General features: G+C 39.9%; 1 protein-coding gene across 3 annotated transcripts; it reads right to left on the reverse strand.

Moving 5' to 3' along the window:
- Positions 1-40,413: 40,413 nt before the first annotated feature.
- LOC128019406 (keratin-associated protein 5-4) lies at positions 40,414-118,565 on the reverse strand. 3 transcript variants are annotated; one of them, XM_052605368.1, is made up of 7 exons: positions 118,221-118,562; positions 114,166-114,526; positions 80,834-80,891; positions 80,660-80,732; positions 80,377-80,445; positions 43,376-43,837; positions 40,414-43,321 (listed from the first exon to the last, which is right to left on the reverse strand). In XM_052605368.1, exons 2-7 carry the CDS (start codon positions 114,337-114,339, stop codon positions 43,150-43,152), a joined length of 1,008 nt encoding a protein of 335 aa, XP_052461328.1. In that variant the 5' UTR covers positions 114,340-114,526; positions 118,221-118,562; the 3' UTR covers positions 40,414-43,149. The 3 variants fall into 3 exon arrangements, with proteins under 3 accessions (XP_052461328.1, XP_052461327.1, XP_052461329.1); XM_052605367.1 differs by having other exon boundaries at positions 40,414-43,837; positions 118,221-118,565; XM_052605369.1 differs by lacking the exon at positions 80,377-80,445 and having other exon boundaries at positions 40,414-43,837; positions 118,221-118,564.
- Between the last annotated feature and the right edge of the window lie 3,331 nt (positions 118,566-121,896).

A 121,896-nucleotide genomic window follows, 5' to 3' on the forward strand; every position in this document is an offset into this window, starting at 1 on the left:
ATTGCAATTGGCAGAAAACTGAAAGGTCCTCTTGAGTGTCTTGTCCACAAGTCTCCAGACCCTAACCAAGCCACTTAAAACACCACTGAGAGACAGAAGGCCTTATTGGATTGTGTCAAAGAAAATGTGAGTAGAGCCCAGAAGAGACAGGCCAAGTATTATGATCTCAGAAGGAGACTAGTCCAATATGAAGAAGGAGACTTAGTATGGGTACAAACCCACCCATTGTCTCGAGCAAGTGATGCTTATATGGCAAAGCTGGCTCCCAAGTGGCAAGGACCTGGTAAAGTTATGTCAAAACTTAATAAAGTCAATTATCGAGTAAGAATGGTCCAGAAGCCAAATAATGTTGAGATCTATCACGTAGAGAAGTTAAAACCCTTTTTTGGGGATGTCTAGCCTTTTTTAGAAGGGAGGGGTATGTTACAGTTCCAGAGTGTGTTCACTATTACTGGCTGTCTATAGCTGTTTTGGAATTATCTTCCTGGTCACCAGGGGGCAACGCCCTCAGGTAAGGGGTTGAGGATACCCATATAAAGAAGAATGAGTGATCTAGCTTAAAAAAGGCCACGTGGGGCTTGAATTTAGAGAGGGCTCACTCTTTTTTACTTAAGAGGGGTTTTGAGTTGAGGCTCAATGTTTATGCCTCTTTTGGCTATTATTTGAGGAACAGGGTGTTTGCAATACTCAATGTAGGCCATATTTCCTCAGTTGTGTTGTTTGGTGTTAGCCGGAATCCTGGTGTTCAATATGGACTTAACCCCAGCATCAAATCTTCTTCGATTGGATTTTTTTTTTTTGGTGGATTATATATACTTTTTTCCAACCTGGCCCAGAAGACTACAAGTTTTGGCTGAGTGAGTTTTTCCGGTGATGAGACTGTGGTCACAACTGATCTAATTTTGAACTGAACTTTTGTGCACTAACAAAGTGGATTGATCATCGCTGGATTGCAGGTTCATTATTTCCATAACACACATGTTATGTGTTTACCTTGTATGGATTGAACTAATGTTGAAGGTCTCATTGGACCAGGTTTTGGGTGATTGTAAGCTATTATTGCTGTTTGGTGTTGTGATATATTATTTTGCCTAAGAACAATAACCCCTCTTGTCTGAATGAATATTGTCCGGTTGCCCTCACCTCAATAGTCATGAAGGTCTTTGAGAAACTTTGAGAAAACAACATCTGCTCCTCCATCCCTGATACTCTGGACCTTCTATTGCCCCAACAGATCCACTGATGATGCCATCTCTCACATCCTGCACTCTTCCCTCAAGCACACTGACACCAATAACAGGAACAATGTAAGGTTGCTATTCATTGACTACAGCTCAGCTTTCAATACTATAGTCCCCATCAAGCTGGCTTCTAAACTCATGGACCTCGGCCTGAATTTTTCACTCTGGTGGAAATGTGAAAAAAAAAAAAAAACTGGGTGCACACATGCCACCTCACTGCCTACACTGGGGAAAGAAGACCAAAAGCTTATTCTGCTTCAACCTCACTACAAACCAAGAATACACCCCAACTCGTTTACACCTCATGAGACGACAACAATCACCCCCTTCTTCTCTTTCTCTCTCTCTCTCTCTCTCTCTTTCTCCCCAGGTATGAACTTCAGCATGGAAGAGATTGTCCCCATACCCATGATCATGGCAGGTCAGTTGTGTGGAGAGCTGAGCAGGCTTCAATACAGCCAAGCAATTGGGATCCCCCATGACTGCCAAAGGTCTACCCACTGGAGCTGGGCGAACCCCTACAGTACATCGTCAACATCAGGGGGTACCTTGGATGTGGAAAACCTCCTCCATCATCCCAGTTCTGGAAAAACCACACCCTGGAGAGCTGAACAATTCCAGGCCAGTCACCGTGCAATTACACACAGGTGCTGCTTTACAACATGAAGCCCCAGGTCTGCCATGCCCTTGACCCTCTGCAGTTTGCATACCGGTAGAATGTGGGAGTAGAGAACACCATTATATACATGTTACATCAATCTCTCTCTCACCTGGACAGAGGCAGTGGGGCTGTGAGAATTATATTCTTGGACTTCTGCAGTGCCTTCAATACAATTCAGTCTCTGCTACTCAGAGAGAAACTGATGAAGATGGGAGTAGGCTCACACCTGGTGGTGTGGATAACAGACTATCTGACAGCCAGACCTCTGTACGTGCAACTGGGGGACTGCAGGTCTGACACTGTGGTCTGCAGTATGGGAGTGCCACAGGGAACTGAGCTTTCAATCTGGTTCTTTTCAGGAGGAGTACAGGAAATTGATCTGGGACCTGCACCTCAACATCATCAAGACCAAGGAGATGGTGGTGGACTTCAGGAGGCCCAGGCCTCAACCAGAGTCTGTAACTATCAGCAGTGAAAGAGAGGAGTTTGTAAAGAGTTATAAATACCTGGGAGTGCAGCTGGATGAAAAACTGGACTGTTAACCACTTATGGATGATTTGTGACCACATACCTACACATGCAATAAGTGCAGGAAATTTAGAAAACCCACTGAAGAGCAATGGATGGCAGATCTCCCGCAAGAACATATGGGGACAAGTTCTCCTTTCACATACTGTGGAATAGACTACATCGTGTAGGGAGGAAAAGGAGCTAAAGTGTTGTTGGATTTTATTTACTTGTATGTGTTTAAGAGCTGTGCATATAGAAATGTTGAACAATTTATCCACTAGCGCCTTAATTATTAGTTATTAACAATTAGTTACATGCTTTAATTGCATACGTGGACCTATGTGTCAACTTAGATCTGACCAGGGCACTAATTTTGTTGGTGCAAGATGAGAATTTGTTGAAGCACTAAAGGAAATGAATCCAGAATGCCTAATAGTGTTTGGTTGTGAGTTCATCATGAACACCCCAAGAGCCAATCACATGGGTGGCATTTGGGAGAGGCAAATTCAAACAGTAATTATCTCGATATCCATCTGGATCAGTCAGTTCAAAGACTTGATAGTGTCTCTAAGAGCATCTCTCTATGAAGCCATGACTTTTATAAATAGTAGTAGAAATCAGTTTATATTGTTTGCTTATTTCATTATTTTTAAATATTTTGTTAAAGACCTTTAATTTGAAACTTGGTAAAGAGCTGTTTTTAAGTAGAGACTTTTATTATATAAACAGTAACTTAGGAAAACAGATGTCTGCAAAGCATGGCAAGTTAAAGAGTGTTTGAATGTTTATATTCTACTCAATCGGACTTAAAAAAGGACATCAGAAGAAAGATTACGTTGTCCTTTTGGTAACAAGCAGCCAATGAAGTAAGTTTTTTTAATTTATATTATATAAGATTGCTTTGGATTGTGTTGCTGTGGGATGAAAACAATATCTGTACAAAGACTATATTTAAGCTGTTAAAGTGAACTTAACTCTGTTTTAAAGGTTTACTGTAATATTTTGTAAGCTAGCAGAATATGGAGGCAGATGGATGCAACTTGTGTCTCTTTATTTTACAGATGCCAAACAAGAGCTAGATCATGCCAGGAGAAGAACGCTTTGCTGAACTCTGAGTCGTAAGCAATTATATTAGATCGCCCTCTAGTGGTCACACTCCCAATTGACATGATACTTAATGCTTCTCTTCATCCCATTCACCCTGTTAACACAAGTCCCTTAACAACTATTTCTGGTAACCCATGGTGACTGAAACTCTCTCAGGCAGTGGATGGTAACAGCAGATGTAACATTATTCAAAGGATACTACTCTATCTATTTAGAGTAGGGCTGCACGATTATACAAATGCGATTGTATTCCCATCTCGGCAGCAAAGCCAGTTCTGTGATCAGCTGTAAATCTCCATCACATGCATTTAGATGGAGCAGAATTTATGACACAGAGCCGTATTTCACTGACAAGATAACTAAAATTGCACGAATATGAAATCGAAAAAAAATCATGTTGTGGTTATGAAAGCTGTAGCTTGTCAGTGAACTACAGCTCTGTTTAGTAAATGCTGCTTCATCGGAAAGCATGTGAAAATACCACATTTAATAATGTTTTTACTCCAAACTCACTTCAGGATATCAGTGGAGTGTTTGAAAAACCTCCTTCTTTGAGACAATGTGGCATCTTCCCTTGAGGACCATTCCCAGACAGCTTAACCTTAGTCGAGGTGTTAAGTCAGACCAAATAAAAGGTGCAATGATTAGATTCAACTTTTTTGTCATTGCACATGTAAGGTACAGGGCAACTGTCCTTGCAACTGGATGAAAAACTCCAAGAAGTCAAAGGCAGCTCTCCGTGTAATCCATAAATTAGGAGAGATTTAAATCCTAGTGTGGTCCTTGAGGGGTCGATATCCATGGCGGGAAGTAGAAAAGAAAAGGAAAACATGCCACCAAAACTTATCTTTTGAGAAGGTTATTCTGTAACGGAGCTGTTGATGACACAAGCACATGATGACGGGGTAATCCAAAATAGTCTTTTAATAAACTTCATAGAGAATCAATGGGTTGCACAACACAAATCAAAACAACAATAAACGTAAAAGTCCATAACCATAAAACTAATCCTAGTTATTCAGATAAAACAAAAAACAATTAAATAATTAGACAAAGCAAAAAGCCATTGTTTATTACATTTTCTGTCAATTTCAAAACTTACGATCACTCAGTCTCTGATGAAAAGTTGTACAACAGAAAGTGCCCATTCAAAAATATATTATCAGGAGCTGCTTAACAAATAATTAATTTGAAAAAAGACTATAACCTTCAATGAAGTATGGAATATTTGTGGATTAAATAGAACAATTTTAATATATATTCATGTTTATTCATTAATAATTTCTAAAGATTTATATGGGAAAAGCACTAAAATGTGTTATGGAATACAAAAATAATTAATGTATTTTTTCTTACAATGATAATGTAGCACTTCCATATTAACTAATAGGTTGTAATGTAAGTTTATGTACAGATACCTCTTTATTATGTTCTGTTAGTTTTTATTTTAAGCCTTCTATTAAAGGAACCACACACACACACACACACACACACACACACACACACATATATATATATATATATATATATATATATATATATACCCTATGTAGTTAAAATTTAGATATTTGCAAACATGTTTAAAATATTTACAGTATCTGCCAAATTTATACATGAATGCATTATTTTAACAATCAGCAACAGTTGATCTAGTGAATCAAATCCAATTAAATGCACATTATTCTTTGAATCATTTACACACTTCAAAATATGTGCTTAAAAAAAGTGATTTGCATGTGATAAATGTTAGAAGATGACCCTCCTTCACTGTTAAATGAAATGAAATGTTTAAATGTTTATTTCAATAAAACACTTGACATTCTATAATATAACGCTATAATTATTTCTGTGGTTTAAATCAGCTTTTCTTCATTTGAGCTGAATCATGTACAACATCAATGTGACGTGTGGAGAGATGAATACAGCCACTGAATACAGACTTCCTGCTGATTTACTGAGCTACACCACTAATCCTGACTGTGATCAGAGCTGGTATTCACCGGTCAGTGTGTTTCTGTCCTCAAACTGCAGGATTATTCACTAAGGATTAGAAATGGCTTCATCCTGTTTTCTTTAATTTGTTCAGGGCAAGCGTCTGTTAGCAGATCCATCAGATGCTCAAACACTCTTTGATCCTGTTATTTCTGTCTCGTCTGACCGTATATTCACTTCTCACTGTGTGGATAAAATTCATCATGAGATCATCTGTCATTCTGCTGAAGTAAATCAACTCAATATCTGTCAACATTTATCTGTTTTCATGTTTAAACACAGAAATGATGATCATGTTCTTTTGTTATGACAATGAATCATTAGAGACAAACACAAATTCATACATCAATTGTAACTATACATGCTGCTCTAATTCTTCTTTCTTTAATTTCAGATCAGATATGACACTATATTCAGAGGTGAGAGAAACATCAACTCTCAACTTCAGTGTTTTTGTTCCTTGTAATTAAAGTCATAGAGGTTTGGAGGGACATGAAGGAGAGTAAATGAGTTTCATTAGATCATCTACATCAAAAACATTAATTCCTATCAGAATCTATGTTGTCCTTATTGTACATTTATCATAATGAAAAGAAACACACACATCTGTCCTGATTAATCAGAATTTGTTTTGATTGAATCTTGTGTAGTTGATTATGATTGTGTTTTTCAGTCTTTAATGGCACAGACTCCAACAGCGGTCCGACACAAACTCCAGGATCTCGTGAGTTCAGATGATGACTGATAGCATGATATATAGTTCATTATTTCAGGCGATCAGATGATTTCATCGTGTTGTTGTTTGTATAGATCAGTTGTGGTGGATTTCTGCCCTGATCTTCATTGTTCTTCTGGTTTTGATCTGTTTCTTTTTGCATAAAAGGATCTTGAGGTGAGGCAGAAGTCTTCAAATTTTGTCAGAGAGAGACAAAAATAGACATGGAAACTAAATGATGAGACTGACCATATAATTTAGGATTTGACTCCTACATGTCAGATATCTCATAGTTTGTTTAGAAATGACCACACACACACACACACACACACACACACACACACACACACACACACACACTACCCTAGGGTTAGGAGTCAAACTCTCTAACCACTAGGCCACGACTTCCCTTTAATGATGAAATCAGTGGCCTAAATTTAAAAAAAAACTCTCTGAATAAATAGAAAATACTGTGATGAATATAATAGCATCTAATAATCTGTTTTCAGTTGTATTTCGAGAACAGTTACAAGCATATTTCAGCACAATGTTTCAGAAAACAGGTGAGTGAAGCAAGAGGAAGACTTAAACCGAGTTTGACTGAATCACATCCACACTGAAGTTTCATTTGAGACTTGATGAATCTTCATCTACTGAATCTGAGTCTGTTTCTCACAGGGATCCCTAGTCTGGTGTCCAAATCAGATCAGCTTAATCTGAATCACTGAATCAGTCTGAATCTGAGCAGATCCATGGCTCCATATCCAGAGGATGATCAGAAACATGCAATGATTTGAACTCTGATCACTTTGGATGAATGATTGTTTTAATGATGAACTTGAAATGTTTCCTTTGAAAATAAAAAAGAATGAATTGTCTGGCCAGTCATTTTTTGTTGATTTGATTTATTAGTTGATTGTCTCTGTACAGACAGATGGTGATTGAATGTGTTTTCAGCAGGAGTGTAAGTGGATCAGAAACTGTTTTTACACTACAGACTAAGTTATGATTATCAGATTTCTATTAGCTTTCATGAGATAACCAGTGGAATGTCACCACAGAGGACTTCTGAAACGCATCTCTCTCTCTCTCTCTCTTCATATATATATATACATAGAAAGTGAATCACGTGGAGCGATTAAGAGCATTGTGTTGGGACACATCAGTCATTTGTGTTGCATTAGCTGAAAACAGTGGATCTGTAGTTCCTACAATCTCCAGCCGCTTCAAACTCTGAGAGGAGACAGAGACTTTCAGAAATCACAGTGAGAAACGGTCAAGAGATGTCAGTGATCAACACTCCTGGAGCTTATGATATTATAGCTGTTATGATGGAAATAGTGAAATACATACAATATTTATACAAATACAAAAACTGGCCACACACTTGAACATTCTGAGCCCCATTTTGAGCCCAATTTGCACCCCCAATTAAGCAGGCGCATGGCCTGATTCGAGGCAAATAACTTTTTGTCCAAAAAAAACCTGCTGTCATTAAGTTTATTTCACTGCTCCCGATCAAGAAGGAGTGTTCCTGAACTCAAATTGTAAACATGAACATGCCACGAATGTTGAGTATAGCGAAAGAAGAGCATCCAAATTATTATTTGTTCATAGGATTATAATGTTAAACATCAGTTGAAACTGTCCTTAAGACTGTATTGTGATTGTATTGTTAAAGAGACAATGTGATGATTGATCTCTTTTCACTTGAAGAGAGATTTACTGTATACACTGCTTTGATCTGGTGACATGAGAATTAAAATGACAAATCAAGTTGAACGCTCTGGATTTCTCAGAGAATTACACAAGCCTAAGCAGGAAGGACTTATGCTCACTTCCTGAGGACAGGGACGTGTTGCAGTGTGTGTGTAAAACTTCTAAGTTGGTCAAGTTGGCATGAGCAAGTGAGGTTTACATTTACACAATTATACATACAATTGTAGAAGGATTTAAAGACTCTGTTAAAAGAAATCTTAACTGTGAAGTGTTTTTTTTTTTACACTAGAGAGAGAGAGATCATCAAGTGGGGGTGACAAGAAATGGGTGAAAGAGCTGGAGCAGACAAAAGATCCAGAAACCATCATCTCTCCTCCCATGGTGGCCCACAATCCACAGCGACACCAGGAGGTTCATTGAGGACTGCAAGTCATGTGGGGTGGAGACCAGGAAGTGTACCGTCATCGTATGTTACATTCATAGACAGTAAAAGAAATGGACACAGCAACCCCATTGGATTCAATGGAGACAAGTGAAGTCAATTAGAAGCACACACTTCCTGGGGGTCGAGCGTACTGCGCAGATTCAAACTGAGCTTGATGACGTAGATGTCACGTGAGCAACCTGTAAGTCTTCTAATCGCTGTGCCAAGAGAAATCTGAATCTCCCACCGAATCTTGCAGACGTTGTTGAACAATTTCGTCCCGTGTCTTTTATGGACTCTCTATGGGCTTCTCCCTTGACTTTATGCGTCCACGTTCCCCGATAGCCTCATAGACAGTAAAAGATTGCCTGCGAGCTTCTCCTCCTGTCCATACGGTAATTTATATCAACTGTGCAACAGAGAGTCGCAGGTTATGACGCAATCATTAGCCTATTTTTACAAAAACTGCTTCTACGGGACCATCACCTAAGATTCAAGGTAATGGAGCCTTTTGTACATTTTTGTGTTTCTTTAGAAATAATGAATGGACAAATTGAATCTTTAAACACCTCAGATGTAAAGTTATTCGCTGTCAAAGTGACGCCAAAATGAATGGGAGTCAAAGGGATGCTAACAGCAGGTGAGGGTCTGCTAGCCAATGGCGGCACCCAGGGGTGCTTCAATAAAATATGAAACCCTGCCCCCCTGGTTACATAAGGTGCGTTCGACTTCATGAAGCACTGCGCAAACCGATCGCTGTCTGACTTAAAGCAGTGCATGCCGGTTAGACATTTTGATGACTGTCACGTGTGTAATCAAAGCCGTGAGAGTGTTTTGAGAGTGTTTCAGTTTCTCCAGAGCGGCTGCAGGAGCACTGATGACGACACTGCTGCTTCACGACTGGCCAGATTCACCACAGGACAACGATCATGTGTGTTTCGCGTTAGACGAATCTTTCCAGTTCCAGTAATGGCCACAAATATGTGTTTTTAGAACAATAAAAGCATTTTTTTTTTATGTAGTCGCACTGTTGTATTGAGTAAGGTTTATGATACAACACTGATAAAAGCGTATATACCCCACTGTATATATCCCACTGTATATACCCCACTGTATGATTATAGCGCTGTATAAAGCAGTATGTAAAAACTGTTTCTGTTGCTCATGAAAACATTTCTAAAACATCTGTGTATTTTAAAATACTGCATTTAATTCTTAATAACTTCATCTTTGATAAAGTATGCAAACACCACGTGAGTGTCACTAACGGAAGCAGAAAGTGTCTGGCTGGCATGTCTGTTGTCCTCTCCGCCCTCGACTGCAAGCGGCTGCTCTCGCTGATCGCCGTCTGTAGCCGAGCTTCAAGTCGAACCACCCACTGTCACACATGCCTGTCTCTCATGCCTGTCTCTCATCTCCATATAAAGGAGGCAGCATGTCAAACAAGCAAGGTTGTTTCTCACATTACGACCAAGTGGTGATCTCCTGCAAACTGGATTAGTGGAGTTACCTTTCCAGCACTTTGGATTATCACTACTGTGGACCTTTGTATATACACCAGTAGACACCAGTGGTGGGCAGATCGAGGCTTCGTGAAGCAATGAAACAGTTGAAGCAAATGTGCCATATTGTGTTGAGGCTTCGAATCGATCTGACGGTGACACCTAGTGATCACTTGCAGGTGTTGATCTGAAGCAACCGTGACAACGAGCCATTAAAAATGTGTTGTTTTTATTATGATTGTATTTTTATAATATGTGAAGCTTGTAATCTGTAGTCTTCTAACTGTGCATAATGCTATTTTGATAATGAAAAATGAATATTAAAAGAAATCAAACCACAATGTCTTACTTTTTTTGAGATTTTTATTAAAAAATATTAATTTCTCTGCTGTGGAAGGACTTAGCTTGCTTCTTTTTTTACAGATAATTTCATCAACCTTTGAAAAAATCCTCTCACAAGGGAAACTTGTTGCTGGCATCCAAAGATATATTTTAGCAAGGACATACACATGAGGAAAGACTACTGCTCTCTCTTTCCAGTAAATTAGGGATCATGAGTTCTGGGTAAAAACGCATCATGGAGGTATTTTCCCACTTCCACCGTGACGTCAGCTGTAGCATTGTGTATCATCTGGGTTTCATGGATACGATTCCCATAAACTGTCCTGTGTTTCTACTGGTGCGGATGGTGATGATGATGATGGGCCCGATGATGAAAACAGCAATTAGTAACAAATCCTACATTGATGGCATATCTGAAGTATATATTATATGAATCAGATTACATAACATAACATAGACTGAAACTGTAGCCTACTGGTTCATTATTTGGAAACCTTCACAAAGTTATGTTATGAACATTTATGTTCAGTGTGCAGAGAAAAAATCAAATGGGATGTAGAACCACAACAATTAGGAAACCCAAAAATGATTTCTTCACTGGCTGTAGACTGGGTACTCATATTTATACCTATAAAATGTATATTCACACAATAGTATATAATATTGACAACATATTATATTATAATTACATTGAAGTTACTGTTTTTAACATGATTGGCAGTTGTGATCGGGGAAGTCGTGGCCTAATGGTTAGAGTGTTGGACTCCCAATCGAAGGGTTGTGGGTTCTAGTCTCTGGCCGGACGGAATTGTGGGTGGGGGGGAGTGCATGTACAGTTCTCTCTCCACCTTCAATACCACGACTTAGGTGCCCTTGAGCAAGGCATCGAACCCCCAACTGCTCCCCGGGCGCCGCAGCATAAATGGCTGCCCACTGCTCCGGGTGTGTGCTCCGGGTGTGTGCTCCGGGTGTGTGCTCCGGGTGTGTGCTCACAGTGTGTGTGTGTGTGTGTGTGTGTGTGTGCTCACAGTGTGTGTGTGTGTGTGTGTGTGTGTGTGTGTGTGTGTGTGTGTTCACTGCTCTGTGTGTGTGCATTTCGGATGGGTTAAATGCAGAGCACAAATTCTAAGTATGGGTCACCATACTTGGCTGAATGTCACTTCACTTTCATTAGGCTGTAGGGCTTAGTTTGGCTATAGACTTCTAAACAGTGTCCCAACAGTCTGTTATTATATTTCAATTATAATTATATTTCAAACAATGCATACCAGTGCATACCTGAGATGGCCCAGTAGTGTCAGTATCAGGCCTAGCTACAGGGGGAATGTATGTATATTCTGTCTGACTCTAGCCTATCAGTCAGTGTGTAAATTGAAATGTAAGCCTAAATATAACTTAACAAATCGCACTATAAATTTCACTGTATCACCAAATATCTGCTATCTCTAAATCAAACTCCTCTCACAAAAACCCATGAGGTCAAGATGCGTTGACTTCCCGACCGTGTCAGTCAAACGCTGATTCAGGGGACCATGCCATCTGTCGAAACACTTGTGAAACACTTTGAGGCTTCATTAGCCGTAGTCACGTGACATGGGTGTTTTAAATCACGCCTCGGATCAATAGCTGTGTTTACATGGACCAGTCGTAATAGGACTAGAAGTACAATCAGAATAAAAAAGTCACATGTAAACACGTCAATCAGATTGAATTGGCTTGATCCGACATAAATTTCAATCAGATTATAAGGGGTGGTTTATTCCTTTTGTAATCCGAGTGAGAGGACATGTAAACACTTGATTGGATAGAAAACCATAACTGGAAAGTACTGCCCAGTGACATAGACATAGTGTAATGATGGACGTGGATGGAACAAGGTGTTATTCTTGTCCAATAAAGTGTCATAAATAAGTGTCCTGTCATTATAAATCTCCCCTTTCACTCACACGACCACGTCCCACCAGTCCTCGTTAAGACTCTCTTTAACAGACGACTGGTTTTGGGTGCGGGAAGGGGCACTTCTACACCCTTTTTTTTTCTAAAGTAACGTTAAGCAGCACAACAGTTCATGTGCTGGTCATCGCCTAATTAGGACCCGAAGTAGATAAATATAACGTTTGCTTTTTAAAACAGCATGCTGCAGCAACAGGAAACTGTATTTTTTTTATTGTGTTGTTTTAAGTTCCATGTGGCAATTGTAATACAGTTTATTTATTTATTTTATAACTGTTGTATATCTCCTCTTTTTAAACCTCTTCAACTCTGCAGACCCGGTACCGGGTCCAAAAATAGCATGCAAAATGTTCGTGTTTCATTTGCAAAGCCTTCCTTATATGGTATCAGCCCATATATGGGTTCATTTGAAAGCTTAGAGTGTTTTCTTTACAAAGAATACCATTAATTGGGGTTTTATGATACATAAAGTAGTCAAATTAAGCTAAGAAATATATCCCCCCCCCATAAATTTCCGTCTAACGATTGCGAATAATTTTTCATAAGAATGTGTATTTAAAATATTTTTCACAAAACAGTCAAGTCATATATCACAAGAAAGCTCTCATTCTCAGGAATCTGATGATGTAGATCATTTCATTGTGTGATAATCACAGATCGAATGATCTTCAACAGAATCGCGATGTAACATTTCTTACCTCATTGCAAATTATTATTTACTCATCTTAGCACCGCTAAACAGCCACACATACCTATATACTCGATATAATCTTTTAGATTAGAATCTCTTCTTTCAAACAATTGTTCTTTCAAAAAACCATTTTTACATTTCTGCGTGCTTCCATTGCTGAGATATAAAGCGTTTTGTACAATGCGAAAAAGAGGACCAAAGCGCTGCGAGCGCTGACCAGATCTCTAACTCATATTGATGTGCCTAAAAGCCTTTCTTCTGCTATAGACATCTGATCTCTTTTGTGAAGCGCTATTAGTCCTAATAGCTGTCACTCAGAAGCCGTGTCCTCCAGTCACAGGTGTGAAAATCAGCACGTAGACGCAAAAGCGGGGGCAGGGAGTGGACACTGACTGCCCAGTCCTATTTCCGCCGCTGTGACACCAGCGAAGCGCTGGCCGATGGGAAATTGTGTTTTTGGCTGCTTCTAAACAAAGAGCACGTGAGGGAATACTACTAGCGGACGAATCTCTGGATTAACAATGCATAATATTCATAATACAAGTTATGGATGACCACCGTCGCCGTGGAGAGGTCAGGACGCGCATCTGGTAAGCGTATACGCGTGCTACTTGCTTTTATACATTTGATTCTTTATTTTGAAGCGTAGAAGCTCCGCTAGCAATAAGCTAATCTGTTTAACTTCATTATTGTACAGTATTTGACCGCATCTCAGTGAAGGTACAGTAAACAGTACAGTATTGGGTGGATGAACATAAATTTGTTTGTTGACGCTCCAAAGTTCGCGTACAAGCTTCGGGGAGGGGATTTAGCGCTGATTTTGAATCGAAAACAAACAGACACGCTGATAAAATATTAATTATTATAAAAGATTGAGACAGGCGAGATCTCCCAATCTTTATACCATACAGAATAGACATAAATTAAATGATATGAAGCTGGAGATTGTGGATTCTATTTTAGATTGTGATAGACCAGATATTTTTTTACAATTTTATGCATGTTGCTATTGTGCAATTTTACTTATTCTCTTTCAAAGACTGTTCAGAAAACACACACACAAAAAAGCACATTGTATTGAGATGGTTCATCATATGTGAAACAACATAAATAATACTATTTGTCACAAACAGCAGCTTTTTATGTAACTTCTGAGTGTTTTCTGTAAAATAATATACAGATATCACATTATTCCATACTGCAAGTGTGCAAAAGATGACTTCATACTTATTTAGACTAAAATTTTATACAAAAATGGTATTATTCCTTCCTTCAGTTGGAATAGAATAACTTTTGCATAGATTAGGATAGAAAGAAATTTCTATACGCTATACCATTTCAAACTTCAGTTTACACAAATAAAATAAAAAAGCACCTTGTTTTTTTCCCCTATTTATTATAACACAGACAGCATATATTGTCATTTTTATCAATTTCAACAGTGTTTTATATAATTTCAAAGGGTTTCCTTTAAAATGATACCAAACTTCAGGCTTTACACCTTTGCAGGAAAGAATGGGAAGCTTTACAAATTAGGAAAGAAAATGGAAAAACGGAAATCCCAAAAATAGCATTTGTGCTTAAGAGGTACACTCCAAGCTCTCACACAATATAATCTGACCCCATTTTAAAACGTGACATCTTCCAATAAGCCCAGTCATTACAATACATCTGATCAATGCGTTGTAACTTAAAAATGCTTTACACGCACCACACATCTAACCACTGTTTTGGACTAAGATCCATTCAGGTTATGAAATTACCAGCCTGTGATGATTCGCTTGCATTTCTCAACTGTAAGTCAATTTGGATAAGAGTGTGTGCTATATGAATAAATGTGAAAGAAACCTGTTGGTCATAACAAGAGCAATGTGTATGCATGCATTACTTTAACTGCAAGACATGTAAAGACCGAGGTGCGTGAGAGTTTGTGCTCTGTTTCTTCAAGATTTCACACACAAAACCACAATGATGGAAATGCAAAACAGCAGACTCACATGAGTCATAGTACATGTAATGTAGTCAGTTCAGTAGCCTGGTGTTATTCAATACAATTCACTGTGTATGCATGTATTTATACATGTATGGATTTAGCTGATATTTTTTTTTATCAAAAGTGACTTGCAGTTTGTAAAGTTAAAAAAAAAAAACATTACCTCTATGGAGAGTCCCTGTAAACCACATATATACTTTTAGGTGTGTGTATGTGTCCTGGTATTCCCCAGAGGCGTGACTGGCCACAGATATATAAAACATGTATCATCTCTCTGCTCTCATCACCTGTTTTCACCAAGAGTCCGTTTAAGGTATAAAAAAATACAGTTTGTCTGTGAAACTTAGAGACTTGTAGACTAGTGTCATTTACAGACAGTGTGTCATAGTGCAAAACTGTCATTTAGCATTATTGACACACTGTTTTCCTAATGAATGTTGTTCAGTTGCTTTGACACAATGTATTTTGTTTAAAGCGCTATATAAATAAAGGTGACTTGACTTGACTTGACTTGACTAGTGTCCTCCTCAGCATTAAATGCTGTCTAGTAAGTGCAAATGTCTACATCATGCGTTCCTGCTCCAAGGTCACGGAATGAAAATTACATGTATTAAAAGTAATATTTCTTGGCTTTTAATGCAATACAGTGAATGACAACCATCAGCTGTTTCCCTGTGGCTTACATTATTGGCAGTTAAGTGCAATATCGTTTTCCATCCGTTCTTGCGTGCTTCTCATGCAGAAAGCTGCATAACACAGCTGTGACGTCATCAAATGCTGCTGAAGGCCATCTCAATCTGAGGAATCCTTGGAAGGCAGACTTCGTTTTGTGCCCTTCATTTAGCCTGTTTTGAAGGATGGACCTACCCACAATCCTCTGCACGCTTTTCAGAAAACATGGCAATAAGTGAGTCAGCATCGAGCACGTCCAAGTTTTTTATTGAATGTAAGACAAAAAATGTTTTCAGAGATGAAAGCATTGATGTTTTCTTATGTTTGAGTTGTAAATTATTCAATTACTGGTAAACCACACATGCTATAAAGCACTGGGAGAACACAGATAGTTGCCACAGAACATATTATAGTGTAGCAATTATCATAACATAAATACTATTTTTGTCTAATTATAATGAAATGTTGTAGGCCTAAGCATTGTCTAATGGTTCTGAGATAACTTGAACTAACTAGGAACAGTTGTATTTTTATTAACCAATGTTAAAGATAGGATTCAACAAGCTGGATCCTATATATGATTTGGAACGTATTGTATGGGCCCAAAGCAGGACCAAGCTTAGCTGTGCTGGAAGAGGAAGGAACAGAGACAAGACAGGACCGAGAATAGAGGCATGAAAAGAGGGAGGTGCAGGAGGTTAAAGAGAGGTATAGCTTACCAAAGAGAAGCAAAGGAGAGATTGGAGAGGAAGGCCAGGGAGAGAAATGGAAGATTTTCTCTTCTTGAAAAAGTAAAGTTATAGTTCAACCAAAAATGAAAATATGGATATTTGTCTTACAAAAACACATCGATTCACCACAGGAGGCCTTTATTCACCCCCCAGAGCCATGTGAGGCACTTTTTTTTCAAAGACTACAGAATACCTAAGCCTCGTTTAGTTTTGAATGGGGGACAAATGCAAAGCTTAAACGGTTAGTTCACCCGAGAAGGAAAATTGGTCCATCTTCTACTCACCCTCGATCATCCTAGGTGTATGTGACTTTCTTCTTTCAGAATAATTCAATCAAAGTTATATTAAAAATTGTCCTTGATATTCCAAGCCTTTCAATGGGGTTAAGTGGGTGTTTGCCGTTAAACAATCAGAAGACGTGAAATGAAGAGCACGCATCTGTAATAAAACGTCCCTCACACGGCTCTGGGGGGTGAATAAAGGCCCTCAGTAGCGAATCCATGTGTTTTTGTAAGATAAATATCCAGATTTCAAATGTAATAAACACTTTTTTTCTCACTTCTGCTGACTGTGGGGGACTGGAAGACATGCAGAGGATGTAGTAGTTCATCAGCGCTGTGTGGTTCGCGACGAGCGCGGAGAGAGAACTAAACAAAATGCTGGTTATGAATTAGAAGCACAAAACAAGCCAAGAGGAGACTGGTTTTCCTTTGCTAAAGTAAGGAAGCTCTGTTTCCTTTGCTCCTACATTTCCCAGAGGTGTGTACATGACGCATACATCTTTCATCTTCCGCCTGCACATGTTCTGTAAAAATTAAGTTAATAATGTCCTTAGTTTTGCCATCAGTTGCAGTTTGTGTTTGCAGTTTACAAGCCACGGACGGTTAAGACAGCTGACAGCTGGCTCTTGAATGTATCTACTTTCCGAAGGCCAAATAAAGGGCTTTTGCTATCTCCTACATACACACAGCATCTCACAGACGTGACTGCTTCAACACCAACTGTGTTACTGAAACCACGCATTCTTTCTTTGCGTGAACTTTTGGGCCGGGCGTTAAGCAAATTTTCCCACATAGTGACGTAGAGATGTGTCGCATGTCTCAATAAGCGGTTTTAGGGGGGCGTGGCAGAGTATGAATTTTTATAAAGAATATCTCTTTGGATTTGATACTTTAGTCTTAGCAACTTTACATATCTTCTTTATGCACCAAGAGCTTGTAACAAAAAAATTGAAATCGCATCATATGTCTTCCTCTCTATTTAAGGAAGCCCCGCCTTTTGAGTAAGAGCCAATCGCTTATCAGTAAAGTCATCTCGTAACTGCAGCTGCCATTAGAAGTCCCGGTTTCTGTAGAAACAGTTAGTGCCCTGAGATGTGCACTTTAAAATATGCTTTTTTGATAGTATCTGAGCAAAAAAAAAAAAAAAAAAAAAAAAAACATTTATGAGAGAGTTGCTGTCAGATTTCATTAGTGATTTCAAATATAAAATTGAATCCTTAATTTGGCAAAAGAGTTTTGTAGAATTTGATATAACATTCAAAGAGATAGGAGCTGCACTTGCATGCCGAGAGGTATTTCAAAGATGGCTGCCGAGTAACATGACTTGACTTGGAAGCAATCAAAATCAACAAGAGAGCAATGATGTACTAGTGCTATAACAAGTCTCAGTTAGCTGTGGTCCAAAAGATGTTCCTTTCTCCAATCTGAGGTCTTAAAGCTATTAATGATCAACTAAGGACCAACAATGCCAAAATTGTCTAGACCCGTTTCCTGTCAAGGAAAACAGTTGCTAAAAACCTAACTATGTCACCCAACTAAGTTATAACGTGACACAACAACAGAGAATGTCTGTTCTGAAATTCTCCAACTCTTCAGGAAAAACTAATCATAAAGTAATCATGTGATGTCGATATCCTGAGTTGGTCTCCTGTCAGCTGTGTTGTTATCCACTCAAAAGAGTTGATGAAATTAACTTGATCACAATATACTGTACAAGGACCCTGTGTTTCAAGAAGCATTTCATGATCAAACCAATGTATGGAACCCCCTGCGCAACCCCTCAGGAATCAATAATAATTAATGGACCTCAACACAAAGAAACGCTGGTAGTGTTCTTGTCATCCAGAACTAAAAAACACTTGAAAGTTGAAACTTTGTGACTGCCGGGAATCTTCAAATTCTTACAAACAACAAAACTCTCAGAGGAACTTCCAAAGCTCCTACGCAACCAACCAATCACCAGGAGGGTTTAACAAAAGGCTTCATTCAAACAAAAGATCTGCAACCAATCAAAGGCACTAGGATTCCCTGAGAAGAGACAACTGTCACGGTTGGTAAACCTCGGTCACCTCGATTTTTAGTGCCACTATATATTGGCTTGTCTCACGTCTTGTGTTTGTGAGATCGTTGTTACATGTTTGATGTGGTTTCCCTGTTCGTCTGGCTTTAGTGTTGTATGCGTTGGATGTCTGTGTTTTCCCCAGAACCTCATCCACTCTCCGCACGTTCACTCAGCCACGGACACTTACCTTCGGCTATATTCCCCGCAGTTCCTGTGCCATCCTCTCCTGCTGCCTCACGCCGTCAACATCCGGATTCCTCACTGTGGCGAGTGGGGCGGGGCCGAGAGGCGTGGGAACGAGGAGTGAGGCCAGGTGTAGTGATTGAAGATGAGCTGCACCTGCGCCCCACCGCCAGTATCGAGTCCCACGTAGGAGATGGAAGGATATAAAACTGGAGCGACGACCATGAAGGACGAGAGAGGACCAGGCCTGGGATATTATTTTATGTTTGCTTTTTATTTGTGCGCGTCAGTCGCCGTGAGGGGCCAGCCCATTAAAACTGTTAACTCGCATCTGCTTCCAGACTTTTCTTAATCCATCGTCACAACAACAAGCAAAGCTCCCAACTACTTTCACCTCGATTTTTAGTGCAAACGCAAGTAAAACAAACTTCATTTGTTGCTGAAATGGTGCAAATTAATCTTAAGCATTATAAAGATAAAAAAAAATCTCTGCTTTTGTGATTTTCTTTTCTTTTGTGTGCAATCTAAGAATGAATAGCTACTCTTAGTTACTAGACTCATTCAAAATGTATTCAACTTCTGTTCTGCGCATGCGCACGCAGCGACTGGCAGTGAATGAGTGTTTGGCGTCCTCGTGTATGTTTGATGACGTTTCTTTTGTTTTAGTGTCTAAATGTTTTATCCATTTTTATGTTTCTACTGAAGGAGTGCTTTTAAAGTTTTTATATTTAGTCGAAATGGATGTTTTCTATCTTTTTGCGTTATGGCTTGTGATGTACTGGATGGCCGCCGGTAAAACTTGCGGGGCTTTATGCCAAGGGAGGATAACATATACGAGAGAGACATTGTTGCAGCTCAAGAACAGTAACCCAGCTAAGGAAAATCTAATGTTGAATGTACCAAATTGATTCGAAGGGATTACCAGGAAGCAAGGGATACGGTAAAGAAAAGGAAAAGGGGCAAACGAGGCGGCGTAAAAACTCGCCTAAAGAAACAGCGTTTCAACCGGGCTCCATTGCCTTCGATGATTATGGGAAATGTACAATCACTGAGGAACAAAGTGGATGAGCTTCAAGGAGATGTTCGCTACCAAAAGAATTTTATGAACTGTTGTATTATGGCATTTACTGAAGCATGGCTCACAGGTTGTGACCGGGACGTTGATTTGTGTATGGATGGATTCAGAGCCCCTTTTCGTTTGGATCGACTATCAAAGGTGACGGGGAAAACCCAAGGAGGAAGGGTATGTTTGTATGTCAACAAGCGATATTGCTCATGTGTTACTGTCAGAGAGCGTATTTGTACACCTGATGTAGAACTTTTATCGTTGTCCTTGAGACCGTTTTATCTACCTCGAGAGTTCCCTCAGATTTTTATTACAACAGTTTACATTCACCCGAAGGTGAACTCCGCGTCGGCTACTAGTACAGTATTTGATGTTGTACAGAGGTTACAGGCAATCTCAACGGAGGCGCCACATTTCATCCTTGGTGACTTTAATCATGTCTCCCTAAAACAGACTCTTAAAACTTTCCATCAGTATGTCTCCTGTCCGACCAGACAGGGAAAGACTTTAGATCTGTGTTATAGATCGGTGAGAGGTGCATACAAATCTATTCCTCTGGCCCCCTTGGGCTCGTCAGATCACAATTGTGTCCATTTGTTGCCTATATATAAGACTGTTTTAAAAAGGGAGAAAACAATGACTAAGGACATCAGAGTGTGGTCAGAAGATGATGTGTCCTGTCTACAAGACTGTTACAGCTGTACAGATTGGGACATTTTTAAATAGGCCTGTGGTGACGATTTGGACTCAATGGTGGATGTCACATGCTCATATATGGCTTTTTGCAGGGACATGATAATCCCATGTAAAAAGGTCAAAATCTATTCCAACAATAAGCCCTGGGTTACTAAATCAGTAAAGTCCTGTTTACAAAGGAAAAAAAATTGCATTTAAACACGGAACAACTTTGGACTTACATGTGGCTACTAAGGATTTGAAGACTGAAATCGTTAAAGCTAAAAAAAGCTATAAGGAAAAATTAGAAAATAAGATGGCATCCAAAAATCCTGGCTCAGCATGGCCAAATATGAAAACCATAGTAGGCTTTAAGAACTCAAACTGCAGCAATCAGGTTACTTTAAATGGTTTTAATTCTGATTTTGAACTGGCAAATGCACAACTACTTTTACTGTCGTTTTGACAATTTAGACTTCAGTAAAGAAATCCAGGAGTTGAATTTTAAATGAATGGATGATCAGCATTTTAACATTGACCTTCAGGAGGTTGAAAAAGCTTTTAGACTTGTTAAGGCAAACAAAAGCCCAGGTCCTGATAGCATCTGTGGCAGACTATTAAAGTCATGTGCAAAAGAACTAAGCCCTGTATTTCATGAGATTTATAATAAGTCTCTGAAGACACAACATGTACGCTCCTCTGGAAGGATGCGGTGGTCATCCCTGTCCCTAAATGCAGTGGTCCTAAGATGATTAATGATTTCAGGCCGGTTGCTTTGACTTCCGTTTTAATGAAAATCTTTGGGAAATTAGTGCGGTCTGAGATCCTAAGGGTGACCGAACATAAATTGGATCCTATGCAGTTTGCATATAGACCTCACAGAGGAGTACATGACGCTACAGTCACAATGCTAAATTTCCTATTAAGACATTTGGATGGCCAGAGGACACATGCTAGACTTTTATTTGTTGATTTTTCTTTAGCTTTTAATACAATTCAACCACACATTTTAATCAAGAGGCTCTTAGATCAGTTTGCGTTAAGCAATGATTTGATGGGTTGGATTTTGGATTTTTTAACTAACAGAACACAGAGAGTCAGAGTAAATGGTGTTTTATCTGAACAGAGGAGTTCCTCTACAGGGTCTCCTCAAGGATGTGTGCTGTCTCCACTTTTATTTATCTTATATACAAATATGTGTCAAAGCATGAATGATAACAGAATTATTATAAAGTATGCGGATGACTCAGTTATTTTGAGTTTACTTAAGGAGAATGAGACCTCACATGGCCCAATTATTGAGGACTTTGTCAATTGGTGTGAGGAATCTTACTTACAGCTTAATATATCAAAGACCAAGGATATGATCATTGATTTTAGGAAAAGTACTCATCCAAGTGAACCTACCTCAATTAAAGGCCAAACAATAGAGTATGTACAATCATACAAATACCTTGGGACTATTACTGATGAGAAACTGAATTTTGAAAAGAATTGTGAGGCTCTACGCAAAAAGGGGCACCAGCGTTTGTAAAATTGTCTGTGTTTAATCTTGTCCGAACAATAATGAAAATGTTTTATCATGCTTTTATTGAATCTGTGTTGTCCTTCTCCACTGTAGTTTGGTATGGTCATATATCTTTAAAGGCAAACAATCAGTTGGACCAGATAGTAAAATGGTCTGGCCGTTTGATAGATGAGTCTAAACCAGGAGTGGCATCCCTGTATACCAAACAGTTATAAAGGATGGCCTTCTCAATCTTAGATAATGACTCTCACCCCCTGCACAGTGAGTTTCAGCTATTGCTGTCTGCGAGGAGGTATACAGTTCCAAGGTGTAGAACGAAAAGATATAAGAGCAGCTTCGTACCAAATGCGATTAATATGATCAACAAAGTGTAGAGGTGGTTCTTAGAAATGTTGTACTAGGGTTTTATTAATTTGATCTGTTTTTTTTTTTTTTTTTTTTTTTGAGAGCACTTTACTCAGTATGAGTATTTACTTATTTGTCCCTATGTGTTGTGGAGTGTTCTGTGTTGTGTGTTTTTGTATTGGATGCCACAGTTATTGCACTGTAAAACAAATTTACCTACGGGTACAATAAAAGTAACCTAACCTTAATCCTCCTCTTCAGTAACTGTGTGTGTTCATTAGCGTAGTTCCATGTAGCGTAGTTCCAGCGAGTGGTGAGAACAGCAGAGCTCCTCATTGGACATAAACTCCCAGCCTTACAGGACATCTATCAGACTCGCTGCTTGAGAAAGGCTTCATGTTACTCTGTGACACTCTACAATGACTTTTGGACATTGTTTTACTCAGGAATACATCTGAATGTGTGCTGCTCTTAAGTTTATTTATTGCATCTGCACTGCCACTTTAATTTTCCTCCATAGCTCTATGTCACTCTACAAATACATTTTAGACACCGCTCTACCCCAGTAATCATAATATTACCTCAGGACTTCTTATGTACACTATAACTCTAAACACTGATTACCTTTATTGTACCTGTACTTCCACTTATTTTTATATACTGCTCTGTCCATGTAGTCACTCAAGAACTTCAGTGCTCTCCATGTACGTCTATGTCTTATGTCTTGTTATTGTCACCGTGTCTGAGCTTCATCACAAGCATTTCAATGACCAGTTTCCCCAGTGTTAACTATGCAAATGACAAATAAATGCCTCTTGACTCTTGACTCTTAAAGCTGCGGTAGGGAACTTTTGATGCTCTAGCGGTTAATAAACAGAACTGCTTGCGTCTTGCGGAAGAACATCGTAGCCGGAACTACTTCTCTCTGTTTATGTCTATGAAGAATCACAAAGGTACTGGGTTACTCCGCCGCGGTACCCCCGAAGCAATCTAAAATAGTCCGAATATAAACACTTTTTATAGGTGCACCCTAGTGATTCAGGACAAGCCAAAAACACGGTTTGGAAAATGGATTCATGGTGTACTCGCTTATTATATACATTTTTCTACATTTTGAACACAACCAAAGTTACGGACCGCAGCTCTGATTGGTTGTTTTTTACCGGGAGCGATGGAGTTTCTGCAAATGGCAATAGGACACTGGGAGGAGCCAGAGGAGCTTGATTTATTCACAGATTATCTGTCTCATATTCTACTGTCAGGACATGATGACAGGTTTAATAAATATGTAGAATTTTTTTTTTTTTTTTTTTTTTTACAAAAGTTCCCTACAGCACCTTTAATGTAATAGCAGTTACTAAATAAACTTTTATTTAATTTATAAAGAAGTATTGTCTTGTGTGGTGTATTTTAAAGTTAAACTTTGCCCAGATCCTGTGCTACCTAGCTCGTAGCTTATAAATTTTCATTTTATTTGTATTATCATTGATCACGAGGTAGCATAAACAGAATTGTGAAGATATACTGATTTTTATGTTTGCTGGAAGAACCGTTGATGAAGTATAGAATCAGTTCATTTAAAACAATCTGAATCTGAAACAATCTGTGCTTTTTTAAAGAATAGAATTAGAATAGTGAGTGTTAAAGTTAGTGGGTCAAATAAAGATGGAAGAGATGTGTTTTAAGCCGATTCTTGAAGATGGCTAAGGACTCAGCTGCTCGGATTGAGTTGGGGAGGAGGGAACATTTAATTTAAAAGTCCGTAAAAGTGACTTTGTGCTTCTTTGGGATGGCACAATCAAGCGACGTTCACTTGCAGAACGCAAGCTTCTAGAGGCACATAAGTCTGAAGTAATGAATTTAGGTAAATGGGTGCAGAGCCAGTGGTGGTTTTGTAGGCAAACATCAATGCCTTGAATTTTATGCGAGTGACGTGTATTCTTTTCGGCTCATTAAAAATTAATATTTCTGCCTCGTTCTGAATTAATTGTAAAGGTTTGATAGAATTGGCTGGAAGACCTGCCAAGAGGGCATTGCAATAGTCCAGCCTGGACAGAACAAGAGCTTGAACAAGGAGTTGTGCAGCATGTTCCCAAAGAATACGGCAAATACGGCTACTGAGTGAACTGACTATCCTTGAAAGGGACTTTGTTTGAGCCTATATATAGTATATCTAAAATACTTAAGTTCTTATAAAATAATATACTTTTAGACTTTTACTCAAGTTATTTTGGAATTATTTTATTTATTATTTTATTTTGGAGTAATCCAGTTTGAGAACCATTCCAAGTTCTGAAACTAGGGGTAATTAAAAATTCTGAGTTTTGGCATTCATTTAATTTTACCCCAACTTAAAATAACATTAAAACCTGACTGACAAGCAAAATGCCACTTTTAATGTAAGAAAAGTGAAATGGGAGTGCTGCAAAAGGACAAATACATGATATCTAATCAGGTTACCTCATCTTTTGCAGTCAAAACAGACTGCATCCACACAATTGTGAAGCATGTGACAGGAAGGCCTCTGAATGTGCTGCTATAGCAAATCATGTTGCTGTTTAATGTATCTTTAAAGTAGATATTCACTTAATAGCATGAAGAGCAAATATTGACACAGACTGTACATTGAGATGAATTTAAAGATGAATTTTAGTGCTTTTTTGAAGCTTTGATTGTGTTTACAATGTGCAATATAACATGTATTCATGTTTCGCGTGTAAAAAAACAGTATTTTTCACACAATTCACCTATCTGTATACCGCTGTTTTCACTGTCACAGAAACGGGCTGATGACTTCCTTGTTCTATAAAGTCCCTCCTTCAGAAAATACGTAACAAGTTCTGATTGGGCCAGCGGTTCCTGTGTTGTGATTCGACAGCAGCTGAGCTCACGCTGTCCTCCTGGAAACACGATTGGACTAGTTTTGAGAAGCAAGTGTGCAGGAGCATGTGCTGGAGATTTTGATGAAAATCGCATTAGATTTTTTGCACAGCCCTAACATCTAGTAAACAAAGTTAAACAGCATTGCCTATGTGTAATAAGTTACAGAAACTGTTTTTTACCTGTGGATTATAATTTTGGGTAACCGAGTTAAACATAAATTGTAACCATTAATCTCCAAGTACAGCGTCCTTTGGAAGCCCAAACAAAGATGATTGGACTCCGAGATGAAAATAACAGCATTTCAACGACATGGCGACAAACACACCTCATTAACAGAACGCAGCTCTTCCTCCTTCTCCGTCGGAGCGCAACAAGGCCACGCCCCCTGTTTGTGAATTCATGTGGGCGGAGGTTAGTAAAAAACTGTTTTAGTGACGTCATTACTGCAGGAACTAGAGGGCTGTAGTCCAAACGGGTCGTTTTTTTGTAGGCGAATTCTATTAAATAAAATCTCGCTTGGCATTGAACTTTGAGCTTTAGAATTTTACAGATATTATATATACTCTAAAAAGACCACTACACAGTAACTAAAGTTTAAAACATGGTATCACAAAGAACGGGACCTTTAAACTCTCTTTGATACATTACATTTACATTACATTTATTCATTTTGCTGATGCTTTTATCCAAAGTGACTTACAATTGCTATATATGTCAGAGGTCGCACACCTCTGGAGCAACTAGGGGTTAAGTGTCTTGCTCAGGGACACATTGGTGTCTCATAGTGGATTCGAACCCGGGTCTCTCACACCAAAGGCATGTGTCTTATCCACTGCAACAACACTGTGTGAGTTATTGTTTTCATGTTTAAAATGCAAGCAAGAATGCAAATTTCCCTGAATATCCAAATTATATTATTAAATGAATGAATGAGTGAATGAATGAGTGACGTGACACCTGGCTCATTAATATAGTGACTTGCTGCCCCCTATTGGTGGTTTTATTTTTTTAAACTATTAGTATCACTTCGATTTGCCATCATTTATTGCTTGCTTTATTCTATTAATAAAAAACTTTATGAATGTTATGAATAAAACATAAAATAACATGACAAAATGTATAATTAATAAGGATAGAAAATCTTTGATTCTATAAAGGTAAAAAATTAATAAAATAAGAAATAAAGCTGCACATATAAATCAATTTAGGGGGCAAATATTGTCCTCTAATAGAAGAGGTGTAACTGCGGTCTAAGTAGAAGAGGTTGATGCACAGAAGAATGTTAAATGCCCCAGGGGGTATGTCATACTTTCTCTCAAGTATGGTTTTCAGGCACTCTCATTACTGACTGGAAGAGACTGACTCATTACTCTTTTCCTGTCAAACTGACTCTCAGTATCTCGACAACTGATCTCTGTGATTCTCGTAGTTATTCACTTCTGAAGCATCGTTGTGAAAGTAAAAGTAAAGTTCAGATTGCCGGAGCTCAAACTGTGAAACTGGCTTCAATAAATGCATCTGTAGAAAGGCTTTTTGTCCTGTTTGCTGTGAAATATTCAAGGCTCCTGTTCCCCTGTTCTTCTGTCATGTAGTCACCGTGTCTGTAAAGAGTGTCTTCAACAGTTCTGGAGAACCGAGCAAACTCAACAGACTGAAACACAATAAAGAAACGAAAGGAGAGTTTGAGAAAACAGTTGAACACATCAAGGCAAGGAAACAGATCCAGAGTCATTGTCATTACAGCTGTAGATCACTAGATATATTTAAAATATTTGTGCAAATGATGATCATCAATCTGCTTCTGGATCTGTTATATGTCTGTCTCTGATTTTTTCTCAGATCTGATTGTGTTGATGCAGACGATTGAAGTGAATGTGATTTCATTTCATCCTGAAGCTGAGCACACAGTGCATCAGATTACATTTACATTTATTCATTTAGCTGACCCTTTTATCCAAAGTGACTTACAATTGCTATATATGTCAGAGGTCGCACACCTCTGGAGCAACTAGGGGTTAAGTGCCTTGCTCAGGGACACATTGGTGTCTCATAGTGGATTCGAACCCGGGTCTCTCACACCAAAGGCATGTGTCTTATCCAATGCGCCATCAACTCCCTCATTACCCAGATTAAACAGCAGATGAAGAAGAAGCTAGAATCACTATACTGAGAGAGGAAGAGGAGCAGAAGAAGCAGATGATGAAGGAGAAGCTGGAGGAGATGAACAGACACATCTCAGCTCACACACAATCAAAGACATGGAGGAGATGATGAGAGCCAGTGACGTCTGCTTTCTGAAGGTCTGATTTCAGATCATCCATTGATTGATTGATTGATTGTGTTGTTGATGATCAATGTTGTGTTTGTTCTGCAGGAGTTTCCAGTCTCGATGGAAAGGTGAGTGATCTTCTCTCTCTCTGCTTCTGATCCAGAGACACTTCAGTTTCCAGAGTCCAGATCTCATCACAGCCGGATCCACAGACGCCCTTCTGGAGCTTTGATTCATGTGCCGCGTTATTTGGGGAACCTGTGCTTCAGAGTCTGGAAGAAGATGCAGGACATTGTCCAAAACAGTGAGTCTGACTGCAGAAGATCTGAGCTTCATACACACACACTGGAAATGATGCAATATTGACAGATTTCAGCATTACGAGTCAATAACCAGATCATCTACTTTACAGTGTCATGAAAGACACAGAAGTGATTTCAGCAGTCTTTATTTCCCAGATGTTGACTGCTGTTATATATATATATATATATATATATATATATATATATATATATATATATATATATATATATATATATATATATTAGTTAGATTTGTTGTGGGCTAATGGTAAGCGAGTTGGACTTGTAACTTAGGTACAGCAGGGTTTGTAGGTGAAGGGGAAGAATATCGAAGAATATCTTTCAGTCTTGATAAATCACACACAGAGAGACTGACAGAGATGAGAGGAAATATCTGATATTTTTGATTTCCTGGGTGTTCCCTAGTGAGCTCACTTCCCCTTAGGCACTTCACCATAGGCACTTTAATTCCGCTAGTCTGGTTGTGTCTTCACAGTAATTGCACTCCAATTAGAATCGCACAGGTGTTGACAATACTCTGTCATTAGTTTCCCTATATAGAGCTGTCTTTCTCTGTTGTCATCATGGAGTCCTTACCCTATGTGTCTCATGCTCTCGTTTCCCCAGACTTCCTCTACCTTCTCGTTCTTCCGAGTTCCCCGTTTCATCCGGTTCCCTTTTTGTTTGGTTTGTCTCTCAAGACAGTTTTATTTTGTATTTAACCTGTTTGTGCAATAAACCTTACCTGCTATTGGATCTTACCCTTTCCTTGTGTTTTTCCCTTAACCCAACCGTGACAGAAGGACTCCATCATGCCTAGATCCAGCGGTGTGAGATTTCAAATCTGTTCCCCAGCCACCATGGAGGAACGGAGGAGGAGATTCCGGAACTTAACCACCCTTCATCAAAAGGGAAGCGAGGTGGGTGGCCTGGCGCAATTGTTTTGGACTTTGGCAGTCGGGTTAGGTTACAATGATGCAGCACTTAAAGATTTGTTTAATAATTGCCTGGATGATCCTTTACCTCAATGGGAGATGAAGGGGTTAGAGATCCTGGACTTTTGGGGGTTTACCAAATACCTGCACCATCGTGCTCAGTGGGATGCAACAACCACACCAGAAGTTCCAGACATGACTGCCACCTGCCCAGCGCCACCGCACAAGATGGCCGCCAGCCCAGCGCCACAGCACAAGATGGCCGCCAGCCCAGCGCCACAGCACAAGATGGCCGCCAGCCCAGCGCCACAGCACAAGATGGCCGCCAGCCTAGCACCACAGCACAGGATTGTCGCCAGCCCAGAGCCACAACTTAAGATGGACGACTCAACGCCTGAGTCTCCAGACAAGGTGCCGCCGACTCGCCATCGTGGAGGACGGAGGAGGAGGAGACAGGCGTCGACCGTCCCTCAAGGCCTGGAGAAAGTCCCAGAGGCCGAGGCTGTTCCCGAGGCGGAGCCCGATGCAGTTCCCGAGGCGGAGCCCGATGCAGTTCCCGAGGCGGAGCCCGATGCAGTTCCCGAGGCGGAGCCCGATGCAGTTCCCGAGGCGGAGCCCGAGGCGGTGCCCAATGCCGAGGTGGTGCCCAATGCCGAGGCGGTGCCCGATGCTGTTCCAGAGGCCGATACCGATGCTGTTCCCGAGGCGGTGCCCGAGGTGGTGCCCGATGCTGTTCCAGAGGCCGAGGCGGTGCCCGATGCCGAGGCGGAGCCCGATGCTGTGCCCGAGGCCGATGCTGTGCCCGAGGCTGTTCCCGATGCCGATGCAGTTCCCGAGGCGGTGCCCGATGCCGAGGCGGTGCCCGATGCCGAGGCGGTGCCCGATGCCGAGGCGGAGCCCGATGCTGTTCCCGATGCCGATGCAGTTCCCGAGGCGGTGCCCGATGCCGAGGCGGTGCCCGATGCCGAGGCGGTGCCCGATGCCGAGGCGGAGCCCGATGCTGTTCCCGAGGCCGATGCTGTTCCTGATGCAGTTCCCGAGGCGGTGCCCGATGCCGAGGCGGTGCCCGATGCCGAGGCGGTGCCCGATGCCGAGGCGGTGCCCGATGCCGAGGCGGAGCCCGATGCTGTTCCCGATGCCGATGCAGTTCCCGAGGCGGTGCCCGATGCCGAGGCGGTGCCCGATGCCGATGCGGTGCCCGATGCCGAGGCGGTGCCCGAGGCCGAGGCGGTGCCCGATGCCGAGGCGGAGCCCGATGCTGTTCCCGATGCCGATGCAGTTCCCGAGGCGGTGCCCGATGCCGAGGCGGTGCCCGATGCCGAGGCGGTGCCCGATGCCGAGGCCGATGCTGTTCCCGAGGCCGATGCTGTTCCCGAGGCCGATGCTGTTCCCGAGGCGGTGCCCGATGCTGTTCCCGATGCAGTTCCCGAGGCGGTTCCCGATGCCGTTGCAGTTCCCGAGGCGGTGCCCGATGCCGAGGCGGAGCCCGATGCTGTTCCCGATGCCGATGCAGTTCCCGAGGCGGTGCCCGATGCCGAGGCGGTGCCCGATGCCGATGCGGTGCCCGATGCCGAGGCGGAGCCCGATGCTGTTCCAGAGGCCGATGCCGATGCTGTTCCCGATGCAGTTCCCGAGGCGGTGCCCGAGGCAGTTCCCGATGCCGATGCAGTTCCCGAGGCGGTGCCCGATGCCGAGGCGGTGCCCGATGCCGAGGCGGTGCCCGATGCTGTTCCAGAGGCCGATGCGGTGCCCGATGCCGAGGCGGTGCCCGATGCTGTTCCAGAGGCCGATGCGGTGCCCGATGCCGAGGCGGAGCCCGATGCTGTTCCAGAGGCCGATGCTGTTCCCGAGGCCGATGCTGTTCCCGAGGCCGATGCTGTTCCCGAGGCGGTGCCCGAGGCTGTTCCAGAGGCCGATGCCGAGGCGGTGCCCGATGCCGAGGCGGTGCCCGATGCCGAGGCGGTGCCCGATGCCGAGGCGGTGCCCGATGCTGTTCCAGAGGCCGACGCGGTGCCCGATGCTGTTCCAGAGGCCGATGCGGTGCCCGATGCCGAGGCGGAGCCCGATGCTGTTCCCGAGGCCGATGCTGTTGCCGAGGCGGTGCCCGATGCTGATGCGGTGCCCGATGCCGAGGCGGAGCCCGATGCTGTTCCAGAGGCCGATGCCGATGCTGTTCCCGATGCAGTTCCCGAGGCGGTGCCCGAGGCTGTTCCCGATGCCGATGCAGTTCCCGAGGCGGTGCCCGATGCCGAGGCGGTGCCCGATGCTGTTCCAGAGGCCGATGCGGTGCCCGATGCCGAGGCGGTGCCCGATGCTGTTCCAGAGGCCGATGCGGTGCCCGATGCCGAGGCGGAGCCCGATGCTGTTCCAGAGGCCGATGCTGTTCCCGAGGCGGTGCCCGAGGCAGTGCCCGAGGCTGTTCCAGAGGCCGATGCCGAGGCGGTGCCCGATGCCGAGGCGGTGCCCGATGCCGTTCCAGAGGCCGACGCGGTGCCCTATGCTGTTCCAGAGGCCGATGCGGTGCCCGATGCGGAGGCCGATGCTGTTCCCGAGGCCGAGGCGGTGCCCGAGGCCGAGGCGGTGCCCGAGGCCGAGGCGGTGCCCGATGCCGAGGCGGTGCCCGATGCCGAGGCGGTGCCCGATGCCGAGGCGGTGCCCGATGCCGTTCCAGAGGCCGACGCGGTGCCCTATGCTGTTCCAGAGGCCGATGCGGTGCCCGATGCGGAGGCCGATGCGGTGCCCGATGCGGAGGCCGATGCTGTTCCCGAGGCCGATGCTGTTCCCGATGCCGAGGCGGTGCCCGATGCCGTTCCAGAGGCCGACGCGGTGCCCTATGCTGTTCCAGAGGCCGATGCGGTGCCCGATGCGGAGGCCGATGCTGTTCCCGAGGCCGATGCTGTTCCCGAGGCCGAGGCGGTGCCCGAGGCCGTTCTAGAGGCCGATGCCGAGGCGGTGCCCGAGGCGGTGCCCGATGCTGTTCCGGAGGCCGAGGCGGGGCCCGAAGCCGAGGCGGTGTCCGTTGCGGTTCCGGAGACCGAGGCGGGGCCCGAAACCTTTCCCGATGCGGTGCTGGAGGCCGTTCCCGATGCAGTGCCCGAGACCACTTCGCCCTGGGGGACTCTGGCGGTGACCACGAGGACATGGTGGTCGTCCGCTCCACCCTGGGGGACTCGGGCGGTGACCACGAGGACGTGGTGGTCGTCCGCTCCGCCCTGGGGGACTCTGGCTGTGACCACGAGGACGTGGTGGTCGTCTGCTCCGCCCTGGTGGACTCCGGCCTCGACCACAAAGACGTGGTGGTCTTCCGCTCCGCCCTGGAGGGCTTTGACTTTGACCACAAGGCCGTGGTGGTCTTCCGCTCCGCCCTGGAGGGCTCTGGCCTTGACCACACGGCTGTGGTGGTCATCTGCTCCGTCCTGGTGGACGCCTCAACATGTCCTTCATGGACTTATGTTTTGTGTTTTTTGAGTTCTGTTTCTGTCTGTTCCTTTTTAGTTTAGTCTGGCCCTCCTTCCCTCCCCCTGAGCCTCCACCTGTCCGCCTCCCTCCTGGACTCCTTGTTTTGTGTTGCACCTTTCCATTTCTCCTGGTTGCTCCTGTCCCTGTTTTCTGTCCCTCCGTCCCTCCCCCTGGTCCGCCGCCGTTCCACCTCCCTCCTGCCTCTTTTTCTGTTGGGGTTTTCCTGGGTTTAGGTGGAGCATCTGGTAGCTGCTCCGTAGGGGAGGGGGTAATGTCACGCTGCCAGTCTTTGTTTTCCTGGGTGTTCCCTAGTGAGCTCACTTCCCCTTAGGCACTTCACCATAGGCACTTTAATTCCGCTAGTCTGGTTGTGTCTTCACAGTAATTGCACTCCAATTAGAATCGCACAGGTGTTGACAATACTCTGTCATTAGTTTCCCTATATAGAGCTGTCTTTCTCTGTTGTCATCATGGAGTCCTTACCCTATGTGTCTCATGCTCTCGTTTCCCCAGACTTCCTCTACCTTCTCGTTCTTCCGAGTTCCCCGTTTCATCCGGTTCCCTTTTTGTTTGGTTTGTCTCTCAAGACAGTTTTATTTTGTATTTAACCTGTTTGTGCAATAAACCTTACCTGCTATTGGATCTTACCCTTTCCTTGTGTTTTTCCCTTAACCCAACCGTGACACATCTGCCCCGATCAGACAGAACACCTCTCTTGAAGTGAGAGGGGCCTTAAATAGCTTTGTATTGGCAGTGAGCGTTTTGAATTGTTTTTGTGTTTTGTTGGAGTGCATGAAGAAGAAGAAGAAGAAGAAGAAGAAGAAATAATAATCACCTCTGAGCAGAAAAGTGGACCAAGTTGTTCACATATTTTTCCAAGGATTTTAGAGACATAAAAAACCCACGACACACTGCTCTTTTCTAAATTAAACAAAGTAAACCAAAAAAAAGGCAGTGTGGATATAAACATCATGAACAACAGAATAACAGCATCTGTTGATTGTGTCCCATCAGCTCCTGTGAATCTGGATCCAAACACAGCAGATCCATGTCTGATGATCTGACCAGTGTGAGAGTCAGCAGGAAAAATCAAACTCTTCCTGATAATCCATTGCTGTGTTCTTTACTCAGGAACACACTGCTGGGATGTGGATCAAAGAGTTCATTCTGGAGACTTGGAGTAATTACAGCTTCAAACCAGAGGAAGGGACAGGTTTCTTTAACAATGATGACTGGTTTGTGTATCAGTCCAAACGGTCTTTTGGTTCTGGTTTCTGTGTTAATCAGGATCTTGATGGTGTGACAGTTAATCTGGACTACGATAGAGGACCAGTGTCATTCTCTAACTCAAATCTACACATATTCACAACCATCTTTCCATTCTTCTGTTGTTCTTCCTCTCTGAGGATTTTAGGGATCAATAGTCCATAATCGTTACTCCTGCGGGTCTGGATCTCGCTGCTTTCATCTTTCATCATGTTGAGTCTGTAGATCTGAATAGTTGATCAGTACAGCAGTGATTAATAGTTGAACTCAAATCACTATTCCATCCAGTTCCACACCCTGGGGGCCACGTGCCAGTGGAACGAGGAAGCGCAGTGGGATCGATTCCTGCATAGGCTGACCAACCGTGTTCAGAAGGAGATCTACCTCCTTGAGCTGCCCCCTATGCTCAATGGTCTTATCGACCTGGCGCTTCGGGTAGATGCTCGGATTAACCGCCTGAGTAGACAAGTCAGTCCTACACGCCATCCTATCTCTCCGGAAAGGGGCTGCTCGAGTCGAGAGAACATGGTCGGTCCCGCCGACGATCATGAACCCATGCAGGTGGGTAGAGCTCGGCTTTCCCGGAGGGAGAGAGAGCGGCGGAGGTGCCAAGGACTATGCTTATATTGCGGTGGCTAGGAGCATTCCATCCATTCCTGGCCAGTAAAAAGAGGCGGGATCTCCGCCGGGAAGTCCTCAACCACATCATCGACTCTCCTTCCAGTGAAACTGCGGGGGGGGAATCACACTCATGACTGTCACGCCCATCTGGACTCTGGGGCCGAAGGTAAGTTCATGGACTCTCTCCTTGCACGTCACCTGAACCTTCCAGTCCTTCCTGTGTCTCATCCTATCCACGTCACCACACTCATTGGCCAGGAACTGCCACACGTCACCCACTACACTGAACCCATCACTCTGCTCACCTCAGGCAACCACAGTGAATCCATATCCTTTTACCTCATGGACTCCCCCATAGCTCCCATTGTTTTAGGTCACCCCTGGTTAATCAAACATAATCCACGAGAGGAATGGGGTTCTAACACTGTCACATTGTGGAGTAAAAGTTGTCATGAGTCTTGTCAGAAAGAGAACACGTGTTATCAAATGTGCCGGCAGAGTACTTGGACCTGAAGGAGGTGTTCAGTAAGTCCCGTGCTGCTTCTCTTCCTCCACATCGTCCCTACAACTGTGCAATAGACTTAGTGCCAGGTAAGTCTCTGCCTAAAGGCAAACTTTAATCTCTTTCTATTCCGGAGAGGGAGGCCATGGAGAAACACATTTCTGATTCCTTGGCATCGAGGGTCGTCTGCCTTCCTCTTTTCCAGCAAGGGCAGGATTATTTTTTGTGGGTAAGAAGGATGGTTCTCTGCGACCTTCCATTGATTACCAAGAGCTGAACAACATCACGATAAAGAACACCTATCCGTTACTGTTGATGTCTTCAGCTTTTGAGAGGTTACAGGGAGCATCCGTATTACCAAAAAAATTTGATTTACGTAACGCTTATCATTTGGTCCGCATCAGCAAGGGGGATGAATGGGAAACCGCCTTTAACACCCCTAGAGGGCACTTTGGATACTTGGTGATGCCGTTCGGGCTCTCCAACTCACAAGGGGTTTTCCAAGCACTTGTTAATGACGTGTTGAGAGACATGTTAGATCAGTTTATATATGTTTACCTGGTTGACATACTGATTCTTTTCCTTATCTCTCCAGGAACACGTTCAACACGTCAGACGAGTGCTCCAACGATTACTTGAGAATGGGCGGAGAAATGCGTATCCCATGTACAGTCTGTTCGCTTCCTAGGGTATATCGTCTCATACGAGGGAATACATATGGACCCTGACAAAGTTAAGGCTGTGATAGATTGGCCATCTCCAGACTCCCGTAAGGCCCTACAGCAGTTTCTGAGGTTTGCCAATTTCTATCGACATCCGCATTCTATTCATCCGCAATTTCAGCCAACTAGCCTCACCACTGACGGCCTTGACCTCCCCCAGTACTGCGTTCAGGTGGTCGGATGCAGCCGAAACTGCATTTACCAACCTCAAGAGCCGCTTTGTTTCGGCTACCATCCTTGTAGCCCCTGATCCCACATGACAGTTCGTGGTGGAGGTCGACGCATCAGAGGTGGGGGTAGGAGCAGTGCTTTCCCAACGTGCTGTCTTGGATGATAAGATGCATCCCTTTATCCATCGTTTATCTCCTGCTGAACGTAATTATGACATTGGTAACAGAGAATTGTTGGCCGTCAAATTAGCTTTAATGGAGTGGCGTCAATAGTTGGAAGGTTTAGGGGTACCTTTCATTGTTTGGACTGATCATAAGAATTTAGAATATATTAGAACTGCCAAAAGACTCAATTCCAGGCAGGCTCGGTGAGCACTTTTTTCGGTCGTTTTGAGTTTACTCTATCATACCGCCCGGGTTACAAAAATGTAGAACCTGATTCTTTGTCACGTCTTTTTTTTTGATTCTCGAAGGCGGCACATTTCATTCCCTTGCTCAAATTACCGACTGCCAAGGAAACAGCAGTCGCTGTTGCCACCGGTCAAAACCTCCCGTTTATGGCATGGGTCAAAAAGTGTGGCTTTTTCCAACAATATTCCTCTGCGTTCCGTCTCCAACAAATTAGCTTCTAAATTTATTGGCCCATTTACTATCACCAAGATCATTAGTCCGGTGACATTCCGCCTCAAACTACCTCCAACGTACAGGAGGATACATCCCGCCTTTCATGTGTCCAAAATTAAACCCGTGTTTTATTCACGTATTAATCCTACCCTGGTTCCCCCGCCACCGCGTCTCGTAGATGGGAAACCGACCTATTCAGTTAATCGTATTCTGGACTCGAGACGGAGGGGACGAGGATTCCAGTTCCTGGTGGACTGGGAAGGTTACGGTCCGGAGGAGAGGAGTTGGGTACCTGCTAGGGACATACTGGATCACTCCCTTATTGATGATTACAATCAGCAGGTAGGCCCTTCTGGGAATTCCAGGAGGCTTTCTTAGAGGGGGGTTGGTAAACCGTGATCTCTGGGTTTTGCACTTTGTGGGTGAAACCTGTGTATTACGCGTCAGCACTGATTAGTTTGTGGGCGTCTCCGTTAATTCTCATCAGCAACAGCTGTCACTCATTACTCATCCCTTTATAATGGCTCGTCTTACGTCTTGTGTTCGTGAGAGTGTTGTTTCCTGTTTGTTAACCCGTGCCTTGCTTTCTTGTGTGTTTCTGCATTGGATGTCCATGTCTTCCCCTGGAACGCTGTCCACTCTTCGCAACCACCATCAAGCAACACTACTTACCTTCGGCTCGCTTCCCCGCAGTTCCTGTGCCACCCTCTCCTGCTGCCAACTCACCTCCGCCCTCCGGATTCATCACTTCCCTCCACCATCTTGGACAGTACCTTCATCCCAGCGTTATTTATGTTTCAGTTTTGTATAGTCTGCCTTCTCTTATTAAACATTGTTAACTCGCACTTGCTTCTAGCTCCTCCTTTACCCAGTCGTCACACTTTCTAAGTTGTGGTGCATTAGGTTTCAAGTAAAACATAACCCCTTAAGGGGTCCAAAGTGATTTTGACAGCCCTTTTTCTCACTCTGGATAAGTACAGTTCTTGAATAGAAGGGAGGGTTGTACCGATGATTCTCTCAGCAGTCCGGACTACCCTCTGTAGTCTTCTGAGGCCAGATTTAGAAGCTGAGCTGAACCAGACAGTTACTGAAGTGCAGAGGATGGATTCGATGATGGTGGAGTAGAACTGTTTCAGCAGCTCCTGTGGCAGGTTAAATTTCCTCAGCTGGCGAAGGAAGTACAACCTCTGCTGGACCTTTTTTACGATGGAGTCAATGTGAATGTCCCACTTCAGGTCCTGAGAGATAGTGGTGCCCAGGAACCTGAATGACTCCACTGCAGTCACAGGGCTGTTCATGATGGTGAGTGGGGGGAGTGCAGGGGGGTTTCTCCTGAAGTCCACGATCATCTCCACTGTTTTGAGCGTGTTAAGCTCCAGGTTGTTGAGAGTGCACCAGACAGCCAGCTTTTTTACCTCCTGTTTGTAAGCAGACTCGTCACCGTCCTGAATGAGGCCGATGAGTGTGGTGTCGTCTGCAAACTTCAGGAGCTTGACAGAGGGGTCCTTAGATGTGCAATCGTTGGTGTACAGGGAGAAGAGCAGTGGGGAGAGAACACAGCCCTGGGGAGCTCCGGTGCTGATTGTACGGGTGCTGGATGTGTATTTTCCCAGCCTAACTAGCTGCTGCCTGTCTGTCAGGAAGCTGTTGATCCACTGACAGATGGAGGTGGGCACGGAGAGCTGAGTTAGTTTGGGCAGGAGAAGGTTTGGGATGATCGTGTTAAAGGCCGAGCTGAAGTCCACAAACAGGATCCTCACATAAGTCCCCGGTCTGTCTAGGTGTTGCAGAACATAATGCAGTCCAATGTTTACTGCATCGTCCACAGACCTGTTTGCTCTGTAGGCAAACTGAAGAGGATACAGCAAGGGCCCAGTGATGTCCTTCAGGTGGACCAGCACCAGTTTTTCAAATGACTTCATGACTACAGACGTTAGAGCCACAGGCCTGTAGTCATTTAGTCCTGTAATTTTGGGTTTCTTAGGGATGGGGATGATGGTGGAGCGTTTGAAGCATGAAGGGACTTTTGTACAGCTCCAGCGGTCTGTTGAAGATCTGTGTGAAGATGGGGGCCAGCTGGTCAGCACAGGATTTCAGACAGGCTGGTGCAATCTGGGCCTGGTGCTTTTTTCCTTTTCTGCTTCCGGAAGACCTGGTGCACCGCATCCTCGCTGATCTGAATTGCAGGTGTGGGGGAGAGGGGGGATGCAGGAGGTGTGAATGGTGAGAGTGCTTGATTGGACAGGTGTTCAGGATGGGTTGCAGGAGCTTTTAATGGTGTGAACGGTTGTTTGGAGAGGCATTCGGGGCTGGTTGCAGGAGTTGTGAATGGTGTGAATGGTTTTGTGGGGAGGCGTTCAGGGCAGGTGATGGGTGTTCTTTCAAACCTGCAGTAAAACTCGTTCAGATCGTCTGCCAGTCGTTGATTCTCTACAGTGCTGGGGGGTGGTGTCTTGTAATTGGTGATCTTCTTTAGACTTTTCCACACTGATGCGGAGTCGTTGGAAGTGAACTGAGTCCTTATTTTTTCAGAATAATTCCTCTTTGCCACTTTGATCTCCTTTTCCAGTGTGTATTTAGCCTGTTTATACAAGACATTGTCCCCCTTCACGTAAGCATCTTCTTTGGCCTGACGGAGCTGTCTGAGTTTTGCAGTGAACCACGGTTTGTCATTATTGTAAATTAGTTGAGTCTTTGTAGGAATACACATATCCTCACAGAAACTGATATATGAGGTTACGGTCTCTGTGAGTTCGTCCAGATCGGTGGTAGCAGCTTCAAAAACACTCCAATCAGTGAGGTCAAAACAAGATTGTAAATCCTGCTCTGCTTCATTAGTCCATCTTTTTACAGTCCTTAATACAGGTTTAGCTGATTTTAGTTTCTGCCTGTAGGACGGTATAAGATGAACCAGAAGGTGATCAGAACGTCCCAAAGCTGCTCGTGGAACAGAGTGAAACGCATCCTTTATTGTGGTGTAACAGTGATCCAATATATTACTGTCTCTTGTGGGACAAGAAACATGCTGTCTGTATTTTGGCAGTTCACGGGACAGATTGGCTTTATTAAAGTCCCTGAGAATGATTAAAACAGAGTCCGGGTGTTGTTGTTCTGTCTCTGTAATCTGATCAGCGAGTTTCTGTAAAGCTGAGCTCACATGAGCTTGCGGAGGGATGTAAACACTGACCAGAATGAACAAGTGAAACTCCCGCGGCGAATAGAATGGCTTGCAGTTAATGAAGAGTGTTTCGAGATTTGAGCAGCACGTCTTCTTTAACACAGCTACATCTGTACACCACCGTTCATTGATGTAAAAGCATGTCCCGCCGCCGCGCGATTTCCCCGTTGATTCTGCGTCCCGATCCGCTCTAAACAGCTGAAAGTCCGGCAGATGGAGCGCGCTGTCCGGTATGGTGTGATTCAGCCAGGTTTCCGTGAAACACAGAGCAGTAGAGTGTGTGAAATCCTTATTTGTCCGAGAAAGCAGAAGGAGTTCGTCCGTTTTGTTGGGTAGAGAGCGGAGATTTGCCAGATGGATGCTAGGCAACGGCGTTCGAAATCCACGCTTCCTGAGTCTGACGAGCGCTCCAGCTCGCTTCCCCCGTCTGCGCGTCCTGAAGCGTTTGATCAGCGCCGCCGCTCCTCCGATAACAACGTTCACTAAAACATCTGAATAATTGAAATCCGGAAAAACATATTTGTGGTGCGTTCTGCCGAATGTTCAGCAGTTCTTCCCTGGTGAAACTGATGGCAGGAATATAACAAAAGACAGGACAAACTAACAAAAACACAAAAACATATGCAGAGCTCGTCACGGAGGCAGCCATCCTGTATCGGCGCCAGTCGTTTAACTCCTAGACAAAAAAAAAAAGGTTAATTTGTTAGAGATGTTTTGAATGATTCATTGATTTGTGAGCAGGTCAATGCTTTAAGTAAATGAATGAACTGTGTGTGGTGATTATTTCTTTGACTACAATTTTAAAGTTCATTTGTATATTTCTGTGTGTTGATAAATTTGAGAACAAGTTGAGAAAGTTCGGTCTTATGTTGGAAATGGTTTCAGACATTGTTATATTTGACATTGTTGATTGTATTTGACAGTACATAGCGATATTAACAGTTTTTTTAAATGTTAATTCTTCAGTGTAATTTTAAGATAAAAGTGTATTCGGATCGAGCATTTTTAATAATATTTTATATTAAAACTGTAAATAATCACTTAGTAAAACACACAGTTGTATCTATAGAAACTACAGATCCAAGGCACTTCTTCAATTTGTGTTATGCTTTTATTCAAACATGGCTCATTGTAGAAACCAAAACACTGCACACTGATGTGTTTTAGCCATCCAGCCTTCCACAGAGTGTGTTAAGTACAAAATTTGTCACAGGTGTAGATATAATCAGTTGCTCAGTAGAAATAGGAGAAACCAAAATAATCATTATTGGTGACCAATAGTATCATTAACAATTTCAAAGCATAATCACAAATTCAAAGCATAATATATACGTGTGTGTGTGTGTGTGTGTGTGTGTGTGTGTGTGTGTGTGTGTGAGAGAGAGAGAGAGAGAGAGAGAGTATGTGTGTGTGTGTGTGTGTGTGTGTGTGTGTGTGCTCTTGTTTTTGTGACATATCAGGACACAACTCTGTATAATGACATGGGTATGACACAGGTATTACAAGGAGAGGGTAACTTATGAGGACATAACCCATGTCCCCATTTTTCAAAATGCTTATAAATCATACACAATGATTTTTTTTGAGAAAGTAAATGCATAAGTAATGCACAAAGTTTCCTGTGAGGGTTAGGATTAGGTGTAGGGTTGGTGTAGGTTGCGATAGAATATACAGTTTGTGCAGTATAAAAACCATTACGTCTATGGGATGAAAACACTTTTCACAAAAACAAACGTGTGTATGTGTTTGTCTGTGCGTGTGTGTGTGTGTGTGTAAAAATACATAATACATAGTTGTGAACATAGTTGTGAAAGAAGAATACAAAAAGGTAACATTAATGGATTTACTAAGGTAACAATTTTGTCTGTTTGTTGAATTTAATGATATGTGTTGTGCCTGAGCACTCAGAACATGTTAAACATGTTTGTTTTAAGAGTGTATACTGTCTTTACATTGTTCTACATTAAATGTGAAAGTATATAAAATGTATTAAAAACTTTAATGTTAGATGCGATAAATCACAATTAATTAGAAAATGTGTGATTAGTTATTGATTATAGAGTTAAGGCTCCAATATACTTTAAACAAAAATAAAAAACAAACTGAAATTATGTCATTTTGAACAAAATCAGGCCAAAACGAAGTTTGTTTAAGTTTGTTTTGGCAGTTTGAAACAGCTGACCAACGCAAACTTTCTGGGGGAGTTTGTTTTGGCCCCTTAACAACTTTGGTCCATGGCGATTACACAATCGGTGGGTGTGTTCTGAAACTCCAAATTCTTTGACGTGCAATAAAACATTTTTTCGGTTACTCATTCAGTGGAGGACAGGCAAGAGAAAACAATATCTCCGGCCTAGTCACTAGCAACATCAATACACTGGAGTATCGAAAAGCTGAGCTGGCACTCATATATCCACACCTTTATGATCGCTCGCAGATAGACTTTAAAGATTTAGAGAAAGAATTTAATTCCTAGAAAGAAATTGCAGCAAAGCTTGGTGACATGGAGAAACATCCAAAACAACATTCAAGCTGTAAAATTAGTGGAATGGTTGAAGAAAGAAACATCACAATTATTTACACACCAGGATACTTTGACACAGATTCTGACAATGAGATAAAATGAGATCATAAAATCTCTCATTTAATTTTCTCCCGCTATTCATTTCTTTGATTGTTCTGAATGTTGGAAGATACACAAGACATGAAAATTAGGTGGTCAACAATTCCGGAATACAATGACAGAGGAACATGTCTTGAAACAAAGTGATCTTATTCATCACTTGTCATGGTGAGCAACTAGAAGGCCAGACCATTGAAGTATTTGCTAAGGCTAAATCCAAATGAACAGTGCTTGTCAATAAATGTTGAGGTCGCTGTCATGTTATTGACAACAAACACCAGCAAAACCATTGGTGGGATTTCAAGAGAAACAGTGTTCAGGTGAAAATCTGCTGGACACCATTGACAAAATGGTTAAAGAGATCAGCTGCCACAAAAATTAGCTGCTTCAAAAGATGGAAAAAGAAATAGTGGACAATTTGACTACAGAAGGGAAGCAAAAAAGCTAGTTTGTATAATTGTGGAGTGGCAGATGGCAAATTTCAGGTTGCTGCATAATATCATTGCACCTACTACACCCATGTACGCCAGCAACTTGATTATAACTTCGCCAGTTCCTTGATTATAACTATATTAAGCTAAGCTAAAAGTGCTACCGCCAGACCTGGAGATAGGGTGAATAGATTTTTTTTAAAAATGGTAACAGATTAACTCCAGGGGAGTTATCCTCTCTGAATGAGGATTATTTAAACACTGTGAACAATAATTTAACACTAGGAGTTTTATTGTGTGGATATAGCTGTTGAAACAGCTGCAGTTGTGGCTTTATTAAAAGCATTTAGTAAGTTAGAGGGCAGGGGTACTTTAACTTCAAAGTCAAAGTACCCTTTCCTGGTGGAGGAGAACCTGCAGAAGTTGAGCCAGAAGGACGAACAGCTGCTGCAGTTGAGGCTGTGAATGCAGGAGGAGAAGCCGCAGAATTTGAAAATGTGGCTGATAGAGAAGCTACAGAAATTGTAGGTGCCAGAGCAGCAGCAGGTCCTGTGATTCTGCAAGGTGTTCTCAGAGATACAGCTCTTACAGGAGCCATTGGAAGAGGAATCACTAGTTGGAAGGATGCAGAAGAGGGTGATTCGATGTATGATACAATTTAAAAAAACAAAATAATTGCAAATTTAACTATGAATACACATAAATTATGGTTGAAAAAGATTCAAGAATTTGCTTAAACCCAAGCAATCAGCCGCAGCTTGGGATATAGTATCAGCGGCAGCAGGAGGAGCGGCAGCAGGAGGAACAGCAGCAGCATTTGAGGCAGCGGCAGCAGGAGGAGCAGCAACATTTAAGGCAGCGGCAGCAGGAGGAGCAGCAACATTTGAGGCAGTGGCAGCAGGAGCAGCAGCAGGATTTGAGGCAGCTGCAGCAGGAGGAGCAGCTGCAGCAGGAGGAGCAGCTGCAGCAGGGGGAGCAGCTGCAGCAGGGGGAGCACTTGCAGCAGGAGGAGCAGCTGCAGCAGGGGGAGCAGCTGCAGCAGGGGGAGCACTTGCAGCAGGAGGAGCAGCTGCAGCAGGAGAAGAAGCTGCGGATACAGGAGGAGAGGCTGCGGACACAGGAGGAGAGGCTGTGGATACAGGAGGAGAGGCTGCAGAGGTTGGGGCAGCAGGGGGAACAGCTGCAGCAGTTAGGGCAGCAGGGGGAACAGCTGCAGCAGTTAGGGCAGCAGGGGGAACAGCTGCAGCAGTTAGGGCTGCAGGGGGAACAGCTGCAGCAGTTGAGACAGCAGGGGGAACAGCTGCAGCAGTTGAGACAGCAGGGGGAACAGCTGCAGCAGTTGAGACAGCAGGGGGAACAGCTGCAGCAGTTGGGGCAGCAGGAGCAGCAGCAGGTCCTGCGTTTCTGCGAGGTGTTCTTGGTGCTGTTGCTCTTGTGGGAGCCATTGGAGGAGTCATCACTAAATAGAAAGATGCAGAAAAAATGATTCAGTTTATAAAGCAGTAAAAAAAAGCTGCACAAGTTATCTATGAGAATGCAAAGTTATGGTTATGAAGGAAATCACAAAAAATACACTCTCATGTCTCATGGGGCCCACTTAAAAACTAACACTGAAGCAGTATTACAGTTTATTAGATAATTAAGTCATTTATTAAGTGATGACTGACAATCTGTGATTAACTCCTGCTAACCAGATTTATTGTATTTGTCAGATGACTACAGAAGATCTTATTTAGAATTAACAGTGGTTTAAATTGATGTATTAATGAAATTTTTTTGTTTTAAGTTACTATCATAGTGGTTATTGTTTACTTTATGTGGACTCTTAACCCTTGACTTTCTAACATTAGTTTCCTCTGGTGGCTATAACAGTGTTAATAAAGCACATTTGTTATGGAAACCTAAAACAAGTGAAAAATTATTAGGTGATTTCAGTTAAATGTTGGCAATTTCATCAATGTTTAGTAAGCTTATTCAATAATCCAAAAATAATTCGGATTTTCGATTTAATCCAAAGTGAGTGTGTTGTAATTATATTGTTTTCTATTTATTTTTGATTACAGCAGTCCTCTGGTTCTATTGCAGTTTGTGCTCATGCATCATTCAGACACACACAGACAACAAAGAATCAGCATCTGAATCTCAACAATTTGACAATCAATAGAAGTTTTCATGCCAAAGATATGGGAGTTTCATTGAACACTATAGAGCAGGGGTGATGAACGTTGGTACTGGAGATCCACAGCTCTGCAGAGTTTTGCTTCAACCCTAATCAAATACACCTGAACAAGCTAATCAAGGTCTGACCGGTTACTAGGAAGCTACAGGCAGGTGAGACTTAATTAGGGTTAGAGCTGAACTCTACAGGGCTGCTGCTCTCCAGGACTGGAGTTTGCCACCCCTGCTATAGAGTGAACTCATCTTTACTTTGAATACCTGTAGCCTGATTTTTGTGTATTTGCATGAACAAACTGCATTTCAGTCTTTCAAAATGCATGGAGCCAACTGTTTTAAAAGTCGGCTCTGAGCATCAGAATCTTTTGACTGACATGCAGCCTTATATCACGGCAGCTTACACAACATGTGTTCCCTTTTCTCAGGGACATAAAGTTATGCTAGTAGCATTCCCTTTTGAACAGTCTCTCCTATGGCATTGAATGCTATGGGGAATGCATCCAATGTTGCTGTGCTATAAGCAGAGTGCAGAACGAAGCTGCTCTATGAGACCAGCCCCAGAGTACCTGTAATGAAAGCTCCTAGAAGCATGAGTCAATTATGAGACCCAAGCCAACTGTCTGGGGCTTGCATAACAATACTTTCATCACTTAAATGGGGAATTATGTAAAATAAGTCAACAAAATCTGTGCCAGGAGGAGGCTATTCCTCTGGTTAAATGGGCATTCACTCCGATAGGACACTATAAGCCCACTGAGTCTTTACCAAGTGCTATACAGTCTCTTAATCCTGACTGGCAGTAATTTAGATTTGCCTCTGAAGCAAACAAAGAGATGCTCCCCGCCTGAAGTCAGACAAGATCACTTGAATCACTTCGGTATGAAGTGTTCATTTTCCTATATTTTGATAAGCTACTCTCTCAATAGTAAATTTCAAGAACAGTCTCTGACGAGGAGTTATCAGGATGTGAAAATAAATCTGTATTTCAGGAAAAAAAGGGGAATACTTGAATGAGCATATGGTTTAAGGACACTATCCTGAATGGGTGTTTTATCAGTGCACAATTCAGGTGCCTGTGATCAAGGATGGGCCTGAGCCAACCATCTTTCTTGTGAATGAGAAAGTAGCAGCTGTAAAAACCTTACTCCCTGATCTCTAGATGAACCATCTTTTGGGCTATTTAGACATTGTACTTCATCATGAAAAAACACGAGAATCGTTGTTCCGTACCAAAGGTCTAACAACACCACAGTACCGAGGGAGTCTGAGAGTATACTGAAGAGAGTAACATCATTCTATAGTTTGTAAAACCAAGCTTGACAAAGTAGTGATGGCTTTACATGCCTGTATTTGGGTGGCAAACAGTGTGAGTTTTACGAGTGTGAGTTCACCAGGGGTCGGAAAACTGACAATTGTGGTAATGAGAGAAGAATAAGGATTATTTTGAGTATGTAGGTTCACTATCACAGTGGTAGTTTGCTTAGTCACATGCTGTGCGGGAAGGACAGGCCCAGCATGAATAGTGCTTCCATCGCTCAGAGAGCGAACATAAGACTTCTTTGAGGGCAGGGTTCTCTCTCTGGGATCAGGATAGGTTCTGCAGTTAAGGGTACAATGTCACTCTAGGGCAGAGTCCCTAGCACATGGGAAATGGGTGTCACTTGGCTGTCTGAGGGTGATGCCGAAGACCAGGCTCAGACTTAACAGTCTGAGGTTGGGCCAGAGACTGCATTGGCTTCTTGGGCTTCTGAGAAGTTGGAGACTTCTGGCAACTTGAATCAGCCACTGAGCTTGAGCACTTTGGCAGGAAGTTATAGATGGCTTGCCAATGACTTCTGTGATGCTGTGAAGCACTCAGGGAATCAATCCGTGGCAGGGCAGAAAAATTCCTTAGGAAAGAAAGGGAGGTCAAGGAAGGTAACTTTGTCAGCATCCTTGATTTCCATCAAATTGGGCTAAAGGTGATGTTCCAGCACCAATATGTTGGCTATGGTTTTATTGATCACCTGCGCAGTGGCCATTGTAGCATGCAGAGTCAGGTCCATCACTGTGCATAGCTCCTTAAAGGCATCAAAACTTGAGTTGGACCTTTCCATCAACTAGGCCATCTGCGGAATAAGCCCTTCCTGCTAGAGCGGAGGTGGTCCTGTAAGACTTAGATAGTTGCGCTGTAAAGTTACACTGTATGGCTCTTTATACCCAGTATAGATGGAGGGCAGAGAGGCACAGTGACTGCCTCTTCTAGAGGGCAGAGCTAGACATAACTCTTTCTTCATTGCTGTGAGAACAGAGGTGAGAGTGGCAGAAATGGAATAATGAACATGTTCTAAGTAGGGGAGCAGCCATGTCCTCATGAGTTCACCACTACAAAAAAACTCCATTGGTGACAGAATGGAGAAAAAAAACTTGGGAGAAACCAGGCTCAGTCGGGGGGCCAGTTCTCCTCTGACCAGACGAAACCAGCAGTTCTATTCCAGGCTGCAGCAAAGTCAGATTGTGCAGAAGAATCATCTGTTTCCTGTGGTCTTGTCTCGGTGGTCGTCTGAGACTAGGTCTTTACAGGGGATCTGTATCTGGGGCTCTAGTTTTCTTGGTCTCCACTGTCTTTCAGGGATGTAGAGGTCCTTTCTAGGTGCTGATCCACCATCTGTTCTTGATACGTACTGGATCTGGGTGACTGCAGTCACCCTCTGATCTGGATACAGACTGGATCTGGTGGCTAAGGTGAATTCGGAATGAGAGAGAAACAGACTAATATTATGGTAGATGCCATTCTTCTAATGATGTAGCAAGTACATCGGGTGTTATGGGTAGTGTTCCCGGTTCCGGTTTACCTAATTAATGCAGCCTAAAAATCCTTTAACAGATTTGGATATTAAAAATATTTTAGTATGCTATGTGTAAACCAGGTTAAAAAGATGGGTCTTTAATCTAGATTTAAACTGCAAGAGTGTGTCTGCCCCCCGAACAATGTTAGGTAAGTTATTCCAGAGTTCAGGCACCAAATAGGAAAAGGATCTGCCGCCCGCAGTTGATTTTGATATTCTAGGTATTATCAAATTGCCTGAGTTTTGAGAACATAGCGGACGTAGAGGATTATAATGTAAAAGGAGCTCATTAAAATACTGAGGTGCTAAACCATTCAGGGCTTTATAATAATAAGCAATATTTTAAAATATATACGATGTTTGATAGGGAGCCAGTGCAGTGTTGACGGGACCTGGCTAATATGGTCATACTTCCTAGTTCTTGTAAGAACTCTTGCCGCTGCATTTTGGACTAGCTGTAGTTTGTTTACTAAGCATGCAAAACAACCACCCAATAAATCACCACAATAATCTAACCTTGAGGTTATAAATGCATGGATTAACATTTCTGAATTTGACATTGGGAGCATAGGCCGCATATTTTTGAGATGGAAAAATGCAGTTTTACAAATGCTAGAAACTTGTCTTTCTAAGGAAAGATTGCGATCAAATAGCACACCTAGGTTCCTAACTGATGATGAAGAATTGACAGAGCAGTCATCATGTCTTAGACCGTGTTCTCGGTTATTACATGCAGAGTTTTTAGGTCCTATAATTAACACCTCTGTTTTTTCAGAATTTAGCAGTAAGAAATTACTCGTTATCCATTTTTTTTCTATCGACTATGCATTCCATTAGTTTTTCAGATTGGTGTGTTTCACTGGTCCGCAAAGAAATATAGAGCTGAGTATCATTAGCATAACAGTGAACGCTAACACCATGTTTCCTGATGATATCTCCCAAGGGTAACATATAAAGTGTGAAGAGTAGCGGCCCTAGTACTGAGCCTTGAGGTACTCCATTCTGCACTTGTGATCGATATGATAACTGTAGGTGGCCTTAACTACTATGTACTTACATAAAAAAATAAGTACAATGTACTTATTGTGTTCATATTGTATTGTAAAACACTTTTGCTGCTATTGAGGTGGGATAGGGGTAAGGTTAGGGAGAGGGTTGGAGGTATGGGTAAGTTTAAGGGTGGGTTAAGGTGTAAAGTATGGGTCAACAGTGTAATTATAAATGTAATTACATAAATTAAATACAGATGTAATTACTTGTAGTTTTTAAATATAAGTACAATGTAAAAACATGTATGTACACAATAAGTACATTTTACAAAATTTTTAATTAAAATGTAAGTACATAGTAGTTAAGGCCACTTAATATAAAGTGGGTCCATAAACTCTTCATTCACTGCTACGAATTGATGGCAGTCATATAAGTATGATTTAGACCATGCTAATGCACTTCAATTAATGCCAACAAAGTGTTCAAGTCTATGCAAAAGAATGTTGTGGTCAATTGTGTCAAACGCAGCATTAAGATCCAAAATAACTAATAGAGAGATACAACCACGATCAGACGATAAGAGCAGGTCATTTATAACTCTAAGGAGAGCAGTCTCAGTACTATGATACGGTCTAAATCCTGACTGGAAATCCTCACATATACCATTTTTCTCTAAGAAGGAATATAATTGTGAGGATACCACCTTTTCTAGTATCTTGGACAGAAAAGGGAGATTCAAAATTGGTTTATAATTAACTAGTTCTTTGGGGTCAAGTTGTGGTTTTTTGATGAAAGCCTTAATAACAGCCAGTTTGAAGGTTTTGGGGACATATCTCAATGACAATGAGGAATTAATAATAGTCAGAAGAGGATCTATGACTTCTGGAAGCACCTCTTTTAGGAGCTTAGAGGGTATAGGGCAGGGATTCCCAAAGTGTGGTGCGCGCACCCCCAGGGGTACGCGAGCTGCCACCAGTGTATGCGCGAGAGGAAAAATGTAATGGCGGTCTGTTTTTTTAAGTGGGATTTTTCCATACAATAAAAACATGAACAGTAAACATTTCCTTTGTAATCGCTTTTATTTTAAATAAACAAAATATATATAAATATAATTTATTAGTTTTTGATGGAAACAGATACTGTTCTTCTTTTATGTACTGCAGGCTAGGCTATTTGCGTGCCAACTCGTTTCATTTATTCCATAATATATATTATAAATATGGTTAACTGGCTGAAATCAGGAAAACTGTCAAGTGGGACATCTTATGATAAAGTTGTTAGTCAGGAGGAGAGGGGCCAAGAGAGAGTGAGGATTTGGAGGTAACAGAGACGAAAAGAATAGAGAAAGAAAATGAGCGAAGAAAAAATCTTGAGGAAATCTCTCTCTCGCTGCAGGCTGAGTGACTTTTGCGCTGCACTCTAAAAGTTACAGATGCATCCTCTTTTATTTTATTTTATGTTTGAGCCTATGCTCTTTGCAACTTAATTATGTTGTGGATCGTGTGCAGGCTAATTTAATTATGCACTTGAAAAGTTTCAGATTGATCCTCGTTTTTATTTATTTTATCTATTTTGGAGCTTATTCTCTTTAATGATGTGGATCGTTAGTAGCTTCATTGCCATTTTATTAAATGTACTGTCGTTCTAATTTCCATAACCGTTGTGTTATAGTGGTTCTCAACCTTTTTTTCCACGGGGCTGCACTACAAACCAACCTGATTTATAATATTATAGCATAAATATTATGATATCTAATCGATTACATTCATTTAAATAAATAAATAATTCTACTCCCCATATAAATAAAACACATGATGCTGTCGGGAGCTAGATTCAGTTCGAAAGGAGTAACAGCACAATGAAGTTGCAATTGTAAAGCCTGTGTTAGATTTCCTCATGAGCAATCCAGACGAGGACACGGCAAGCGCGAATGCAGACTCCTTCCATTTATACTTCCGAAAGCGCACACTGATGGTCCGCTCTGCAACAAACGTGTACAAACAGTTGCCCAGAATTACTGCACATCTGGTTGTCTTTACATTCTTTTATTGACGGATTGCAAAGGTTCGAGTAGCAATGAGCTTCTTCACACTGCCTCCACATGTGCAATTGTGCTTTTGAAACCTACTGACCATGCCCACCTGTCCGCACGGTCATAAAAAATGGGAGGCACGCGTTCGTCCTCTCAGAGCATCCCCACACAGTCTCCCATGAAGATGTTTACGTCACGCCTACCTAGCGGTCCATAACGGTCTCCCCGCGGACGCGGAAAGTTTAACAGAGTCTTTAAGATGCAGTCTGTAAGACGCGCACGGGAGCATGACTTGACGCGCGACATTGCAGAAAATGTGCGTTCACAAATGTAGCCTATGTTGATCCAAATATGGAAAGCACTTTCGAATTTAATAATATTAGAGATGTTTTGCCACATTTCTTCAATTAAGGATGATTGCTACGTAATATATGTGTCACGGAGACGAACCCCGTGATTCCCTCTACTGGCCAGCAGAGGGCTCCATCTCCTGAATATTGACACTCACGCACCCACACACTCACTTAAACTGATTCACAACTACACTACCCATCTACCCCATGCCTTGGACTCTGATCACCACACAGGTGCAGCTTATTTGTACTGCTATATAAGCTGCACAACTACATCAGTTCAACGCAAAGTCTTGTTTTGCTCCAGCTGACATTTCCAAGCGTTATTTCCCGTGCTTGATTTCCCGTTTACCAGTTCTGTTTGTTTACCATTTCTTGAACCTTTGCTGCCCGCCTCTTGACCTTGGATTGTTTATTGGACTCTGAATATTGCCTGTGATCCCGATCTACTACTTGTGTTTGACAACGATTCTGGTTACCTCTACTGTTGTGTTTGCTGGTTTTGACCCCTGCCTGTACGACCACGAGTTGTTTAATAAAGCTTGCAAGATGGATTCCCCGTCTGGTGATGACTCATTACAGAAGACTTCGCCACAACCGAATACAGCGGCTTACGATCATCTGTGTGCTACAATGGCAGCCCAGGCAAGTCAAATTGCTGCTAACCAGCATCAATTGAATCGTTTGACAATCGTCTGCTTGAGTTGTCGCAGGGAGAATTAACAGCAGAGGAATATGCCATGAACTTTCGTACACTGGCTGCTCAAACGTCATGGGTGAGTGACACGCTGAAAGTATTGTTTCGCAAAGGGCTTAATCATGAACTGCAAACCGAACTCGCTTGCCGTGATGAGGGGAGAACCCTGAATGATTTCATTTCGCTAACTATCACCATTGACAACCTACAACGCTCTCGCCGTGTCAGCGCTCAACGTCTCTTCCCCGTTACGACAACACGATCCGCAGAAACTACAGAACCCATGCAGATCAATTCCTATCATCTGACAGCTGAGGAACGCCACCGCCGCATATCTAACCGACTCTGTCTCTACTGTGGCACTCCGGGGCATCAACAAATTACTTGCCCCGTCACGTCGCTCTTCTTGTACTTCTAAATCGGTGAGTGCATCTTTAAATTCAGTCAGTCCCCTAAACTGTGTCTCTGTCCCCCTTGAAATCAAGACTGACAACGATCGTGTGGCTACCACTGCTCTACTTGACTCAGGAGCAGCTGGGAATTTTATCTCTGAAGAATTTGCCAAAAAGAATAACATTTCTCTAATTTCATGTACAAATCCTTTGTCTGTAGCCACAATAGATGGACGCCCTTTGGGGTCTGGACTGATTACTCACCTCACTTAAGAACTGCTAATGTTTACCGGTCTGCTACATCAAGAAGCAATTCAATTCTATGTGCTCCCTGTATCTAACACTCCTGTTATTTTGGGTTTGCCCTGGCTCAGACTGCATGACCCTCATGTATCGTGGAGAGAGGGACAAATTCTTAGATGGAGCACCTAGTGTCAGAAATCATGCCTTCCGACCATCTCTCCCATGCCTGTGCAAGCCGTCACGTTAGACTCGGAGTCCACCAGCATTCCCAATCTGCCCAAGGAGTATCACAATCTCGCCACCGCCTTCAGCAAGGTACAAGCAAACACACTACCACCACACCGCAGTCACGATTGTGCCATTGATCTAATTCCAGGTTCCTCACCACCTCAGGGCCGAGTATTTCCATTATCATTACCCGAGTCAGAAGCTATGGCCAAGTACATCGAGGAGTCCAATAGTCCTTCGGTTTTCCAATCATTTGTCAATGACATCTTCAGAGACATGTTAAACAGGACTGTTATCATGTACACTGACGATATCTTGGTCTATTCAGATACCCTGGAGGAACATATCCAACATGTGAGGGCTGTGCTGCAGCGACTCATTGAACACCAACTCTATGCGAAGGCGGAGAAGTGTGAATTCCATACCACCTCTACCACCTTCCTGGGGTATGTCATCAGTCCAGAGGGGGTCGCCATGGATGAGAGCAAAGTCAACGCCGTTCTCAAATGGTCCGAACCCAAAACACTAAAGGAACTCCAACGCTTTCTGGGGTTTGCTAATTTCTACCGCCGTTTCATCAGAAACTTCAGCTCTGTGGTCAGTCCCCTCACGTCAATGGTCAAAAAAGGAACCCATCGGCTACACTGGTCAGAGGCTGCTCTCCAAGCATTCCAAGAACTAAAAAGACGGTTTGTGACTGCACCCATAATCCACCATCCTGACCCAGCTCTTCCGTTTCTTGTCGAAGTGGACGCCTCCAACACTGGTATCGGGGCTATTCTCTCTCAACGCCAGAGTTCTACCGCTAAACTCCACCCATGTGCCTTTTACTCCCGCAAACTCAATGCTGCTGAACGTAACTACGACGTAGGGGACCGTGAACTCCTCGCCATAAAGGCGGCCTTCGAGGAGTGGAGACACTGGTTGGAGGGGGCCAACTTCCCTTTCACTGTACTAACAGATCATAAGAACCTTGAGTATTTGCGCTCAGCCAAGCGCCTCAATCCACGGCAGGCAAGATGGTCATTGTTTTTCTCCCGATTCGACTTTTCAGTTACCTACCGTCCGGGCTCCAAGAACACAAAGGCAGATGCGCTATCCCGTATTCACAAAGATGAACAGATTTCATCCGAACCTGAATCCATACTCCCTTTCAAGGTAGTCATTGCACCCGTACAATGGGACATCATGACGCTTATCCAGCAACACAACTCTCAACATGCACCTCCAACAACCTGCCCTCCTGATAAGGTTTACGTACCACCCACTCTACGTGATCAAATACTCAACCACACGCACTGTCTGCCCTCATCCGGCCATCCAGGTATCACGGCTACCATTCATCTGCTTCAGAACCGGTTCTGGTGGGAATCATTACCCAAAGACACCACTGCCTTCATCCAACAATGCCAAACTTGTAACGCGCGCAAGACTCCACGCCAATTGCCAGCCGGATTACTCCAACCACTCCCTATCCCACAACGACCTTGGTCCCACATTGCAATAGACTTTATCACTGATCTACCTGTCTCTCAAGGTAACACTGTCGTTCTTACTGTGATTGATCGATTCTCCAAAGCCTGTCGCCTTATTCCCCTGCCCAAAATGCCTACTGCTCTGCAAACTGCTGAACTACTCTGTAACTGAATCTTCCGTCTCTACGAACTACCTGAAGATATCGTCTCCGATAGAGGCCCTCAGTTCACATCTCGTCTCTGGAAAGCCTTCTTCCAAGCCCTCGATGTAAACGTTAGCCTGACCTCCGGCTACCACCCTCAATCCAACGGTCAGGTCGAAAGACTCAATCAGGAACTCACCCGGTTCCTGAGATCATACTGTAGTTCCAACCAAGAAGATTGGGCCCGGTACCTCCTTTGGGCTGAGTACGCACAGAACTCCTTGGTCAAGCCAGCCACTGATATCACCCCCTTTAAATGCATCCTAGGCTATCAGCCTCCCATGTTTCCCTGGTCCGGGGAACCCACCGACGTACCCGCCGCCACGGACTGGTTGCAACGCAGTGAGGAGACCTGGAACCAAGCTCATGTACATCTTCAACGAGCCATCCGCCATCAAAAGGAACATGCTGACCACCGTTGGCGTCCTGGGCCTGTATACCAACCAGGACAATGGGTGTGGCTCTCTACCCGAGATCTCTCTACCCTGCAAGAAGTTGAGCCCAAGGTACGTGGGTCCATTCAAAATTACACATCAGATCACTCCTGTTTCATTCCGCCTTGCATTACCTGACACCTATCGCATTTCTCCCACTTTTTATGTATCTCTGCTCAAGTCCGCTGTTGCCCCTGGAGAGGAGGGAGAGGGGAGGTCCCGTGAGCAGAGTCCCCAGCCCGTCCAGATTGAGACTGAGGAAACTTACCAGGTGCGAGAACTTCTTAACTCCAGACGTCGTGGACGCATCCTGCAGTATCTGGTCGACTGGGAGGGGTACGGTCCGGAGGAACAATCCTGGGTCAATGCTGACGACATACTAGACCCCAACCTCATCACTGAGTTTCATCGGTTACATCCGGAGAGACCGGCCCCTCGACCACGCAGTAGACCCCGACGTCGCCTACCATTTCGCGCCAGGAGTCGCTCGCAGGGAGGGGGCTCTGTCACGGAGACGAACCCCGTGATTCCCTCTACTGGCCAGCAGAGGGCTCCATCTCCTGAATATTGACACTCACGCACCCACACACTCACTTAAACTGATTCACAACTACACTACCCATCTACCCCGTGCCTTGGACTCTGATCACCACACAGGTGCAGCTTATTTGTACAGCTATATAAGCTGCACAACTACATCAGTTCAACGCGAAGTTTTGTTTTGCTCCGGCTGACATTTCCAAGCGTTATTTCCCGTGTTTGATTTCCCGTTTACCAGTTCAGTTTGTTTACCGTTTCTTGAACCTTTGCTGCCCGCCTCTTGACCTTGGATTGTTTATTGGACTCTGAATATTGCCTGTGATCCCGATCTACTGCTTGTGTTTGACGACGATTCTGGTTACCTCTACTGTTGTGTTTGCTGGTTTTGACCCCTGCCTGTACGACCACGAGTTGTTTAATAAAGCTTGCAAGATGGATTCCCCGTCTGGTGATGACTCATTACAATATGGTGTTTCTATTTGGCTGAACTTCTTCAAGTAAGTTGCAGGGCAAACCGAAAATCCAACACTCTCCTTCACTACTGATACTCTGACTATTACTTTTCTATGTGTTCATTCGCTGGCATTTTCCACATTTCGTTTTTTTCTTCCTTAAAAAGAAATGTGTCCATTCTGATGCTAATGTCTGAAAAAATTATATAGCCTATAGAAATTAAATCTATGTAATAATGAAATAATCAGGGCAGGTGGACATGTTGGGGCAGTGTCCAAGGAAGATCATTGGGGTGGAGGGATATATGGTGCATGGAAGAGAAAAGGATAAAATTCCTCCTGTGCTCCACATACAATGTCCTATCAACACCAGTGAATCTCCATCGGGGGGGCTGGTTGAGAGCCCAAACTGCACATTGTATGGGAAACAAGCAAGCCTTGAACGTGTGTTGTCATCATGTCAAGCTAGCCTGGCTGATGGAAAGTTCAGATGGAGACACGGTCAGATACTTGCAGAGCTGGCTACAGGTCTGGAGGAAGAGAGAAGGAAGGCCCACAACATCACGAGGATGATAGCACCCCATATGATCAGGTTTGTTATAGCGGGGGAGAGCTCCAGAGCGACATCGACTGGCTCAGGAATCCTGACATCCGCTATTGACTGGGACATGACAGTTGACCTTCGAAGACAGCTCAAGTTTCCAGAAGAGTTACTACCTCAACTCTCAGACCGGACATAATTCTGTGGTCCAGAGCAACAAAACAGGTGGCGTTGCTGGAACTGGCTGTGCCATGGGAGGAGATGATAAAACAGGCCCATGAGTGAAAGCTTGGGAAGTACCAACCACTCACCCAACAGTGCCACCAGGTGGGATGGCGGGCATGGAACTTGCCAGTAGAAGTAGGCTGCCGAGGATTTCCTGAGCAGTCACTTTGGAGTGCCTTGTCCAGACTTGGAATAAGAGGTCCCAGCAGGAGAAGGCTCGTGGCAAATATTACAAAAAGAGGAGAGAACGCATCGAGATGGCAGTGGCTGAAGCGCTGTGAGCCATGGAACAGCCCACCGGCTAGTGAGGGAATATAAAAGAGCACTGGCTGTGGAGTTCAAGGTGCTGAGGGGGCTCTGGAGGTGTTGTGGGTTAATTGGTGAAACACTGTTGAATGAGGGTACCCACCTGATAACCAGAAGAAAGCACCTTGGGCCCACACCACAAAGCTCAGTAGGCTAGACTTGTAATTTACGAGTGTTGGCCATCACCTCAAATAGGCAGTTGGGATCTTACCCAGCCATTGAGGTGAGAGCGATGATCCTTTCGTACTTCAGACATGGATGCATTTTATTTTATTTAAAATAATTGACCATTTCAGAGAACAAAAAAAATATTATATAGGCCTAAAGGCGCACATATTCGTTTTGACTGTCTGATCAGCCTCACATTCTGTTCCTGTCAATCATACAAGGGGTGTCAACCAATTATACGGCATGAGGGAGGGGCCGAGTCATCACATTTATATTCATGCTAGTTATACAAAACATAACTAGTGAGATAGTTCATGCTGGTTATATAACATGCCAAAAAAAAAGAGGGAAAAATGTAATCCTTTCAGTTATTTATTTTTCTTTAATATGGGTTATATTATGTTGTTCAGATTCAGATTGTATTTGTTTTGTAATGTTGTTGTTTCTATATACTGTAGGTTAAAAAGTTGTAATTTAAATGCAAATGTTTAATAGTATTATTAGTAAGATTTCGTTTAATAATTTAATTAGAATTGTTTTCACGCCTATCATAGTCAAAACATTATTGTTTTTAAAGAGACGTTTGTGAGCCAAAAGAGTCGGTTCTTTTCAGTGAGCTGAGTCAAACGAGCAGGCTCATGAAAAAGAGCCGAAATTGGTCGTTCACCTTGTCAATCTTTAGAGTGTCATAACCGGACACCGCCACATCGTGTCACATGCTTCCTGCACACTTCCTGGTAGTTATCTGGCCAAAACAACACTGAAACACCTCTGTACACACGAAATATCCGAATAATAAACCCGCGATTACGATAGTAAAGCTTTGTATGAGAATTTCTTGAGATCTGGGGCGTCTTTATAAAAAAAATCGAAAATGTACATCGGAAATGCTAACTTGTGCAGCGATGAAAAAGGCTACAAATAACATATTTTTACAACAGTAAACGACCAAATTCCACCCCTGATCTCTAAAGGAAGTTATTATAAACACTCGATCGGGGTTTAAAGTGAGTTTTGAGTAAAAGTGTACTAATAATTTCATAAATTGTCTGATGTAGCTTGATGCTAACGTTAGCTCCAATGCTACTAATAGCAGGTGCTTTTCTTCTTCATAATGCATTTTTGGCTCAATAATTCACGTAAGGTCGTAAGAAAATGTTTTGTATTTTTATAGTAAGACTTTTGATAAATAAGGGCTAAATGCAAAGAGAGACTGAAGTTAGATCGCTGCTTTGTTGCTTTGTAAAGCCTGAAAAACCACAATCAAGGCTAATAAAGGTGGAATAAAAACAAAAGAATAATGATAAAAGAATAATGCGGATAATGTGTCATACCTGGCGGAGGTGTGAAAGACTCGTTTGGTGAGAACAATAGAATAATGAATCGGGCAGCTTTCAACAGTGAAACATACACAAAGAGCACAGGAATGTTTACATGTGAGATCTTATAGAGATGACAAGTGCCATAAATCAATCTGATTAGCCTTCTCTAAAAACACACATGACATGGCCTTAGAAAATATTTCATAAAATTCACAGTTTTACAGATTCGATTATGAAATTTTTTATGAAGTTTTGGAAGACTTTTGGCCTTAGCTACACTGTGTTTTCAAACGCATTTCCTACATCAACATTTTTAAAAATACATTTAAAACATATGTTTTTTATATTTTTATTTTTGTTTTTATGTTTGAGCTTATATATCTCTATTATCATAACAGTCTGAGTGATTCTGATTCCTGAACAGTAAAATTTAAAGTGTCAGCTTTGTGAACAAAGGTTGATTATGTATCTAGTCAGAAAGAATCATGAGCAGAAACCTTTTTATTTTGGGTATGTAATTTCGGTCTCCATGCCAAAAAAGGGGGGTTACTAGTAAGGGGTTAAGTGATCAAAAGCCTTCTGAGCCGATTCAGACCACATGACTTGACCGAAGTTAAGGGCAGCCACTACATGACTGAAGTTACGTATAAAACGTTGATAAAAATTTGAAAAGCCCAGTACCTGCTGTACATATACCTGGAGAGAAATCAATATATCGTCAAGATACACAAAGACAAAGATATTGAGCATTTCTCTTAGAACGCCATTGATTAACATTTGAAATATGGCTGGAGCGTTTACGAGTCCGAACGGAAGAAGCCCGATATTCGAAGTGCCCTACCGGTCTATTAAACACAGTCTTCCATTCATCCCCCTCCTTTACCCTTGTGGATTCTACAAATTCACTACCCTTTCGGTGTGTTCGAGATGAAAACATCCACTCAATTAAACTGCAGTAAAAATGTATCAGATTCATATTTTTTTGCATAAATCTGTTAATCAACTTCAGTTCTGATCAAAACTACCAAATGTTTTTTTTTTAAATCCTAGATTTTAACTCTTTAATTGCCAAGTTCATAAATGATGTCACTGATTTGGGAGAGAAAACACAAAAAATTAATTATTTTAAATATAAAAGTAATTGTGGCTAGATTTTTTTTTTTTTTTTACCTTTTATAACAGTCTTGGGCATTTCAAAGATTAGTAGTAACATTGGCTTTGGTGCATTTTTAGTTTTTGTGCAGCATTAGATTTAAAAAAAAATATCCCTAATTTGTTGTCGGTGGCTGTTTTTGCCCCATTGACTTCCATTATAACTACATTTTTTGATTGCAAAGCCATGACACCATATAATCATGCATTCTTGATTGTTTGTGGTTTTCCCTTTTGGGAAAAGGTAAAATTTGTTATTTTTTCAGTTAATCACTAGGTGGTACCATTAACCCTTTAGATAGGCCTGTGCAAAAAAAGGCTTAGTTTCTGGCTTGTATATGGAGTTATATGGAGTATAACAGCAAATTATAGTGTTTGTGTGTGTGTGAGATTCTTAATTGTTGGTGGTTTTCTATGGCGTTTTTTTTTAGTCAAAAGTTATGAGCGTGTAAGACATGCTCACGAGCACATTGTTATTTCACACGTGCAAAAATGAACCTTCAGCTGGCAACTGAGCCTAGTTTCTCCCAAGGTTTTTTTCTCCATTTTGTCACCGATGGAGTTTCGGGTCCTTGCCGCTGTCGCCTCTGGCTTGCTTAGTTGGGGTCACTTCATCTACAGCGAGATCATTGATTCGATTGCAAATAAATGCACAGACACTATTTAAACTGAACAGAGATGACATCACTGAATTCAATGATGAACTGCCTTTAACTATCATTTAGCATTATTGACACACTGTTTTCCAAAAAAAAACGCCATAGAAAACCACCAACAATCATTCTAATAAACCCGTGGAGCAACTTAGGATTCCTAAGAATGAAATGGATAATTTTCAAAAGGCAGTACAGCAGACTAATTGGATAGATATATTTACTGGGATTAACATAGAAGAAGTTAGCAAAATGTTTTCTACCAAGCTACAAAACCTAGTTAAGGAGTTTACTAGAGAGGTAAAAGGAAAGAAAAAAGCAAATGCACTCCCCTGGCTCAATACTGAAATATTTAATTTGATGAAAGAAAGAGACTCCGCTTTAAAAAGATCATTAAAAACAAAATTAAATAGTGATAGGTATAGGTTCACTTCATTACGTAATCAAGTGATTAAAGTGATAAGAAAGGCTAAAGCCAATTTTTTTATGACAATTATTAATGAGGGAAAAGGTAACACAAAACTGATCTGGGAACAGATTAAGAATGTGATGGGAATTAGCCATAAGATTAAAAAAACAGTTAGAATTGAACCTGAATGGTAAACTAATTCAAGACCCAGCTCAAATAGTTGTAGCTTTTAATGAATATTTTATTAATTCTGTGAATGAAATCGCACAGAATTTTTCCCTAATAACTGGAAATGTTGTCACAATAGATGAAAGCATGCCTTCTTTTAGCATTCAACCTATCTGTGAAGTAAAAACTCAGGCAATTATTAATTCTCTTAAAATCTCATCAACAAAAGATATTTATGGAATGGACTCGAAAATGCTTAAATGCCTGAAAGAACATCTATCTTATCCTATCACACAAATTTTTAATCAGTCAGTACTAGAGGGGATATTTCCAACCACCTGGAAGACTGCAATTGTAACTCCCATATTTAAGTCAAATGACCCACGGAACATATCTAACTACCGCCCAATTAGTATTCTTCCAGTAGTCTCTAAGGTTGCTGAAAAATGTGTGTCAGAACAGCTTGTCTCTTTTCTTAATAATAGTCCCTTCACACTTCATCCGATGCAGTTTGGCTTCCGGGCCCATCACTCCGCAGAAACGGCTAACTGTTACTTTTTAGAGACTGTTAGAGAAATGGTGGACAAGGGAGGTGTTGTTGGCGCTGTGTTTTTAGACCTCCGTAAAGCATTTGACACAGTCAACCATCAGGTCCTTATTGCCAAACTCTCTACTTTTAATTTTTCCCCCTCTGCAATTAAATGGTTTGAGTCATATTTAACTGGTAGAACTCAATTTGTTTCTGTGAACACCCATCGTTCACTAGCTCTTAATTTATGCACAGGGGTGCCACAAGGATCAATACTTGGCCCGCTTTTGTTTAGTCTATATATTAATGATTTGCCATCAGTTTGCCCTGACATCAATACAATAATGTACGCGAATGATACTGTAATTTATGTGCATGCCAAGACAAAAAATCTGGCTGCCACAAAATTGACCAAAGCCATGGACCAGATCACCAATTGGCTAAATCGCTCATGTCTTCAATTAAATGTAGATAAAACTGTGGGAATGTTTTTTACAAAAAGACAATGTAATAGTGTGTCAATCATATCAATTTCGGGTCAAAACATTACTATTGTGCCACAATTTAAATATCTGGGCGTTATTATTGATTCTAATCTCTCTTTTAAAACACATATTAAGAAAGTCTGCAATAGGGTCAAGTTTAGTTTAGCTAATTTTAGATATATTAGAAGTGCCCTTACTTTTAATGCTGCTAAATTATTTATGGATGCAATGATTATGTCACATCTAACATATTGTCTGACAAGCTGGGGACAAACTAACAGCTCATCACTTAAGCCACTAGCAACTATTTATAAAAAAACTCTTAAAATCTTGGACCAGAAGCCTAACAGTTTACACCATTGTATAATCCTTAAAAACTATAAACTGCTGAGCTGGGAAAATGTAATCAAATACAAAAGTATTTGTCTGGTTCACAAAATTTTACATAATACCGCTCCGCCTCCTTTCAATTCATTCATAATCCAACGTAATAACAGCAGTCATAATACCAGAAGCACCACACGTGGCGACCTAGTAATCCCACTAAGAAAAAGTGCATTTGGTCAATTATCATTTTCTTTTACTGCAATACATAACTGGAACTCATTGCCCATTACAATTAAAAACATACATATGTATTCGACTTTTACTGCACACCTTAAAAATTGGCTAACCGACAATTACACCTGCACACATTAATATGCTAGATGTGATGTGCGCACTAGATGTGACATGATCATGCTTCTGCCACTTGATCTCTGCTGACTGTCTCAATGCTATGTCTTATATGTGCTTCAATGTGGCCTTTGCATGATTATCTTTGGTGTCAATTTTCTCTAGTTTATTGCTTGACCTGCTTTTATGTCTTTGTAATTTGTGCCTGCTTGTCTGTTTCAATTTTGTACCACCTTGTTTGTTTGTCTAAGCTCTTGCTTAAGCCTTGTATTAATTGCAATGTATTTATTGATGTATGCCAATTAATAACTGGCTGGGGACTACAGCTGGAAATTAGCCGTAGAGGCTAAAGCTGCTCTTTTGATTAAAAGAGGTTGTCCACATTACTATAAACCAATAAAGTAAAGTAAAGTAAAGTAAAAGAATGTTGTTCAGTGCTTTGACTAGAGTTGGGTCCGAGTCCACCTTTGTCGAGTACGAGTCAAGACCAAGTCCACAAACATCGAGTCCAAGTCCGAGTCCGAGTCCAAAAGGGGCCGAGTTGGACTCAAGTCCGAGTTCTTAAAGGCCGAGTCCGAGTCGAGTCCGTCCGAGTCCAGAAAGGAATTAAATTAAAAAAGATTATAAATTGGTATTGTACATTTTTACATTCTATTAATATTTTAACCTTTCAACCCATTAAACCAATGGCAATATAAAAATGTAATAAAAAAATACCACTGTTACATCTAGTCATTGCCATTGAACATTTTTATTTTATGTCAACAGAACTAGTTTCCTATCAAAAAAGGTTTCAAAGGTTTTATTGTATTAGAAGTGCATGAAAATACAAATGAACCTATTTTATTATTGTATCACACTATATTGTCCTCCAGTTAAAGATGACATTTCAGTTATTTAATGCCTCTCCCCCACATTTGACAGAGGTAAAGTGCAGCCAATGAGGAGATCCTTAATGATGACATTATGAATTTCTTGTTGTCTTGGAGAACTTGCATCATAAAGTTGCACTGCTTGTTTGGTCAGTTCTGGTCTTGCAAATCCTGCAATGCTGAGCTGTGCAGCATCTGTTGGTTGCTGCTGCTGTCTTTGGTAGTCGGTTGCATCGGTTTTCGGATCACCAGTACACTGAACCGAAAACCGTTTCTTTCGGAGGCGTCCGATTTGAGAACCGATGAACTGATGATACTGCGCATGCGTGTAATTTTTCAAGTATTTTGTTAAACATCGGAAAGTGTGATAAAACTATATATAAAATACACATATATATATATATATATACGTTTTTTTTTTAGGATAGGGGCTACATGTTTCTAATCTGTATATTGTAGATTATGTATGGGCCAAAGGGGTTTTCAGGGAAGTTGGACAATAATAAAGACTCTAAAGACTCCATGTTTAATATGAATAAGGGATGATTTATGAAATATCTGTACTGTATTTATAGTTAATGATGACAGATTCACAAACTGAGTTTGTAGTAAACAGAACATGAACACGAGTAGAGCAGCTGATGATACTGAACTGCAGCATGTGCCGGTGTCCTGACATTTTATCCTACCCTGTCAGATTTTCCTACCCGGGTTTTGAGCGATTCTCGTTCTCGAGTCAAGAACCGATTGTATCAGTTTTCAGATCATCAGTAAACTGAACCGAAAACCGTTTCTTTCGGACGCGTCCGATTCGAGAACCGAGGAGCTGATGATACTGCGCATTCGTGATTCAGCATGAAGCCGAATGACTCACAGCGCGTCTGAACCGAACTGATTCTTTTGGTGATAGATTCTGAACTGATTTTGTGCTAATGTAATGAGTGCGGGTAAACCGAGGGCTTGAATGAAGGGCAATCTGACGAAACGTAAGTTCATTTAATAACAAATACATCGCAATGGATTATGTATCCGGTGAACTGTTTTTTTTTTTTTCAACCGGTTTTTTGAATCAAACCGTCCGAAAGAACCGGTTCGCGGAAAAGAATCGAACTTCCCATCACTAATCCACATTGATATCCAGCGAGTGGTGCGTGTGTTTCGTCTGCAAGCAGGAGACTTCTGCCTGCCGGTGTGGTGCAGTAAAATGACAGAAGGGGAGACATTCATTAATTTATCATTTCAATTTTATGCTGGTTTTATTGTTACACATGACGTGGACTCGACTGTACTCGGAATATTTTCCGAGTCCAAAATTTTCAAGTCCGTGTCAAGTCTGAGTACAAATTCACCCGAGTGCATGACAAGTCCGAGTTCATTCAAAATTGGACTGAGTCCAAGTTCAAGTACCTCAACTCTAGCTTTGACGCAATGTATTTTGTTTAAAGCACTATATAAATAAAGGTGATTGATTGATTGATTGAGTGCTGTTTTGCTTGCGCAGTGGATTTCTGCTCGCTCGAGTCTACATGACTTTTGACAATTTGGGGGCGGAAACCAAGGAGGGTACTGACCCTCTTATGATTGGTCACTTTCACACAGGGACATCCTTGTACCTTAATTGACAGCTCTCATTACAGGAAGCACGGAGTTGGGTTATGTTACCACCGAAGAAGAGTGGGAATGAATTAGAATGAGTTTTCTAATATACATAAAATGTCTCTGCACGTACAAAATGCTGCACTGATCTTAGTTAAATCAATTACCATCGATGAATATATTTGCGAACGATGAAGCCTATGTTTTGTTAAGTAAGTTAACATTAACATTACATATTTTTGAACAACAACGCCTTAGCCAACACTTGTGATGCTGATCGCCCGACACTCATTTTAAAACTTTTAATCTTTAAAAACTGCATCTTAGACAACTAACATTAGGCTAACTGAATCATAACATAATTGTTTTCACATGCAAAAGTACATGTGAAAACAATTATGTTATGATTCAGTATATGTAACGTTAATGTTAATTTACTTATCAAAATGTAGGCTTCATCGTTCGCTAATACACTCTAAAAATTAAGAGTTAAAGTAACCCAATTGGCAAACCAGCGCTGGCTAAATATCGGACTATTGGTTATTGAGAAAACCCAACATAGAGTAATTTTTACCATTTGTGCATTTGCATTTTTTTGGTTCTGGGTTATTCTTGCTGGGTTATTCTCATAATTTCACTTTTGCTTAACAAAGCAATCATGGATTAATAAATAATGAAGAATACAGGTTATTTAGATTGTTAAAAAATAATTTTAATGGAATCTGACATTCACAAATTTGTACCAATGACAAACAACATGCAATTTTCCCTTTTTTTGTTTGTTTCCAGCAAAAAAAAAAAAAAAAAAAAAGTTGCAATAAGAAAATTATTTCTGAATGACCTGGGTCTAGCTGTTTAACTATTAAATTTTTACATGTTTAGCTATTTAAATAAACAGTGAAATGACATTGACAATTAACATTATTTACATTTAAACGTAAAATAATTTAAAGAGGTCCTAAAATGTATATTATAAATTTATATCATGTCGTTACAAACTCGTAAGACCTTCGTTCATCTTCAGAACACAAGTTAAGATATTTTCAATGAAATTCGAGAGCTTTCAGACCAGGGTGAATAATTAATTTTTGTGTGTACTATTGTCAAACACTTAAGATTTGAAGCAAAGATCTACACCTGAGAGCAGTGTACTCTGTTATAGAGCCTGTCTATGGAAGGACAATTTTCAAAAGGAATTGCAAATAATATTTTCAATTGCGTTTTCCACATGTGACACATTGTGACATAATCCAAACACAATTGCAAATCTTGCACAAAAACAGTGTTTCAAAAACACTGAACAAAAATTACTGTTTCAGTTTTCATGAATGCACAGGGACTGCCAAATTTCAAATGGAAAAGCAAAGTCCGTTTGCAGCTGTATTTTCCATGTATTATGACTAATAAGCCTGTCATATTAAACAAATGCTGCATCATAGCAGCTTTACAATATTAAATAGGAAAATAGTGTGTAATAATACAAAGGGACAACAGTAAACACTCAGTTTTCAGTTAAAGTCAGTTCATCATTGATTCAGTGACGTATCGTCCCTCTGTGCGATCAAGTCGATGATATCAGTTGATATTAATTGTCCCCATCTAAGGAAAACCAAGGAATCAAAACTCCATCGGTGACAGAATGGAGAAAAAAAAAAAAACCTTGGGAGAAACCAGGCTCAGTTGGGGTCAGTTCTCCTCTGACCAGACGAAACCAGTAGTTCAATTCCAGACTGCAGCAAAGTCAGATTGTGCAGAAGAATCATCTGTTTCCTGTGGGTGTTGTCCTGGTGCTCCTCTGAGACAAGGTCTTTACAGGGGATCTGTATCTGGGGCTCTAGTTGTCCTGGTCTCCGCTGTCTTTCAGGGCTGTAGAGGTCCTTTCTAGGTGCTGATCCACCATCTGGTCTGGATATGTACTGGATCCGGGCGACTGCAGTGACCCTCTGATCTGGATACAGACTGGATCTGGTGGCTACGGTGACCTCGGAATAAGAGAGAAACAGACTAATGTTAGCATAGATACATCATAAGAACAAGTACATAAGGGTTTTATGAATTACCATGTCTGTTTTTTCACTGTGTCGCACATGTTACCTGCCAAAACTCAAATGGAATCGCAATTACCGTATTTTCCGGACTATAAGTTGCACTTTTATTCATAGTTTGGCTGGTCCTGCGACTTATAGTCAGGTGCGATTTATTTATCAAAATTAATTTGACATGAAACGAGAGAGATGAACCAGGAGAAAACATTACCGTCTCCAGAGAGGGCGCTCTAATGCTGCTCAGTTCTCCTGTAGTCTACCAATGAGAAGCATAGAGTGCCCTCTCGTGGCTGTATACGGTAATGTTTTCTCTTGGTTCTAAATAAATGCGACTTATAGTCCAGTGCGACATATATAATTGTTTTTTCCTCGTCATGACGTATTTTTGGACTGATGCGACTTATACTCAGGTGCGACTTATAGTCCGAAAAATACGGTACTTTAGCATCTGAATTTCCAATGCCTCACATTGAAAGCTGTCAATTTTTGTCAGAGATGGGACCATACTATGAAGCGTGTTTGTATTGGGAGGTGACATCACTCAAAGACAATTGTGCAAAATAATTTTCACCTGATGAATAAAATATAGGGAAAGATGCAAATAGGTAAATCAGAGTAGAACTGCAATGTTGTTTTGCTGACATGTATCAGAGTGCAAACAGTGAGAGATTTGGGGTTGCGTTGCGTTCTCAATTACTGGTTCCGCCACTCTTTATTTATACTACGTCATTTAATCAAAATAATCGTGGTTGACAAATGAAACTTTTGAGGAAAATTACATAGAAGTCACATACAGCACAATTTTTAAGACCCATACATCAAAATTCAAGACTTTTTAAAGTCTTTTTAAGGTATTATTTCCAAATTACTAAATGCAATGCTTTTTTAGGCTTTTTAAGACCCCGCGGGAACTCTGTAAAAACTACAAAATATCTCCCAATACAAACACGCCCCATAGTAAAGTCCCACGCTTGACACAAATTGACAGCTTTCTGTGTAAGGCATCTGAAATTCAAATGCGTTTCAATTGCGTTTGGACTATGTCACAATGTATGCGTCCACATGTGGAAAAATGCAATTAAATATACAATTTGTAATTCCTTTTGAAAATTGTCCAGAATATCATTACCTGTCCATTGATTAGGATCAATGCCTGAGTGATCTGCTGGCATTTTTTAAATCACCACGACAATTGGATGGGGTTTTGTGGACTCTGCTCAGTTAAGGAATTCCATGTTTGTTCCAACCTATAAAATAAAGTAAAAGAAAATATAAATTGTTTTAATTTGTTAACTGTTAATAACAGTGATTCAGTTCAATTAACTGTGTGAAGTTCATCATGAAATTGAGTCCATCATGTTTATGAGTTAAATTCACCTATGAGTTGGTCTTCAGAAGCGGAATATGCTCTAGTGATTGGTTGAAAGGTGCTTTCAAACGGTCTAATTAATGGGATGTTCCAGTCATTATAAATCACAGTTTTATGTTAATATCCTGGCTTTATCAAACACACAGTCACTGGCACAGATAAGGTAGATCACACTGAATGCGCGCACACAGACATTTCTATGACAAGTCACGCAGGTACTGGGTTACTCCGCAGCTTTAAAACAGTCCATATATAAACACTAATAGGTGTACCAAAGTGATAAGGACAAGTCCAAAAACACAATCTGGAAAATGGTTATATGATGTTTACGCTCATAAAATAGGTGATCTGAACATAAAGTTACATAAAGTGCAGCTTTAAGCACGAAATAAAAATATATGTGCGTTTAAGTTACGTGAGGGTTAATGTTAGTGGATTATAACAGACAAACAATTATGTAAAATGTATAATAAATGTGAAATTACCGTTAGACGCCTCAATAAGACTGCACTCAACGAGTTTTTCTCTCACAAATGTATCCATGTGCTTTTGTGACAGGAAAAAACAACATTTTGAATTATAACTTGTATGTAAAAAGACTTTATAAACCACACAATCATCAAATCACCTCACTTACGCCTACGTCACTCGCTGTGCGTGCCCGCAGTTTGAAATGCCCTGAGACATCGATTCTTTTCCGGGAATCACTTTGTTAGAGAATTACTGAACCGGTTTACTTGAACCGGATCGTCAGTTCTTTTAGACCAGCGGTCCGACTATACTGTACGTAATTTGTATGATTTACATGTCGATATGGACAACTGCAGGCGTTTACATTAGAGCAGATGGTCGTATTCACTTATTTGAACTAATTTGACTCACTTAAATGTTAAAATCGCTTTTCAGTGTCACAAACTAATTTTTCCTCTATTATCACAGATATTCACATATTTCAGCCATCCGTCACTGTCTGAAACTTAATAAAACTGTATTAATCTGTCATCTCATATACCTAAACATGATTATGCGTAATGTAACGTAAGGTAGGTTGCCCTTTTGAGGTAAACTGTTCATCATTTAACGTAAATAATGTTGGCCTATAGAAGTTTAACAGTATTGTTGCCGCAAAAAAAAGTTATAATTCTGCCAATTTAAAATATTTAGTAAAGAAAACATTGAATAAACTTACCTTAAAACCGTTGAAAGCCGTGGATTTGCCCTGTTGTTCTTCCAAAATGACAGTTGGAGAGCGATTTAAACATCTTCAAGGCGCATTAAATAACCCAGCCAAAGAGTATAGAAGGACTTCTATACTCTTTGACCCAGCGCTGGCCTGAAACAACCCAGCGACGCAACCCACCAAGTTTAACCCAACACCTGGTAAATTTGAAACTAACCAAGAGTGTTTAAAAAGAAATAAAATAACCCAACAAAATGACCCAACAGACTCAGCCCAGCATTTGGGGTTAAAAAATAACCAAAGCCGTTTTTATAGTGTATATTCATCGATGGTAATTGATTTTACTGTGATCTGCGCAGCATTTTATATGTGCAGATACATTTTATGTATATTAGAAAACTCATTCTAATTAATTCCCACTCTTCTTCGGTGGTAACTTAACCCATAAACCCAACTCCGTGCTTCCTGTAATGAGAGCTGTCAATCAAGGTACAAGGATGTCCCTGTGTGAAAGTGACCAATCATAAGAGGGTCAGTGCCCTCCTTGGTTTCCGTCCCCAAATTGTCAAAAGTCATGTAGACTCAAGCGAGCAGAAATCAGCTGAGCGAGCAGAAATCCACTGTGCGAGCAAAACAGCACTCCAAGAGCAGAAGCTCGCTGCTCGTGAGCAGGATTCCACTGTACAAGCAGAGTTAACTTATGCGAGTATGCCAGGCGCTCGCTTGCAGCTACATGTACACCTCTCGGTTGTTGAATTTGTGCGCGAGTACTTTTATCATGCCAGCTGAAGGTTCATTTTTGCACGTGTGAAATAACATAATGTGCTCGTGAGCATGTCTTACACGCTCATAACTTTTGACAAAAAATAACACCATAGTTTTCCCTGTTGGGAATAGGTAACATTTGTTATTTTTACAGTTGATCACTAGGTGGGACCATTAACCCTTTAGATAGGCCTGTGAAAAAAAAAACTTAGTTTCTGACTTGTATATGAAGCTATATGGAGTATAACAGCATACTATATTGTGTGTGTATGTGTGTGTGTGTGTGTGTGTGAGAAAGAGAGAGAGAGTGTGTGTGAGAGAGACCGTTGCACACTTACCTTGATGTATTTCAGAAAATCAAAATGTACACCTCAGCTCTCAGAACTACATGGAGTAAACAAAAGTGTATTTATGCACCTGCTGCCTTTTAATGGTGGTGAAAGTATTCGGTTGTTAAGTGATGACGTAAGAAGCGATGTTTACGGGTCCAGGCCTCAACTTGCTTAACTTTAGAATATGACCTCAGCAGCCTTTTATGAGCACTGTTTATTCATATTGATAATTTAAGCTAAACGCTTTCAAACTTACGATATACACTACAGTCTCCATTCTCACAGCATCCCAAACACAAATAATTTTTATGTATATTTTTTTATATTTATATTATCATTGTCTGGCTATCTGGGACTTCGGTATGGCGTTAAAGGTTAAGATTATAACTTTTCCACTAGTATTCTATCACATTGTGAGTTTATATTAGCACCTTTTGTTGTTTTCTCATGGTAACTGATAGAGCATTTGGACACGGAAGCGCTGCTACGTGATGTCAGACTTAAAAGAAAAACGAATAGACTAAACAAAAGTACGTGGATTTAAACACTTGCATGCCATTGTGCTGGTCATTTAATGGTGAGGAGAGCAGCAAGCAACACGAGAAAGGGCTTGACTTGTACCAAAGTTTTAGAAATGATTATGTAGCTTGACCCCTCCAGCGAGCTGCAGCTTATTTGAAGTTGGTATTGCATTTTGGTTCATAATACATTTGTGATGTACTTTAATAACGAGGCAAGGTACACGTTTCTTAACTTAATAAGAGGTCTCTCAGCATAACACACAACTCAAACATGAGGGTATACAATACAGACTCCCTATTTTCAAGACATCCGCAGAAAGGCACACCCACTAAAAATACAGCAAGCCCTCAGGGACCACCTGTAATGCACATATTTAACAGTATTAAATACACCACATTACCCCCCCCCCCCCTTTAAAATTAAAGGTAATCCTCCTTCTGCTGATACTGCCTCCTCCTCACCTTCATGGCGATGTTTGGCTTTAGGAAGTCCAATCGCAAACGCACATGTCTCTTCAAATGCAAATCTGTGGGTGACTGTCCTGTTGCACTATTGGGGCTTGTGCGATATCGCAGTAGAAAATGTGAGATTTTGTCCTCAACACTCAAATCATCTCCATTTAGCTTCCTCATGCCTGCTTTGAATGTGGCAACATACCTCTCAGCGAGGCCATTAGTAGCTGGATGCCTCGGTGCACCAGTAGTATGAAGGATCCCGTTCCTTTTCATGAACAGCTGAAACTCATCTGATGTGAAAGTCGTGGCGTTGTCTGTGACAACTTGCTCTGGCAATCCATATGACGCAAAAAGTCTCCGAAGTCTCGAAATGGTTGCGGAGGACGTTATTTGTGCCATCTTGAAAACTTCCAGCCACTTAGAATATGCATCGACAACTATCATAAACATGTGACCCATGAACGGCCCAGCAAAGTCAATGTGGAGCTTTTTCCAAACATCTCCTGGAAACTCCCAGGGGTACAGAGGGACTAGACGTGGCCTACGCTGCTCCAACTGGCACCTATCACACTGTTTACAGGTTTTTTCAACATCCATGTCTACATGTGGCCACCAGACATATCTTCAGTCTTCATCTTCAAAATATAGTTTAATAGTTCTTCTTTTTTTTTTTTTTTTTGTAGTACACTTTCAGTTCTTCCGATACGTCTTTCGGCCACCCCTCCATGATGTATCTGTGCAGCCTAGATAGCTCTGCATCCTTACGTGTTGCCTTGGAAATCTGTTTTGCACTCAGTGGTGCATCTTCCAGGTGTTCACAGATTAGTGCATGTAGGTATGCCGTCATTGTCTCTGTTCCTGCATCTGTAGTTTCCGGCAGGGGGACACGAGACAGACCATCTGTGTTGCCGTGTTCTTCTGACTGGCGATAGATTATGTGGTAGTCATAGGTCGACAGTATAATAGCCCATCTCTGTATGCGCGCTGCTGCCATTGTTGGAAGTCCTTTATGTTCTCCAAACAGCGTGAGCAGGGGTTTATGGTCTGTGATTAAATTGAATTTCCGCCCCCACAGATACTGATGGCATTTCTTCACTCCATACACCAGACTCAACGCCTCCTTTTCAATTTGCGAATAGTTCTTTTCCGCAGGTGAGAGCGTACGAGAAACATAGGCTATTGGATGTTCTTGTCCATGATGTGTTGTGTGCTGAATAACGGCTCTAATTCCGTACCCTGAAGCGTCACATGCGAGAGAAAGCGGCAGGTTCAGATCATAGTGAACTAACACCTTGTCAATGGCTATCATTTCTTTGCACCTATCGAAAGCGTTCTGTCCCACTTTGTTTGCTCTTTCAGCATTCTGTAAATCGGGGCCAAAACTGTACTTTGCAGCGGTAAAAAATGACCATAATAATTGACCAACCCCAGGAAAGCTCTGAGCTCTTTGATGTTTGTAGGTGGTGGAGCATCATGCACAGCTCTGACCTTGTCTTTAGAAGGGTAGACTCCTTTTCCATCCAACATGTGACCTAGGTACTTGATTTGTGTTTTCCCAAAGTCACACTTTGCCTTTTTTACTCTCAGGCCATTTTCTTGCAGCCGCTGTAGAACTCTGTCCAGGTTCATCAGATGCTCAGTTTCGTCCCTGCCCATCACCAGCAGGTCATCCAAATAGACCACTACATTGAGGTCCTTCATCACGTTCTCCATGATCCTTTGGAAAATACTGACAGCAGAATTAATGCCAAAACAAAGCCAATTGTACACAAACAGTCCTTTATGCATGTTCACAGTTGTAATCTTTTTTGACTCATCATCTAAAAGGACTTGTTGGTAAGCGGCTGCCTGGTCAATTTTGGAAAATATTTTCTCCCCACACAACGCGGCCAGAACCTCTTCAATGCGTGGTAGTATGTATGTTTCAGTGTTTGTAGCCATGTTCACAGTTACCTTATAGTCGCCGCACAAGCGGAGTCCACCGTCCCGCTTGGTTACAGGGACCACTGGAGCAGCCCACTCGCTGTGCTTCACAGGGCTGATGACAGCATCTTTTTCCAGGCGCTCCAGTTCTTTTTCTACCCTTTCTTTCATTGCGAAGGGCAGGACACGGGCTTTATGGAACCTTGGAACTTTGTCAGGCTTCACAGAAATTGCCGCTTTAATACCTTTTAATGTCCCCAACTCATCTTTGAAAACATCAATATATTTATCCAACACATCTTGGATTGTTTTAGGTTTAGTTGTTGGGTGTGTAACATTTTCTGTGACTTTTTTTTAATCATTTTCCAGTTCAGTTTGATTTTATCCAGCCATGTACGTCCACACAGTGAAGGAGTAGTAGATCAGCAATCTGATTTCCATTAATCACTTTTGCAATAAACTGTCCTTTCACTGGAATGGTTTCTCCTGAATAGCCCTTCAGTGCGACGCTGCTGCCCTCCAGTGGCAAATGTGAGAATGACTGCTCATACACATTTTCTGAGATAATGCTGACTCCTGCTCCTGTGTCAATTTCCATCGGCACTTTTTTTCCATTTATATCAAAAATTGCCCTATATGGCCGTCGGCCAGCACCACTTGCACTGAACACAGAAAACATCAGTATTTCATCTTCTATTTCGTCAGCTTGTACGTAGCCAGTCATTTTTTTTTTTCGCTCACTGTTTTTCTTTCCCCTTTTTTCCTGCCTCTCACGTGTCTACCCCCCAGTCCTGCATGCCTTCTGAATATGCCCAACTTTGCCACACTTATGACACTCTACATTTTTGTAATAACAATCACTGGCGCTATGATTCTTTCCTTTACATCTATGGCACCCTTCTTGTTTTGAAGGCGATCGCTGTCTCCCCTTTATCTTGTGAACAGCAGTGACATCATCACCTTTCCGCTGATGATGCTGCGCATCTTGGTGGGCTGTCTCCATTTAACAGCAAGCTCCACAGCTCTCGCAAAAGTCAGTCTATCCTCCGAGAGTAATTTGCGCTGGCATGCCTCAGAACTGACTCCGCTGACAAATCCATCACGTAGAGCTTCATCCAGTCTGTCCCCAAAATCATACTTCGCAGCGAGTTGGCGCAGCTCAGCAGCATATTCCGTCACTGTTTGGCCGCTTTTCTGGACACATTTACGGTACCTGAAACGCTCGGCAATAACCAATGGTTTAGGTTCATAGTAATCTTTTAGAATGGTCACAATCTGATTAAAAGTTTTGTCCTTCGGCTTGTCAGGCTGGACCAGGTTGCGTAGAAGACCATATGTTGCTGCGCAGACTGAACTCAACAACACGGGAACTTTCTTCCTGTCGTCGACATCATGAGCCTCGAACAGCAACTCCATGCGTTCAACGTAGGCAGACCACATTTCATGCTCCGGCTTAAACTCATCCGGTCTTTGGGAAAAGTGCGCCATTTTCACAAACTAATCCTTTTTATCTCTTCGCCAATTATGTGATGTACTTTAATAACGAGACAAGGCACTCGTTTCTTAACTTCATAAGAGGTCTCTCAGCATAACACACAACTCAAACATGAGGGTATACAGACTCCCTATTTTCAAGACATGCGCAGAAAGGCACACCCACTAAAATTATGGCAAGCCCTCAGGGACCACCAGTAATGCACATATTTAACAGTATTAAATACACCACAACATTGTTCATAAATTTAATGCAAAGTAGATTTTTTTTTACAGGATGTTAAGGTTTTAAACTGGCTTTACCATCAAGAAAAGACGAGCATTTCACATATAGGCCATCTGTACTTTTCACCATCAAAAGGCAGCAGGTGCATAAACACAATTCTTTTTTTATTGTTTACTACATGTAGTTCTGAGAGCATGAGGTGCATATTTGGATTTTTTCAGATACTGTACATCAGGGATAGGCAACTTCGAGAGTTTAGCTCCAACGCTAATTAAACACACATGAACAAGGCAATCAGTGTTTTAAGAATCGCTACTAGAACTATAGTATGAACTAGTATGAACATATCAGCCCGGTTCTGTCAACACTGCACTGGCTCCCTATTGAACAATGGATGCATTTTAAGATCTTGCTAATTACTAATAAAGCCCTGAATGGTTTAGCTTCTCAATACTTGAGTGAGCTCATATCACATTACAGTCCTGCTTGTGTTCTCAAAACTCATGCCATTTGATAATACCTAGTAGTGTTGTCAAAAATATTGATATTTCGATAAGTATCGATACTAAAATATCTGAACGGTACCAATTATAATTTCTCTAAGTATCAATACACAGATACTAGCCAAGCTGTCACGTTCACTTCTTTTCAAAGGCGTGCTGACAAACACCACACGTGACCGCAGTGCCTGTGTCGTCCCATTCGCGGTGGTTAAACAGCAAACGTGAATATAAAGATGGTGAGTGCAGCACCCCCGCAACCAGCTTTGGTTGATAAAGAACAAAGCAGTTCTCAATTGACACGCAGTGCACCTGTATTTGACGTACAGTGAGCTCTGATGTGAAGGTGCATGACTCGCGTCACTTTCTCTCACATGCGCGAGTCTTACATAGGCCTACATGCAGAATTGACGTGCTACATGTACGTGCTAAACGATGGCTGTTTCTCAATATGCATTCTTCAGCGCTCTTACATCCTTGTGTTCTCGATTTAAGTCATCATTAACCGTTGAAGTTCAATTCCAATTCTCAAGAACGCAAAAGTGCCCCGGATGTGTTCTATATATCGAGGATGCAGACTTGAGAGAATCCCAGAAGATGCAGCGGGCGGCCGGTGTACAGAAACCTGCAAGCTTTACTCACTGTCGCAAATACCTGACTGCTCTTGAAAGTAAACATTTGTTTAGTTTTTGTTTAATTTTAATAAAGATATGGGACCCAGAGAAAGTCTGCAGTATTTTTTACTGTCATATTATATTGATCCTTAACTTAATCATAGTTAAACAAATAACTCTGTAAAATAAAACGTTATACAATTATATGTAAATAATATCTACAGTATTGTTCAAAATAATAGCAGTACAATGTGACTAACCAGAATAATCAAGGTTTTTAGTATATTTTTTATTGCTACGTGGCAAACAAGTTACCAGTAGGTTCAGTAGATTGTCAGAAAACAAACAAGACCCAGCATTCATGATATGCACGCTCTTAAGGCTGTGCAATTGGGCAATTAGTTGAAAGGGGTGTGTTCAAAAAAATAGCAGTGTCTACCTTTGACTGTACAAACTCAAAACTATTTTGTACAAACATTTTTTTTTTCTGGGATTTAGCAATCCTGTGAATCACTAAACTAATATTTAGTTGTATGACCACAGTTTTTTAAAACTGCTTGACATCTGTGTGGCATGGAGTCAACCAACTTGTGGCACCTCTCAGCTGTTATTCCACTCCATGATTCTTTAACAACATTCCACAATTCATTCACATTTCTTGGTTTTGCTTCAGAAACAGCATTTTTGATATCACCCCACAAGTTCTCAATTGGATTAAGGTCTGGAGATTGGGCTGGCCACTCCATAACATTAATTTTGTTGGTTTGGAACCAAGACTTTGCCCGTTTACTAGTGTGTTTTGGGTCATTGTCTTGTTGAAACAACCATTTCAAGGGCATGTCCTCTTCAGCATAGGGCAACATGACCTCTTCAAGTATTTTAACATATGCAAACTGATCCATGATCCCTGGTATGCGATAAATAGGCCCAACACCATAGTAGGAGAAACATGCCCATATCATGATGCTTGCACCTCCATGCTTCACTGTCTTCACTGTGTACTGTGGCTTGAATTCAGAGTTTGGGGGTCGTCTCACAAACTGCCTGTGGCCCTTGGACCCAAAAAGAACAATTTTACTCTCATCAGTCCACAAAATGTTCCTCCATTTCTCTTTAGGCCAGTTGATGTGTTCTTTGGCAAATTGTAACCTCTTCTGCACATGCCTTTTTTTTAACAGAGGGACTTTGCGGGGGATTCTTGAAAATAGATTAGCTTCACACAGACGTCTTCTAACTGTCACAGTACTTACAGGTAACTCCAGACTGTCTTTGATCATCCTGGAGGTGATCATTGGCTGAGCCTTTGCCATTCTGGTTATTCTTCTATCCATTTTGATGGTTGTCTTCCGTTTTCTTCCACGTCTCTCTGGTTTTGCTCTCCATTTTAAGGCATTGGAGATCATTTTAGCTGAACAGCCTATCATTTTTTGCACCTCTTTATAGGTTTTCCCCTCTCTAATCAACTTTTTAATCAAAGTACGCTGTTCTTCTGAACAATGTCTTGAACGACCCATTTTCCTCAGCTTTCAAATGCATGTTCAACAAGTGTTGGCTTCATCCTTAAATAGGGGCCACCTGATTCACACCTGTTTCTTCACAAAATTGATGACCTCAGTGATTGAATGCCAGACTGCTATTTTTTTGAACACACCCCTTTCAACTAATTCAACTAATTGCCCAATTGCACAGCCTTAAGAGCGTGCATATCATGAATGCTGGGTCTCATTTGTTTTCTGAGAATCTACTGAACCTACTGGTAACTTGTTTGCCACGTAACAATAAAAAAATATACGAAAAACCTTGATTATTCTGGTTAGTCACATTGTACTGCTATTATTTTGAACAATACTGTATAATAGTATAAAATGTTTTGTTTGTAATGTCATGTTATATCTATGGTTCATTGGCTGGCCGCTGCTTATGCTGTGACTATGCGGTCAGTTTAGCAAGAACGCAGCACATCTCAATACTCATTAAGGGTGTGTTCTGTGTTCTTACGTCCTTCTGAGTTCGTTCTTCCAAGGAAGCTTGGCAAGACTGGTCTCCACGAGAACACAAGTCCGTTCTTTGTGTTCTTGGAATTGAACTTAGAAACTGCCAATATTCTTTGTTGTATTTTTCTTGTTTTTCCTGTAAAAATAATGTAGTGGGTGGAACTTATGCACAAACCGTCTCTCATTGGCTGGTGCTCACCTACTGAGCAAATCACTTTGACCGAACACAGACAATATGATTAATATTCATGAATCCATTACTGTTCTTATTAGTAGAATTCGGATTCATTAGTATGATTATTATTATTATCATCATCTTATCAGGAAACTGTTACTTATGATTTTTTATGCTGCATCTTGGCCAGGTCTCTGTTGTAAAAGAGTTTTTTAATCTCAATGAGTTTAACTTAGTTAAATAAAGGATAAAAAAAAAAAAAAAAAAAATCAGTGTTATTGTTAGTTTTTCCCTTTTTTTAACATCCCCCAAACACTGAATGATCAACAAAAAGGGATGGAAATTAACACCCGCCACAAGCCAAACCCCTGTAAACTCATTCTCCTCCAAGCAATATTTTAGATTATGTGGACAGTTAGTGTTTATTTTATTGTTTTTAAAGGCATAAGCAGCAAACTAACAAACAGTATTATCGGTCGCATGTCTAATAACTGCTGACCGGGGGATGAATGTTATTTCCAGTCTTAAAGTACTTTTTCAGAAGTTAGCTCTGTGGCTAGTAAGTTGTTAAGCTGTTCATTTTTGTTTGTAGAAACAACATTGTATCGCTACACATGTTTGACAGCTCTGGCGTGATGAGATGCGTAAAAACAATTAATTAAAAACGCTGAGCGTTCATTTGTCGGCGCCGTAAAAGTTTTCGAGCCAAGATTTCTTTCAGTGATACAGTGTTGAACAGGGGACTTTTCCCCCCATGTTCCCTCAACCACAAAAATAAATAAATACACTTATACTGGTGAATCCTTTCCTATGGAATTTAATGCAACATTATTAATGCTTACAAAAATGGTTTAGAATATCGAAAAAAAAAATTCTGTGCATTAAAAAAGTCGAGTGCAGTGTATCATCCAGTTGGTTTTACAGAGTTGAGAGAATGAGCTGCTTCAGAAAGAGTCGGCTGTTTCTAAACCTAGTAAGCTGCCTAGATAGGCAGCATTTTTGAACATCACTGAAATAGAAAATGTGAGTATTTCATTGAGACTTGAGATTAAACAAACTGCTTAAGTATTGTAGATCTTGTAGCATAAATTTTCACCCTTGCATTTTCATGTGAACAGAAAATCCGTATATTTTCTGAAATGATGACATCATCAGCCCACGTCTCGCCCCTAGTCAGACACCGCTACATCACGTAACAGCAACAAAACCATGAACAAACACTAAACTTTTCTTTTTATTAAATAACATTAACACATTTCATAAATGTATTGTTCTATGTTCGTTTGTATACCACATGCAAGGTTATGAGCATAGTCCAAGTCTTCTCTGGTTTTAGTGTATCTTTGTGCAAGAATTACAGCACTACACACTGGTCTGGCATGTACGTATACTACATTGTTTTTTGTCGGTTTTGCAGTTTCTTGTGGACACAGATATTTCTTGAGACGAGGGGGAAAAAAGATTGGATAGGGAAAGCTATGGCTTCATGTGGACCTTAGAGTGGTTAAAATAAAAAAATTATGGAGGACAGCTTCCAGAACAAAAGAGAGCACAATGCTGGCTCTGTTGTATATGGATCACAAGTTACATGTATTTATTGTTGTTGTTGTGTTATATAAGTGTAACTAAAAGTATTGATGTTGCCACTTAAAAAACAAAGGGCACAGCTTTGTCTAAACTTCTGGCATAAAGTTGGCTTGACGTTGGGTGGTCAAAATACATCAAACAGTCTATAAAGTTACACTGACATTGGTATACATAAGTGGTGGTGCACTCTGGTCCTGGAGAGCCACAGCCCTGCAGAGTTCAGCTCCAACCCTAAATAAAACTCACCTGCCTGTATCTTCCTAGTAAACCCCTCAGACCTCGATTAGCTTGTTCAGGTGTGTTTGATCAGGGTTGAAGCAAAACTATGAGGAGCTGTGGCTGTCCAGGACTGATGTTTGCCATCCCTAGTATACATGTTTCTAACTTCAGTATTACTGAATTAACTAATAAAAGGTACAGCTGTCATAAAACCAGAGAGATAGGCTGCAACTTAATGTAAAAATGTATTCATATACCTTAAAACAATGTCATTAAATCTTGGGCACAATACATCAAAACTGTTGGTTTTAGCCTATATATTTTATTAATTTTCTTGTTGTCATTTAAGTTACATTTTCAGTATACTTTTTTTTTTGGGCTGATAGTTGTTAATAAAGTAAAATAATTGAGCCCTTCAGGTCTATGAGATCTTTTTCATAGAGAGAGTAACTCACGAGGTTTTCCTGAGCGCCACCACCTGTTTGTCCACTACCCCCCTCTTTTTCATGGGGTCTTCAATAACACTGATAAAAAAAAAAAAATATATATTTTTTTATAATATTATAATATATATATATATATATATATATATATATATATATATATATATATATATATATATATATTGTTTTAGCTGAACATTTAAGACCTGAAATAAACTGTAAATTATGACAGATCAAATGAAATGAGAGAATCAGCAATTAGAAAACAACATAAAAATGAAAGCTGAAGACACACCTGTCTTGAAAGTCTGGAAGCACATGCGCCTGAAGTTCAGAGACCGGGCCTTGAATGTCCTCCTGCTGAATCTCTACATGAACCCAATCAAAAACCTCTTTAACTGAAGTTCCATCACACTGATATTGGTCGGTAGATGGTTTCTGTTCAAAGTTTTAAAAATGGCAAACTCACCTAAATCAGTCAGAACTTGACTTTTCAGCTGCTCTGTGTCCTGAAGCGACCCATCCATCTTATAAGGAAGAGTTGGAAAGAGTTAATCTACATCATTCCTGTCACTGGCTACATGTGAACCACAATCCCAATGTAGCAAAAGTGATGCAATTTACATAAAGTTTTAGTAAATTTGTTATATACTTTTATCATTTTTATTACTAATTTTAGCCATTTAACTTAGCAACATTATAATTAATTGTTGTAACTTTATTTCAGCTTTATTTAAATTAATGAAAAACATTGGCACTAGTTTAAGTAAACTATGACAGAAAAACAGAAGAAAAGGTAACGTTAACCACAATATTTTTGACATGGACATTTTGACTTGACATTTTGACTTCATCAAACTGAGAAAATAGTTTTATAATTGTATTTTCTAACTATATGTGTCAGCGATGGGGCCGCAGCATATCAGGTCAACCAGTACCTACAGAACATTTAAGGGCTGCAAAGACTGCTTTGTGCGTTGTGGTGTGAACCCCAGGAAGTCTACAGGTCCCAACGGTATTATGGGGGGAGTATTAAGGGGCTGTTCCAGCACTGTAACCTCTTTGTTGTCTGGGATTGGGATGATAATGTTGAACAGTGTTCTCACACAAGTCCCTGATTTGTCCAGATGTTGTCAGATATAATGCAATCCGGTGTTGACTGCATCATCCACAGACCTGTTTGCAATAAGAAAACTGAAGAGGATAATTGGAGAGGATGGATGTGGGATGTGACACAAAGTTGCAATAAAACTCATTCAAATCGTTGGCCAATTGTTGATTCTCCACGGTGCTGTGGGATGTTGTCTTGTAATTGGTGATATCTTTCAGTCCTCTCCACACTGATGCAGGGTCATTGGCAATTGGAAAAAAAAAATGTTTATATTGAGTTGTTTCTGATTATTACTAAGCAGAATGACTTAATTTCTATCATACATCTAATGAAGTTCTTATTTGGTGATACTGTAACAGTTAAATGTTGTTATTCTACTACCCATCATTTGGAGGCACTATGGTTCTCTTATACTAAGCTTAAATACAGTTAGATGGTAGAAGGAGAGAGAGCTGTTTGGTAAAGGGAAAGCATGGCTTTCGTTGTTGTAGCTGTACCTTCACTTTGATGTCCTGATTGGGAAACAAGTTATTTTGGGCTCAATTAAAAAAGACTCCTTTGACCGATCCTCCTTTAGCTGTATCCAGGGTGCATTTCCTACTGCTTGGTACATGGAGGAAAATATAAAGGACTCATTGCCTTGTATTGCATTTCCCTATTTTTTGGCCAACGAGACTGGATATGAATCACAAGGATAAGAGCTATTTACATATGCCTTTCCTCCAAGGTTTCTTTTGTTAGCCCCTGGGCGGTGATAGAAGCATAAAAAATCTACATTACATTAACATTTCGTGCTCGTATAATAACTGTTCATTTTTTTTATACAGACATATTTGTTATTGATTTTCTTGTGTCATTTCGTACAATTGGTTTATGGTATATTATTTAGGGTTTATTATTGAAACTTTAATTTCTGTTGTTGTTTTTTTTTTATTTACTCAATATATCTTTGCTAAGGAAATAAGTTGTCTGTTCTATTGTTCAACCTCAACCAATTTAATGAGTGTGAGAAGATGGTCGGTAGATCCCTCCCCTAAAGGACAAAAACTTTCAGATTTATAGTGAACTATTACCCACAGAAGTATGAGTTTGTTATAATACTAGGGGTTAAGATATAGACAATTAGTTGTTTTGTTTGACTTACTAGATGGAGATAAGTGTTTTCATGAGTTTTGAACATTAAATGTAAAAACTAAAATTAAATACGATGTGATGTTCATACATGTCCAAATAAATAAACAAATAAACAAATAATAAACATGTCCAATGTAGAGGACACCATTACAACATTACTCAAACTCATTCTTAATCATCTTGAGGGCAATAGAAATCATGCCAGACTACTGTTTGTGGACTTCTCATCAGCCTCTAACACCATCCAGCGCCACCCGCTGGTTGAGAAGCTCCAACCTTGTGTTCTGGATATTAGATTTCCACACAAATAGATCCCAGCGAGTGAGAGTAAATGACCATCTCTCTGACTGGGCCCTTACATCAGTTTGTTTGCACTTTGACTCAAATACCAGTTTGCTTTGCAAGAAAGGCCAGTAGAGCCTGTTTTGCCTGAGGAAGCTGGAAAAGTTTCATGTGGATAAGACCCTGTTGACCCTTTTTTATAGATCTTTTGTTGAGTCAGTTGTTACCTTCTCCTTAATCTGCTGGTATGGGTCCATCACTGTAAAACAGAAAAACTCCCTTCCGAGGTTAATTAAGGTGAGCAGCAGCATCACAGGTTCTACGCAGAAAGGTCTGGAGGAACTATATCAGAAGCAGATGTTAAGAAGGGTTGAATCTATCCTGTTAGATAATTCTCGCTGAATTTCAGATGTTGCCATCGGGATTACGCTTTAAACTCCCAAAATTCAGAACCAACAGATATAAACACTCTTTTGTGCCTGCAGCCATTCTGCTTCTGAATTCTATAAAGAATCACAGATAACTTAGTGATTTACTATTTATTGATTGTTTATTGTTTTTATTATTTTAACCATGCCTGCATGGTAGGAAATTTTTGTATTGGTATTGTGTGTGTGATTGTGTGATTTGTTATACTATCTGTTGCACAATGAATTGCCCCATTGGGGACAAATAAAGAATTTGAACTTGAACTTGAACCAGGACTTAAAGCTTATTTCCAAGGAAAAATATATATATAGCAATATTCCTATGAAATATTAGATATCATTATGAAAATCATGCCAAGTATTACTCCCATGATAATACTTATCATTTTCATTACATTACACCAAGTAGACATTATTACGCAAATTATAGCAGACAGTATTAATGTTGTTCAGTTGCTTTGACCCGATCTATAGACAATTTACACACAAATTCCAGAAATGAAAAAATGTTATATCAAAATAGTTTTGTTATATCTTGAGAATTATCTTTATACAAAATTTGATATGAAAAAATCCTAAAACCTAAAAACTAAAAAAAAACCTAAAACCTAAAACCTTAAAAAAATATAATAAAAAATAAAATTCACTACGTAGTTCTGATAAAAAAATGAAATAAAATAAAAACCCTTGGCAAATGCTTTTCTTTTGTCACACACAGATATCAAGAGTCCAAGTATGAATCTCAATAATGTCATTAAACTCTCAACATTGCAAAAGAAGTACTTTTTTATTTTTTTTACTTTTTAAATGTGTTGAAAATATACTTGCACTTCAGATTGATGTAATAATTGTTGTAATAGTTGTAATATAACTGTACTCCTAATATGCTTACTTGAAGTGCAATAAAAAATATATTGAATGGCATTTTTAATATATTTTTTAACAAAGTATACTATACATACATTGGTAATAAATATATGCTTATTTATACTTTTAAGAAATATGCTAAACACAAGCCTGCAGTTTTGTGACATTACAGTGTATTTACAGAAATCATACGCCTTTTACTCTTAAAGTATAATTTATGTTTACTTTTTGTAATGGGTATAAAATATATGCATATTATTTATAAATCTTATTTAGAAAATTAAAAAAATTACTTCATTGTATTTCAAGTATATTTATATTTCCGATAGTATGTTGAAAATGTACTTACACATATTGTACTTTTTGTAAATATATAAAAAGTATACTGGCATTACGCTTTCACACTAACACTTTTAACACACTTTAAAATAATTAAATTATTTTACACTTCATAGAAATATATTATCCTAAAATATACTTTAAGTGAAAGTTATGTGTACTTTCTAAATTGTACTTTTTTGGAAAAAAATAAAATTAATTTTTGATATATTTTAAATTGTATGCTCAAAATTGTCATTGTAACATAGAATAAAAGCACATTTTAAAATGACACATTTTAAAATAAAAACTGTAATATTAAGTTTGAGTGTATTTTAAGTTAGATTTTAATCTAATTATGGAGTGAAGTTATTCACGCTAGTACTTCAGGACATTCTTTTAGAACGTGTTCAATAGTATTACTATGAAAATGCACTTAACCCCATTTATGAATTTTTTTGATGTGTGTAAGTACACAGATAGCAATTATTGCAGCTGTACTGTAATGATTAATCAGTTTTGCAAAGAAATATGATACATCTTACACACAAAATGACATTAAACAAAACATTAAATGCACACTTCAAAAGTACAGGTGCACAAAAAATGTGTTGCTGGAAAGCAAGTGGTTTAAATTTGGTGCAGTGTTACATTATGATTTAACAGATAGCATCACCCATATTGCAACAGACAAGTTAATACTGCCAGAATTATAAGCAAAAAGTGTTTAAAAAAGAACATTTAATTGGTATTGTTCAATGGAGAAAAAGCAGGGCTACTGCAAACAAGACCAATTGGAGAGTGTACAGATCAAAAAGTCACTGGCAGTATTCATCGTATAGGATTGATATAGAGGTCGGTTTGGCGTTGATGTCTGTAAAGTACTAGCTCCTAAACACTAACAATTAATTTTAAATAAGTATACTATAATGATACTTATTAAGCATATATTTTACAGCCATATGCTTAAAGTATACAAAATATACTTTAAGTTGTTCCACTTTAGCACATAAAAGTACACTAAATACACTTCAAGTTGAGCTTTTCTACAATTTAATTACAATTAAAATATATTTAGTACAAAATTAGTTGTTCCAAAATAACATGCTTCAAGTTAACTAATCATGAACACACTTGAAGTATAATGATGATTAGTGTGGCCACAAGTACACAAAAGTATGCAAAATTTTAGTACACTTAGCACATTTATTTTTCAGCTGAGACCTACTGCAATTTGTTTTAAATATTAATGAAATGAACATTGTACCATTTAATATGTGACTTTTATATGATGAGAAACAGTCTCTTTATTTGAGAAACGTGCTTTAGCCTGCTTTTCAAAAGGAAGACTTAAATTTTAACATGTTATAATGTTTTCTAAATATAATTTAGTCAACTATGGATTTGTAATAAGTTTATGAAATCAATATGTTGTTTGGTTTTACTTGTTTGTACTTGTAAATAAATACTAGGCTGTTTTGTAAAACAATTTGAATACATTTTAATTTGAAATACATAATATACTATTCAACTGTATTTTCCACAATAATTTCAACATTGTGTTATTGAAGTGCATCATACATATTTTTTTTTTCAAAGATATGCTTAAAATCTGTCTACAAATAGTTTGAAGTATTTCTGTTACAGCAGCTAGCTAGTCGCTAGTCGTCTTGATTTAGTCGGCAGCAGAGTAGGTCTATGTGAGCAGAGTGGGGCAGCAACAGTTTCCCTTCGTGCTCCGAGCATTTAATAATCACTCCGCTCCGTATATAAAATAACAGGAGAGTTTCAAAGTAGCTTAGGCTATTGTGTGCAAACTTTTTATTCCTACCACATGCCAAACTAATAACATTGTCAGCATTAAAAGGTTATAATTACAAATTTTATTTGTGATGAAAATAACAATTTTTTTTATTTTATCTACAGATCAATGCATTTCTTACAGATTTCAAAATCAGATACAGATGTAGTAGCACTGTAAGATTACAGTTGTTTGAATGCATTATTGCAAAATCGATTGCGAATGAGTGTGCTGTATCTGTTTAAATCATACTTTAACCCGAAAATAATCAGTAAAAGAAACAGACAAACTCCTTGAGAACTAGCCTGTAACATCCCGCTCTACTATTGCCGTCATTATAATCTTCGGATCTGAGAGATCCATCTGTATCAAGCTATAGCTAATAGTGATGTCACGAACAGGTTGACCGGGTACTCTGTACCACCGGTACTTAAAGAAACCTGGTACCATGATATTTACATTTTTTTAGTACTGACTTGGTACCGAAGTAACGGGTCTTTTGACAACACTAATAGCTAAATATGTTTAACATGAAATCTTGCTAAATATGCAGTTATATTACGGGCCGTTACCAGTCAAAATCACTCCACACTCCGCTCTGCTCACATACTCTGCTCGGCAGCATGATTCTATGGCATTTTTATTCAAACAAATCAATGTAAACTAAGCATTTGAGTTAATCGATAAAATATTTTATATATATATAATATTATTTTAAAATAATTTATCGCCTAGTTTTAAGGGGTAAAAGTTGATGGATTGTATGTGATGTGATATTCAGCCAAGGACCCATACCCAGAATTCATGCTCTGCTTTTAACCCATCCAAAGTGAACACACACACAGCAGTGAACACACACACAGTGAACACACACCTGGAGCAGCTGGGAGTTCGGTTCTTTGCTCAAGGGCACTTCAGTCGTAGTATTGACGGCCCAAGACTTGAACCCACAACCCTAGTGTTAGGAGTCAAACTATGTAACCACTAGGCCACAACTTCCCACAACACAGATGGAGAGGAAAAGGTGCTTTCAGAGTACTACCAAATTGGATAAAGAAGATGGGGAAGTCCTGGTCAGTTCATTAATCGGTAACACTTTATAATAACTGCATGCTATTAATCATTAGTTAAGCATTACGAAACAGTTAATTCATCATTTATAAAGCATTAATAAACATTTATAAGCAGTTTATAAATACAGATATAAACGCTTTATACCTGATTTAAAAGCATATATATAATGTGTTTAATAATTGTTTTTTCATTCTTTATTAATGATCAATTTATCATTTCTAAATTAAGTATAGCATTATTTATACACCAGTTATTAAGGAGTTGTCAGTGGTTCATAAGATCACTTAGAAATTGTAAGTGAATAATTAATAAAATATTTAAATGTGCATTCATACATCCATCTTTTTATTCAGACATATAGTAATAGTTACTTATAGTGTTAATAAATGGTTTATTAACATGTATTTCTACTGTAATTCAGGGTTAATTCAGGTAGTTATAAAACATATGTAGTTGTTAGTTAACTATTTTTGTGAGCTCATCTAAAGTGAGGACTATTTATGCCTTGTAAAGCTTTTACAAATGAGATTTAAAGGCTGTTAATATTTATATGTTCTGTATCACTGTGTTGTGCTTGTTTCCGTTTTTTGTTTAGAAGATAACTGAGCCTTTAAATATCCTTTATAAATGCTTTACAAGGCATAACTAGTCCTCACTTTAGATGAGCTCACATAAATAGTTAACTGACCACTACTAAATGCTTTATAACTACCTGAATTTACATTTCTTGTGATCTTATGAATCACTGGCAACTCCTAAATAACTGGTTTGTAAATAATGCTATACTTCATTGAGAAATGATGAATTGATCATGAATAAAGTATGAAAATACAATTATTAAACACATTATAGATATGTTTTTAAATCAAGAATAAAACATTTATATCTGTATTTATAAACTGCTTATTACTGTCTATTAATACTTTATAAATTATGAATTATCTGTTTACTAATGCTTAATTAATGATTAATAGTGTGCAGTTATTATAAAGTGTTACCCATTAATCTATGCCATGGGAAATAAAGCCGAAAACATATTTAAATTGTTTACCTTTAACCGTCATATTTTGCTGTGTGTCTCTCTTAAATCTGTTTACTCCACGTCTCCTCGTCCCTCACAGTAGCAGTGTGACAATTACAGTCTTTTCTGACTTCAAATTCATTGTAAAAAACATTTTAGTCAGATTATAGAAACTTAAGTGCTGAATTTGCTTTATTGAAAGTTACAAATTATATTATATTGGCTACTGATAATGGTAATGCTGTTGCTTTTGTCCTTTTTTGATCTAAGTTCTTCAGCATTTGATATGGTAGATAACATAGTTTTAATTTCTTGATTGGAAAATTATGTAGGCATTAAGAATACCGTATTAAAATGGTTTCAGTCATATTTAACCAACAGGAAGTTCTCTGTATGTATTGGAAAACATACTTCTTCGGCAGCACATCTTTCCTGTGGTGTTCCGCATGGATCAGTCATTGCTCCAACTCTTTTCTCTTTAACCCTTATGCGTTGTTGGATTACGATTTCGACCACTAGGGGGTAAAGTTGAGTCCTGTTTTGGCCACAACTACTTCTGTGTTTCAGCAAATGGAATGATTTTTGGTGATAAATCTTATTTTGACACATATTTTTGGGGAAAAGGCTTTGAAAATTTTCAAAAACTCAACAATACACTGTGGAAAAATTCACTACCCTTTCCTTATGTTCATGGATGAAAACATCCACTAAATTAAACTGCTGTAAAAATGTATCAGATAAATATTTTTTTCAATTATTTTGCATAAATCTATTAATCAACCTCAGTCCTGATCAAAACTACTAAAAGGTTTTTTTTTTTTTTTTTTTTTTAAAGCCAAGGTTTTAACTCTTTAACCTGTAAGCCAGCACCCCCCATTATGGGCCTCACAGATGAAAGTGCTCTACCAAACTTATAATTGTAACAGTTTCCTACTTCAGTGTCTTACAAACATAATTTTGGTGTCTTTGGAAAGAAGACACTTTGGGCTTGACTTTTATCAAACAGATGTGATAATGCTCATACATATTAAAAGTTATAGACACTGAAGTGCCTTGATTTTTTTTTTACCACATTTAAAATATTTTTTTTATTTGATATAAAAATACATTAAATGAGTCCTGGAGCAATCTAGAAAAGTAATGGGTTGAAAGCCACATGTCTCATGAATTTCTATTTCAAATCTGAATAAAATATCATGATAAATGAGACTCCTGCTAATATTTTTATGAGACTATGTCTACACCCCCCACCCCCCAATATAAGAAAATATATTTCCCAATAGTATTGAAGGCTTCTACAAACTATTTAGTCAGTAAACATACCACTGCATAGATTTTTTCAATTATAAAACACTAGACAGAAACTTAGACATCATATAAATGATTTATTTGAGCACTAGAAAAATACAATAAGAATAATTTGAGTAAGAAAAATAAGAATAATAAGAAAAAATAAAAAAAAAATCTAACTTTGTTTGCCAATTACAGAAAATCCTGAGATTGCTAGAAATGCATCTTTTACAATGAATTACGATGCAAATAAGTGCTGATGTGCTGATGGCCACTTATACAGATGGTAATAACACAAATGTGCCAAAGTAAATAATCCACTCTCTCTATTCATATAGACGTGTACACTTTGATAGCCGTGATCATACAGTGATAGCGAGCTGATTTGGGCTGAATTGTACTCAGACATATGGTAATCATGCAGATACATTCACATTCAACATAAAACACACTCTCACATATATAAAAACTGTTTAAAAAAAAAAAAACGATCGCTGTAAGTTCCGCCTCCATCAGCTGACAGGTGCGTCAGAGCGCTTCACATGCTCCCAGGAGGGAGCGCCAAATTCTAATAAACTATCTTTCGCCTATCTTTCATTCATTCTTTTTTCCGGTGGATCGCTTCATTCTGTTTGTGACACTGTACGCTGTCGTGTACGATGCCGTGTTTTTACTATCAAGACGCAGTTTCCGACCGTGGGTTATTCCATAACGGACACAAACAGTTCTGTCGCTGAAGAAATGAAACGTAAACAAAGGAATTATGATCCATATTACAACGTTATCGCCTCGTTGGACTAAACGTGCTTCATGAGATGTCATTCAGTGGACCCTTACCTTTCTACCTAAACCCGAATTTACAGCTGTGGATGTGTTTATGACTTATTACGACGGATCTGGTATGTACAGCGTTTCTAATGTTCATGTTTTTTATGTGTACTGCTTACACAAATGTAGCAAATACAGTCTTTATAAGCTTTCCATTGAAAAACAGCGATCTGTCGTCGATGCTTGAGGCTTAGATCTTTATAATGATACATAGATTGTCAAGATTAAATTTGTCCCGTTTCATTTAATCTATTCATAAACACTGACAAGTGCAAGTTGAGTGGCTTTGAGGAAGAGGCTAAGAGGTTTTAATTAACAAGTAACTTAGGGTACAGGATGAAATGAAATACACAAACACTGGCCATTAAGAAGTCTATGCTAAGTCATTCAGTATAGTAGTTAAACTTTCACAAATCATGCTTAAAACTTTCCACCCCATAAATATAGTAAAGTATTAACAAACTTTGATGCAATAAATATGGTATGATTTTTTAAACCGGAACCGGAAACACTTTCCATAACACCCTATGTACTTGCTACATCATTAGAAGAATGGCATCTATGCTAATATTAGTCTGTTTCTCTCTTATTCTGAGGTCACCATAGCCACCAGATCCAGTCTGTGTCCAGATCAGAGGGTCACTGCAGTGGCCCATAACACTGAGCCTGGTTTCTCCCAAGGTTTCTTCTCCATTCTGTCAACGATGGAGTTTCGGTTCCTTGCCGCTGTCGCCTCTGGCTTGCTTAGTTGGGGTCACTTCATCTACAGCGATATCATTGACTTGATTGCAAATAAATGCACAGACACTATTTAAACTGAACAGAGATGACATAACTGAATTCAATGATGAACTGCCTTTAACTATCATTTTACATTATTGACACACTGTTTTCCTAATGAATGTTGTTCAGTTGCTTTGACGCAATGTATTTTGTTTAAAGCGCTATATAAATAAAGGTGACTTGACTTGATATTCAATATAAAAAGTGATTGTGGACTAGATATTTTTTAACCTTTTATAACAGTCTTGGGCATGTCAAAGATCAGTTTCAACATTGGCTTTGATGCATCGTTATTGTCCATGGCTGTTTTCGCTCCATTGACTTCCATTTATAATGACATTTTTTGATTGCAAAGCCATGACACCATATAATCGGAAGAAGTAAAAAGTGTTATTTTTACAGTTGATCTCTAGGTGGGACCATTAACCCTTTAGATAGGCCTGTGCAAAAAAAAAAAAAACTAATCTCTGGCTAGTATATTGAGTTATATAGAGTATAACAGCAAATTATAGTGTTTGTGTGTGTGTGAGATTATTGATTGTTGGTGGTTTTCCCTGTTCGGAAGAGGTAAATTTTTTTTTTTTTTTTTTTACAGTTGATCAATAGGTGGGACCATTTATCCTTTAGATAGGCCTGTGCAAAAGCTTAGTTTCTGGCTTGTATATGGAGTTATATGGAGTATAATGGCAAATTATAGTGTGTGTGTGTGTGTGTGTGTGTGTGAGATAGAGGGAGAGAGAGAGATAGAAAGAAAGAGAGAGGGTGAGAGAGACCTTTGCCTGAGGTCTTGATGTTGAGAAGAGCATCAAGCAACACGAGAAAGGGCTTGACTAGTACTGAAGTTTTAGAAATGATTGTGCAGCTTGACCCCTCCAGCGAGCTGCAGGATGTATTGTCTTCTCCCTCTGACACCACAGACTCAGGAGAGTCAGATCCTGATTTTGTTGTGGCACCCTCATCATCCTCTCCAGCTTCCACTGAAGGCAAGGAGGATTCAGAGGATCCTGTATCAGGTTGGATTGGGAGAAACGGTTAAGTGTGGTTTTCCACCAATGTGGAGACAACTCACTTCCTTCAGCATGCCAGAGGCGTGACTTCAGGGACGACGTGTTATGCCATCGCAAGGGTCCAGAAGTGTGTGTGTGTGAGAGAGGGAAAGAGAGACCTTTGTGCACTTACCTTGATGTATCTGAAAAAATCTAAATATGCACCTCAGCTCTCAGAACTACATGGAGTAAACAAAAACAAAGTACCGTATTTATGCACCTGCTGCCTTTTGATGGTGAGAAGTATGGACGACCTACATGTGAAATGCTTGTCTTTTCTTGATGGCCAGTTTAAAACCTTAAAATCCTTCAATGATACACTGTTTGATTTCTCTGTAAAAAAAAAAACTACTTTGCATCAGATTTATGAACATAATTTATTATGAACCAAAAAGGCAATACCAACTTAAAATAAGCTGCAGCTCTCTGTAGGGGTTAAGCTGCATAATCATTTCTAAAACTTCAGTACAAGTCAAGCCCTTTCTCGTGTTGCTTGCTGCTCTTCTCACCATTAAATGACCAGCACAATGGCATGCAAGTGTTTAAATCCATTTCCTTTTTTTGTTTATTCTATACTTATCACCACCATCAAAAGGCAGCAGGTGCATAAATACACTTTCGTTTACTCCATGTAGTTCTGAGAGCTGAGGTGTACATTTTGATTTTCTCAAATACATCAAGGTAAGTGCGCAAAGGTCTCTCTCACACACACTCTCTCTCTCTCTTTCTCAAACACACACACATACACACACACACCATAATTTGCTATTATACTCCATATAGCTCCATATACAAGCCAGAAACTAAGCTTTTTTTGCACAGGCCTATCTAAAGGATTAATGGTCCCACCTAGTGATCAACTGTAAAAATAACAAATGTTACCTCTTCCCAACAGGGAAAACCACCAACAATCAAGAATGCATTATATGGTGTCATGGCTTTGCAATCAAAAAATTTCATTATAATGGAAGTCAATGGTGCAAAAACAGCCACCAACAACAAATGAGAGAGAAAAGATGTAGTGACATAATTTATGAACTTGGCAATTAAAGAGTTAAAATCTTGGATTAAAAAAAAAAAAAACATTTGGTAGTTTTGATCGGGACTGAGGTTGATTTAATAGATTTATGCGGAAAAAAAATGTATGTGATACATTTTTACAGCAGTTTAATTTAGTGGATGTTTTCATCTATGAATATAACAAAAGGGTAGTGAATTTGAACAACGGAAGAGGGTTAATACATGCTGCCATTGGTATCCATGTTTTCCAAATATGGAGTATAATTTCATTTATATGCTGATGACACCAAATTTTACCTCCCACTTAAAAATAAAGATTCATGTTCTATTGAAGTTCTTGCTAGCATGCTTACGGGATCTGAAATCATGGCTTTCACAAAATTAAATGAGAAATTACTTATACAGTTAGAATAACACTGTATTCTAAATTATAAACTATGCTGAGGCCTTAAATTAGAAGAAAAAAAAAAGTTTTATTGTTCGGACCAAGTGATTTTTATGACTGTGGTGATCTGGATCTAGGTTTTGCTACATGTTTAAAAAAAACTTGATGTTTTATTTGACTCAGAAGTTCGGTTCGATAAACAGATTAATTCTGTGGTCAAATCATGCTCTTTACATTTATGCCACCTTGCAAAAGTTAAAACCTTTCTCTCCTTGAAGAACTTTGATGCTTTGATTCATGCAATCATCACCACACATCTTGACTATTGCAATTCACAATTTACTATTATGGAATTAATAGTTCATCTATTGAGCATCTACAATTTGTTCAGAATGATTGCAGCAAGGTTATTGACTGGCATTCGAAAACTTTATCACATTACTCCCATTTTAATTACTTTAATAAACTTTTAATTATTCATTGACTCGTTGTAGTACTCATCTAAGTTTTTGTAGTAGAACATTAGCTTTTTATACTCATTATGTCTATGAACAAATGTGTCTTTATGCACTTTTTATACTCTTTCAGCTCTTAGCTCTTTAAAGCAAAAATGCTAATGATTAAATTATTATATTTGTATAGTTTACTTTAAAAATGTTTGCTTTTTATGTAAATGTATTAGGATTAATAATTTCTGCATGAACTAAATGTGAGTTAGTTTTGTTCATTGTGTTTAAATTTTGTTCAAATGGATAAAAATAACATACTACACACAAACTGTGTATTGCATTGCCCACAGGCAAGCTTATTGACAGTATTTATGACAATTACGCTTATCAACAACATGGAAGAACCGTGAGCAAAAGTTACATGGGGTTGCTTTAGGAGTCAAATTTCGGAAAACTTTAACTAGATTTTTTATTTATTATTATTTACTTTGTTGACTATCGACTTCAAATGGGTGTAGATTATAAATTTTTAATTTCTGATTAAAAAAAATCATACATGGTCAGATATAATGGAGGAGGTGGAAATGAAAATAACTCATTTTTGAGTTTTTGCTCATTGCGGCTTGTTTAGCCAGCACAGGTCACACAGAATCCAGGTTGTTTGTGGTTATAATGCCATTGTGTTATTTTTAAGTGATGGATGTTTAAAAGTTCTAATTGGACGGTATTACTTTTTGCCCCATAGCCAATCTTAGTTTGACGTATAAGTCACAATTTTTTACAAATATTTGGAGAGAACCCAGTCCCCGTGCCCCCCAATCCCCCATACAAAAAGAATCACATTTCCTACAGTAATTTTCACAAGCTTGTATTACATTCACTGTTCATTTTATTGCTTTATTGTATTTCATCTTAAATTTAATAGCATTAGAGCTGCTCCATGGCTCAGTACTGTAATCACAATCATTTTCTTGTAATGATTCAGTGAAACACTTATTATAGGTCTAAATAAATCTTGTAACAGTGATGAACATTTTCTGAAATATAAGTTGCACTTTTTTATCATCTGAAATGTTCTTCGACTTATTCAAAAGAGACCCGTGTAATACATTTAACATCAAGTAAACAAAACAGGCTCAATTTGTAATTGTGCAAAATGAGAGACGCGTATAGCCTTGCACATTTCACACATAGACTGCTATAGTTTCACCTTCACTTAAATATAGTCATCTATGCTTGATATTTAAAATGTTTGTGTGTGTGTGTGTGTGTGTGTGTGTGTGTGTGTACAATTTAGTATGTGGTGAACAGCAATACATATAATACAATAGGAGTGTGCACACTCCCTCGCCTCTATGTCCTTACCGTAAATAACTTTAGTTTCCTGTGCATTGTTTGACTTCCTTGATTTGGCATGTTAATTACATGTAATTCATAGACATCCTTAACCTCTTAAACTCCATTCTATTTTGGTCTATATTATTCATTCAAAAACGGAAATGGCACTGCACATACCATAATCAAAGCAGTGCCTGTTTACAGTGCTTGCTATTTTGCCAATCATACTGATCAATTTCTTTATTCCACTCCCCTCATGTCAATATATAAATAAATAAATATAATGTTCACTCAGGAACACAGGTAAGATGTTGTAAAATTAAAACAGTTTTAATCTGTCTGTACCATCTTGACTTCTTTGTTCACTGCTTTGCTATTATTCTTGTGTACTGACTCATTAACTTAAATTAATAGCCAATCAGAATTCTCTCTCACCATGCAAATTCTACATGCTGAACAGAGTTGACGGTGCAGAACCCACCAGAAAAGAAGTCTTTCAACCAGGAATATTATAGTTTTTTTTTTTTTTTTTTTACATTTGTTTTTATTTTAATATTATTTGTTATAATATTGCATTGTTATATTTGTTATAAAGTTAGTTTCATTAATGGTTTTGTTAGTTTTAGTTATTATTTTGTGAACATTTTTATTTAGTTTTTATATATTTTAGTTTCAGTTTTAGTTTTAGTAACTATAGTTTAGCAGAGTTAATGGTACACTTCCAGTGTAGACCAAAGCAAGACATTTAATTTTAGCAGTTAAATCTTGTGCAAACCTCTTAATAACAAAAATATAAACATCTTTAACATTTAACAAAAACTATGCAACTTATATAAAATGTATTCATTCACATTCATATTCATTCATATTAAAGATCTAATCTTGTTATCCCATAAAAGTTCTCAGGTTACTTATGTAACATCTCGGTTACGTATGTACAGTAGGTGGACAACCAAAATGGGTATTACCGGTGCCACGGCGTTAACTGCAAGTCAGTCACGTGTTAAAATTATTTGTGAAACTACCGCCAGGTGGCGAAAAAGGGACGGATTGCGAAATGAATATAATTGTAAAATTAGATAAAGGGAAGAGGTAAAAGAACAATAACATTATGATATAACATTGTAACATCTTTAAAAAACATTTTCTTTTTACAGTGAGTTAATTTCAAAACGTAAGATAGTCTTAGGCTGCAGTCTACTCATCAAAAATTTTAAGAAGACTTTTACACAAAAGATCATATGCATGCTATTGTTATTAAACAGTAAATAAATATAAGGCCTATGTGTATGTGTGTTCCACATTCCACATTGCACAAGGTGCAAACAACATCACACCTGTTTCACACCAATGTTGAAGTTTTTTTCAAGTTTGTAGGTGTCAAGGTACAGAAACCAAATAATTAAAAATAAAATAGCACTGGATAGTCTTCAATGTAAAAATGAAATGTACAATTAAGCCTACATTTATTCAGACACCTTCAACATTTCTCACATTATTTCAGTTTGGCTATATATATCAAAAATTATATCTGGTATCTGAATAATTTTTGGTTTGACTGTTAAAACTACAAAGTAATGCAGTCAAGAGCAGTGAGTGATTTTCTTTCATTTTCTAGGATTAACATTACAGCAGCCTGTAGCAAAATTAGGTGCGGTCACTTTAAGAGATGATGAACGCATCCAATATCCAATAATATAATACACATCCCATTTTTTCCCTTAACTGTTTACTTTCACTTAAGAAATAACTGACAGTTTTTTCGAGCATAATTTCCAAAGTGGATATGTTGACATATTTTGTATGTATTTGTCGGCACTAGAGCAAAAAAAAAGATAATTCGATGTTCAAGTGTTTTGAGATGCCTTTCTCTTCGCAGAAGAGAGCTCTCTCTGACACGCGTCTCTCTCTCTCTCTCTCTCTCTCTCTCCGCACCGAACACCAGTAACCAGCTACTCCGTTCAGCTTTTCTGCGTCTTGTGTTTGGAAGTGGTAATGCTTAAAAACACCTGAAAAAGATAAGATCATGACGATGCGCAGCAGTGGCCCGTCAACTATCCTGAGCATCTTTTTAGGCTGGCCTCAGCCAGTCGGTTATATAAAATATCAAGGTGAAAGTCATCATAGCTCGCCTAAACCCAGCTCCCAACCCAACTTTGAGAATAGAGTTTTTTTGTTTGTTTATATCTAAGCCTATATAATTATATACTGCAATTATATATATATATATATATATATATATATATATATATATATACATACATACATACATACATATATATATACATACATACATACATACATACATACATACATACATATATATATATATATATATATATATATATATATATATATATATATATATATATATATATATATATATATATACTTATATTTATTTATGTATTATATATTTTTAATTCTTGTTTTGTTCTGATATATTTGTTTAATTTAAAGGATTTGTTGTAAAGTTATCATCGGCCTGAGTAAATTTGACCATTATAGAATTGTGACTTTAAAGGTGAGTAATTTAGGAGGTGAAAATACTGTGAAATTACAAATGGCATTGGATTTTAGAGCATAACAACTGAAGGTCTATGAGACACTTTAAACAATGGAACTTAAAGTTGTGAACTAAAATATTATTTCAACCATAGAGAATGAGTATAAAAAATGCATACATTTCATAACATTTCATTATTCATTAAATGCATAACGTTTCTGGTGTTTGGATTTGTACTTCAATATAATGAGCTCCAAGTTTAAGAATAGGCCTAGACTAGTTTCTCTCTCTCTCTCTCTCTCTCTCTCTCTCTCTCTCTCTCTCTCTCTCTCTCTCTATTGCCCGTACATAACAGCATTAATGAAATACGTCTTCCTTCAGGTAGAATGAATGTTTTCCTGCCTTGCTAAATGTTGGTCTCATGATCAATAAGTTTTATTCACCTCAATGTGATTTAGTAAAGTCAAACCGCAGATGGTGAAGCTGCGTCAGTTAGCGGAGTCCGCGCGCTGTGAGGCGGGAGCAGCTCATGAGGATTTTGCTTGGTCTTAAAGCCTTCTACAAATACCCACGATCACAAATAACAATTATTCTCGTAAAATTGCGATTAATTATCAATTGATAATTTGTTATTATCATTATGGTCTTGTGAAAATAATAATATGGGCTGCAAGAAACTAATGAATACAAAGTGTAGGGCTGCTGTGAGTGCAGGAAAGTTTCAACTCAGTAACATGAAAACACATCATTCCTCACAGCCAAAAAAAACTGACCGAATTCAGTTCAGCTGGGGGGTTGGGTTTTTGGGGGGTAATTATGTATGGCTTGTGGGACTCGAGATAAAGGTGTGAATCTCTTGCTCTTTCATATGGTCAGTGTCTTATGAGGCTTTCAAACTTGCTGAGCAGGTTTAGTTAGGACTTGTTGTTTTGGTTATAGACTAAAAAACGGTTTGCCCTCATGTAAGATTTTTCTAGTTCTTATCTTTCATTTTTTATATTCAACTAACCAAATGTTTATATTAAATTTACATAATCAGGTCTTAATATATTCCGCGCTAAAGCACATGCATTAAGTTTGCCACAAAGCACATGCAGAATAGAGCCCTGCACGGGCCCGAGACGCTCAGGCCCTAGCCCGACCCGTGTCCGACAGCTCATCAGAATTATCAGCCCGAGTCCGACACGAGCCTGTGTTTTTATTTATTTATTTAATTATTTTATTACACAGCTGAAGCCTGCCCTATTTGCAACAATTAAAAAATGGGTCAGTTTTGTGTTATGTTTCTTTTCATTTCTTTATCAAGTTAATTAAATGATTAATTAACTTGACTTGATTAATTAACATAAAAAAAATGTTTGGAGCATTTTTTTTTAAATGACGATTAACGTTAAATAGCCGAGCCGACAGCAAGTAGCCTAAAACAAATTAACGCTAATACTTTACTTGGCTACAATAAAATCCATATATAAAACACTTCAAGCATATAACACAGACAGTTTAATAAATGTTTATTTATTAAACCACAGTGAGTAAAAAAAATAAATAAAAAAAAAGAAATACTGAGGCAGACTCGCAACAGCGCTCGCAAATGAAATGAGAAATAGCCTACAATCTAAACAAATATATTAATTAAAAAGTGTGATACTGTCATGTCAGTATGTAAGTTTAATTATAACGGGTTGAATTATCAGATTATGAAAGTTATGAGGTTATGAAATGCTCTTTCTATGTTTGTTTTTGTATCGTCGACGTCAACTTCTCATTTTTGTATGTAATGTCTAAAAATATAAATAGAAGGATAACCCAAAAAAGCCCCGAGCCCCGGCCCGCATGTGAGCTATAACGTGAAAATTGGCCCGAAGTCTGGCCCTAGGGGCATAAATAAGTCGGGGCCCGTCATGCTCGGGCTGAAATGCAGGGCTCTAATGCAGAAGTAGCCTAATAATTGTGAAAAATGTTACATTTAAATTATTTATTAATAAACTAATGTTTTCTTGTCGGCTGAAAGATTAAATTCACAGTGCTGGCTCTCTCCAACAAGAGAAATGCAACATTCACAGATTACACAATGCTTTCATTTTCATTTAAAAGACATTTCAAGCTTTCTGTAGATATATTTTAATGTATGTGAGACACTAAAATTTTAAGTAAATTCATTATCAGGAAAAAATTTAAGTGACGGCACCTCCCTGTCATTAATGTGCATTAATTATTTTTGCACAAACACTTGAATATGAATATTATGTTGCACTCCGATGGAGAAAGAGGAAGAGTTACGTTAGTTTTTTTGCCATTTGGTCGAAACGCTGTTATTTTCATATCGGAGTCGAATCATCTGTGTTTGGGCTTCCCAGGGATGCTGTACTTAGAGATCAATGGTTACAATTTATGTTTAACTCGGTTCCCGAAATTATAATCCACATGTAAAACTATATGCAGCATATTTTGCTGAGGACAGCTTCCTCAATCTCAATCAGTTTAATGCTGGATTCGCACAAAGATTATTCTTGAAAGATGGAGCAGTTCCCTCTTTGTCTGGAGAAGGCGTTGTTTATGGACCACAGCCGGTAAGTGTATTTTATTATTTAAGTTGTTGCATTTAACAGTTTCTGTAACTTATTACACAAAGGGCAACGCTGTTTAGCTTTGTTAACTAGATGGTTGGGCTGTGCAAAAAATCTAATGTGATTTTCATGCGCGTCTCATCAGTAAAGATGTTCTGTGCTTAGAAGTACATCTCCAGCACGTGCGTTCAGATCAGGATTGCCAAGTTTTCAAAACAAATCCTGCCCACTTGCTTCTCAAAACTTGTCCAAAACTTGTCCAAAACTAGCCCAATCACGTTTCCAGGAGGGCAGCGTGCTGTAAGCTGCAGTCGAATCACAACACAGGAACCGTTGGCACAATCAGAACTCGTTACGTATTTCTTAAGGAGAGGACTTTATAGAACAAGGAAGTCATCAGCCTATTTTTATGACAGTGAAACCACCGGTATACATACAAGTTAATTGTGTGAAAAATACTGTGTTTTTCACTAGCTACAAGCACGTTTCATCACTAATACAATTCAGGCCAACAGCCCGTAATATATCTGCATATTCAGCAAGAATTCCTGTTAAACATATTTAGCTATAGAGCTTGATCAGAAGGTTACAATTACTACAATAGTCGAGCGGCATGTTACAGGCTATAGGAGTTTGTTTCTTTTACTGATTATTTTAGGGTTAAAGGATGATTTAAATAGATACAGCACATTCACACGGAATGGCTTTAGCAATAATGCTTTCAAACAAATGTAATCTTACAGTGCTACTACATTATCAGTAAGCTATCTGATTTTGAAATCTTGAAGAAATTAATTGATCTGTTTAGATAAAATAACTGACAAAAATGTACTGTTATTTTCATCACAAACAAAATTTGCACAGCAGAAAGCAACAATTAAAGATTTCATGCTTACAATGATATTAGTTTGGCATGTGATAGGGAATAAAGTTACACACACTAGCCTAAGCCACTTTGAAACCCTCCTATTATTTATGTAATTTCTTTTTTGTTCATAGGCTACGTTATGAATATAACATTTCAAACATACTGAAATACTTTATCAATGGAGTGAAGGCGGGGTGGTGTTTCTGGTGTCAGTGCGCGTGGATCAGAGTGTTTATTAAATGCTCTGAGCACGGAGGGGAAGTTGTTGCTGCTCCGCTCACAGACTGCCGAGTGAGAGAGATGTTTCACCCGATGAAATGAAGACAACCGCGGCAGCACAAGCACAGAATATACACCAAAATCAACCTGGAGCAATGCTCGTTGCTCGACTCGTCAAGCTTTCTTTTGTAGGTTGCATGGAGGTTAATAATAAGACGATATGACCATGCAGTCAATACAGATATTTAATAAAAAACATTAAAAACAAGCAGGACTGTAAACATAACCCATTAAAAAAATGCACGTCAGGTCTACACCGGAAACGAGTGGCGTGATCCAACAAAAGACAACAGAATCCAGTGATGGATACACTAGACACGATCCCCAACAGTAAACTGATGCTCGTTCTGTTTATGACAAAATGTAATGACAATACGTTCAGATGATTTGACACTGCAGTGTGATGTCATCAAGTTTAGACACACTTTTAGTGGAGTGGGGCACTGTGTAGACACAGACAGAGCTAACAGTGATAACGTGTAGAATAGGTCAACATCCGGGTATTTCTACACAGGAACGTGTTAACGCAAACGTGCAAGATTCGCGTCTGAGGGTGTTAAACTGTGACATCTACACGTTTTCCAAAGTGGACCAATGTGATTATTTTACGCCTTGTCGTGATACCGGATTGCAACCGTGACTTGTCTATTTACAAATAAGTTATATATATTGTAATAATAAAAACTCCATAATCATCGGGAAGAAGGAGGCGGAAACCGGCGCACAATCAAATGAAACTTTAATAATCACAAAATAAACAAAACAGCGCATCAGCCCCTCACGGGCGACTGATGCGCGCAAATAAAAAGCACAACATTAAATAAAGCCAAGGCCTGGTCCTCTCTCGTTCTTCACTGTTGTTGCTCCAGTTTTATATCCTTCCATCTCCTACGTGGGACTCGAGACCAGCGGTGGGTCGCAGTTGTCGCTGATTTCCCAATCATTCCGTCGCCTCACTCCTTGTTCCCACGTCCCACGGCCCTGCCCCACTCGCCGCATATATATATATATATATATATATATATATATATATATATATATATATATATATATATATATATATATATATATAAACTAAACCAGCGGCATAATGAGATGGAAATATAGACAAGAAAATATATTTACACTTGAATAGAAACTTTAGCTCTTCTGAGAGCAAGGGATCAAAGGGACCCCTCTGCAGTGCCGATAGAACCACTGCATGATCCCAAAAGGGGACTTGCTGAGGGCGAGGCAGATTGAGCCTCCTTGCTCCTTTCAGGAGCCTGATGATCAGATCGTGCTTCCCAAGAGACTTACCTTCAACAGGGTCATGGTGAGCCAAAATGGCGGCCACATAGTCCTTGAGGGTTGAAGTTCCAACCCCTCCCTAAGACAGGAAAGCACTGACCCAATCGGGCATTTCCAGGGGTCCTCACGCAGTGAAGAACATCAAGTGATGAAGAGGTTCCACTTCAAAGCATAGGAGTGTCTGGTGGACATGGCTCTAGCTGAAGTGATGGTAGCTACCACCTGCGGTGGCAAGGTACCTAAACCTTCTGTGACCTGTCCAGAAACCACACATAATGGTTCCATAGATCGGGACATGGGTGCCAGAGGATGCCCTGTCTCTGAAATAGAAGGTCCTCCCTCAGAGGAATTGGCCAGGGAGGGGCTATCGTGAGGAGTACAAGTTCAGGGAACCAGGTCCAGCCGGGCCAAAAAGGCGCAACCATGAGGACCTGCTCCTTGTCCTCCCTGATCTTGCACGACGTCTGTGCAAGAAGGCCCACTGGGGGAAATGCATACTTGCACAGGCCCAGCGGCCAGCTGTGTGCCAGAGCGTCCGTGCCAAGGGTGCCCTCGGTCAGGGAGTAAAACAACTGGCAGTGGGAATTTACTGGAGAGGCAAACAGGTCTACCTGAGTGTCTCTAAAGCATTCCCAAATCAGCTGAACTGCCTGGGGATAGAGTCTCCGAATGGGAGAACCTTGTACTGAAATGCAACTGAAATGGCAGAACAGAAAGAACATGAGAACAAAGGAATCTCCCCCAGCCCTCCTCCGGGGAAACGAGTGGTCCTGCTACCATCTCCTAATAAGCTGACGTCTCCAACTCCGGGTTGCCCATCTCAGGAACGCTCCTTGGCCTGACGTTTGGCAGGTGTAGGGGCAGAGACAGGCTGCGCCACCCTTCAGCGGGTGTCTCCTCGCTGTGGCCAGGGTGAAGGCTGCTGTTGTGGCTGAGCAGGAGTGGAGGAGGCCACAAGGGTGCGCCCTCGGTGACAAGCAGGTTGAGGTGGCTGCCCGGTGGCAGGGTGGAGGCAGCAGTGGACTGCAGGGGCAGGATGTGTCTGATGGCCTCAGACTGCTTCTGGGCGGCAGAGAACTGCTGGGCAAAGCTCTCTACTATGTTGGCGAAGAGGCCCTCCTGGGAGACCCAGTAGTTGAGGAGCTGAGCCCGATCAGACTCCCTCATGTCCGCCAGGTTTAGCCATAGGTGGCACTCCTGGACCACCAAAGTGGACATCACCTGACCCAAGGAGCGCACAGTGACCTTCGTCGCCCGGAGAGCGAGGACGGTAGCAGTGCGCAACTCCTGCAAAACCCCCGGGTCAGCACTGCCCCCAATCGACATACGGTCCTCTTCCCGTTCCCTGAATGAAATAACAGGAGCCTGAGAGGGTCCAGCAAACTCATCTGGAAACTCAACCGGCTGCGGTGTTTGTAAGGGGGGTGTGGTCCGAGGAGGTTGGCTCGTCGGGGAAGCCCACATGGCCCTCAGATCACCCTGACCACCAGCCGAAGTAGCCCTCTTACGAGTAGAGGAGCTAGAACGGGGTGTGGCAGAGGGGACTCTATACCTCTTAAGATAATCAATTCTCGATCTTAACGCCAAGATGGTAATGTCCCCGCAATGAGAACGAGTCATCCACAAACGCAGTCACAGCGTGCTGAAAGCCCAGACATGTGACACAGCGATCGTGGCCATCACGAGGATCAATATATCAACCACTCCCAGAAACACATGGGCGAAATGACATCTTTAAAAAGACACAAACTCAGCCCGTTCTCTTTTAGTATCAGAGGAAATAGCTCGTTTAGGGGCTGAAGTGCTCAGAGGAACACCAACACCAGTTTATTCGTCTTAACCACAAGAAAGTAGCAAGCGAAGTGCTTGTCTCCCAAGCGAAAGATCGAATGCAAGTTGCTCACGCTGCTCCTTATATACCTGCTCTGCTGGTTGGAGCTCGCGATGCAAATTCCACATACCAAGGTACTCGGTGTACCATTGTAACCACGCTACGGTGATTGGGCTCTCAGGTGAGCTCCCATTCGTCAGTCTCTTTCTGACGTAAGATAGAACGTGACTGACTGAAAGGGAACCATGGTTCCATGAGTAGGGAATGAGACACTGCATCCTCTAGGGGTCGCTCTGGGGAACACCAAAAGAACAAAACATTGAAAAACACCAACATCACGTTGGCCTTCGACAGCCCATGACATCACTACCGTTGCGACTATAGTATAAATATGTGCCGGGAGAACACTTTATACACTTCTTCATCTGAAGCTTGCGTCCAAACATGGCAGGAAGCTAGAGGACGCAGTGTCTTGTTCCCTACTCAGGAAACTATGGTCACATAAGTAACCTGAGATGTTCCCTTTCAAGGGAACTTTGAACGGTGTCATCTAGGGGTAACTATGGGGAACAGTATACCCATGACATTATCCATCACGGCCAAAGGCCTAGGCTACATATCCAAACTTACCTGTTATGGCCAGACTCATGGGCACGGGGTATAGGTAAAGGCTTGGAATCAAGTATAGATTTTGGGATACGACCAAAAGCCTAGCATCATACTAAGTCTTGGCCTGTCACCCAGGAGCTACTGTTTGCTCTTGCATTAGCTTGCTGAATGGAAATTTCTCAACAGATCCCTAGTAGCAACACTCTGTTTAAATAGGTATCCAGAGGATATATGTGTGGAGTGGAGCCCAAGATGACGGGGCTTTTACCAGCTTAACCCTCTGAGGTCTAAGGGGGTTTTGGGTGTCTGGAGAAGTTTTGTCATGCCCTGACATTTGTGTTTTTTTTCAGTTGCTTATAACCATCTAAATGGCTAAATTCTAATATCACTATAATCAGCAAAAACTGGGCTATAATAATATGAGAGCAGCATGTATGTACATGATTGTGTTTTTGAGAAAACAATGTTTATACGTGGTTAGTGAAAATCACTTTAATAAGGCCATAAAACACATACAGAACAGTGGTTTGGAGTTTTGAGAATTATGTGAAAATCATCTTGTTTAGTCAGCAAAAACAATATAATGATTTAAATTTTCTAAGACACTTTTTGCGTAGAAAGGGTATATGCGAGAGGGCGTGAACTATCGTGCATTATGTTGTGATTTACACCTGAGAAGACCTGCATAATGAGCTGCATATTGAGCCTTTCCAGTCAGGTGTGTGGCTGCGAGAGATGAGTTACAAGAAAAAATGTGAAGACAGAATAAATGTATATAAATTTATGTTTGTAGTTTATTTAGAATATTTATTGTCATTTATTGCTATTATTATTATCATTGTTATTATTATTATTAATGTTGAAAAGAGCTGAGAATTCTTTTTAATTTTTTTGGGGATAAATTGAAAACAGCATTGTTTGATACATTTGTTACATTTACATTTATTTGTTACATTTTTATTATTTACATCAAGCTTTTGAATGGTATAGTATATATTGTAATTGAAACTACATGTTGTTTCACTTGATTATACACGAAGTCAGAAATTCTAGTTTGGAAAAAGTCTAACTAGTAAAATATTTACACGTTATGTGAAGACTAATAAGTATATACACAAAGAACAAAGAAAAAACGTAAAGCAGCCTGCAGCAATTAGGCTATTGTAGAACGTTGCCTACACTTAACTTTGAAACTTTTAAACTGTCAGCAAATCTTTTGTGCATTTTTGTTGTTGTTGTTTTACAGGTTCTAGTTAAGAAACACAGGCATGTAAACATGATCGGGGGAAAGTTGGCTCCTTAGTCTGTTAACAATAAGGCCAGCCGCTGAGAAAATGCGCTCTGATGGCACAGACGTTGGCGGGACTCGCAAATAATGGTGTGCTTAGCAAATAAGTTTTGTGAAGCGCCTCGTGTTTTCGTTTCACCACTGAATGGGATCCACATCTGGTGGAATACATGGCTCCAGCAAGAACTGTCCCCGCTCGTCTTGGCTGGACTCTCTGTAATCGTCGCTGAAGAACTGGCTCAGCCTTTTCAGACGAGTTGACTTTGCATTCTCTTCATCGTTGATGGCGGCAGCTGCATCCGCACCACTCGCATCAAGGAAAATGTTCTGATAATGTTCAGAAAAGTTTTTTTTCTTACTTCTCTCATGTTTTCATCGAGAAACCTGAGATGTTTGTGCCGAGGGTCTAGGGCAGACGCGAGAAGAGGAGTTTTCACTGCATTCTCCAAGTTAGCTGTGTTTATTCGTGGCTTGAGAGATGCCACAACAATGTTCTTGGGGTTCACATATCGCGTCTTTTGCACGCTCAGGTTCGTTATTTCCAATATAGGTGCGCGTTATGCACACTTATAATGGAAGCTACGCGTGCGCTTCGTGCGACGCGCCCGGTCCACATCACATCGAGTTAAAAACAACTCAACTTTTTATAAGTTTTTATAATAGCAATTTGCATTTACTCCAGAATGTTATGAAGAGTGATCAGATGAATTGCATAGTCCTTCTTTGCCATGAAAATTAACTTAATCCCAAAAAAACCTTTCCACTACATTTCATTGCTGTCATTAAAGGACCTGCTGAGATCATTTCAGTAATCGTCTTGTTAACTCAGATGAGAATGTTGACGAGCACAAGGCTGGAGATCATTATATCAGGCTGATTGGGTTAGAATGGCAGACTTGACATGTTAAAAGGAGGGTGATGCTTTAAATCATTGTTCTTCCATTGTTAACCATGGTGAACTGCAAAGAAACACGTGCAGCCATCATTGCGTTGCATAAAAATGGCTTCACAGGCAAGGATATTGTGGCTACTAAGATTGCACCTAAATCAACAATTTATAGGATCATCAAGAACTTCAAAGAAAGAGGTTCAATTCTTATAAAGAAGGCTTCAGGGCATTCAAGAAAGTCCAGCAAGTGCCAGGATCATCTCCTAAAGAGGATTCAGCTGCGGGATCACAGTGCCACCAGTGCAGAGCTTGCTCAAGAATGGCAGCAGGCATGTGTGAGCGCATCTGCACGCACAGTGAGTCCAAGACTTTTGGAAGATGGCCTGGTGTCAAGAAGGGTAGCAAAGAAGCCACTTCTCTCCAAAAAAAACATCAGGGACAGATTGATCTTCTGCAGAAAGTATAGTGAATGGACTGCTGAGGACTGGGCCAAAGTCATATTCTCCGATGAAGCCCCTTTCCGATTGTTTGGGTCATCTAGAAAAAGGCTTGTCCGGAGAAGAAAAGGTCAACGCTACCATCAGTCCTGTGTCATGCCAACAGTAAAGCATCCTGACACCATTCATGTGTGGGGTTGCTTCTCATCCAAGGGAGTGGACTCACTCACAATTCTGCCCAATAAACACAGCAATGAATAAAGAATGGTACCAAAAAACCCTCCAACAGCAACTTCTTCCAACAATCCAACAACAGTTTGTTGAAGAACAATTTTCCAGCACGATGGAGCTCCGTGCCATAAGGCAAAAGTCATAACTAAGTGGCTCGGGGACCAGAATGTTGAAATTTTGGGTCCATGGCCTGGGATCTTAATCCCATTGAGAACTTGTGGTCAATCATCAAGAGGCGGGTGGACAACAAAAACCCACTAATTCTGACAAACTCCAAGAAGTGATTATGAAAGAATGGGTTACTATCAGTCAGGATTTGGCCCAGAAGTTGATTGAGAACATGCCCAGTTGAATTGCAGAGGTCCTGAAAAAGAAGGGCCAACACTGCAAATACTGACTCTTTGCATAAATGTCATGTAATTGTCGATAAAAGCCTTTGTAATGTATGAAGTGCTTGTGATTATATTTCAGTACATCACAGAAACAACTGAAACAAAGATCTAAAAGCAGTTTAGCAGCAAACCTTTTGAAAACTAATATTTATGTAATTCTCAAAACCTTTGGCCACGACTGTATATGAATTGCCATTTTGAAATAAATTTAGTTGCAGAGCTACTGAAAGTGATTTTTTGTGCTACAAATACATTTATCCTTCGCTGAAATTTCCGCGTCTTCATGGAGAGAGCGCATCATTGTTGCTTCTGTCTTTGAAAAGAAGGAGAAAGCAGCGCGCCTAGCTTTTTCCTTACGTTTTTAGGTGCGATATGTGAACGGCCCCTTATTCATTCATTAATTATTTTTTGCTTGCATACAACTTCAATTATGTCGAGGAGAATCACAGAAAGTGACCAAGTTAGTTTTTTTTTTTTTTGTGAACTTTTTTTTGGTTGTGTTTTTTGCGAAATTCGAATATCATTTTTATTTATCGAATAATTAGAGCAGAACGAATATTTGAATGTTCGACTATCTGTGCACAACCCCTAATAGCCACTGTACTAAAATTGCCCCCACAGTCACCAGATCTCAACCCAATAGAGCATCTTTGGGATGTGGTGGAAGGGGAGCTTCATGCCCTGGATGTGCATCTCACAAATCTCCATCAACTGCAAGATGCAGATAGCACTGTAGAGAATCAACGACTGGTAGACGATCTGAACGAGTTTTACTGCAGGTTTGAAAGAACACCCATCACCTGCCCTGAACGCCTCCCCACAAAACCATTCACACCCTTCACAACTCCTGCAACCAGCCCTGAATGCCTCTCCAAACTACCGTTCACACCATTAACAGCTCCTGCAACCCATCCTGAACACCTCTCCAATCAAGCACTCTCACCATTCTCACCTCCTGCATCCCCCCTCTCAGGTGGGGCACCTGCAATTCAGATCAGCGAGGATGCGGTGCGCAAGGTCTTCCGGAAGCAGAAAAGGAAAAAAGCACCGGGCCCAGATTGTGTTACACCAGCCTGTCTGAAATCCTGTGCTGACCAGCTGGCCCCCATCTTCACACAGATCTTCAACAGATCGCTGGAGCTGTGCGAAGTCCCTTCATGCCTCAAACGTTCCACCATCATCCCCATCCCTAAGAAACCCAAAATTACAGGACTAAATGACTACAGGCCTGTGGCTCTAACGTCTGTAACGCTCAAAACAGTGGAGATGATCGTGGACTTCAGGAGAGACCCCCCTGCACTCCCCCCACTCACCATCATGAACAGCACTGTGACTGCAGTGGAGTCATTCAGGTTCCTGGGCACCACCATCTCTCAGGACCTGAAGTGGGACATTCACATTGACTCCATTGTGAAAAAGGCCCAGCAAAGGTTGTACTTCCTCCGCCAGCTGAGAAAGTTTAACCTGCCACAGGAGCTGCTGAAACAGTTCTACTCCACCATCATTGAATCTATCCTCTGCACTTCAGTAACTGTCTGGTTCAGCTCAGCTTCTAAATCTGACCTCAGAAGGCTACAGAGAGTAGTCCGGACTGCTGAGTGAATCATCGGTACAACCCTCCCTTCTATTCAAGAACTGTACTTATCCAGAGTGAGCAAAAGGGCTGTCAAAATCACTCTGGACCCCTCACATCCAGCACACTCCCTCTTTGAACGGTGTCCATCTGGTCGACGCTACAGAGCACTGAGCACTAGAACGACCAGACACAGGACCAGTTTCTTCCCTCAGGCAATCCATCTTATGAACAGCTGATAATAACTGTGAACACACTACACTTTATATTTATATACACATACACTTTATTTATCTAACACACATACTTAGTATACACTTAAATTTTGCACACAATATATATGTACATACATAACTTCATTTTCTAATATACCTGCCTACAATTGTCATTTGAATATTGTCATTCACTATCTACTTATTTGTATTTTTTATTCTTTTATTATGTGTTTTATGTTCTGTCGCTGTCATTCTGTTTTACTGCGGAGCTTCTGTCACGAAAACAAATTCCTTGTATGTGTAAACATACCTGGCAATAAAGCTCATTCTGATTCTGATTCTGATTCTATCCTATCAAGGTGGTCCAACATTTCTAAAGAATGCTTTCATCACCTTGTTGAATCGATGCCATGTAGAATCAAGGCAGTTCTGAAGGCAAAAGGGGGTCAAACACAGTATTAGTATGGTTTTCCTAATAATCCTTTAGGTGAGTGTTCATATATATATATATATATATATATATATATATATATATATATATATATATATATAGATAGATAGATAGATAGATAGATAGATAGATAGATAGATAGATAGATAGATAGATACATGGATCATACTCAGCCAGGATGGTTCCCACATTGGAGCCCCGCTCAAGAGGTGAATGAAGCCACAGCCTGACCAGCTGCTGAGTATGCCATTTAAGCAAGATGTATCTTGAAGCAGCTTAGATGTCAAGGACGGAGTATTAAGAGAGAACGTCTTATCCATAGAGAGATAGCTAGCCAGGGTCTCTTCAACAGGGGACATCCTCTAGCACCTGTTTTTGCGTATCTCCTCGATATTGGCATAACTCACATGCTGGAATCTATGGATGCATAAGGAAAATGGCCTCTTCCATTCCTTCTAGATATCTGTATGGAGATGAGGAAGAAATGGAAGGCTCATCTGAGCTAGTGAGCTATGGCCTGAAAGATGACGCTCATCGAGCTTACCTCGCAGTGTCACTTTCTTAGCCCGCTTCCACGGCAAGTCCAAGTAGTAAATATAGTGCACTAAACGTCCAGAAGTGATTTATGGGTTTGACCTTTGGCCCCTCCCCCACGTGATTAGTTAGTGCACTTACTACCTGTGGCACGATCCATAACCTTCAAACAGCTTGTCATACGCAGAGCAGAAGGATTGGGAAAACGTATGTCAAATTTCGATAATTTCCATGATCGATCATCGTTTAAATTAATGATCAATTAATTGATTAATCGTTAACCTTAATGTTCTTAATGTTAACCTAAATTCGTCTATAGCAGCCACAAAGTCACTGGCATGACAGAATGTGCAAGAGCCATACACACACACACACACACACAAAATGCTTTCTCACTTGAATTAAAGGGGTTTTAGTCTGAATAAAATGCTAGTAGCAGGATTATAAAATGAATAGAATGAGCGAGCGCAGCTTTTGCTAGATTTATTTGGAGGTTATTGCTCATGTCTCATTCAGTACAAAATGCTTTGAATATTTTATTTTGATAATGAACAGACTGCGATGTACGTTTGAATTGCTGGACTACATGTGGGCCAGGCTCCGGCATGATTGAAAACATAAAATTGATAAAAAATACAATAAAAAATAAACTTTTCCACAAAAGTGGAACACCTGGTAAAAGAGTCATCACTACGACACACTCTTTACGGCTTTAGTTCTGGCCTTTGTTCACACAACAATCTTAGTAGGTCCCCAACCTGGGATCAGTCCTGGAATTGTTCGATTAATTAATTTGTTCCTTTATTTCAGTTAAATCATGGGTCATTTATGGAACAAAATTTATGAAACATGGTGTAACATCTGCATCCACTATTCATTCATCCAACCACCAGAAGGAGCCGTCTCCCACATACTGAACACTGTCGCTTCTTCTCTCATCACTTCCTGTCTACACCTGTTATAAGCCATGTTGTTTGTGCAATATGTTGTGAAGTATTGCCAGTTTATCCTGTCTCTACCAAGCGTTTCTCATAGTCACGGATTGTTTGCTTGTGCATATCTTTTGCCTGCCCTTGACCTTGTCTTGCGGATTGCTGATTTGGATTTGTTTGCTATCTGGATTGACGCTATTATATACGACCCTTGGCTTGCTTACTGCTCACGATACCTGCTCTCCATTTGCCTCTGTTTGTGCTTAATAAAGCTCTGCACATGGATTCCAACCCACAACCGAGTCAGTCTTCGTTACACATGGACAGTTGCCACAAATTATAATAAGTCGTAGGTAATAATTAACAAGTTGTAGTAGAACAGCCTTTCTTTAAACTCATTGGCCAAATCCGCCTGCAATCTCAAGGAGCTCATTCTCCTCCGTGCCTCAGCAGTGGCATGTTCTGAACCATGGGAAGCAGAAGGCTGCCCCTCGAAAAGAGAAAATGCTCACAATGCACGCATATTGTCCCCTCAAGCAAATCACGTGCATGCACTTCGCCCCAAACAAAAATCGCAGAGATCGTGTGTGTCATCAGGTGTCAAATAATGGATGACACAGATGCATACCTCCTCTGAACATTTTGTAGTGATATTTGCCATGATATAATAAAGATCACTCTTATCATGTTCAAAATGCTTTCTTCAAACAAAACAGTCAGTGAAGACAAATGTATTCCTTACATATGTTTTGTGTGTTTATTACAATGTCTGGAACACATATATATATATTTAGTTATTTTGAAAAAAAAAAAAATGATCAAATTTAATTTAGAGCTTGTTAAGTCTATGATGTAATTTTACAACATTGGGCCAGAGTGGTAGTCAAAATAGCATGTGCTCCTTACACATTACGTAAAGTTCTAAATGTGTTTTTCTGTTAAATTTGTACTTATTTTAGCTTAGACCATAATTAAACAAAGTAATAAACTGTTTGCGATATTTGAAACGCCATCATTCAGAGTAGTATCTGAAACTCCCTGTATCTTTGTTGTTTGTTTTTTAACTTCTAAATTATCCTGAGATTTTTTTTATGAGTGTTTTTTGAGGTGCTCAGTTTTATTTTGGCTTCAGAAAATAAATGTGATTGCTCTCCTCACAAATCATCTGTTTTTGTTACTTGTTCTCTGTGGCCTGTCTCTCAGGGTGTTTGTAGCCAGTTTGTAATCCATTTGTTCATTGCTTATCCATGATTCAGTTCCCCTTGTGTGTCTTGTCATCTTGTTAAGTGTGTGTATACATAACTCTAGTATTCCTTTAGATTCTTGTGAGTTGTTGAATGTAATGGTTGCCTGTTTGTTCATCTATTCTGTTCCCTTTCATTTATTTTTTGTTCTAGTTTTTACCCTAAGTACCTTCACATATATCATAGCCTCTGCCCATTTTCTTTTCCACAAGTTACAGTTTACTCTTGGCATGTCTCTGACATGAATGTTTGAGTCTATATTTATTAAAAGTCAAAACACTTAAGTAGTGTTAAAATCAGATTCTCTGTGACTTGTAATGTGTTTTGGAGTATTTTTCGCTAAAAGGTATCTGTACTTTTACTCAAGTTAGTTTTTTCAGGTAATTTTTATGTTGCTGAGAAATAGAGAAAACTACACACACTGGGTTCCCATTTGTTCTGTTAACATTTGATGGAGTTACTGTTATCATAGTGTTTGTGGTTCACCTACAGCAGATGGATGAGGGTGTGGGCCCTGGCATCGTGGCAGCGGCTGGAGAGTTATCACAACAGGAGGGGGAGTGCAAGATGGAGGTTGTGGGGCTCGATGTTTTTTGGTTGATATCTTGGGGCCTGCAGTATTAGAGTGGGAGAGTTTGGTTCCAGCTTGGACCTGTTCCTCCATTTTGTCGGAGCTCAGAATTGGGGCTCTGGTGTTACTGGAGGCTGTGTGTTTGTTGTCCTGTTGTTTTCCAGAAAGTTGTCTTTGGTGTTGACTCTTAGAGGATTTCTAATATGTTGCAGTCTGTCTGTGATGAGCTCTTGGAGCTTGGTTCAGTCAATATTGTGTAAATGAGCAATGGTTGCTGTTTCTGCATTGTGGAAATAAATGATTAAAAATGATTTTAATCAATACATTTCATACAGTATTTAACAATTTAACCAAATGTTTTTGTTTCTTTAACCACAAAATTTTATCTTTTAAAATTTGAACAATTTATTTCATTTTTTGTCAAAGAGCTGCACAACTGAGGTTTTATCCTTTAAATATTAAAATGGACAAAACACTATGTAATGCTTCATTTATGTGTACATACATGGTCGCCGTGATTTTCCAAGTAAGACATCTCAATAAATTATGCATCTCAATAAATTAGAATGTCGTGGAAAGGTTATTTCAGGAATTTAACTCAAATTGTGAAACTTGTGTGTTAAAAAATTCAGTGAACACAGACTGAAGTAGTTTAAGTCTTTGGTTCTTTTAATTGTGATGATTTTGGCTCACATTTAACAAAAACCCAACAATTCTCTCAACAAATTAGAATACTTCATAAGACCAATAAATTTGTAAACATTTTAGTGAATTGTTGGTCTTCTAGAAAGTGTGTTCATTTACTGTACATGTACTCAATGCTTGGTAGGGTCTTGTTTTGCTTTAATTACTGCCCCAGTTCAGCGTGGCATGGAGGAAACCAGCACACCAACACCATGGTCATTAAACCAACTTTTGGTGCTTTTGGCAGTGTGGGCAGGTGCCAAATCCTGCTGGAAAATGAAATCAGCATCTTCAAAAAGCTGGTCAGTGAAGTGCTCCAAGATTTCTTGGCAAATGGGTGCAGTGACTTTAAAGAACACAATGGACCAACACCAGCAGATGACATTGCTCCCCAAATCATCACAGACTCTGGAAACTTAACACTGGACTTCAAGCAGCTTGAGCTATGAGCTTCTCCAGCCTTCCTCCAGACTCTAGGACCTTGGTTTCCAAATGAAATACAAAACTTGCTCTCATCTGAAAAGAGGACTTAGGACCACTGGGCAACAGTCCAGTTCTTCTTCTCCTTAGTCTCCTTAGATCGTCTTCAGGACATCTGTCAGATCAGCAGTCTTCCTCATGATTGTGTAGCCCAGTGAACCAAACTCAGAGAACATTTGTAAGGCTCAGGAAACCTTTGCAGGTGTTTTGAGTTGATCAACTGATTGGCATGTCACCATATTCTAATTTGTTGAGATGAATTGGTGGGTTTTTATTAAATGTGAGCCAAAATCATCACAATTAAAAGAAACAAAGACTTTATTTAATACAGAAGTTTCACAATTTGAGTTGAATTACTGAAATAAATTAACTTTTCCACGACATTCTAATTTGAGATACACCTGTATACAGTTGTGCTCAAAAAAAAGCATACCCTTTGACAATTGGTAAAATACTGTATGTTCCATTTTTTTTTAAAGAAAATGAGTGATCAATCAAGTTTCTTTTATTTGTTATGGGATTCATATCTGAAAATATCGCACAATAAGAAAACAGAACATGGCAACAAAGAAAACAATGAAATGACCCGTTCAAAAGTCTGCATAATTATGGAAAAATAACGATTCAAATATTTTAACTCGCCTGCAAGACACATTACAGTTGACTGCTGACAAACATAATAAACAACTAGTTTATAAATGCAGTTATGTGCCCCTAAAAATTAAGATATTGGGCCAAAAAACATTCTCTATGTGTTTGTGTATTATATTTTTGATAAGCAAAATGAGCAGCAAGATCAATATCAAATGAGTTGCAAATGGATTTTATTCAAAAATTCAGTAATTCAGTTTATTGTGTTCTATTTTAAACACAAAATTATCTGTTTTTCCTCAGTTTTCCCGACACAAAAATGATATATTAAAGTCACAGCAGAATTGTTGTGTGTCTAAAATAGCATAATAATAACACTTTTTCTGGATCTGAATTTTGAGTGAATCGGGGCAAACCAATAATTCAATTGCCCATTCATAAAGAGAGCAGTTTACTCCATTCACAGCAGTTTGAACCAATGGAATGAATGAATAAATCACTTATTCATCAAAACATTTTCTGCCACCTATTGGCACTTAGTTTTATATTTAGAGTGACAATATTCACATATTTATAAAAAATAAAATAAAATAATAATTATTAAAGAGATTAGATCCGAGTAGTAATTGATTAGATCCTCACAAAGACATAAATGATACTAAATGAGTCAGTTTTGTTCTGGGGGTCCCAGAGGATGGTTTTGAATTGGACTGGGGTCAGGTACTCCAAAAGGTTGAGATTTACTGACGCAGCGTCTTCCCCTCTTGGGGAATCATGATTACGTGCATCATAACACGAGACATTCTGAAGTGAAGTAAACATCAGCCCATTTCACACGCTCAGGGAGTAGGGAGAAATGAACTCTGTGTAGCGATCCTATCAATCAGAACACAGCTCATGCACGGAGCTCTCTTCTAAAGAGCTGGTAAACAAGAGAGACATGCAAAATATGCAGAGCCGCTGTTCTGATATGGTATGTGACTAAAAACATCATCAGTCACATAAAAGTAATCAGATCTTTGACTCTTTGTGCGAGATATATATATATATATATATATATATATATATATATATATATATATATATATATATATATATATATATATATATATATATATATATATAATAATCATTATTATTATATCAGGAATGTGTATGTGCTTTTATGCATCTGATGCGGCATTAACGGCATATATTCTCTCAAGAGACGGATCTACTTCAACACAGAGAGAGCAGTATATACCTTGTGTTACTTTATTTTCTTACCATTTCTCTTGTGGTTCATTCATAGTTAAGGAAGGAAGGAACTGTTAAACAAGTTGTTTTTGAAACTCGTGAAAACTATTTCAATTGATAGCTGATGATTGCAGTGATCGCATAGGCTTTTAAATATAATTTTAATTATATACCAATTATTTATTGTATAAAAGAGATAAATGCTTTAAAAGCATTTTAATGAGTAGGCTAATCTCTCTAATCTTTATCTGCAGGGGATGAGCTATGAAATAACTGTTGGGAAAATTAATTGTAGTATTAATTTAATAATAAAGTAGCATAATAATAAAAATAGTTATTTAATTCACTATTTGTAAATTCCAAATCTTTATGGTATAGAGTAATCTATCAGGGGTCATCTCGTCAGTTGCCTGTTATTTCAGTAAATCCATCCAGTAACATACGCAATATATTGGAGAAAATATTTGCAAAAAGCTGATCATATGGGCCCCTATAAGTTTCATCCTAGGCTAGCCTATGTGTTAGTAAACCCCTGCCGAATACTGTCACCGAAAGACATAAATTGGTAATGACAGTAATATCATATTCAGAATCATGTAAACAACATTAACACAAATACAGCGTTTGTCTTTACATTTGCAGAGAATGTCCAATAGTTATCTGATTACTTACAGTGTGATGTATGCACAATCGAGAAAAAACGTATCAGGTATGGAGCAATACAGTGTACTTTACTAACCATCTACAATATTCAGCCGATCCCCTTTCTTATTATCCGCCTGCTCTCTTTTCAGACACTTTGTGAACCTCTGTGGAAAGTTTGAGCATAGTCTCAAATTTTTTTATTATACGCCTATTACAACCTACACGCATATCCTTGACACGTCCACACATATGTGAGCATTAGAACAGACCCTGGTAACAAGTTGCACTACATACATACAATATATACAAATAGTGTAAAAAGTACTTCTCCTACTCACTTCTTTCTGTTTCTTCAAATAATTCAAGATTTCAAAGAAAGAGCATGTTCCAGCCATTCCAAGAATTTTAACATCCTTTTTGTCCCCCTGCATCCTGCAAAACCCACCCCAGTGTTGCCAAATCCCTCCTTCTAGGACTACACTCAAAAATGTCTTCGCGTTCCTTACAAAAAAGTTTTGTGTTTCTGCACGTTGTTTCCTGCACAAGTTTGCAGCACTTGAATTATGTTGGCTTGAAAAAGCCAACTTACTGAAATCCGATTTAAACTTCTTCTTCTTCTTCTTCTTCTTCTTCTTCTGAGACCAAATTTTAAAATGCATGTCCTCCTAGACTTTGCAATAACGTTTTACACACTTCTATTTTTATGTCACCCTGCATCCTGCAAAAACCACCCCAATGTTGCCAAAGCCCTCCTTCTAGGACCACACTCAAAAATGCCTCAGCGTCCCTTATCAAAAGAAAAGTGATATGATTAAGTATTTTTTCAGACTCATTGGCACATTTTCTGCTCATTTTCATATTTCAGACAAATGTTCAATGATCAGCACCCCCCTACACATTTATATTACATACAGGATGTTTGGGGCTAATAGGCCTGCTATTATTATGTGTGTGTGTGTGTGTGTGTGTGTGTGAGAGAGAGAGAGAGAGAGAGCGTCTGTGAGTGTAAGTGAGAGGTTTGTGTTTGCCCCTGCCGTTTCAAGCACAAGTTTACAGCACTTTAATTAACTAGGCTTGAAATTGAAACCTTTTTCTTCTTCTGAGACCAAATTTTTAAAATGACTTCAGACTTGTCTGACTTGGGTTGCTATATCTTTTCTACAGGGTGTCCACGGGGTCTTAAAAAGTAGTAAAAGTTGTTAAATCATTTAGAGTAAATTAAGGCCCTTAATAAGTATTAAAAAGTATTAAATGCCCTTTTCCAAGGTATTAAGTTTTGTATCATCTTTTCATTGTGTATATTTGTCCAAATAGTGGGGTTCTGTGTAGTTTATTTATGGAATCCCGCAAGATTGACGGAATCTCTTACAGCACTCACTGACAGACTGTGATAGCACAGGGCTTGTTGTAGAGATGCAACACCATTTTTTCAGAACCGTTCTGATCGGACACCGAAAATTCAGAGTATCTGATGATACTGATCCAATCCGATACCAGCGCAGTTTTTTTAAACAATGTAGAATTTCTATACTTCTCTGTTTTGACCTGATCGTCGCTCTTTGTGTGTGTGTGTGTGTGTGTGTGTGTGTGTGTGTGTGTGTGTGTGTGTCTGTTAAACACAATCTACTACATATAGACAACTTCATTTGAATTAAAAATAACTAATTTAAAAATATATAAACACAATATATGACAAAATACTATTATGAACAAGGTTAGTGGATAAATCAGCAGCAAAAGATACTCTAGAAAAATCTAGTGATAATCTGGATCTAGTGATATATTACAAATACTGTAAGAGTGAGTAAGTCTAAAATCTGGTAAAATGTTACACATTGCTCTCTGTATTGTCGAAACATACATTAATGTAAAAACATGTATATACATTACACAGTAATAAAGGCAAAAACATATGATCGATAGGACAGAACAAGAAAGACTATTAATAATCTTTGATTATGCTAAAAAGTATTATAATACTACACTGTCAGAAAAAAAAATGTGTAAAATTTGGGGTACAATGGCTTTTCACTGGGGCAGTACTTTCAAGGGTACACCCGTTGTACCCTATCACTTGGGTACATATCTGTACCCTTGCTGGACCTTTCAAAGGCAAATATGTACCTCTGCTGATTAGTGCTACGGTACCATAATATACCTTTTAAAAAGGTGCAAATTCATCCTTTTAAGGGTACTGCCCCAGTGACAAGCCTTCTGTACCTTGTGATGGCAAATTTGTACTCCATACAGCACATTAAAAAGGCCAGAATGCTGTTTATCTGTTTAATTATTAAACATTCAAAACCATTAAATTCTCACATTTTTTTACAGGATGTTTTCAGCTACATCACAATGTCATAACAATGCATATATTGTGCAGATTCACACAAAAAAAGAATATACAACCTATACTCAAAATTGTAAACAGCAATAATCAAAAAGCATTTTTTTCCAACAGTACACATTTCATTAATTGTAACTTTAAATCCTTAACATTTTATTACAAACTTTAATTTTTTAAAATGTTTTATAAAACTGTAAACAGCAATAATATTAAGCTCGATATATATATCTATCTAAATATATCTAAATCAGTACATGCAATTTCATTATTATTATTATTATTATTATTATTATTATTTATTCTTTTACCATGTAATAAAATGTTAATTAATGAAGTAAATTAACTTTTCAAAACAGCACTAGATCTCATTTTGAAGCAAATTTTTTTTTACTACATTCTACATTTTCTAAAAACAGTTTTGAATAGACGAGAGATCCAAGAGCAGTGTTTTTAATGGGTAATCCAAAAATCATTATCCAAACAGGCAGAAGGTCATAACCATGCAATCAGTCCAGAAACAAAACAAACAGGAAACTAGAAACTAGAGAACACAAGGAAACGCGAGAAAACCAGGTGACAGAAAATAAGGACTCCATGAAACAGAATGAAAGCAGACTGGCTATATGGGCAGGTGATGACGCTGAAAGTAAAGACAGCTGAGTGCAATTAACAGGTGTGCAATTACTGTGATGAAGGGACAAGGCTAGTGGGAAATGTAGTGCCTGCAGTGGGGTGCCTATGGGGAAGTGAGACCACTAGTGAACACCCAGGGAAACACAGACCAGACACCGTGACACATCCACTTTGACAAGGACTTGAACCCTCTTGGAGAAAGCCATTTTCCACTCAGTTCTATCAACTGTATGGTTGTGTATGGAGTATCAGCACACTGTAAAAAGAAAATGTTAAACATCTATCAGTAAAACAAGGCAACATCTATCAGAACTGCATAACCAGACCTGCATCGGAGTATTCCAAAGTGAGAGTTTAACATAGGTGCGGGAAGTGAGGGTGCTGCAACACCCTGTTTTTTTTTTGGTTGTTTTTTTTTTTTTGGACAACTTTTTAACTGTTGGGAATAATAATAAAAAAATCTCACCTTTTTGGCAGAGACACCAGTCTCACCCACCAGTGTGTGATGTTTTTGTCATATACATTATTTTATTACTGTTTACTTTAATACGTTTGAGAATATTTTACCCTACATTAGATTAGTATTTTTCATAGACTATTTTTTTTTTAAATTAAGCTAATTTCCTGCAAGAATTACTATATTGTGATATATTAGTATTATGAAACAAAATTACTCATATGTGATGTAAGATGTTGGTCATATCGCCCACTGCTAGATCACAGTTTCAGGGGATACTGTATGGACACGAAACAAATTTTCAACAGTAATGTGTTATGTCAATACCTGGTAGATCTTCTGCAAGCATCTCTTCTTTTGCCTCTTAGTAGACTTTGGCCAATGGAGAATTTCTTTGAACAAGCTCAAGCTCAAGCTCGTTCACTGCAAGGTGTCTGGTCGCACTTTGCTGTACTGGATATGCTGGACATTCACATGACCCTCAACAGAGGATGCATCCTCTCCAATGTCAGCAATGCTTTTTCGATCAAATTCCATAAGTTCATAATAATAATAATAATAATAATAATAATAATAATAA

This window comes from Carassius gibelio, chromosome A9 (genome assembly GCF_023724105.1).
Source record: "Carassius gibelio isolate Cgi1373 ecotype wild population from Czech Republic chromosome A9, carGib1.2-hapl.c, whole genome shotgun sequence".
In the NCBI taxonomy this organism is placed as follows: Eukaryota; Metazoa; Chordata; class Actinopteri; order Cypriniformes; family Cyprinidae; genus Carassius; species Carassius gibelio.

Excerpts from the sequence above, each read along its gene's own strand:
- LOC128019406 (XM_052605367.1), bottom strand. The coding sequence starts at position 114,339 with ATGGAGGAACAGGTCCAAGCTGGAACCAAACTCTCCCACTCTAATACT. Across the intron at positions 80,892-114,165 it reads CACACCCTCATCCATCTGCT|ATGGATGGGTCGCTTCAGGA; the intron begins GTAGGTGAACCA and ends CTTCCTTATAAG. Across the intron at positions 43,838-80,376 it reads GTGGCGCTCAGGAAAACCTC|TGATGACTCCTCCAATGGCT; the intron begins GTGAGTTACTCT and ends CTTTCTATTTAG.